Raw genomic sequence first — 140049 nt, 5'->3', positions numbered from 1 at the left:
CAGCACTTTGGGAGACCAAGGCGGGCAGATCACGAAGTCAGGAGATGGAGACCATCCTGGCTAACGCAGTGAAACCCTGTCTCTACTAAAAATACAAAAAAATTAGCTGGGCGTGGTGGTGGGCGCCTGTAGTCCCAGCTACTCAGGAGGCTGAGGCAGGAGAATGGCGTGAACCCGGGAGGCGGAGCTTCCAGTGAGCCGAGATAGCGCCACTGCACTCCAGCCTAGGGGACAAATCAAGACTCCGTCTCAAAAAAAAAAAAAGAACCTTTTCATTTGTGGTCTGGTCATCTGAAAGGAAAGTATTAGAACTCAGAGATAGTGGAGAAATCCTCTTTTTTCCTTCTTTTTCTTCTTTTTACCCTTCTTTCCTGACCCATTCTCCAGGTACCAGGAAGGTGTCTAAATCTCTGAGGATGTGAAACTCTTCTTTCTGAGCAGAGAATCTGTGTTCCCAAGAGCATGAAGCAGATCCCTGCTACTTTTTAATTTTTTTTCTGTTTTCTTTCTACTTGATCCTGAATTCAGACACAGTCATAAGAAGTTTGAGGCAGAGACGGAAAGCTGAAGCCTCTGTTTTCAGACTGAATGACCAGAAGTAGAAGCCCCAAGGAGCCATGGAGACATAAATGGATCATAGGAGTAACCTCATAAAGTTGTGTATAAACTCTTGAGGTCATTGTCAAAGGTATGTGAATCTCACCGTAAACACCATACCACAGGCTTTAAGAGTTGAGCTACCAAGAAGAGTGACCGCAGCAAGAAGGAAGATTAGGAGTTCTCCAGCTTGACTCTTTCCACTCCCACAGAAATCCGACTAGCAACTAACTACAGACAAAAATACCATCCTAAACATCTCAGAACTCAGGAGTGAGGCTGATACAATCCCTTGGACTCAGGAACCAAGAAAAGCCACAATCAGACAGTAAGATTAATAGTTCTGTTTGACTGGAACATCCCTCCTCCAAGCCTGCACAGCACCACATACAGGGAATTCCACTGGACCCATGGTTTCTACAGTGAGAAAGTTAATTCAAGGCTTATATTCAACTTCTCCACCATTTGGAATCTCTCACAGGAGACTCACACCTGTCTTGTCCCACAGGAAATAGTGGGAGTATTGGCAGGACTGGATCACCTGGAGTTAGTTAGAAACACAGAATAGGGGTGGGCCTCACAGTGATTAGCATTCAGATCTTGGTGGCTGCTCCGCATTCCACCCAACAGAGGCACTACACCAAAGAAACTAGCCAACAGCAATTCCAGCCAGGGCTACACCAGACAGGGTTATCCTGGCCTTAGAGCACCCACTATTACTGTATGGGTGGTGTGTAAATCATTCATACTCTTAGTCTGAAGGTTAAAACACAATAATGAAAACTACAATAACTTGTAATATTATTGTAAAATACAATAACTTGTACCTTGTAATTGTAATATGCAAAATAAAATGACATAAATTAGGACATTGAAAATTCAAAATGTGAGTGGAAAGTGAGTTAAACAGTAGAAGTCTTTTTGCTATCAAAATAAGTTGTTGGCCAGGCGCAGTGGCTCACGCCTGTTATCCCAGCACTTTGGGAGGCCGAGGCAGGTGATTCACTTGAGGTCAGGAGTTTGAGACCAGCCTGGCCAACATGGTGAAACCCTGTCTCTACTAAAAATACAAAAATTAGTCAGGCGTGGTGGTGGGCGCCTGTAATCCCAGCTACTCGGGAGGCTGAGGCACAAGAATTGCTTGAGCCCGGGAGGTGGAGGTTGCAGTGAGCCGAGATCATGCCACTGCACTCCAGCCTGGGGGACAGAGTCAGACTCTGTCTCAAAAAAAAAAAAAAGAAATAAAAGTAATTGTTATAGCTTAAAATAACAAGCTATAACTATAAGGTTTTTTTTTTTCTTTTTTTGTAAGCTTCATGGTAAGCACAAAGAAAAAACCTATAATAGATATACTAAAAATAAAAATCAAGGAATCAAAACATACTACTAGAGAGAATCACTTAACCATGAGGAAAGACAGTAAGAGAGAAAGAAAAGAAAAAAATCCACAGCACAACTAGAAAATAGTCAACAAAATGGTGGTAGTAAGTCCTTACCTATCAATAAGTACTTTGAATGTAAATGGATTAAATTAAACCATCCAGTTAAAAGAGATAGAGTGGCTAAATTGATAAAATAAAATACGCAACCATATGCTATTTACAAGAAACTTACTTCACCTGTAAGGACAAACACAGGCTGAAAGAGATGGAAAAAGAACTTCCATGCAGCCAGGCACAGTGGCTCACACCTGTAATCCCAGCACTTTGTGGGGCCAAGGCAGGTGGATCACATGAGGCCAGGAGTTTGAGCCCAGCCTGGTCAACACAGCAAAACCCCGTCTCTACCAAAAATACAAAAATTAGCTGAGCGTAGTGGGGCATGCCTGTAATCTCAGCTACATGAGAGGCTGAGGCAGGAGAATTGATTGAACCCAGGAGATGGAGGTTGCAGTGAGCCGAGATCATGCCACTGCACTTCAGCCTGGGTGACAGAGCAAGACTCTGTCTCAAAAAAAAAAGGAATTTCCATGCAAATGGAAACTGTAAGAGAGCAAGAATAGCTGTACTTATATCAGATAAAATAGACTTTAAGTTAAATACTCTAAAAAGAGACAATGAAAGTCATTATATAATAATAAAGGGTCAATTCAGCAAGAGGATATAACAATTGTAAATACAAAAGCATCCAATATTGGAACACCTAAATATATAAAGCAAATATTAATAGATCTAAAGGGAGAACAAGACTGCAATACAATGATATTAGGGGAATTTGCTATCCATTTTCAGCAATGGACAGGTCATCCAGACAGAAAATCAACAGAGAAACTTCAGATTTAAACTGCACTGTAGGCCGGGCACGGTGGCTCAAGCCTGTAATCCCAGCACTTTGGGAGGCCGAGACGGGCGGATCACGAGGTCAGGAGATCGAGACCATCCTGGCTAACACGGTGAAACCCCGTCTCTACTAAAAAATACAGAAAACTAGCCGGGCGAGGTGGCGGGCGCCTGTAGTCCCAGCTACTCGGGAGGCTGAGGCAGGAGAATGGCGTAAACTCGGGAGGCAGAGCTTGCAGTGAGCTGAGATCCGGCCACTGTACTCCAGCCTGGGCAACAGAGCGAGACTCCGTCTCAAAAAAAAAAAAAAAACTGCACTGTAGACCAAATGGACCTAGCAGACACTTACAGAGCATTCCATCCAACAGCTGCAGAATACACATTCTTCTCAACTGCACATAAAATATTTAACAGAATAGATAATGTTAGTCCACAAAACAAGCCTTGACAAATTTAAGATTGAAATCATATCAAGTGTCTCTTCTGACCACAATGATAGAAAACTAAAAATCAGTAACAGAAGGAACTTCAGAAACTTTATACATTCATGGAAATTAAATATGCTCCTGAAAAACCAAAGAGTCAATGAAGAGATTGAAAGACAAATTTAAATATCCCTTTTGGACAAGTATAAATGGAAACACAATGCACCAAAACTTATGGGATACAGCAAAAGCAGTTCTTAGAGAAAAGTTTATAGCTATAAACACCTCCATCCAAAAAGAAGAAAGGTTTCAAATAAAGAATCCAACATTATCCCTCAAGGAACTGGAAATACAAGAACAAACTAAATCTAAAATTAGGAGAAGGAAGTAATAAAGGTCATAATTTAGGTGAGATGCGGTGGCTCACGCCTGTAATCCCAGCACTCTGGGAGGCTGAGGTGTATGGATGACTTGAGCACAGGAGTTCAAGACCAGCCTGGGCAACATGGTGAAACACCATCTCTTCCAAAAACGAAAAAAAAAAAAAAAAAAAATAGCCAGGCATGGTGGCAGGTGCCTGTGGTTTCAGCTACTCAGGAGGCTGAGGTGGGAGGATCTCTTGAGCCCAGGGAGTGGACGTTGCAGTGAGCCAACATCACACCACTGCATTCCAGCCTGGGTGACAGAGTGAGACCTCATCTCAAAAATATCAGAAAATAAATAAATGAAATAGAGGCTTGAAAAAAAAATACAAAAGAGCAACAAAATTAAGAGTTAGTGTTTTGAGAAAAAATAAAATCAACCAACAGTTAGCTAAACTACCTAAGGAAAATAGAGAGAAGACAAACAAAATCAATAATGAAAAAGGAGACATTATAACTGATACCACAGAAATAAAAAGAACCGTAAGAAATTCTTATAAACACTTTTACACTAACAAATGGAATAACCTAGAAGAAACAGATAAATTCCTGGACACATACAACCTACCAAGATTGAATTATGAAGATATAAAAAAATTGAAGAGACCAGTAATGAGTAAGGACATTGAATCAGTAATAAAAAGTCTCCCATCAAAGAAAAGCCCAAGACCTGGTAGTTTCAGTACTGAATTCTACCAACATTTAAAGAAGAATAATACCAATTATTCTCAAAATATTTTAAAATACTAAAGAGGAAAGAATACATTCAAACTCATTCTGCAAGGCCAGCATTACTCTGATATTAAAACTGAAAAAAAGGCCCCCAATTACTCCAGGGGAAGGAGTGAGGTGAACTGGAAGGAAGTAACTTGCCCTCACCACATGCCTCTGGAATCCTGGCAGGAGGAGACCCCTCAACCACCATGGATACTTGAGTTGGTGGGGAGAGCTGCTTAGAGAAGTGGTAGGGGAAGCACTCCAGCTGGTGCGGAGTCCAGAGGGTTTGATGTGGTAATGTCTGTAGTGAAGCATAATCAGGGATGCCCATCCCCCTATGCTTGATTTGCTTCCACAGGAGACTTTAGCCCTAGGGGAACTGTTGGACATGAACTCTGCAGGGCAGTCTTGCCCACCAAATGAGGCCAGTCTGACGTGAGCATCCCTTTGTCTGCTGACCTCTCGCAGGGCCCCAGCCTGGCTGCAACTGCTTGCAGTGCAGCCTCGAGTGCCCTCAGGGGGCTGCATCATAGCTCCTGTGCCGGCAGACTGCACCAGCCCACCTGCTACCTCCCTCATTGCAGCTTCCTCCAGGCCCACAACCACCCCTACACTGCTGGTGCATATGTGCATGGGTGGATTTTACCTTCCCTGTCCTACCAGCATGTGTGTGCACATGAACCCTCTGCTGCCACTACTGCCGGGGTAAGTGCAGTCTCCTCCACCCCCTCCCCCATCATACTTCCATTGTAGTTGGAGTGCAGCCCAGCCCCCACCAGCACCCTGCCCCAGCACCAACATTGTCACCAGAGTGAAATTAGGCACAGAGAAGAGTGGACCCTCCACTGCCCTAAGTGGCCACCTCCACCTACATGAAAACACACAGAAGGTGCACATAGTCCTGCACCTGCCAGCATCTTGCCCCCATGCTAACACCACCACCAGCAAACAACACACACAGTCAGTCGCCAGCAGGGACCCCAACCCCCGGGCCATGCTGTCTCTGCCACTCCTATGAATGCCCGAACACTCATGAGCACCTGGCTACAGCCAATAAGCATGTACCCTGCCATGCTGCTTCTGGCACATGCAAATGAGGATGGACCCCCTGCCACCGCCCTATGAAATGCTTTGGCTGTCACCACCCATAGGAATGCTGAAACCAAAGATGTAGGAGCACCTCAGTCTACCCAATGCAGAGGGTTCCTAACCTCAAGGAGCCAGAAAACAAAGTTGGGGCCCAATATTGGTCCCCTAGAGTTAGAGCACATAGTCCAGGAGTTGTGAGCTGAGCCTTGGCGCCCTGAAATCTTCCAGAAACAAAGCCAGTCAACTGAGCCCACCTTCTACCACAATCAAACCCTTGAGGTCATCAAACGGGACAAAAGAAAAAAAAAAGCCCATCCAAAGGACAACAACTTCAAAGATTGAAGAAACATCAGCTCACAAAGATGAGAAAGAACCAGCACAAGATCTGATAACTCAAAAAGTGAGAATGCTTTTATTCCTCCAAACAACTGCACTAGCTCTCCAGCAAGAGTTCTGAAAGAGGCTGGGATGACTGAAATGATGGAAACAAAATCCAGAACATAGATAGGTATGAAGATAATCAAGATGCAGAACTACATTGAAACACAATCCAAAGAAGCTAAGAATCACAATAAAACAATGCAGAAGCTGCCAGACAAAATAGCCAGTATAGAAAAGAACATAACCAACATGACAGAGCTAAAAAAACACACTATAAGAATTTCAAAAAAAGAAATTCATAGTGCAAGTATTAATAGCAGAATAGGCCAAGCTGAGGAAAATCTCAGAGCTTAAAGACTAGCTTTCTGAAATAAGACAGTTAGACAATAATCAATAAAAAAACCCAAAAAGGAATGAATAAGAACTCTAAGAAATATGGGATTATGTAAATAAACCAAAGCTATGATGTACTGGTGTCCCTGAAAGAGATGGGGAGAATGGAACCAACTTGGAAAACGTATTTCAGGATATCATCCATGAGAACTTCCCCAACTTAGCTAGAGAGGCCAACATTCAAACTCAGGAAGTGAGAGAACCCCAATAAAATACTTCATAAGAAGATAATCCCCAAAACACATAATCATCATATTCCCCAAGGTTGAAGTGAAAGAAAAAAATGTTAAAAGCAGTTAGAGAAAAAGGTCAGGTCAACTACAAAGGGAAGCCCATAAGACTAACAGTGGACCTCTTAGCAGAAACCCTGTAAGCCAGAAGAGATTGGGAGCCAATATTCAACATTCTTAAAGAAAAGAAATTCCAACCAAGAATATCATATCCACCCAAACTAAGCTTCATAAGCGAAAGGTAAATAAGATCCTTTACGTACAAGCAAATGTTGAGGGAATTCATTACCACCAGACCTGCCTTACAAGAGCTCCTGAAGGAAGCACTAAATATGGAAAAGAAAGACCATTACCAACCACTACAAAAACACACTCATGTACACAGGCCAGTAACACTGTCAAGCAACCACACAAACAAGCATCTATAATAACCAGCAAACATGATGACAGGCTCAAATCCACACATATCAATACTAATCTTGAATATAAATGGACTAAATGCCCCAATTAAAAGGAACAGAGTGGCAAGCTGGATAAAAAAGCAATACCTAATGGTATGCTGTCTTCATCTGACCATCTCACACACAATAACATCCGCAGGCTCAAAATAAAGAGATGGAGGAAAATCTACCAAGCAAATGGAAATCAGATAAAAGCAGGGGTTACAATCCTAATTTCATACAAAACAGACTTTAAACCAACACAGATCAAAAAAGACAAAGAAGGACATTATATTTTGGTAAAAGATTCAACGAGATCTACCCAAATATGTATGCACCCAACACAGGAGCACCCAGATTCATAAAGCAAGTTCTTAGGGACCTTCAAAGAGACTCAGACTCCCACACGATAATAGTGAGAGACTTCAACACCCCACTGACAGCATTAGACTAAGCATCAAGTCAGAAAATTAACAAAGCTATTCAGGACCTGAACTCAGCACTGGATCAAATGGACCTGATAGACATCTATGGAACTCTCCACCCAAAAACAACAGAATATACATTCTCCTCATTGTCACATGGCACATACTCTAAAATTAACCATACAATTAGACATAAACCAATCCTCAGCAAATGCAAAAGAACTGACATTATACCAACTACTCTCTTATACCAACCACAGTGCAATAAAATTAGAAATGAAGACTAAGAAACTAGCTCAAAACCATACAATTTCATGAAAATTAAACAAACTGCTCATAAATGACTTTTGGTTAAATAATGAAATTAAGGCAGAAATCAAGAAGTTCTTTGAAACCAAAGAAAACAAAGTTACAACATACCAGAATCTCTGGGATACAGCTAGACAGTGTTAAGAGGAAAATTTATAGCACTAAATGCCCACATCAAAAAGTTAGACAGGTCTTGGCTGGGCACAGTGGCTCACGCCTGTAATTCCAGCATTTTGGGAGGCTGAGGCGGGTGGATTACTTGAAGTCAGGTATTTGAGATCAGCCTGGCCAATATGACAAAACCCCATCCCTACTAAAACTACAAAAATTAGCCAGGCATGGTGGTGTGTGCCTGTAATCCCAGCTACTCAGGAAGCTGAGGCACGAGAATTGCATGAACCTGAGAGGTGGAGGTTGCAGTGAGCCAAGACTGTGCCATTGCACTCCAGCCTGGGTGACACAGTGAGACTCCAACTCAAAAAAAAAAGTTAGAGAGGTCTCAATTTAATAACCTAACAACATAACTAAACGAACTACAGTACCAGGAGCAAACAACCCCAAAACTAGCAGAAAACAAGAAGTAACCAAAATCAGAGTTGAACTGAAGGGTACTGAGACACGAAAAACTATTCAAACGATCATTGAATAAACAACAAAAAAAGAACAATGAATCCAGAAGTTGGTTTTTTTGAAAAAAGTAATAAGATAGGCTACTAGCTTGACTAATAAAGAAGAAAAGAGAGAAGATCCAAATAAACACAATTAGAAATGACAACACAGGTATTACCACTGACCCCCCAGAAATATAAATAACCATCAGAGAATATTGTGAATGCCTCTATGCACATAAACTAGAAAATCTAGAAGAAATGGATATATTCCTGGATATACACACCCTCCCAGGAATGAACCAGGAAGAAACTGAATCCCTGAACAGACTAATAATAAGCTCTGAAATTGAATCAGCAATAAATACCCTATCCAAAAAAAATCCCAAGACCAGATGAATTCACAGCTGAACTCTACCAGAAGTACAAAGAAGAGCCAGTACTCTTCCTAATGAAACTATTCCAAAAATTGAGGAGGAGGGATTTTTCCCTAATTCATTCTATGAGGCCAGCATCATTCTGATACCAAAACCCAGCAGAGACACAACAACAACAAAAAAGAAAACTTCAGCACAATATCAGTGATGAGCATCAATGCAGAACTCCTCAACAAAATACTGGCAAACTGAATCCAGCAGCATATCAGAAAGTTTATCCACCATGACCAAATAGGCTTTACTCCTAGGATGCAAGGTTGGTTCAACATATGCAAATCAACAAATGTGATTCATCACATAAACAGAACTAAAGACAAAAACCACATGATTATTTCAACAGATGCAGAAAAGGTGATAAATTTCAACCCAACTTTATGCTAAAAGCTCTCAATAAACTAGGTAGTGAAGAAACATATTTCAAATAATAAGAGCCATCTCTGACAAACCCACAACCAACATCATACGGAATGGGCAAAATCTGGAAGCATCCCCCTTGAAAACTGGCACAAGACAAGGTTGTCCTCTCTCCCCACTTCTTTTCAACGTAGTTTTGGAAGTCCTGGCCAGGGCAATCAGGCAAGAGAAAGAAATAAAGGGCATCCAAATAGGAAGAGAAGAAGTCAAAACTATCCCTGTTGCAGATGACATGATTCAGTATCTAGAAAACCCCGTAGTGTGGGCCTGAAAGCTCCTTCAGCTGATAACTTCAGCAAAGTTTCAGTATACAAAATCAATGTACAAAAATCACTAGCATTCCTATACACCAACAACAGCCAAGCAAAGAGCCAAATCAGAAATGCAGTCCCATTCACAATTGCCACTAAAAGAATAAAATACCTAGAAATGCAGCTAACCAGTGAGGTGAAAGATCTCTACAAGGAGAACTATAAAACACTGCTCAAAGAAATCAGGGATGACACAAACAAATGGAAAAACATTCCATGGCCATGCTCATGGATAGGAAGAATCAATATCATTAAAATGGCCATACTGCCCAAAGCAATTTATAGACTGAATGCTATTTCTATCAACTACCAATTACATTGTTCACAGAAGTAGAAAAAAACTATTTTAAAATTTATATGGGGCCGGGTGCGGTGGCTCATGCCTGTAATCCCAGCACTTTGGGAGGTCAAGACGGGCAGATCACGAGGTCAGGAGATCAAGACCATCCTGGCTAACATGGTGAAACCCTGTCTCTACTAAAAATACAAAAATTAGCCAGGTGCGGTGGCGGGCGCCTGTAGTCCCAGCTACACGGGAGGCTGAGGCAGGAGAATGGCGTGAACCCGGGAGGCAGAGCTTGCAGTGAGTGGCGATTGTGCCACTGCACTCCAGCCTGGGCAACAGAGTGAGACACCGTCTCAAAAAAAAAAAAAAATTTATATGGAACCAAAAAGGAGGCTGAATAGCCAAGGCAATCCCAAGCAAAAAGAACAAAGCAGGAAGCATCACACTTCTTGACTTCAGACTATACTACAGGGCTATAGTAACCAACACAGCATGGTACACATAGACTAATGGAAAATAACAGAGAGCACAGAAATAAGGCCACACACCTACAATCATCTGATCTTTGACAAAGCTGACAAAAACAAGCAATGAGAAAAGCTGACAAAAACAAGCAATTCAACAAATGATGCTGGGATAACTGGCTAGCCATATGCAGAAGATTGAAACTGGACCCCTTCCTTACACTATATACACAAATCAACTCAAGATGGATTAAAGACTTAAATGTAAAACCCAAAACTATAAACTAGAGGACAACCTAGGCAAAACTATTCTGGATGGAGGAACTGGCAAAGATTTCATGACAAAGATGCCAAAAACAGTCACAACAAAAGTAAAACTTGGCCAATGGGATCTAATTAAAGAACCTCTGCACAGCAAAAGAAACTATCAACAGAGTAAACAGACAACCTACAGGATGGCAAAATTTTTGAAAACTATACATCTGATAAAGGTCTAATACCCAGCATCTATAAGGAACTTAAATTTACAAGAGAAAAAAAACGCCACCATTAAAAAGCAGACAAAGGGGCAGGGCGCGGTGGCTCAAGCCTGTAATCCCAGCACTTTGGGAGGCCGAGACGGGCGGATCACGAGGTCAGGAGATCGAGACCATCCTGGCTAACACGGTGAAACCCCGTCTCTACTAAAAAATACAAAAAACTAGCCGGGCGAGGTGGCGGGTGCCTGTAGTCCCAGCTACTCAGGAGGCTGAGGCAGGAGAATGGCGTAAACCCGGGAGGCGGAGTTTGCAGTGAGCTGAGATCCGGCCACTGCACTCCAGCCTGGGTGACAGAGTGAGACTCTGTCTCAAAAAAAAAAAAAAAAAAAAAAAAAAAGTGGACAAAGGACATGAATGGACACGTTTTAAAGGAAGATATACATGTGGTCAGCAAGCATATGAAAAAAAGCTCAGCGTCACTGATCATTAGAGAAATGCAAATTAAAGCCACAATGAGATACCATCTCACACAAGTCAGAATGGTTATTACTAAAAAGTCAACAAATAAGCCAGGCACAGTGGCTCATGCCTGTAATCCCAGCACTTTGGGAGGCCCCAAGGAGGGAGGATCACTTGAGCCCAGGAGTTTGAGACCAGCCTGGACAACATGGCAAGACCCCATCTCTACAAAAAATACAAAAATTAGCCAGTGTGGTGGCACCTGCCTGCAGTCCCAGCTACTCAGAAGGCTGAGGCAGGAGGATCACTTGAGCCTGGGAGGTCAAGGCTGCAGTGAGCTGTGATCATGCCACTGCACTCCAGCCTAGGAAACAGAGTGTCTCAAAAAAAAAAAAAAAAAAGTCAAAAAATAACAGATGTTGGTGAGATTGCAGAGAAGATAGAACACTTACATACTGTTGGTAGCAGTGTAAATTTATTCAACCATTGTGGAAAACAGTGTGTACCATTTGACCAGCAATCCCACTACTGGGTGTATACCCAAAGGAATAAAAATTGTTCTATCCTAAAGATACATGCATATTTACTGCAGAACTACTCACAATAGCAAAGACATGGAATCAACCTAAAATGCTCGTCAGTGGTAGACTGGACAAAGAAAATGTAGTACATATACACCACAGAATACTATGCAGTCATAAAAATAATGAAATCATATTTTTGCAGGAACATGGATGGAGCTGGAGCCCATTATCCTTAGCAAACTTATGCAGGAATGGAGAATCAAATACTGCATGTTCTCACTTTTAAGTGGGAACTAAATGATGAGAACATATGGACACACAGAGGGAAATAAAAGACACTGGGATTTACAGGAGGAGGGAGAGGATCAGGAAAATTAACTAATGAGTACTAGGCTTACTACCTGAGTAATGAAATAATCTGTACAATAAACCCCTGTGACACAAGTTTACCTATATAACAAACCTGCATTCTACCCCTGGACTTAAAATATAATCTAAAAAAAGTCAGGTAGAGTTATGGTATTGATAAATACAGTACAGTACTGTAAAGGTATAAAACAAAAACAAAAAAGGGCTTTAAACATATTATAACTTGCTTAATTTCATCCATAATAAGAATACAAATTAAAACCACATTGAGATATGATTTTTCATCAATCAGATGAACAAACATTCAAAAATATTGACAATAGGCTCTATTAATAAGGCTGTGGAAAAACAGGCATTCTCATATATTGTTTGTAGGAGTGAAAAACATGGTAGAACCACCATGGAGGGAATTTGGCAATCTTCAAAGAATGATGAATGCATTTGTCTTTTGAACTAGCAATTCCATCTTTAAAAATTTAAATACGGCCGGGCGCGGTGGCTCAAGCCTGTAATCCCAGCACTTTGGGAGGCCGAGACGGGCGGATCACGAGGTCAGGAGATCGAGACCATCCTGACTAACACGGTGAAACCCCGTCTCTACTAAAAAATACAAAAAAAAAAAACTAGCCGGGCGAGGTGGCGGGCGCCTGTAGTCCCAGCTACTCGGGAGGCTGAGGCAGGAGAATGGCGTAAACCCGGGAGGCGGAGCTTGCAGTGAGCTGAGATCCGGCCACTGTACTCCAGCCTGGGCGACAGAGCGAGACTCCGTCTCAAAAAAAAAAAAAAAAAAAAAAAAAAAAATTTAAATACACACGTTCACAAATATTAAACATTATATACACCAATTTATTTATTGTGACATCATTTATAATAAAGTAACTAGAAAACAACCCAATGGTAATCAGCTGAGACTGAATGAAATACGATGAATCTACTGAACAGTGTCAATGGTGTACAATATAATTGTTAAAAGAAATGAGAAAGGTCTCTGTAAACAATATAAAGAAATGTCCAGAGTATATTAATATTCAGGAATAAAAAGAAGGTAATAAACAGTATATGTAGTATGCTACCTTTGTGTAAGATGGAAAGAGAAAATAAACAAACTTACATGTGTCACAGAGACAGAGAGAGTGATTTGCTTAGTTTTGCAAAAATAAACAGGAGGCATAAATGTCTTTCCAATGAAAGTGGTGAGAATAGGGAGGTGTAATGGAATGAAGGAACAGGAATGGTAATGAGACTGCTCTGTGTTTAATTGTTGAAGTATAGGCTTGACTTTGAACCATATGGAATCAACAATTTTTAAAAACAAATTTTAAAAATGCCCTAAAGTGAGGCGAGATGTGGTGGTTCACACCTGTAATACCAGCACTTTGGGAGGCCGAGGTGGGTGGATCACCTAAGCCCAGGAATTTGAGACCAGTTTGAGATCAGACTGGGCAACATAGTGAAACTGCATGTCTACCATAAATACAAAAAATTAGCTGGGCATGGTGGCACATGCCTGTGGTCCCAGCTGCTCAGGAGATGAAAGTTGGAGGACCATTTAAGCCTGGGAGGCAGAGGTCGCAGTGAGCCAAGATCGTGCCACTGCACTCCAGCCTGTGTAACAAAGTGGGACCCCATCTCAAAAAAAAAAAAAAAAAAAAAAATTCCCTAAAGTGAATATGAAAAGAAATACATGAACCTAACAGTATAATGAAATGATAATATAACCAAGGAGTGGTGGAGAATTAGTTCAAGCAGCTTTTGAACAAGCAAAGTGACTCTACATCCGAAGAATGACATATTCTAAGGACAAAAAGAGCTTCAAAGAAATCTTGTAACTTTACATACTAGATTTATTGTTGGTATTGTTATTGACAGTAATTTTGACATTATTTTGTGTATATTATAGGATAGGGCAAATAAGTAAATATACTGATATTTGGAGGACAAAGGATATCTCTATGAAAGAAGGCAGATACAAATACAATCAGTGTCTGGAGGAGCCCACTTCTTGGTTCATAAACAGCCATCTTTTCATTCTGTCTTCACATGCCTGAAGGGGCAAGGGAGCTCACTGGAGTCTCTTTTATAAGGTCGCTAGTCTCATTTATATGAACTCCCCTTCATAATCACCTCCCAAAGACCCCCACCTTCAAATGCTATCATATTGGGGATTCAGTTTCAACATATAAATTTTGTGGGGAAACAAACATTCATTCTATAGCACTCCCCAATCAAAAGATGTAGACTGGCTGAATGGATAAAAAATAAATAAACAGGATCCAACTACCTGCTGTCTGCAGAAGACTCACATCAGATCTAAGGGAACACATAGGCTATAAGTAAAATGATGGAAAAATCTATTTCATGCAAGTTGTAACAAAAAGAGAGCAGAGTTCACTACACTAATATTAGACAAAACAGACTTTAAATCAAAAACTACTATGAGATGAAGAAAGACATTATATAATCTTAAGAGTCAATTTAAAAAAAGAGTCATCCAGGAAGATATAACAATTATAAACATATAGGTACCAAACATCAGAGCTCCTAAAGGTATAAGCCAAACATTGACAGAATTGAAGGAAGAAATGAAAATAAACACAATAGTAGGAGATGCCACTACCTTTATTTTCTTTATTTTTATTTTTTAATTGCCTTGTCTTTGTCAATCATCAATACTCTTATTTTCAATAATGTATAGAAAAACCAGACAGAAGATCAATAAGGAGATAGAGGACCTGAGCAATACTATAGAGAAACTGGACATAACAAACTTATGTAAAACTCAATAACAATAAAATACCATTCTTCTCAAGTGCACATAGATTTTTCTCCAGGACAGACCATATGTTAGGCCACAAAACAAGTTTAAGCAAATTTTGAAACATTGAATTCATACAAAATATGGTTTCTGATCACAATGAAACTAGAAATCAATAGCAGAAGGAAAACAAGAAAAGCTACAAATATGTGGAAATTAAACAACACATTCTTAAATAACCAGTGGATCAAAGAAGAAATCAAAAGTGAAATTAGAAAATATCTGGAGAAAAATTAAAATGAGCCAGGCACGGTGGCTCATACCTGTAACCCCAGCACTTTGGGAAGCCAAGGTGGGCGGATCACAAGGTCAGGAGATGGAGACCATCCTGGCTAACATGGCGAAACCCCGTCTCTACTAAAAATACGAAAAATTAGCCAGTCATGGTGGCGGGCGCCTGTAGTCCCAGCTATTCGGGAGGCTGAGGCAGAAGAATCGCTTGAACCCGGGAGGCAGAGGTTGCAGTGAGCCTAGATCACACCATTGTACTCCAGCCTGGACTACACAGCGAGACTCTGTTTCAAAAAAAAGGAGAAAAATGAAACCAGCTAGACATGGTGGTTCATGCTTGTAATCCCAGCACTTTCAGAGGCCAAGGTGGAGGATCACTTGAGGCCAGGAGTTCAAGACCAGCCTGGGCAACATCATCTCTACAGAAAAATTTAAAATTTAGCCCAGCATGATGGCATGTGCTTGTAGTCCTAGCTATGTGGGAGGCTGAGGTGGGAGGATCAAGGAATAAAAAATAATAATAATAAACCCTAGACTACCAGAAGAAAGACAATAATAAAGATTAGAGCAAAGATAAATAAAATAAAGAATGTAAGTTGGTTTTCTATAAAGATCAAAAAAAATGGACAGGCCGACCATGGTGGCTCACGCCTGTAATCCCAACACTTTGGGAGGCCAAGGCAGGTGGATCATGAGGTCAAGAGATCGAGACCATCCTGGCCAACATGGTAAAACTCCGTCTCTACTAAAAATACAAAAATTAGCCAGGTGTGGTGGCGCACACCTGTAGTCCCAGCTACTTGGGAGGCTGAGGCAGGAGAATGGCTTGAACATGGGAGGTGGAGGTTGCAGTCTCAAAAGAAAAAAAAAAAAAGGATAAACCAGTTAGACACGGTGGCTCACCCCAGCACTTTGGGAGGCTGAGGCAGGTGGATCGCCTGAGGTCAGGAGTTCATGACCAGCCTTGTCAACATAGTGAAACCCCGTCTCTACTAAAAATACAAAAATTAGCCAGGCATGGTGGTGGGCGCCTGTAATCCCAGCTACTCGGGAGGCTGAGGCAGGAGAATCACTTGAACCCGGGAGGTGGGGGTTGCAGTGAGCTGAGATCATGCCACTGCACTCCAGCCTGAGCGACAGAGCAGGACTCCATCTCAAAAAAAAAAGAAAAGAAAAGAAAAAGACAAACCTTAGCTAGACTAAGAAATAAAAAGAGACAACTTAAGTAAGATCAGATACAAATACAAATTCAGTCTCTGGGGGGAGCCCACTTCTTGGTTCATAAATAGCCATCTTTTCACTCTATCTTCACATGCCTGAGGGGCAAGGGAGCTCCAATATCACAGAAATTAAAACGATTATAAGAGAATTCTATGAACAATTACACACCAACAAATTGGATAACTAGAGGAAAAAAATAAATTTCTAGAAACACACACATACGAAGACTGAATCATGAAGGAATGGAAAATCTGAACAGATCTATAGCTAGTAAGGAGATTGCGTCAATAAGAGAAAACTTCCCAATAAAGACAAGCCCAGGACCAGATGCCTTCACTAGATAATTCTGCTAAGCATTTAAAAAAGAATTAACAGGCCGGGCGCGGTGGCTCAAGCCTGTAATCCCAGCACTTTGGGAGGCCGAGACGGGCGGATCACGAGGTCAGGAGATCGAGACCATCCTGGCTAACACGGTGAAACCCCGTCTCTACTAAAAATACAAAAACTAGCCGGGCGAAGTGGCAGGCGCCTGTAGTCCCAGCTACTCGGGAGGCTGAGGCAAGAGAATGGCGTAAACCCGGGAGGCGGACCTTGCAGTGAGCTGAGATCTGGCCACTGCACTCCAGTCCGGGCGACAGAGCAAGACTCTGCCTCAAAAAAAAAAAAAAAAAAAAAAAAAGAATTAACAGCTGGGATTAACAGCTGGGATAGGCAGCTCATGCCTGTAATCCCAGCACTTTGGGAGGCTGAGGCAGGCAGATCACTTGAGGTCGGGCATTTGAGACCAGCACCTGGTCAACACGGTGAAACTCTGTCTCTATTAAAAATACAAGAATTAGCCGGGTATGGTGGCACACGCCTATAATCCCAGGTACTCGGGAGGCTGAAGCAGGAGAACTGCTTGAACCCAGGAGGTGGATGTTGTAGTGAGCCAAGATTGAGCTACTGTCCTCCAGCCTAGGCAACAGAGCAAGGCTCTATCTCAAAAACAAAAACAAACAAACGAACAAAACAGAGAGAGAGAGAGAGCAACAATACTGCTGAAATGCTTACAAATAATTATAAAGGATGAAACACTTCCAGACTCATTCTATGAAGCCTGCATTACTCTGACACTAAAGCCAGACAAAGACATTATAAGAAAATAAAACATACAAACCAATAACCCTTATATAAATATTGATGTAAAACTCCTCAGCAAAATAGTACCAAACTGTATGCAATAGCATATTAAAAGGATTATACACCATGACCAAGTTTGGTTAATTCTGGGATGCAAGGATGTTTCAATGTATGAAAATAAATCAATGTAACATACCACATTAACAGAATGAAGGAAAAAACCACATGATCAGCTCAGTTAAGCATAAAATGCATGTGACAAATTTTAACCTGCTTTCATAATAAAAATACTCAACAAACTTGGAATAGAAGGAAACTACCTCAATATAATAAAAGCCGTATATGAAGAATTTGTAGCAAATACCACACTCAGTGATGAAAGATGAAAATTTTTTCCTCTAATATCAGGAATAAGACAAGAATGCTCACTTTTGCCACATCTGTGTTAAATATTTAATTATTTATATAATATTTAACATATAGTATTTAACATAGGTCTGGAAATTCTTCCCAGACTATTTAGGCAAAAGGAAGCAAGAAAGAAAAGAGAGAGAGAGAGAGAGAGAGAAAGAAAGAAAGAAAGAAAGAAAGAAAGAAAGAAAGAAAGAAAGAAAGAAAGAAAGAAAGAAGGAAGGAAGGAAGGAAGGAAGGAAGGAAGGAAGGAAGGAAGGAAGGAAGGAAGGAAGGAAGGAAGGAAGGAAGGAAAGAAAGAAGGAAAGAAAGAAAGAAAGAAAGAAAGAAAGAAAGAAAGAAAGAAAGAAAGAAAGAAAGAAAGAAAGAAAGGAGGGAGGGAGGGAGGGAGGGAGGGAGGGAGGGAGGGAGGGAGGGAGGGAAAGAACAGGCATCCAAATTGGAAAGAAAAAGTAAAATCATCTCTGTTCTTAGATGACATGAACTTATAAGTAGGAAACTAAAGACTCTACAAAAAAAAGAAATTCAGTAAAGTTGCAGGATATGAAATTAACACATAAAAATCAGCTGCATTTCTATACACTAACAATGAGAAATCCAAAAAGGAAATTTTTAAAATTCCATTTACAATATAATCAAAAAAGAATAAAATACTTAGGAATAAACTTAACCAAGCAGACAAGACTTGAACACTGAAAGCTACAAAACACTGCTATAATAAGTTTTAAAAGATACAATAAATGGAAAGACATCTTGCATTCATGAACTGGAAGAACTAATATGTATAGTTAAGATGTCAATACTACCCAAAGTGATCTACAGATTCAGTGCAATCCCTATCAAAATCTAACTGCAACTTTTGCAGTAACAAAAAATACATTCTAAATTTCACATGAAATCTCAAGGGACTCATTATAGCCAAAACAATCTTGAAAAAGAACAAAGTTGGAGGTCTCACACTTCCTGATTTCAAAACATATTACAAAGCTATAGTAAGCAAAATTGTGTGGTACTGGGAAGACAGACATAAAGATCAATAGAATAAAATAGGGAGTCTGGGTGAGGTGACTCACACCTGTAATCCCAGCATTTTAGGAGGCTGAGGTGGGCAGATTGCTTGAGTCCAAGAGTTTGAGACCAGCCTGGGCAACATGGTGAAACCTCATCTCTACTAAAACTACAAAAATTATCTGGGCATGGTGGCATGTGCCTGTAGTCCCAGCTACTCAGGAGGCTGAGACAGGAGAATCAATCACTTGAATGTGGGAGGCAGCAGTTGCAGTGAGCTAAGATTGTGCCATTGCACTCCAGCCTGGATGACAGAGTGAGACACTGTCTAAAAAAAAAAAAAAAAAAAGAATAAAATAGAGAACCATAAGAATATGTTCAAATGATCTTAGACAAAGATGCCAATACCACATGATAGGAAAAGGACAGTCTCTTTAACAAATGGTGCTAGGAAAACTGGATAGACACATGCAAAAGAATGAAGTTGGATCCTTACACCACATACAAAAGTTAATTCAAAATGGATTAAAGACTTAAATATAAGACCTAAATCTCTAAGACTGCTAAAAGAAAACACAGTGGGAAGCCTTTATGACACTGAATTTGCCAATGATTTCTTGGATATGACACCAAAAGCACAGGCAACAAAATCAGAAACAGGCAATGCGACTACATCGAACTTAAAAACTCCTTGAATCAAAGGACACAATCAACAGAGTAAAAGGGCTACCTGTGGAATGGTAGAAAATAATTGTAAATCATATATCTGATAAGGGGTTAATATCCAGAAAATATAAAAAACTCCTATAATTGGACACTAAAATAAATAAATAAATAAATACCCCAACTATAATATGAACATTTCTCTAAATATGATACACAAATGGCTAACAAACATATAAAAAGATACTCAACATCAGGCTGCTCTGCCTATGGAGTAGCTATTGTTTATTCCTTTACTTTCTTAATAAACTTGCTTTCACTTTGTGGATTCGCTTTGAATTCTTTCTTGTGTGAAGTCCAAGAACCCTCTCTTGGGGGTCTGGATCAGGACCCCTTTCTGGTAACATCTTCCTGGCAAACAATGAAGGGATGATACTGAGAAGACGCCCAACCCAAAGGAAATGGACTGCAGCACCAATCGGCTGACTTTGAAGTCAAGAAAATTTTTCTTTTAAGCTGTTTACAGTTTTTAACAATTAAGTATACTTCTGTGAACAAAATTTGGAGCATATTTGTTTCTCTCTACCTGATTTCTCCAGAATTTGGAAACTATTTGTGGTGAGTATTCTTAACTTACAGCAAGATAGTTATTTGCATAAGAGCAATAAGAATCTGTTTTCTTTTGCAACACGACCCAATTAGAGAAACTGGTTATTTTACCAAAGCTTTTTTTTTTTTTTTTTTTGAGATGAGTGTCACTCTGTTGCCCAGGTTGGAGTGAGGTGGTGTGATCTCATCTCACTGCAACCCAACCTCCAACTTCTGGGTTCAAGCAATTCTCCTGCCTCAGCCTCCTGAGTAGCTGGGATTATAAGCACCCACCACCATACCCAGCTAATTTTTGAATTTTTAGTAGAGATGGGGTTTCACCATATTGGTCAGGCTGGTCTCGAACTCCTGACCTCAAGTGATCTGCCCACCTTGGCCTCCCAAAGTGCTGGGATTAAAAGCATGAGCCACTGCACCCAGCCTACCAAAGCTTTGACTGAAATGGTGTGCTTTCCTTTAAGGAATAAAATATGACTTGTAAAACCAAAAAAAAAAAAAAAAAAGTTCCATGGGAAAGCCAGCCTCATACCTTGTCTTCACAGTTCCTGTACAGGGTTTCTGACCTGTGGGAAGTAAAGAATGTCACTTTCTGACAGGCCCAGGAGCCCCAAGTTATCTTGGGACCTCAAGAAGAGAGAAATTACAAACCAATGGCTGGGCTCAGCTTTTAAAACGTCTTGGCCGGGCACGGTGGCTCACGCCTATAATCCCAGCACTTTGGGAGGCTGAGATGGGTAATCACGAGGTCAGGAGTTCAAGACCAGACCAGCCTGACCAAGATGGTGAAACCCCATCTCTACTAAAAATGCAAAAATTAGCTGGGCATGGTGGTGCACGCCTGTAGTCCCAGCTACTCAGGAGGCTGAGGCAGAAGAATCGCTTGAACCCAGGAGGCAGAGGTTGCAGTGAGTCGAGATCACGCCATTGCATTCCAGCCAGGGTGACAGAGGGAAACTCAGTCTCAAAACAAACAAACAAAAAATGTCTTAGCCAGGCGCGGTGGCTCACGCCTGTAATCCCAGCACTTTGGGAGGCCGAGGCGGGTGGATCACGACGTCAGGAGCTTGAGACTACCCTGACCAATATGGTGAAACCCCATTTCTACTAAAAATACAAAAATTAGCCAGGCGTGGCGGGTGCCTGTAATCCCAGCTACTCAGCAGGCTGAGGCAGGAGAACTGCTTGAACCCGGGAGGCGGAGGTTGCAGTCAGCCGAGATTGCAGCACTGCAGTCCAGCCTGGGTGACAAAGCGAGACTCCATCTAAAAATAAAAATAAAAATACTTAGGCCAGGCATGGTGGCTCATACCTATAATGCCAGCACTTTGGGAGGCTGAGGTGGGCAGATCACGAGGTCAGGAGTTCAAGACCAGCCTGGCCAACATGGTGAAACTCTGCTTCTACTAAAGATACAAAAATTTAGCCAGGCATGGTGGTGTGCACCTGTAATCCCAGCTACTCAGGAGGCTGAGGCAGAAGAGTTGCTTGATCCCGGGAAGCAGAGGTTGCAATGAGCCAAGATTGCACCATTCCATTCCAGCCTGGGCAACAGGGTGAGATTCCTTCTCAAAAAAAAAATATATATATATTATCTGAGATTCCTTATGGAACAGAGTTCCATCAAAATCAATTAAAAGAAGCCTATGTGGCAAATAATTATTCTTGCTGCACTTTATACAAATAACCACGCCAAGTATATTAAAGCAAATCGGTCTTACCATGATTTGTCTTTAGTAAAAATGGGAGACTGGAGAGAGAAAAAATGTGTTTCAGGAACTATGATACACCTTTTATCAGATTTTAGTCTCACCAGTTGTTTTTGAGTTTTTGTCTGCAATTTACACTGCTTATTCCTGTAAACCAACCAGTGGTGTCTGGCTGATACTCAGAAGAAACAAGAAGGATGGGTAATATAAAAATCTGGATCAATATTCTAATTCTGAGCATATATTAAAATCAGCTAGTGACTCCATATTAGCTCGGTTCCAACAGTTGTCTAGCTCATGGAAAGCCTTCTTATTTAGTTTACTTGAGATAACTTTACTTATTTTGCTTTACTTTTGTGGAATATATTGGTGGTGTACTCTTTGTTTAGCAATGCAGAATAAGCTTACTCAATGTTTTCTCAAATTAAACACTTATTAATCTTCCAGATGTCACCTTTTGTCAGGATGCAGAGTTATGAATGGTGCTTGACATACTGATGCCTTCTAAAAGAGCTACTCTCTACCCTGAATACAAGAGACCCAAATAATTAGGCAGGAATATCATGCCCCTATTCAACCTGAAGAAGTTACAAAACATGGACCTTCATCCTGCTACAATCCTTAGGATTAAGAGTTTTCTTATAAAAGGGAGGGAGGGGCCAGGCACAGTGGCTCACACCTATAACCCAACACTTTGGGAGTCCGAGGCCAGTGGATCACTTGAGGTCAGGAGTTCGAGACCAGCCTGACCAACATGGTGAAACCCCGTCTCTACTAAAAATACAAAATTAGCTGGATGTGGTGGAACACACCCGTAATCTCAGCTACTTGGGAGGCTGAGGCAGGAGAATCACTTGAACCTGGGAGGCAGAGGTTTCAGTGAGCCGAGATCACACCATTGCACCCCAGCCTGGGCAAAAAGAGCAAAATTTTGTCTCAAAATTAAATAAATAAATAAATAAATGGGACGGAGGAAATCTGTCAGAGGCCTTTGAATCAGAGCAACTCCATCTTGAATGGAGGCTGGGTAAAATAGGGCTGAGACCTACTGGGCTGCTTTCCCAGTCACATTCTAAGTCACAGGATGACATAGGAGGTCAGGTCACAAAGACCTTGTTAATAAAACAGCATGTGGTAAAGAAGCCAGCCAAATCCCACCAAAACCAAGATGGCGAGGAAAGTGACCTTTGGTCATCCTCACTGCTCATTATATGCTAATTATAATACATTAGCATGCTAAAAGACACTCCCACCAGTGCCATGACAGTTTACAAATGCCATGGCAACATCAGGAAGTTACCCTATATGGTCTAAAACTGGGAGTAACCCTCAGTTCTGGGAATTGCCCACCCCTTTTCCAGAAAACTCACGAATATTCCACCCTTTGTTTAGCATATAATCCAGAAATAGCCATAAAAATAGGCAACCAGTAGCCCTCGGGGCTGCTTTGCCTATGAAATAGCCATTCTTTATTCCTTTACTTTCTTAGTAAATTTGCTTTCACTTAAAAAAAAATACCCAACATCATTTATCATTAGAGAAATGCAAATCAAAACCACATGAATATCATCTCACACCAGAATGAGATGTTATGCCCAGACCGTTTATTCCCCGAAGAAGACCACCAGAGTCCAGAGTCAAAGCCAAGCGGCAAGGATCTTTAATGCAAGTTCGAACTTGGTCCCTCCGTTCTACAACATACAAGAGGGCCCCGAATGATGCATGTGGCCGCTTTTTATAGCCCGATGCATACAGGATATGTAAGGTTACAGAGGTACAAAGGAATTCTTTTGGTTGCAGCATTACAACTGGTAATTGGTTAATACAATTAACAGTTTTCTATTTGTTCCCGTGCATTTAGTAAAACTACAAACGGTTGTGACCTTATCAGGGGCTCTCTAGGTGGTGTTTCTGAGATGTGTGAGGCGGGGGATGTGTTTGTGTTGGGCTCAGGAAGTTGGGACAAAATAGAGGATTGTGTTTGTACTGGGCCCAGAACTAAGATATGTGGCAGACACCAGTAATTAGAGCAGGACAGAGACTTTCACAACGTTTGTCCTTACAATGTCTGGAGTCTATAGATAACCTAATCGGTTAGGTCCGGGATCGATCTTTAACTAGGCTCAGGGCGCCGCCCGGGCTGTCAGGGCGCCGCCCAGGCTGTTTGCCTGTGGACTTCATTTCTGCCTTTTAGTTTTTTCATTTCATCTCTTTCAGAGAGAGAAAATAAGTGTTGGAAGGGGTGTGGAGAAATTGGAACCTTTGTGCATTGTTAATGGGATTGTAAAATGGTGTAGCCTCTTTAGAAAACAGTAAGGCGGTTTCTCAGAAAATTAAAAATAGAATTACCAGTAGGGCACAGTAGCTCATGCCTGTAATCCCAGCACTTTGGGAGGCCGAGGTGGGTGGATCACGAGGTCAGGAGTTCAAGACCAGCTTGACTAACATGGTGAAATGCCATCTCTACTAAAAACACAAAAATTAGCTGGGCATGGTGGTGCATACTTGTAATCCCAGCTACTAGGGAGGCTGAGACAGGAGAATCTCTTGAACCTGGGAGGCAGAGGTTGCAGTGAGCAACGATCATGCTATCACACTCCAGCCTGGGCGACAGAGGGAGACTCCGTCTCAAAAAAACAAACAAACAAAAACAAAAATAGAATTACCATGTGATCTAGTATTTCCACTTCTGGGTATATGCCCAAAAGAATTTAAAGTAGGCTCTCAGAGAGGTATTTGCTCAACCATCTTCATAGCAGCATTATTCACAATAGCTGAAGGGGTGGCCTGCTCCTCCACACCTGTGGGCATTTCTCGTTAGGTGGAACAAGAGACTTGAGAAAAGAAATGAGACACAGAGACAAAGTATAGAGAAAGAAAAAGTGGGCCCAGGGGACCAGTGCTCAGCATACAGAGGACCCACGCCGGCACCAGTCTCTGAGTTCCCTTAGTATTTATTGATACTTATCTTTATCATCTTAGAAAAAGGGAAGTGGCAGGATAATAGGATCATCGTAGGGAGAAGGTCAACAGTAAGACATATGAATAAAGATCTCTGCGACATAAGTTTAAGGAAAAGTGCTGTGCCTTGATATGCATATGTAAACATCTCCATAAACCTTTTTAGTGCATAAAGAGCAGCATTGCGCTAGCAAGTCCCACCTTTCGCCCTAAGGAGGTTTTCTCCTTTCTCAGTAAACAAAACGTACAATCAGGTTTTACACCAAGATGTTCCATTGCCCAGGGACAGGCAGGAGACAGATGCTTTTCTCTATCTCAACTGCCAAGAGGCCTTCTTTCCTCTTGTACTAGTCCTCCTCAGCACAGACCCATCACGGGTGTCAGACTGGGGAATGATCAGGTCTTTCCCTTCCCACGAGGCCATATTTCAGACTATCACATGGGGAGAAACCTTGGACAATACCTAGCTTTCCTAGGCAGAGGTCCCTGCGACCTTTGGCAGTGTACGGGTCCCTGGGTACTTGAGATTAAGAGAATAGTGATGCCTTTTAACCAGCATACTGCCTTCAGGCACTTGTTTAACAAAGCACATCCTGCACAGCCCAAAATCCATTAAACCTTGAGTCACCACAGCACATGTCTCTTGCAAGGACAAGGTTAGGGGTAGGGTCACAGATTAACAGCATCGCAAATACAGAACAAAATGGAGTCTCTTATGTCTATTTCTTTCTATATAGACACAGTAACAGGCTGATCTCTCTTTTTTTTCCCCACAATAGCCAAGAGTAAAAGCAATCCAAAGTCCATTGATGGATTCATGGGTAGACAAAATGTAGTATCTACATACAATGGAATATTACTCAGCCTTAAAAAGAAGGAAATTCTGACACATGCTACAATATGGATAAACCTTGAGAACCTTATGCTAAGTCAAATAAACCAACTACAAAATGACAAATACTGTGTGATTCCACTGATCTGAGGCCCCTAGAGTAGTCAGATTCATAGAGACAGAAAATAGAATGGTGGTTGTCAGGAGCTGGGGGAGGGGAAAATGGGAAGTTGTTTAATGGGCATAGAGTTTCAGTTTTGCAAGATGAAGACAGCCTTGAAGATTGACTGCCCAACAACGTGAATGTGCCTAACACTGAGGAGTGGAAAAATACTGAATATCAGAGGTCAGAAAAGTCAGGAAACTCCCCTTAATGCTAAAAACAACAAGGTTATCTGGAAAGTCCCTAGCAGGGCAAGCGGCCGTTTGTGCTTTGGTCAAAGGGCGGGAACCAATGAACAACTGACTAATGTTTAACTTTAAATGTCAGCCAATTGTAAACCTACAACTGTAAAAATCCCCAGTGACTCTGTAACTTGCTGTAACTCGTTTGTGTCTGACTATAAAAGACGGCTGAACACCAAGCTCGGGGTCTCTCCCTAGGATCTGATACCTAGCTGGAGGGAACTGAGTTCGAACTCGAAATAAAGCGATCTCTGCCGCTTGGCTTTGTCTCTGGACTCTGGTGGTTGCTTTTGGATCATCGCGGGTCTGGGCATTACAACATTAATGAACTGTACACTTAAAAATTGTTAAGATGGTAAATTTTATATTATGGATTTTACCACAACTTTTGAAAATTATTTTAAAACTGGCTGCCAATAAAGGAAAAGAATATCAGGTGAGATTGGTCTAAAGAGACTAGGGAGATATTACAACTAAAAGCAATGCATGATCTACAATTGGTTCCTGACTTTAAAAAATATTATATATATATATTTTATATATGTGTATATATATATATATGAGTCCAATTGTCCAACCAAGTACCAAATGTCATTCTTCATTTCTTGCAGGCACTGGATTCTCTCTCATCACATGGCTCCCTAGATGAAAGGAAAGGTCTCACACTGTGACAATCTTCTCCCAACCCACTGTCAAAGATTCTGACAACTCTCCCTTTCCCTAGTACCTTCGTTATACGAACTAGGGGTTGGGGGAAGGTAAGGGGGTGATATTGTGATTGGTTATCAGAAAGCTGGCTTGGCCACTAACTCTTGGCAGTCAGGTGGAAGCTACTTTTAGAATTACTCCTGTTTTCAGCATAGCTCAAATTCCTGGGTAAAAGAAAAACTCTTAACTAGATGGGGCAGTTCATGCCTGCAATTCCAACATTACGGAAGGCCAAGGTGAGAGGATTGCTTGAGCTCAGGAGTTTGAGACTAACCTGGGCAACATAGTGATATCCCCTCTGTACAAAAACTTTTTAAAAATTAGCCAGGTATGGTGGCATGTGCCTGTAGTCCCAGCTATTCAGGAGGCTGATGTGGGAGGATGGCTTGGGCCTGGGAAGTTGAAGCTGCAGTGAGCTGTGATTGTGCCATTGCACTCTGATCTGGGCAACAGAGTAAGACGCTGTCTCAGAAAAAGAGGGGAAATCCCTTGCATATTACCCTTTTACTTATTACGGCAGTTATTATTCTCTTCTCTTTTGTTTTGCTTTTTCAGGCTGGTCAACTATGTGTTCATTTACTCTCTTCTGTATATGGGTGTAGGGGCATGGCTCTGCCATGTTGACCTGTCAACCTTATATGTATTCACATAGCCACACAGGCAAGACCTAACCATAATTAATCAAAGTCTTGGCAGGACATTCTATGATCCTTGAGGAACAGGCTTATGAGGAACTACCACAAGGCCATTTTCAACTCACCTCTTTATCTTCTTGGGAGGCTGTCATGAGGCAGTTCTTATCACTTCCTAGGTTCTGATAAGGTATGAGGCGTTCTGCCTCATCTTTCTTAGGGCAGAACTGCAAACCATAAACTTCTTAGTTGCAGATGGACTCAGCTCCTCAGCAACAGGGTGTCTCATTACTCAGGTTGCCATGCCCTTTAGTATTAGTGCTGTCCTGTGGGAGAGCTGGATATTCTGCTCATTTCCTTTTGTGTCTATGTAAGTAACAAACTGTCTGAATCAAACAAGGACTGCTATTTCTTTACTAATCAAAGCTGCCACAATTTGCCTGAGAATGGGTTCTTATTTTTCCTTGAAGTTCTGTTTCAAAATAGTTTCTTTTTCAAACCTTGTCAACTTGTTTTGGCAACTAGGGATTTGGTTCATACCTGGGAGAGATGACAGTAGTGAGAAGCTGCTTAGAGGAACTATGGGGATCTGGAAACCTGGTAAAGAACAGATTTACTCATGGAGTAGGTCTCAAAAGACTCTCACCAAGGCTAGCCTCCAGAGTTTCTGTCCCAACCTTAAACCTCTTCAGCTCCTGACCCAGCCTAGTTTTCTCAGGAATCCATGCCTTTTAGACCCCTCCTTGAAAAAGGGCTCTCCCGCATCTCCAAGGAAATGATAAGCTTGGTGGGAACATACAAAGAGGACTAAAGAGGGACCATTGACATCAAACCTGCCCCCAAAATACAGACAGGAAGAAGCATGCAAATATATCACTGAGATAATGCAGAAAGTAGATTGAATCTGGAGTTCCTTGACAGATAAGTGTGCTGAGTTGGTATTCTCTGGGCAGTGTGGTCAGCCTAGGCCTGAATGGTTCAGGAATGATGCTGAGTTTGAAGTTTCCTTCTACCCACCACAACTTCCAAACCAGGACACACAAACCTGTGAAGCCTCCATCTGAGGATGCACACCACTGATAGAAACCCATGTCTTTCCTTCCCTAAAGAACTGTTCCCCAGTTGTGTCTAGGCTCACTCTCCCTCCTCCCACTCAGTGGCTACCTGCCACAAGTCTTGGCCTAGCCTCAGTGCTTCCCAGATGACCAAACTGGGGTCATTTTAGCTCAAATCAACTTTCACAGCCAGTACATGAGTCAGACCCATGAAATCCTCACAAACTGCCAAATGCCAGCCTTCGGTCTTTAAAGCTACCAGAGCTTCATTGTTACCTGGTTCCTAGGTAATAACCCACAACCATTACCCTTCTCTGGATCTAGGTCTAACCACTCTGGTATCTTATAGCTCTTTTGTATTAATACTTTCTCTGATTACCTGAAATGATATACCACATAGAAAACTGTACTAAGAGTTATTAAAGAATGTGCAAAGAATTAACAAGAGGTCCAAAGAAAACTAAGCACATGAAGAAAAGTCAATCATTAACTTCAGGAAAAGTAGAAAGAAGAAAAGGAGACAATCATGGTATACTACCATGTTCTGCTGGGAATTATGTTTGCAAACACATAACAATGTTAACGTGAATAGTAATCTAACAAAGAATTGTTAGGGCCAGGCACAGTGGCTCATGCCTGTAATCCCAACACTTTGGGAGGCCAAGGTAGGAGGATGGCTTGAGCCCAGGAGCTCGAGATCATCCCATGCAACACAGTGAGACCTCATCTCGACTAAAAATAAAAAAGTAGCCGGGCTTGTAGTATGTGCCTGTGGTCCCAGATACTCGAGAGGTTGAGGCAGGAGGATCGCTTGAGCCCAGGAGGTTGAAGTTGCAGTGAGCCATGATCACACCACTGCATTCCAGCCTGGGTGACAGGGCAAGATCTTGTCACAAAAAAAGAAAAAGAAAGAAAGAAAAGAAAAAGTAAATCATTTCAATCATATACAAACTATCCTAATTAATAAGAAGGAACACTTCCTAAATGATCTTCTAATGCTAAAATAACCTTGATAGTGAATCCTATTTTTAAAAAATACACACAAAAAGGAAAAGCCCAGTCTAACGTCCACTAATGTAAATAAATGCAAAAAAAAAAAACCCCATACTAATTATTAGCAAATGAAATCCAGTAGTACATAAAAAAGAATAATACAGCATAAGTAGTATTTCCCCAAGATATGAGATTGACTTAACATTATAAAAGTAATTTGTACATATGCAACATTAATGAAGTAAAGGGAAAATCATGATTACCTATGTACATGCAGAAAAATTATTTAATAAAATTCAACATCCTTTCATGATTTTAAAATAATCTTAATTAATCTTAAGATTTTTAGTAGATCTTAGTTGTATCCCTAGGCATATAAGAGAATATTTTTAACTTGGTAAGGGTATCCAGGAAAAAAAAAGAAAGCTAAAGCAAACATCATACTTAATGGTGGTAAAATGATGAAAGCTTTCCCTATGAAATCCAGAACAAGACAGGGATGTCTGCTATCATCACTTTTAATCATCACTGTCATCATTGTTCCAAAGGGCCTAACCAGTGTATACAACAAGAGAAAAATATAAAGGTCTGAGGTGTTCACATGGCATTCTCCATGGTTAGAAAAAGAAGGGGAAAAGGTATAAGGAGGTTATTCCATAGGATTTTGGGGAACAGGTGGTATTTGGTTACATAAGTTCTTTAGTGGTGATTTGTTAGATATTGGTGCACTCATCACCTGAGCAGTATACACTGAACTCAATTTGTAGTCTTTTATCCCTCACCCACTTCCCACCCTACACCCCTGAGTCCCCAAAGTCCATTGTATCATTCTTATGCCTTTGCATCCTCATAGCTTAGCTCCCACTTATGAGTGAGAACATACACCTTCTTATATAAAACTTTCTTTATTTAGAGTTAAAACTCTCTTTCTTTAGAGTTAATATGATTATAAAACTCTATTTAGAGTTAATATGATTGTAAATGTCATAATGTCCAGAAAATTTACAGAATAACTAGTAGGTAATAAGAACAGCAAATTTTCTGAACACAGAAGTAAATATTCATGAAAAGTCATTTATAAGAAAAGCAGGCCGGGCGCGGTGGCTCAAGCCTGTAATCCCAGCACTTTGGGAGGCCGAGACGGGCGGATCACGAGGTCAGGAGATCGAGACCATCCTGGCTAACACGGTGAAACCCCGTCTCTACTAAAAAATACAAAAAACTAGCCGGGCGAGGTGGCGGGCGCCTGTAGTCCCAGCTACTCGGGAAGCTGAGGCAGGAGAATGGCGGGAACCCGGGAGGCGGAGCTTGCAGTGAGCTGAGATCCGGCCACTGCACTCCAGCCTGGGCGACAGAGGAAGACTCCGTCTCAAAAAAAAAAAAAAAAAAAAAAAAAAAAAAAAAAAAAAAAAAAAGAAAAGCAAACCTGAAGCTTCATTATAAGAACAAATATTAATTACATCTCATAGGTCAGAAGTAAAATTTTTAAAAATAAAATACATTTAAAAATTTAAAAATATTAAATTGGCAGCGAGAGAGCAATTCACAAATTGTTTTATAACGACAAACATGATCATAAAGGCCCATAACTTTCCGACAATCAGGCTGAAAGTTGCTTGCTCTGGGCCAGGGGTGGTGGCTCATGCCTATAATCCTAGCACTTTGGGAGGCCTAGGTGGGTGGATCATTTGAGGTCAGGAGTTCCAGACCAGCCTGGCCAACAGTGGTGAAACCCATTTCTACTAAAAATATAAAAATTAGCCAAGCATGGTGGCTACATGTAAAATATAAAAATTAGCCACACCTGTAATCCCAGCTACTAGGGAGGCTGAGGCAGGAGAATCGCTTGAAACCTCCAGGCAGAGGTTTCAGTGAACCAAGATCGCACCACTGTACTCCAGCCTGGGCAACAGAGCAAGACTTTGTCTCAAAAAAGAAAAAAAAAAAAGTCGATTATTCTGCAGAACTTGGAGGTGATCCCAATGGTACCTCTGAGAAGCCACCCTGTCAGTCTGAAAAGGATGAATACAATTAAGAAACATGTTCACCAGCCTAGACAACATGGTGAAACCCTGTCTCTACTGCTACAAAAATTAGCTGGGAGTGGTGGTGCGCACCTGTAATCCCAAGAAACTGAGGCATGAGAATCGCTTCAACCTGGGAGACAGAGGTTGCAACAAGCCAAGATCGCGCCACTGCACTCCAGCCTGGGTAACAGAGTAACACTCCGTCTTAAAAAAAAAAAAAAAAGAAAAAGAAAAAGAAATATATTCAGAGGAATCCTATGAAGAAATAGAAAGTAAAACATCTAGTATTTCATCATTAGTAGGTAATCATAGAGAAGAATAAAAAGAAGAACGAGGAAGGATATGAGAATTGTTACTAAAGGAAATCTATATTGTATTTTACTTACTGTTCATTTTGGGGTTTTTTATTTTTATTCTTTTGTAGAGACAAGGTCTCACTATGTTGCCCAAGATGGTCTCAAACTTCCGGCCTCAAGTGATCCTCCTACCTCAGCCTCCCAAAGTGCTCGGATTATAGGTATGAGCCACTACACCTGGCCTCCTGTTCATTTGGATTTTCACTTCTCTGTTTTATTCTTCGTGCCTTCATCTTACTTTAATATTCTCTAAAATTCTATTTTGAGTTAATACTATGTTTTTGAATGCATCTCTTTGTATAACATGTTAGTGGTTGCTCTGTACACAAGTTATCAAAATCTGTTCATTTTTTTGGTCTAATTTCTCTCTGTTGTTTAGGTTGGATAATTTTTATTATTCTGTCTTCTAGTTCACTTATTTTTTCTGTCCCCTCCATTATGCTGCTGAACCCATCCACTTAGGTTTTTATTTCAGTTATTATATTTTTCAGTTCTAAAATTTCCATTTAGTTCTTCTTTTATCATCTATTTCTTTGCTTATGCTTTCTACTTTTCATGCATTCCAAAAATGCTTATAATTGCTTGTTGAAGCATTTTTATAGTAGCTAACTTAAAATCTCTGTCAGAGAATTCTAATATCTCTGTCATCACCATGTTGGCATCTGTTGATTGTCATTTTTTCATTCTGTTTGAGATCTTCTGGTATGATGAGTAACTTTTCATTAAAACCTGGATATGTTCATATTATATTCTGCTACTCTGGATCCTATTTAAACCTTCTGTTCTAGTTGGATTTCTCTGATACCATTCAGGCAGAAGTGGGAACAGAGAAAGAAGGAATTGCTGCCAGGTGCAGGCAGAAGTCCAGGTTCCCCACAGAGCCACCATCGCCACCTGAAAAAGGGAGCTCATTGTTACTGCTGGGTAAGCAGGGAAGTTTTGGCTCCCCTGACACCACAGTGAGGATGGCCACATTACCACTGGGTAGAGGTCTAAGTCCAGTCTTCTCATATAATCTCCCCTGCTGGGAAGGGAAGTATTAACAAAAGATCATGAGATTTGAAGAAGAAGAAAAAAGAGTTTTATTTCCTATAAAAGGTTACAGTCTGCAGGTTGGGAAATGAAACATCCAGCCAAAATGAAAAGCAACTCCTTCAGAGACAAAGGGGAGAAGCTGGGATTTATGCCCAACAAGATGAGCTATATGTACATATTCAGTAGCTTACAGGAGAATCTATGAATATTTGAGAGAACCCTAATGCATGCAAAGAGAATAAACATATATGTTACATATGTTTCGTGTTCATTTTGGGGTGGAGATTTAATATTAAAGTGAAGTGGAACTTGGCTCTTTATATATAACAAGGTGAAACAGAACACAAAGACATCTTGTGCACAGCCTCTGTGGACTAGGTGCAATCAGTCTGTGGTCAGAGGTCAGTATCACGATGGAATGTTTAGTAAGGCTGATCAGTAGTCATGGTGAAACCACGATAAAAGAGAGGAGGTCAGCCACAACATCAAGAGGTCTCTTGAGGTTGAGGGAGAAATCTTCCAGTGTTTTAGGAATTTGTTTCTGTTTAATTATAGGAAAGAAAGTTTTGAGGCATTTAACAGGGTAGGGAGTATTGAGGTGTGACTGACCACTTGCCTTGCCAAAGCCATAGAATCCAGTTTTCAAAGTTTTCTGGGGTCTCTTTTGCAACAAGAAGTCCATTCCGTTTCACCTGGGGGCTTAGGGACTTTATTTTTATTTCACACTTTCCAGCTTTCGGCTGAAATCTGCCATAGGCAGCATTGATGGCTAAATATTTTGCCTTGTTCCATGTCGTTCCCAGGATGGTGTGGATACCTGCCCCAGGTCTATCTAGTCTCTCAGTGGGACTCATGTGGCTAGGAGACTTACAACCAGTTGAGTATTTTAGGCCAGGCAAAGAAGGAGGCAGACAGCTATTAAGACCCTTTGAACCTTTGAGACTAGAAAAACAATAATAACAGAAAAGTTGGGAAGGTCAGTTTATGTTTATGTTGTCTGTCATTTCTATGCATTGTGCTACCATAACTTTGGTTTTAGCTACAGACTTGAAGTAGTTGGTTATCGATCTTATGAGTACTTTGATTATCAAAAATAGGAACAAGATAGTGATATGATAATGACAAGGATTTGTAAGATGGATTGGAAGTAATTTCTAATCCTGCAACGAGTCAACTGAAAATGTCATTAAGGGGATCTGTGGTTTGCACCTCCTATAACCAGGCAGCCTGTTGGGTGATCTTACCTACACGGGTTGTTACATCTCCTGTAGTATTGATATAAGTGCAACAAGTGGTGTGGACTATCATGCAAATTCCCCCTTGTTTGGCAATGAGAAAACCTGGTGCAATTTGATTGTCTAAAACCACTTGAGAGAGAGAATTTAAGGACTTTTGTTGTGTCACAATAATTATTGCAGTATTTTCAGCAATTTGTCCTATGATGGCGGTCATATTTTTTATCACATCTCTGTTAGCATACACTCCATAGCTGAGAAAAATTATACCCCAAAGACTATGCTACCACATATCCTGATATCCTCTTGGTAGCTCTCTTTTAGCTTATTGGAAAGCAAGATTTTCTTTATGATTGAGATGGATGGAAAAGTGGGCTACATAATGACCTAGAAAGCAAAGCCCTTCAACTTGTCAGCTGTTTATGCATCTGTGTGCCTGTTCTTGAACTGTTCTTGAACTGGGGGATCTGACTCGATTCTATATAGGAAAGCGTATCCTCAAGGGGCACAAGTTATACCTCCAAGGGTATGCCCATTTGTATGTTCATTTATGAACAAGATATTTATTATGTGAGCGAACCACGAACTGGTTTTGTTGCAAGCCTTCTAGAAGCCTGCAGAGGCATTATATCTAACAAACAGGAGCTGTTGTCAGTGTTTGATATTTTTTTCTTTGGGCATTCAGTGTTTATGTACAGTAGCAAGGGTGATAGTCCCAGAATCTAAGGAGAAAGCTACATAGACATAAAAATCTTAATCTTTTTAAACCTCAGTTTTCTGAATTGGTGCAGTGGCTCACGCCTGCAATTCCAGCACTTTGGGAGGCCGAGATGGGAGAATTGCTTGAGCCCAAGAGTTTGAGACCAGCCAGGGCAATATTCTGAGACCTCATCTCTACAAAAACCTTTAAAAAAAATTAGCCTAACATGGTGGCACATGCATGTAGTCCCAGGCGCTTAATTGTAGGAAAGAAAGTCTTGAGGCAGTTAATGAGGTAGGGGAGTTTTGAGGTGTGACCGACCTCTTACCTTGCCAAAGCCACAGAATCTAGCTTTTAAAGTTTTCTGGGGTCTCTTTTGCAACAAGGAGTCCATTTCATCTTGCCTGGGGACCTATGGGCTTTATTTTTATTTCACAGGGGGAAAAGGGGAACTTCATTACTGGTCAGCATGGATAAAAATCTTGTCCCCTATTTGGCCTTCTTTAACACCACCTTGGTGGGGTCTTGGGGTAACTTCTTATAGCTGCTCAATGGTGGAAGTCTAGGCTCCTACTTAGCCTTTGCTGAAGTGGGTGGGGCCATAGTTGTTGGAGTGTGTGTGTTTGGTGTTTGACTGGGGTAGAACAGTTACTGTCTAAGAATTTTGTGTCCTGCTAAGCTGTTCCCTTCCTGATCCTGGTCCTATGAATAGAGAAAGCAGACTTTTGCTGGGGTTTTTAAAATCTGCATCCATTGGCATTTCCAGATTGCCCACTTCTTCAGTTCCAAGTCTGGCATACAAAAGGAAAAAAAAAAAAAAAAAAAACCTTATGACTGTGTTGTACCTTGAGTCTTGAGATCCCTAGCTGGTCTGCCTTTGGTCTGCTTTTCATAGTATTACATTTTTTTTATATATAATGCTTTGGGGTTTTAGTTGTACTTTAGCAGGATGGATAGGGAATATTACATTTACTCCATCTTCCTGGAAGCAGAAGTGTGTGTAATATTTTGAATAAATACCATAAACTACTCCATGCATTAATGAAATATGCAATTTCTCATTCACCAATGTAAATGGCTTGATTCACCATTATAGAACCGTACATAAGTACAACAAGGAAGTTTTATTTAGGGAAACTCAAGCAAAAATAAAAAGGCAATTTGTCAAATGTAAAAAGATATTTGCCTGCAAATGTAAGAAGTATAGGCCAAGCACAGTGGCTCACGCCTGTAATCCCTGCATTTTGGGAGGCCGAGACAGATGGATCAGCTGAGGTCAGGGCTTGAGACCAGCCTGGCTAACATGATGAAACCCCATCTCTACTAAAAATACAAAAAATTAGCTGAGCATGGTGGCACGCACCTATAATCCCAGCTACAGTGGCACGCACCTGTAATCCCAGCTACTCAGGAGGCTGAGGCAAAAGAATCACTTGAACCCAGGAGGCAGAGGTTGCAGTGAGCCGAGATCCTGCCACTGCACTCCAGCCTGAGCAACAACAGCAAAACTCCATCTCAAAAACAAAGAAGAAGTACAATTAACACTTTCTATGTTCCAAACCTCTTGCTAAGCACTGTAGTAGCTCTCATAACCTATACTATTTTGAGGAGCCCAAATTGCTTTCCAAAGTATTTCTACTTTCAAAAGTATTAAGTCTTTTGACTTAATTTCCATACAGCAATGCAAATAAGCAACTGCTACACACAACAAAATAGACGAATCTAGAAACATGATGAGGGTCTATGGCCCTACCACCTTGAACGTGCCCGGTCTTGTCTGATCTTGGAAGCTAAGTAGGGTCGGGCCTGGTTAGTACCTGGATGGGAACACAAGGAGGAATGAGAAAATCAGTCACTTATTATTCCATTAATATAAAGTTGAAAAAACAAAACAATCATAATATTAGTGTTTGGATGAACGGAGGCAAGATGGCGCACTTCCGGGTTCTTCATCCCCCCCCAACTTTTCCCGCGCGCACGAAAATCCAGCCGGTGACCCGGGAAGGTGCAGACCAACTAGGCATGCGCCAGGTGATGTCAATCTGAAGAGACCAAGATTTACCTGGTCGCACCTGTGGAACGCCCCCTGACACGCCCGTGCCCCGCCTATTGCCCTCCCACTCCTAGAAAAGCCGCTCCGGAGGCACGCCAGGCGCGGCCTTCCTCAGTCCTCCACTCCTGTCGGGATGTCAGGACTGTGGGAACTCCGTCCGAGAGCTGTACGGGTGACTCTGGGGGCCCCTTTTGTCGGGGGGCCAACAGACCTCTCCCTACCCACCTTCTTCCCTTGAAGCTAGGTGACCAAAATAAACTTGCAGTTTTGCTCCTACCCTTGCCTAGTCGCTGGTTCTTTTGTACCCACTCTGGTGGTCTTAGAAAAACAAAACAATTAGAAGTCACCTTAAGGCTTTCCTCTGAGGCAAGTGTGAGAGAAGTGACTACAGGAGACTCTAGAAGGGCTTTATGGAACAGTCCTATTTATAGACGTGTGGTAATTTCATGGTTTTGTTTACTTTGTATTCATAGAGCTGTAAATTTATGATTTGGGTACTTTTTTGAAAATACACTGTTTTATCTAAAGATGTAGTTTTTAAAAAAGATGCACACTATTCAGCATTGAAAGTTAAATAAGAAAATACATGAATTTATTCTATACACTTAAAATGAATTTTTTTTTTTTTTTTTTTTTTTTTTTTTTTTTTTTTTGAGACAGAGTCTCGCTCTGTCGCCCAGGTTGGAGTGCAGTGGCCGGATCTCAGCTCACTGCAAGCTCCGCCTCCCGGGTTTACGCCATTCTCCCGCCTCAGCCTCCCGAGTAGCTGGGACTACAGGCGCCCGCCACCTCGCCCGGCTAGTTTTTTGTATTTGTTAGTAGAGACGAGGTTTCACCATGTTCGCCAGGATGGTCTCGATCTCCTGACCTCGTGATCCGCCCGTCTCGGCCTCCCAAAGTGCTGGGATTACAGGCTTGAGCCACCGCGCCTGGCCAAAAATGAATATTTTGTCTTTTTTCATGGAAACACAATGAGGTACCAAATTACAGCCATAAAACTGGCAAAAATTTTTAAAGCTGTACAATGCCAAATATTGGGGACATGATACACTGCTGGTAGATGTGTAAGTTGGTAGAAATACTTTGGAAAACCACTGGGCAAAACTAGTAAAACTGGAGACATGAATCCACTAAATACTTAGCAGTTTGACTCCTAGGTATGTCCCCTGGAGAAATACATGCTGAAGTGCCACAGTATATATATATAAGACGTGAATATCTGTTTTTTCTGGGTTTCAGTTAGTATGAACAATGAACCAAAACTAGAAACACTACAAATGTCCATCAATATTAAAATGAATAAATCATCCTATATTCATTAAATGGAATAGTAAGCCACAACAAAAACAAAATGGATAAATCTTACAAATGTATTATTGAACAAAAGAAGCAAAACAAAACAAACACTTCAATATAACTATATTTATGAAACTAATCAAAATAGGAAAACTAAATTATAGCACCCAGGCATTCATATATAAGTGATAAAGATATAAAGAAGAGTGAGAAAATTATTATTTTAAAAATCAGGTAAATGGAGAGGGCGCGCACAGTGGCTCACGCCTGTAATTCCAGCACTTTGGGAAGCTGAGGTGGGTGGATCACTTGAGGTCAGGAGTTCAAGACGAGCCTGGCCAAAATAGTGAAACCCCGTCTGTACTAAAAACACAAAAATTAGCTGGGCGTGGTGGCACACGCCTGTAATCCCAGCTACTCGGGAGGCTGAGAGAGGAGAATCACTTGAACCCGGGAGGCAGAGCTGGCAATGAGCTGAGATACCCCCACTGCACTCCTGCCTGGGTGAAAGAGCAAGACTCTGTCTCAAAAATAATAATAGTAATAGAAATATTAATAAATAAATAAAAATCAGGTAAACAGAGCTGGGCACAATGGTGCATGCCTACGGTCTCAGCACTTGAGAGGTTGAGGCAGAAGGATCACTTGAACCCAGGAATTCAAGGCTATTGCCGCTATGATTATACCTGTGAATGGCTACTGTACTGCAGCCTGGGCAACATAGCAAGACACTCTTCTCTAAATAAAATAAAAATAAATAAAATAAAAAATCAGGTGAATGGTTAATTCCCAAAGAAAGTGACGGGGTTGTAAAAATCAAAAGAGAGAGAGGGTTTCTGGGATGTTGGCAATGTTTTCTTAACCTTAGTAGTGATTATATGGATTCATTTTATAAGTACTTATTTAAATTTATGTATATACCTCATAAATTTTCTGCATGTATGTTATATCTCAGTTTAAAAATGTTTAATTAGTGAACAGTAGAAAATTGATATAATCATCATAAGCATACATGCATCCACAATACGATCTTGAACTACATCAAACAAATAGGAAAAAATACATAAATCAACAATTGTAGTTGGAAATGTTTTAGCACACATCTCTAAGATCACATAGACCTGAAAATTGCATGGATATGAATGAGCTAAAAAAATTTTTTTAATTTAAAAAATATAGCCGGGTGCGGTGGCTCACGCCTGTAATCCCAGCACTTTAGGAGGCCGAAGCGGGAGAATCACGGGGTCAGAAGATCGACACCATCCTGGCTAACACAGTGAAATCTAGTCTCTACTAAAACTACAAAAATTAGCAGAACGTGGTGACACTAGGCTGAAGTCCCAGCTACTTGGGAGGCTCAGGCAGGAGAATCGCTTGAACCCAGGAGGTGGAGGGTGCAGTAAGCCAAGATTGTGCCACTGCACTTCAGCTTGGGCGACTGAGCCAGACTCCGTCTGAAAAAAAAAAAAGAACTTTGTATTAAGTGAAATAAACAAGTCACAAAAAGGCAGCTACTGTATGATTCCACTTCTATGAGATACCTAGAGTAGTCAAATTTATAGAGATGGAAAGCAGAATGGCGGTTGCCAGGGATTAGGGATAGAGGGAGGTGGAGAGTTATTAGTTAATTGGTACAGAGTTTCAGTTTTGAAAGATGAAGAGTTCTGGAGACGGATAGTGGTGATGACTGCATAACAGTGTGAATGTACCTACCACCACTGAACTGAACACTTTAAAAAGGTTCATATGCCAAATTTTATATTCTGTGTATTTTACCACAATTAAAGTTTTTTATGGAAAACAAAAACAAATGTTCTGGCTTCCAGATTCCTATAGATTCATGCCAGTTACCTAATTTTGAACCTCTCCACACATCCTATAAACAAAACTAAGGAGAACAAATAAAACCATCTATGGCTACAATATAATTTATAGGCAGAGAAAATTATAAGCCCCATTTTATACAAAAGCAAGTATATGCATCCAAAACCAGCAGATCCAGTTGCAGAGCCATGCTCTAGAAGAGAAGCCAAGATGGCACAGAAAGTCTAAACCACCACCAGAAAAAGAGAGTCCCATCTTGAATGGAGAAATACTGACAATGTCTGAGGTCTGGTAGATGAAAGAACTGAGACGTATTTTTAAAGGGGGTGAAATTGTTTGAGACTGGAAATGGCAATGTTGCAAAGGCAAGAGGAAAGGGAGGAGGAAAGAGGCGACTTGAAGGGGAGGTACCCCTTCAGGGCTTCATGGTGAAGAAAAAGGAAGCAAGCAGTGAATAAGAGTCCCAGGCTGGGCACAGTCGCTGATTCCTGTAAACCCAACACTATGGGATGCCGAGATGGGCGGATCTCTTGAGCTCAGGAACTCAAGACCAGCCTGGGCAACATGGTGAGACCCCCATCTCTACAAAAATAAAATAAAATACAAAATTTAGCCAGGCGAGGTAGTGCGCACTTGTGGTCCCAGCTACTCAGGAGGAGGCTGAGGCAGGAGGATCGCTTGAGCCTAGGAGACAGAGGTTGCAGTGTGCCGAGATGGCACCACTGCACTCCAGCCTGGGAGACAGAGACAGACCGTGTCTCAAAAAGAAAAAGAAAAAGAAAAAGGAAATTAAGAGTCCCACAGAAATGAAAGAGAATCAGAAAATCACAAGACATCAGCCGGTGCTCCACTCTAAAAAAGGGCTATTTGGGCGGGGAAATGCATTTTGTTCTACCAACAAAAGAGGGCACTCTTGAACTAAGAAAGCTGGTAAGGCACCCAACCTCCTGCCTCATTTGCAGTTGCTGAAACTGGAAAATAAAATATTACAAAATGCACAGAAAATTGCAGACGTATTATATAGAAAAAGTTTAAGTGAAAATCTATATTTTCTAAAAAACAAAAAACATGAAACCAGAAAACTGAAACACAATATTCCAGCCAAAATTAAATAACCTTAAACAATCATTTGGTAACATGAAAAAAACGCGATGAATCAGCAAAATAACTCAGAACAGAAGTGGACAAAGAACAAAATAACTAAGAAGACAGTTTGTGAAAAAAAAAAAGAAAAGGAGAAATAGAAGAATAAAAAAAAATCAGAGGCCGGGCGCGGTGGCTCAAGCCTGTAATCCCAGCACTTTGGGAGGCCGAGACGGGCGGATCACGAGGTCAGGAGATCGAGACCATCCTGGCTAACCCGGTGAAACCTCGTCTCTACTAAAAAATACAAAAAAAAAAAAAAAAATTAGCTGAGCGTGGCGGCGGGCACCTGTAGTCCCAGCTGCTGGGGAGGCTGAGGCAGGAGAATGGCGTGAACCCGGGAGGCGGAGCTTGCAGTGAGCTGAGATCCGGCCACTGCACTCCAGCCTGGGTGACCGAGTGAGACTCCATCTCAAAAAAAAAAAAAAAAAAAAAAAATCAGAAAAAAAAAATCAGAAAAAAAAAAAAACAAAACAAATTATAAGATGTCCAAAGAGGAAGAGCTTTTACTTAAAATATAATAACTAGTATTGAGGAAAGGTATTAACACAGCCAAAAAAATAAAAATAAAATCAAGAAAGCAATTCAGCCAAGTGCGGTGGCTCACGTCTGTAATCCCAGCACTTTGGGAGGCCAAGGCGGGTGGATCACAAGGTCAGGAGTTCAAGACCAGCCTGGCCATTATTATGAAACCCCCATCTCTACTAAAAATACAAAAATTAGCCAGGCGTGGTGGCATGCGCCTGTAGTCCCAGCTACTTGGGAGGCTGAGGCAGGAGAATCGCTTGAACAAAGGAGGCTGAAATTGCAGTGAGCCGAGATCGCACCACTGCACTCCATCCTGGGCAACAGAACCAGACTCCATCAGAAAAAAAAGAAAAAAAAGAAAGAAAGAAAGCCATTCAAAGAATCAGACAGAAAGTGGTGTGGAGGCAAAGATCCAACATACATTGCAGTCCCTGAAGAAGAATAATGGAATCTTCAAAACTATAATAAAGGAAAACTTGGGTCTACATATCGAAAGGAAACCTAGGAAAATTTATATGGAATGATCAAGTCTGAGGTATATCTTAGCGCATCCGTTAGATTTGAAAGAAAAACTCCTCTGAGCCTCAGGCAAAAAGGACAAGAAGATACAAATATACAGGTAACTGTTAGAACAAACACGTGAACATTACTGAACACTGAAAAAACTTTAAAAGTTAAGAGTTAGGTTGATTTTGGATTTTAAGCACTTCCTTGCTTTCTAGCACAACGAGGTGCTCCACGTCCATTTCTATATTTCCTGCCCACTTCTAAAATCAGCCATTTCTCCAAGAAACCCTGGATCCTTTTATTATGGAAAGAGAGCTGAACTTCAGCAGTAAAAGGGCTGGAGAGTGCCCGCGGGTCTCGAACAACCCAGAGAGGTGGTTTGAAGAACTGCGAAGTAACCGCTGAGCTAAAGCCAGCCCAGAGGCTGCTTCCGGATTATATTTTCTTGACTGGTGAGAAAGACCTACGTCACAAAGAGTGAGTCAAAACAACGGTGCTTTAGCATGACTCAGCGACCCAGACTGTCCAACCTGCCACCACCTCCAGACAATTGCGGAGTATCCATCTGGGGACATACAAGAGTGACAAGTACTCAGCCTTCCTCTGACCTCTGGAGAGCTCTCCCGTGGTTGTGTCCCTGGTTTATTCTCTCCTTCTCAGCAGTCACCTGGTCCACAACTCTCGACAAGCCCCCACCTCCTTTGCCTCCAGTCTCTGAGCTCCCAAAACACCACGCAGGGTCACTTTGTGATCAAATCAACTTTTACAACTAGTGGTTGGTCCAGGGGAGTGGAGTCTTTACAAGGTGTAAATTGTATTTCAGACCTTATCTTAGAACTTCGCTGCTAAACTAGATAAACTTTACAACTCCTGTCCAGGTGAAACTTCCTGTTATACTTTTTAATTTTTGTTTGTTAGAGACAGATTCTCCCTCTGTCACCCAGTCTGCAGTGCAATGGCCCCATGTAGGCTCAACCCATACACCCCTCTTAGCCTCATGAGTAGCTAGGACTACAGGCACAGGCCACTATGCCCAACTATTTTTTTTTCTTTTTCTTTTTTATCTTTTTTGAGATGGAGTACCTACTCTGTCACCCAAGCTGGATTGCAGTGGCACCACCTCAGCTCACTGCAGCCTCCCCTCCCTGGTTCAAGTGATTCTCGTGCCTCTCCCTCCTAAGTAGCTGAGACTACAGGCATGTGCCACCACACCTGGCTAATTTCTGTATTTTTTTAATAGAGACGAGGTTTCACCATGTTGGCCAGGCTGGTCTTGAACTCCTGACCTCAAGTGATCTGCTCCCCTCGGCCTTCCAAATGGCTGGGATTACAGGCTTCAGCTACCGTGCCCGGCCTTTTTTGTTGTTGTTGTCAGAGACAGAGTCTTGCTATGTTGCCAAGGTTGACCTGGAACTGGCCTCAAGACAGCCTTCTATCTTGGCCACCCAAAGTGCTAGGACTACCCGTGTGAGCCTCCATACCTGGCCTAAAAATTATTTCCATTTTTAATACCACGGGACCATCCATTCCTTTTATGTACACTGTAAACAGCTAACTTTTCTTCCCCAAATTCCTACTTTTCTCCAATTAACCACTGTTTATATTTCAATGTGTATCCTTCCAGTCCTTTTCCTCAATCTGTATATTTAACTCTACACAGAACAAAACGTTTTTCTTGGCTTGCTGGGAATCCGGTTGTTGGATATTGTTTACTTAACAGCATGTCTTGGAGATCCTTCCGGTCACTGCATATAAACCTAATTCACTTGCATTGTAAACAGCTGCATTATATTCAAGTATAAATGTACTAGTTTTAAGTTTCATTATCATAAAAGCTGCAGTAATACACATCTTGATACATATATATACATATACACAAGTATGTTGTTAGAATATATGCTGGATTAAAGAATCTGCACACATATTTGGAGAAAGTTATGGGAGAAATACAAGAGGCTTTGAGGGTGCCTGAAGCCACAGGATCATCTTTAGTAATAAGGATCATCTTTTGTTCCCCAGGTACTCTGAAGGGCAATTCCACCAGAATGTAAATTCCATGACATCTGGGACTTTGATGCATTGCCCCAGATGATAATACCAGTACCTAAAGCATGTTCACCTAAGCACCGGTCAAGTGGATGTTCCTCAGCCAGAATGCAAACATTTCCATTGGTTTTCGAAAGCCCTAAAAGAAGCTTCTCTTTGAGATTTCTGAGTTATCTGGGATTACTGTGGGCTCTTGAATTTCCATTCCATTTCCTTTCCCAAGACGCCAACTTGAGTACCTCCAAACACCCCATAACTTAGGTCCCGTTGAGACTCAAACCACTTATCAGTCCCAAGAGAGTTTAAAGATTCTGAAATTCAGAATTACCTTTTTGAAGTGACCAGAGGTAAGATCCCACTGTACCAAAAAGGGAAATATATCCTTTAAAGCTAAATTGAACTAGATGGTTTCCTGAAGAATGAGGCTGGGAGTCTCACTCTGTCGCCCAGGCTGGAGTGCAGTGGCATGATCTCGGCTCACTGCAACCTCTGCCTCCCAGGTTCAAGCGATTCTCCTGCCTCAGCCTCCCAAGTAGCTGGGATTACAGGCATGTGCCACCACCCCGGCTAATTTTGTATTTTTAGTAGAGACAGGGTTTCTCCATGTTGGTCAGGCTGGTCTTGAACTCCCGACCTCAGGTGATCTGCCCACTTCGGCCTCCCAAAGTGCTGGGATTACAGGTGTGTGCCACAGCGCCCAGTCAGCAACGTTTTCTTTAGTGGTGATTATATGGATTATATAGTAGTGAATATATGGATTCATTTTATAAGCATTTATTTAAATCTACATATATATCTTATAAACTTTCTGCATGTATGTTATGCCTCACAGTTTTAAAATGTTTCATTAGAAAACAGTAGAAAATTGATATAATCATCATAAGCATACATGCATCCACATTACAATCACCAACTATATCAAATAAATAGGAAAAAATACATAAATCAACAAAATTTTTTGTATTTTTAGTAGAGACGGGGTTTCACCATGTTAGCCAGGATGATCTCGATCTCCTGACCTCGTGATCTGCCCTCCTCAGCCTCCCAAAGTGCTGGGATTACAGGCATGAGGCACCGTGTCCGGCCTGTTTTGGTTACTTAAATAGCTAAAAATAGAACTACCATAAAATCCAGCAATTCCACTTCTGGTATATATCCAAAAGAATTGAAAGCAGATACAAGACCAGGCGCAGTGGACCATGCCTGTAATCCCAGCACTTTGGGAGGCTGAGGTGGGCGGATCATGAGGTCAGAAGTTCGATACCAGCTTGGCTGACACGGTGAAACCCCATCTCTACTAAAAATACAAAAATTAGCTGGGTTTGGTGGCACATGCCTGTAATCCCAGCTACTCAGGAGGCTGAGGCAGGAGAATCCCCTGAACCCGGAAGGTGGAGGTTGCAGTGAGCCAAGATCACGCCAATGTACTCCAGCCTGGACGACAGAGCAAGATTCCATCTCAAAAATAAAGCAGAAATTCAAACAGATATTTGTACACTTATGTTCTTAGCAGCATTGTTCATAATAGCCAAAAGGTCAAAAGAACCCAAATGTCCATTGATGGACTATGGCTAAACAAAATATTCCATTTTCATAATATTCCATTGTAGTATTCACATACAATAGAATATTATTTATCCTTTCTAAAAAGGAATAAAATTGTAGTGCATGATACAATATGGATGAACCTTAATAACATTGTGCTGGCTGGGCATGGTGGCTCATGCCTGTAATTCCAACAATTTGGGAGGCCGAGGCGAGAGGATCACCTGAGGTCAGGAGTTTGAGACCAGCCTGATCAGCATGGTGAAACCCCATCTCTACTAAAAATACAAAAATTAGCCAGACGTGGTGGTGGATGCCTGTAATCCCAGCTACTTGGGAGGCTAAGGCAGGAGAATTGCTTGAACCTGGGAGGCAGAGGTTGCAGTGAGCCGAGATCATGCCACTGCACTCCAGCCTGGGCAACAGAGTTAGACTCCCTCTCAGAAAAAAATAAAAATAAAAATAAAAAAACTGTGCTAAGTGAAATAAACAAGTCACAAAAAGACAAATACTGCATGATTCCACTTCTATGAGATACGTAGTCAAATTTATAGACTGAGGGCAGAATGGCAGTTGCCAGGGATTAGGGATGGAGAGAGATGGAGAGTTATTAGTTAGTGGGTATAGAGTTCCAATTTTGAAATATGAAGAGTTCTGGAGATGGGCAGTGGTGACAGTTGCATAACAGTGCAAATGTACCTACCACCACTGAACTGAACACTTCCAAATGGTTCATATGGCCTGGGGACAGTGGCTCACACCTGTAATCTCAGCTCTTAGGGAGGCAGAGGTGGAAGGATAGCCTGAGCCCAGGAGTTCGAGATCTGCCTGGGCAATATAGACCCCATTCTCCACAAAAAGGAAAAAAAAAAAAAAAGCCCAAACAAAAAAGGTGTAAAATGGTTAATATGCCAAATTTTGTGTACTATGTATTTTACCACAATTAAAATTTTTTATGGAAAACAAAAACAAATGTTCTGGCTTCCAGATTCCTATAGAATAAAGCCAGTTAACTAAATTTGAATCTCTTCACACATCCTATAAACAAACAAAACTAAGGAGAACAAATAAAACCATCTATGGCTACAACATAATTTACAGGCAGAGAAAATTATAAACCCCATTTTATATAAAAGCAGATATATACATCCAAAACCAGCAGATCCAGTTACAGAGCCATGCTCTAGAAGAGAAGCCAAGATGGCACAGAAAGTCGAAACCACTACCAGAAAAAGAGAGTCCCGTCTTGAGTGGAGAAATACTGACAATATGTCTGAGATCTGGTAGATGAAAGAACTGAGATATATTTTAAAATGTGGTGAAATTGTTGGAGACTGGAAATGGCAATGTTGCAAAGGCCAGAGGAAAGAGGTGACTTGAAGGGGAGGTACCCCTTCAGGGCTTCATGGTGAAGAGAAAGGAAGCAAGTAGTGAATAAGAGTACCAGGCTGGCTGCGGTGGCTCACTCCTGTAAACCCAACATTATGGGAGGCCGAGGTGGGCGGATCTTGAGCTCAGGAATTTGAGACCAGCCTAGGCAACATGGCAAGACCCCATCTCTACTAAAATAAAATAATAAAATAAAATAAAATCCAAAGCTGGGTAAGGTAGTGCACACCTGTGGTCCCAGCTACTCTGGAGGAGGCTGAGGCAGGAGGTATTGTTTGAGCCCAGGAGGCAGAGATTGCAAAGCCAAGATGGCACCACTCACTGCACCCCAGCCTGGGAGACAGAGACAGATCCTGTCTCAAAAAGAAAAAGAAAATTAAGAGTCTCACAGATACAAAAGAAAATCACAAAATCACAAGATATCAGCCTGTGCTCCACTTTCCAAAAAAGGGCTATTTGGGGAAGAAATGCATTTTGTTCTATCAACAAAAGAGGGCACTACAGTCAGGTGCAGTGGCTCATGTCTGTAATCCCAGCACTTTGGGGGGCCGAGGTGGGTAGATCACCTGAGGTCAAGAGTTCGAAACCAGCCTGGCCAACATGGTGAAACCCTGCCTCTACTAAAAATACAAAATTAGCCAGGCATGGTGGCGCATGCCTGTAATCCCAGCTACTTGGGAGGCTTAGGCAGGAGAATCGCTTGAACCGGAGATGCAGAGGTTGCATTGAACCGAGATCACACCATGGCACTCCAGCCTGGGCAACAAGAGCGAAACTCTGTCTCAAAAACAAACAAACAAACCAAAACAGGGCACTCTTCAACTAAGAAAGCTGGTAAGGCACCCAAACTACTACTTTATTTGTAATTGCTGAAACTGGAAAATAAAACATTTCAAAATGCACAGAAAATTGCAGATACAGTATATAGCAAAATGTTAAGTGAAAATCAATATTTTTTAAAACACTAACCATGAAACTGGAAAACTGAAACACAGTACTCCAATCTAAATTAGATAACCTTAAGCAATCATTTGGTAACATGAAAAAAATGCCATGAATCAGAAAAATAACTCAGAACAGAAATGCACAAAGAACGAAATAACTAAAAAAACAGTTTGTAAAAAAAGCAGGAGATATGGAAGAAAAAAAAAATCTCTGAAAAGAACACTGAATCATAAGCTGTCCAAAGAGGAGAAGCTTTTACTTAAAATATAATAACTGGTATTGAGGAAAGATATTAAAACAGCCAATAAAATAAAAATAAAATCAAGAAAGCAATTCAAAGGATCAGAGAGAAAGTGATATAGAGGCAAAGATCCAACATACATTGCAGTCCCTGAAGAAGAATAAAATAATGGAACCGATGTAATCTTCAAAACCATAATAAAAGAAAACTTGGCTCTACATATCGAAAGGAAACCTACGAAAATTTATATGGAATGATCAAGTTTGAGGTATATCTTAGAACATCCATTAGATTTGGAAGAAAAAACCCTGTGGGCCTCAGTAAAAAAAGGCGAGAAGATACAAACATACGGGTAACTGTTAGAACAAACACATGAACATACTGAACACTGAAAAAACTTTAAAAGTTGAGTTGGTTGTTTTTGGTTTTTAAGCACTTCCTCACTTTCTAGCACTACGAGATGCTCCACGTCTGTTTCTGTACTATTTCCTGCCCAGTACTAAATCAACCATTTCTCCAAGGAGCCCTGGTTCCTTTTTCCATGGAAAGGGAGCTGAACTTCAGCAGTGAAAAGGACTGCAGAGCGCCCACGAATCTCGAACCACCCAGAGAGGTAAAAGGACTGCAGAGCACCCGCGGATCTCGAACCACCCAGAGAGGTAAAAGGGCTGGAGAGCGCCCGCGGGTCTCGAACAACCCAGAGAGGTTGACTGTAATCCTCACAGAGAAACGGCGAAGTAACCGCTGAGCTAAAGCCAGCCCGGAGATTGCTTCCGGATTATATTTTCTTGACTGGTGAGAAAGACCTACGTCACAAAAAGTGAGTCCAAGCAAGGGTGCTTTAGCATGACTCAGCGTCCAGGACTGTCCAACACGCCCCCCCACCTCCAGACAATTGAGAAGTTGTCCGTCTGGGGACACACAGCAGTGACAAGGACGCAGCCTTTCCCTAAGCCCTGGAGAGCTCTTCCGTAGTTGTGCCCTCGGCTTATCGTCTCCTTCTCAGCAGTCACCTGGTCCACAACTCTCAAAATGCCCGCACGTCCTTCGCTTCCAGCCTTTGCGATCCCAAAACAACCACGCAGTATCACTTTGTGATCAAATCAACTTTTACAACTAGTGCTTGGGCCAGGGCAGTAGAATCTTTACAAGGTGTAAATTGTATTTCAGACCTTACCTTAGAACTTCGCTGCTAAACTAGTTAAACCTTACAACCCCTGCTCAGGTGAAACTTCCTGTTACGCTTTTTTTTTTAAGACACATAATCATCCTCTGTCATCCAGGCTGCAGTGCGCTGGCTCCATCTAGGCTCAACCCCTACGCCCCTCTTAGCCTCGCGAGTAGCTAGGACTACAGGCACAGTCTACTATGCCCGACTGATTTTTTTTTTTTTTTTTTTTTTTTTTTGAGACAGAGTTTCGATCTGTTGCCCAGGCTGGAGTGCAGTGGCACGATCTCGGCTCACTGCAACCTCCGCCTCCCGGGTTCCAGCGATTTCCGGCTAATTTTTGTGTTTTTAGTAGAGATGGTTTCACCATGTTGGCCAGGCTGGTCTCAAACGCCTGACCTCAAGTGACTCACCCGCCTCGTCCTCCCAAAGTGCTAGGATTACAGGCGTGAGCCACGGCGTCCGGCTTTTTTCTTTTCTCTCTCTCTCTTCTTTCTTTCTTTCTTTCTTTCTTTCTTTCTTTCTTTCTTTCTTTCTTTCTTTCTCTTCTTCTTTCTTCTCCTCTCTCTCTCTCTCTCTCTCTCTCTCTCTCTCTCTCTCTCTCTCTCTCTCTCTTCCTTCCTTCCTTCCTTCCTTCCTTCCTTCCTTCCTTCCTTCCTTCTCTTCTTCTTTCTTCTTTCTTTCTTTCTTTCTTTCTTTCTTTCTTTCTTTCTTTCTTTTTCTTTCTGTCTGTCTTTCTTTCTTTTTCTTTCTCTCTTTCTTTCTCTCTCTCTCTCTTTCTTTCTTCTTTTGAGACGGAGTCTTGCTCTGTCGCCAGGCTGGAGAGCAGCGGCACGATCTCCGATCACTGCAACCTCCGCCTTCCGGGTTCAAGCGATTCTCCTGCCTCAGCCTCCTGAGTAGCTGGGACTATAGGAGCGCACCACCACGCCCAGCTAATTTTTGTATGTTTAGTAGAAACGGGGTTTCACCATGTTGGCCAGGATACTCCCGGTCTCTTGACCTCATGATCCACCCGCCTCGGTCTCCCAAAGTACTGGGATAACAGGTGTGAGCCACCGCACCTGGCTAATTTTTTTTTTCCTTTTTCTTTTTTGAGATGGAGTCTCCACTCTGTTGCTCAGGCTGGATTGCAGTGGCACTACCTCGGCTCGCTGCAGCCTCCGCCTCCTGGCTTCAGGCGATTCTCGTGTCTCAGCCTCCCAAGTAGCAGCGACTACAGGCATGCACACCACACCCGGCTAATTTTTGTATTTTTTAGTAGAGATGAGGTTTCACCAAGTTGGCCAGACTGGTCTTGAACTCCTGACCTCAAGTGATCCGCTCCCCTCAGCCTCCCAAGGTGCTGGAATTACAGGTGTGAGCCACCGTGCCGGCCTTTTTTATTTTCTGTAGAGCCAGGATCTTGCTATGCTGCCCAAGTTGACCTGTAACTGCCCTCAAGAAATCCTTCTACCTCGGCCACCCAAAGAGCTAGGACTACCCGTGTGAGCCTCCATGCCTGGCCTAAACATTATTTCCATTTTTAATACTACAGGAACATCTATTCCTTTTATGTACACTGTAAACAGCTAACCTTTCTTCCCCAAATTTCTACTTTTCTCCAATTAACCACTGTTTATATTTCAATGTGTATCCTTCCAGTCCTTTTCCTCAATCTGTATATTTATATAGTTAAATATACACAAAACATAGTTTTTCTTGGCTTGCTGGGAATCCAGTTGTTGGATATTGTTTACTTAACAGCATGTCTTGGAGATCCTTCCGGTCACTGCATATGAACCTAATTCACTTGCATTGTAAACAGCTGCATTATATTCAAGTATAAATGTACTAGTTTTAAGTTTCATTATCATAAAGCTGCAGTAATACACATCCTGGTACATACATGTGCACATACACAAGTATGTTGTTAGAATATATGCTGGATTAAAGAATCTGCACACATATTTGGAGAAAGTTTTTTTTTTTTTTCTTCTTTTTTTTAATTAAAATTTGTCTCCCAGGCCAGTGCTTTTTTTTTTTTTTTCTTTGAGACGGAGTTTTGCTGTGTCACCCAGGCGGGAGTGCAGTGGCTGGATCTCAGCTCACTGCAAGCTCCGCCTCCCGGGTTCACGCCATTCTCCTGCCTCAGCCTCCTGTGTAGCTGGGACCACCATGCCTGCCACCACGCCTGGCTAATTTTTTTTTTGTATTTTTAGTACAGATGGGGTTTCACCGTGTTAGCCAGGATGGTCTCGATCTCCTGACCTCGTGATCCGCCCATCTCAGCCTCCCAAAGTGCTGGGATTACAGGCGTGAGCCACCGCGCCCGGCCATATTTGGAGAAAGTTATGGGGGAAATACAAGAAGCCTTGAGGGTGCCTGAAGCCACAGGATCATCTTTAATAATAAGGATCATCTTTTGTTCCTCAGGTACTCTGAAGGGCAATTCCACCAGAATGTAAATTCCCTGCCATCTGGGACTTAGATGCATTGCCCCAGATGATAATACCAGTACCTAAAGCATGTTCACCTAAGCACTGGTCAAGTGGATTTTCCTCAACCAGAATGCAAACATTTCCATTGGTTTTAGAAAGACCTGAAAGAGGCCAGGCGCGGTAGCTCATACCTGTAATCCCAGCACTTTGGGAGGCCGAGGCGGGCGGATCACGAGGTCAGGAGATCAAGACTATCCTGACTAACATGGTGAAACCCCATCTCTACTAAAAATACAAAAAAATTAGCCGGGGATACTGGCGGGCACCTGTAATCCCAGCTATTCAGGATGCTGAGTCAGGAGAATCACTTGAACCTGGGAGGTGGAGGTTACAGCGAGCTGAGATCGTGCCACTGCACTGTAGCCTGAGTGTCAGTGACACTCAAAAAAAAAAAAAAAAAAAAAAAAAAAAAAACTGAACCATGGAAGGAACTCACTGAAACCTCCAGATTGCCTTGAAAGGGGTAACAAAAGACCTAATCAACAAGACTGTCACCCAAGGGACCTGAAGTGCACATAATCCTGCCAAGAAAAGCACCCACCAATCTGCCCCCATTGCCCAATACTTACTGTATCTAAAACTTTGAGCCAGGCCTTGAGCCCACAGGTGAAGATACATTCACGGTATTCCCAGTGGCAAGATTCAGCATCACATGTTTACAGTAAGGGAATTTTGTATAAAAGTCCAAACGGAGGTGTATGGTGCTTTGTGGTTCAGATACTACAGAAAGGTGAGGAGCCTGATGGGGCAGAGAATGAATACCAGCTATATGGTGGCAGCCTTGTTAACCCAACGGATCCATTTTTTCAGGGTATAGAACCAGCAAGAGTTACAGGTTTCATCTGCTTGAAGTTAATGTGTTAAAGTTAATAATCCTCCGTGTATGTATGACTATTTTTTTTTCTCTGCATCCCCTGGACTTGGTACAGTACTTATCCAGTGGATATCAAAGTTTTGTGAGTTTCTGTGCTGAGTTTACCAGTTTGTGCCATCTAATTCTCAAATTAGACCAAGGTAGGGAAAACAGCTAGCTTCTTCTCAGTGGATTTCAATGTGGGTACGGAGGGATTTTGCCTTTCTCAGGGGCATAGACATTTTTAGTTGTCACAATTGTGGAAGAGGGTGCTACTGGCATCTAGCAGGTAAAGGCCAGGGATGAAGTTAATCCTAAATCAAAATCAAAATCATAAACACCCTACACTGCACAGCATTGGTTTCTACAACAAATGATAATCTGGCCCAAAATATCAACAGTGCCAAGATTAAGTAATCCTTCGTCTAGCAGACGTAAGAAACACACTAAGGGCAGGGTGCAGTGGCTCACGCCTGTAATCCCAGCACTTTGGGAGGCTGAGGCAGGTGGATCACCTGAGGTCAGGAGTTCTAGACCAGCCTAGCCAACATGGTGAAACCCCATCTCTACTAAAAATACAAAATTAGCCGCTTGAAGCCAAGAGGCGGAGGTTGCAGTTAGCCAAGACTGCGCCACTGCACTCCAGACTGGGTGATAGACCAAGACTCTCTCAAAAAAAAAAAAGAAAGAAAGAAAAAGAAAAAGAAAAAGAAAAACACTAAGTTCAATCCTGAGCTCTGCTGTTCCAAAAACAAAAGATCAAAGGAGTCTGAAATGATAGGAATAGTTTTGGTTCAGGCTCCTCTGGACACAGATCCCTTATCAGAGGAAAACATAACTCATGCTAAAAAAAAAAAAAACCTAGGCAAAAATAAGATTTAAAATGGAAGAATAAAACACTCTATGGAAATCCTCAGCATGAGAAGGAAAAACAAATATTCACAGGCAAAATGATGGAATGTTCCCACCAAATGTAAAACAGGCCTAGTCAATGCCATTTATTATACATGTTGAACAGCTTCTAAGATCCAAGGGCTCCCATAATAAGGTTTTGGGGACTTTTTGTTTTGTTTTGTTTTTCATTTTCTTCTTTGCATCAAACCGGTTCTTCCAAAAGCCTGCTCACAAGGAAGACAAAAACAGAAATCCTCAGGAAAATGAAACAAGAGAAGCTGAAACAATCTACACCTGAATGTTAAAAAACTCATCAGACACAAACCACACCAAACACTCATCCCATTTAATTTCCTGTTACATGCTCTGAGGAAGCCAAGAACATCAGGCCCCAGGGCAGCAATGCTCTGGGATTCCAGCTCAGGCCCCCTCTATGTGACAGATTCATGCACACACATCCACACACCATAGAACCAGGCAGAAATACACATGCATGCACAGGTAGCTAGAGAACCATAGGGCGGGATGGGAAAAAGGGCTGGTCAAAGATATGCAATCAACTGGAAACTGGGACCTAGAGAATGCTTCTGTTGCAGGATGAACATGAGTTAAAATTAAAACAAAGGCATAACACAGGATAAAGGTGGGATGCTCAGACAAGAGGTTGGATAGATGGAGAGATAAAGATGCAGGGGGAGTTTTGGGAAAGCAGCCTCAGAAGGGGAGGTTTTTCTTTATTGGAAACTCAGGTGGGCAGGGGTCCTATGACTCCAGCAATATACTGAGGCTGAAGCAATATGCCACAGCATTACCTCTGCAATCTGTGCCCTCTCCCAAAGTAGAGGGAAACCAGAAGTCCCACCCTCTATCCCTCCCCATTGACACTCTTAAGAACTTTCCCATCACCCAAAAAGAAATGACCCCCGACTACACACACACACACACACACAAAGTTAGGTCCAGCATAGGCCCAAGTTAGGCCAAGCACAGAAAGCCTCAGTAACTCTTCTTGGTGGAACCAAAGCCAGAGAAGCCCATCACAGCTGCCATCTCATCGTCCTCCTCAAATGTCAAGTCCTCCTCAGCCCTCCTTTTCTTCTCCTTCTGTTTCTCTTTCTTGTATGCTTTGGCCTTTTCTTCCTGGAGGGAAAAACCACTCAGAATCAGTTTAGACTCCTCAGCCAAATGTTACTGAAAAAGACATAAGTTTTAAGACTCCTTTCTATCTTTAGGAGAAAGTACTTAAGACAAGTAAAATCTCAAGGACAGAGTAAAAGCCAGAGTAAAAATTATAAAGAATAACAAAAAGAAGTTTTAGCCTCTAGAGAGAAGTTCTCAAGCCTGCACTCTAGTTCATTTTTTTTTTTTTTTTTTTTTTTGAGAGAGTCTTGTTCTGTCACCTAGGCTGGAGTGCAGTGGCACAATCTCGGCTCATTGCAACCTCCACCTCCTGGGCTCAAGCAATCCACCCACCTCAGCCTCCCAAGTAGCTGGGACTACAGGCGTGTGCCACTGCACCCAGCTAATTTTTGTATTTGTAGAGACAGGGTCCCACCATGTTGCTGGGGCTGGCCTTGAACTCCTGGTCTCAAGTGATCCATCCACCTTGGCCTCCCAAAGTGTTGGGATTACAGGCGTGAGCCACTGCATCTGGCCCCATGTCATTTCTAGTTCCTGACAGGGTTATGACAGCAAAACCATATAATAGCAACTAACATTCTGGGGCATGCAGTACATGCCAGAAATTGCTCTGAGTACTTCATGCATATTATACTAAGATCTCTAATATGGGGATACTGAGGCACAAAGAGGTTACATAACTTGCCCAAGATTCACAGCCAGTAAGTGGAAGAAACAGAATTCTGACCCAGTCAGCCTCATTTCATGGGCCTCTTTAGGACTAGGTACATTTAGTTAATTCCTCTTGCAGTTAAAAAAAAAAAAGGATGGAGAAGGCTATGCATGTTGTGGGGGACAGTGGGTATATGGGAAATCTTTATACCTCCTTCTCGATTTTGTTGCAAACCCAAACTGCTCTAAAAAAAGTTAAGTCTTTTAAAAAAATTAAATCAAAGAATACAGATGAGACAGTCCTCAACTTATGATGCTCTGACAAGATTTTTCAGTTTTACAATGGTGCAAAACTGACATGCATTTGAAACTGTACTTCAAGTATCCATACAACCATTGTTTTTCACATTCACTACGGTATTCAACAAATTAATGAGATGAATATTTTATTATAGAATAGGTTTTGTGTTAGATAATTTGGGTCAATTGTAGGCTAATGTGTTCTGAGCATATTAAGGTAGGCTAGACTAAACTATGGTAGGTTAGGTGTATTATGCATTTTTGACTTAAGATATTTTTAACTTGATGATGTGTTTATTGGTAGGTAACCCCGTGAGAAGTTGAGAAATATCTGTATCGCCAAAATAAATAAATAATAAGGCCCACAGAGTCCAGGAGAAAAAAGTAGTTTCAGAGCCATTTCCTTCATATCATGAGAATCCTAAACAAAGGCAACAAATGTTTCTGCTAATATACAGAACTCAGGAGATACAACTCTGGGGCTGGGAGTAGGAGTGGGATGAGGACAGGGTCTCCCATGATTCATAATATACAACTCAAATCTGGGGCAGAGGGGAAGAATAGGAGAGCCTTACCTCTTCTCTGAGCTCCTTCATCCTTTCCTCAAAATCATAATCCTTCTGCTTCTCTTCCATCTTCTTCTTGTTGACCTCAAAACGTTTCTTCACCTGATCCAGGGTGGAACGTTCCACACGCATAGACATGCCCAGGTTTCTCTGATCTGGATGGGGTCAACAGTGAAGAAGGCAAGCTCATTAAAATATCCTCAGCCCCTCAAAAAGTATTTTCCTGATTTCTCTGACATCTTCTCATATGACATCTCATAAAACACACAGCACAAATAATTACGGCTAAAAGAAACTCCCTTGGTCAGCTGGGCCCAGGAGCAGCACATGGTTTGGGTGCTGTTAAAAGCCTCATGGCCTCCAGAATGAGGCCTCTTACCTCATGGCCTCCAGAAATATTACATAATGAAGTAAAAGATGGCCTGTGCTGAAACAACTGGAGAGTTCTAATAGGGGCATCAAAAAAGAGCCCAACAGAAACTACCTTTCTTACTCCAGCCATCTTTTGATCAGTAAAAAGAAGAGGAAGAAAAAAAAACCTACCCTTCCATTCCACCCCACCTCCAAAACCCAGTTCCAGCCCTAGTCACAAGCTACCTCCAAGCCTTACGTTTCTTTCCATTAATGTGATCCAGAAAGTTGATGGAGTCCTTCACCACACAGTCACAGACATTGCAGTAATATCTAACAGGAAGAAACAGCACCTGAGTCAAATATGGTTTTAAGGATCTTATCATTTTCAACCAAGAAACACAAATTTTTAGGTAAACTTCTTTTTAGAAGTGTTAAGCCTTCATTTCTATAAAGCCTTGGCTCTCAAGAGAGTATAGCAGTCATCCTCCAAGACAGCCTCAGGATGAGCCCCACCCTCTTGGTATTCCTACTCTGTGTAGTCTCTTCCCAATTTGTACTAGAGTTGGTCTGTGTGGCCAACAGAATACGTCAAAAGTAATATCTTCCAAAATTAGGTTATTTTAAAAACCATGCCTTCTGTCTTTGTTTGGGTTACTTGCTCTGGGGAAGCCAGTTGCTTTATTGTGAGCAGTCTTATAGAAAGGTCTATGGGGCAAAGAACTTAGGCTTCCAAACAACAGGCATGTGAGAGAGCTTGGAAGCAGATCCTCCAGCCCCACTTAAGATTCAAATGAATGCAGACCGACCTTGCCAACTCCTTGATTGCAGCTTCATGAAGAGACCCTGAACCAGAACCACCTAGGTAAGCCACTCCCACATTCCTTACCCAAAGAAACTGTGAGTGGTGTAGTTTATGCTGCTAAGCTTTGGGTTAATTTGTTAATTTACGTAACAATAGATAACTAATACAGACGGGAATGAACAACAGTGGGTTTACTAAGCAGCTCAGAGAAATGTCACTCATTGCTATCTGTGTTGCTCTCCTGCTAGAAAACCTAACTGGAGAGAGAAGCAGTGGGGGGGCAAAGGGGTGACAAGCTGTTGTGGGACCCTTCTTCCTACAGGTTATAGTCTTGGAAGAAGGTGTACAATCAGGCATCCATAACAACTACAGCCTTTGCAGCTAGTCTGGAACCTCAAACCCCGCTTCTTCACCATTAACAACTCCTAGGCTCTACCTAATTTCTCCCCTAGAAATCTCCTCAGTAGCCCCTTCCTTCATTTCTTCCTCTGACAGATCAAATAATCCCTTTTAAAATATTAACAGTAAACCAGAATTGATAACAAGTATAATGGCAATAAACATTTTTTTTAGAGAGTCTCGCTCTGTTGCCCAGGCTGGAGTACAGTGGTGTGATCTCGGCTCACTGTAAGCTCCGCCTCCCGGGTTCACACCATTCTCCTGCCTCAGCCTCCAGAGTAGCTGGGACTACAGGCACCTGCCACCAAGCCCAACTAATTTTTTGTATTTTTAGTAGAGACGGGGTTTCACTGTGTTAGCCAGGATGGTCTTAATCTCCTGACCTCGTGATCCGCCCGCCTCCACCTCTCAAAGTGCTGGGATTACAGGCGTGGTGAGCCACCACACCCAGCCAGCAAAAAAAAAATTTTAAATATGTATTAAGTAGTAGTTGCAGTGCTAGTATGATTTTTGTTTGTTTTGTTTTTTAAATTGAGACAGGGTCTCACTGTGTTGCCCAGGCTGGTCTTGAATTCCTGGGCTCAAGCAATCCTCCTGCATTGGACTCTCAAAGTGCTGGGATTACAGGCATGAGCCACCGTGCCCAGCCAATGCTAATAATATGAAGAAGCCCAATGAGTGACCACTCCTAGACACTATCATGTCAACTTGAGACCTTGGGAGACACAGAAAAACAAATATAAAGATGGAATTACAGGCAAGAAGAACATAATCCTGGGGCCAAGGACCTTCCTCAACACTTCCTAAAACCAAAATCGGTGGCTTAATAGATGCATTCTTGGCTGCAGAGAAAAATGATAAGCAACTTACCCTCCCATCTCAGATTGAGGGGTTGTCTTGGTAATGACAATTGTCTTCCCAAGCTTGGATTCCAAGTCCACCTTGTAGTCCCTATGCCGTAAAAGCTCTCGCTTGACAGGCTGCACTGGTTTTCCTGAAACATAATGGGGAAGGAAGTCCCTTCAATATTATAGCTCCTCAACCAGAAAGGAAAAAAAATGCATGAAACCCAAAATTCAGATCTACTCTCATTTCAAAATGATTCCTGAAAGAAAGGACGCAACAGACACTTAAAGTAGCAGCTGGGGAGAATCTCAACACAGGAAAAAATCATAAGCAATCCCCAATTTTCTACAGCTTTTCTCCACTTCAAAGCCAGCCAATCCAAAAGCAGTATGTTTTATATTCATTGATTAACTGAATTGTGGGGGAGAATTTCTGAAGTGTTACTAGAAGCAACTTTTTCAAAACAGGAGCAAGGATATTCAAGAATGCTTTCAGGCAGATACCCTAGGCATAACAGAAAGGAACCTTCTGAGAGCTGGGCAAATTTATAAAAGGGGACCAACATTTAGAAAATGCCTGTTACATGTCAAGCACTATTTATTTTACATGTTACATAAAAACTGAAAGAGTTAGTGAATGCAAGGTGGCCTGGAGGTAAAGGGAAAAAAGAATGTACACGTTTGAAACAGATGACAAAACAAGACATTTCTTTATGCAATCTCTTAACCAGGAGAGAAGCACCAAGTCCCTGACGTACAAGGCACAGAGAAACAGCACTACTAAGCACTAGCTGAAACAATCACAGATCCTGGAAAGTACCCCGGCTTTTCTCAGACTATATGGGAGGGTCTTGATTGGTCCAGGAATGTTCTCTCCCTTAAGAAATTTCAAGGGAAAGAGGGGGGTCACTGATAGCGGTAATGCACAGTAGCAAAACAATCCACTTAACTTCTCTGTCACTACAAAGGATTCCGTTATCTTCTCTGTACTTCAGAAAAGCATTAAACGAGCCAAGCAAAGGGTGGGCAAGGAAGCGGAGTAAAATAGAGCTGAAGAGCATCTCAAAACTACTTACTTCAGCCCACCTCCTCGCTCTCATTTTGTAAATGTAGAAACCTAGGCCGAGGGAAGCAACACTCTGCCAGAGCTTAACCGCGTGGGAAGGCAGCGCACTTCAACTCCCACCCGCTCTCCATCATCGCATCGCCTCTGTGATACCCACAGCCCTTGATGTAGTTAGCACCCACCATCTTTCTTTTCTCTCTCTTCTGTGAGCCTCTTCTCGGCGAGTTTCTCGTATTCATCTTTGTCCCACTTTCGGCGAAAGTCCAAGTTTTTTGTCTGTGGAGGGGAAAAAGCGTCAAGATCCGTCGCCGTGTCCGGACCCCTAAAGAAGCAGGGAACCGCGCCCTCGCGGTCCAGGCGGCTACAGGACCTTTTGAAAGCGAAGCCTCTTTGGACTGCATGAGAAGGCTGGGGTAGCCTCAGGACCCCCAACCCGAGAAACCTCCATGATTCCACTGACCCTTTGCAAAGGCCTATACTGGGGAGTTCTTGAACCTGGACCCTGGGATCTCGAGGAGATATCGGAAAGCCGGTCGGCTGCAGGAGTTTGTCTCTATTCAGGTCCGAAAAACCATTCCCCACCCAGCAAACCCTCCTCCTCAGACACAACACCTACCCCGCTGCCCGACGCCATCTTCACAGCGAAGTGAATGGCGAGCTGAAAAATGCCGTAAAAAGCGGCTTGGAGCCGTAAGGCAAGTTGGCCCTCCAATAAGCTTGGAGTCTTGTGTTCCAAACGAGCTAAGGACTGGAGGGCTTCTAAAACAGGCTTGTTGGCCCCGCCTCTGCTCCAAGGAGACAGCGCAGGCGCAAGAGGAGTATGAAGCAATACGGAAGTAAGGGCGCCCGCAAGCGTTTTTTGCCTTGGATTTCAAAACAAGCATTGAAGGGTCAAGATTTAGTTCAACTATTTTACAAACAAGGAAACTGAGGTTCGAAAACCTGTGGTCTCTGATCTAGTCTAGCAACTTTGCGTCCACTGCCAAGAATTCATAAACCTTTTTTAAGGCCGAAGCGCCATTAGGGGGTCTAGATGCCTCTCATTCACCTGCATGCACTAGCGATATGACCCTAAACTACACTGAAGCGTTTGCAACAGAGGTACCCTTCCCGACGCACATATAAAAAACATGTTTTGCACTTGTGCTCTTTTCCTTGAAGCAATGCTATCACACTTTACTTCACTCATTTTTCCATCACCTGGGGAACTTTATAGTAGAACATAATTTAATCAGCATAATTGGATTTGGAAAGGCCAGTCATCAACAACACTCTAGAGTGAAGCACTGTGGCATACTGGCTCACTATATGTTGATTTTTAGCAATAAAACTACCTCTTGGCCAGGCTCGGTGGCTCATGCCTTTAATCCCAGCACTTTGGGAGGCTGAGGTGGGTGGATTATGAGGTCAGGAGTTCAAGACCAGCCTGGCCAATATGGTGAAACCCTGTCTCTACTAAAAATACAAAAATTAGCTGGCTACTCGGGAGGCTGAGGAAGGAGAATCTCTTGAACCCGGGTGGCGGAGTTTGCAGTGAGCCGAGATCATGCCACTGCACTCTAGCCTGGGTGACAAAGCAAGACTCCATCTAAAAACAAAAAACAAAAAACAAAACTATCTCTTGAGGAGATGGGGAAAGAGGGAGAAACTGGCTGCTCATCACTGAATACAGAAGCATCATCCCAGCGAGGTTACTCCTACCTCACAGAATTCTCTAGTGTACACTCAAGCATTTTCTATAGTCTATGCAAACCAAGCCCTTGATAACAATAACAAATTACCCAAACTACTACACTTAATATTTTATTTAACATGTTATCCAACCACTTCTAGAACAGCCTCCACGGCATGGCATGGAATAGTTAGAGCAGTGATTCTGGCACAGGAAATGGTCTCCAAAATCTCAAAATATCAGATCTCCACCTTGTCAAGTCATCTATTAAGTTCAATGTTCAAGATTATTAAGCATAAAGCCCCACTCTTCTATTGTTAGCAATGCATGGGCTAGAGAGATGTCAAATCAACATGGGTACTGCCATGCCCTTAGGATAGCATCTGTCCTCAAACAAAGCTGAAAGCAGCCATTGCCCCTCTTTGCTGTCTTCCAAAAACTCCCCAGACAGGCCAATGGCTGGTTGTGGACAAATTCACCAGAATCTGGTTCCGTAGCTACAGTAGAAGGCTAAGTATCTGGCTTCTGATCTCAATGGTTCAGAATCCTCAGCCTGAGGTGACTCTCCCAGAGCCTTGCTCACAGCAACAATCTCAGTACCTCTTGACAACATTCGGTGGCATTTCAAATTTGCCTCTGCAGCTACAGCATGTCTCTTTCACATACCAGCCATCTGCACCCATGCAGAATAGCTGCTCACACTACCCAAGGAGTCCTCAGGGTCTTCTACAGTTCTGTACCCAGGAAGGATGGAGGAGGCAGAAGGTACTTGTCACCCATCCTGGCCAGTTGTTGTGAAGTCCATCACTCAATTCCAGAGGAACTCAGTTCTAGAGGAAACCTTTTCTACAAAGAGCAGCAGATGGGAATCAGGCAAGGATCAAGACTCAGACAGTCGCTTCTGAATTTCAGCCACAAGATTTTCCCGTTTAATGGCCACCTGAAACATAAGAGAATCCTCATGTGATAAACTAGAAAGTGATACTAGCTCCTTAGCCACTGTTTTTCCAGATTTGTTTTACTCTGCATCTGCTCCCATTACTTACACAACCAGAAGGGAGTAGTGTGGGTTGACCTGAAGAATGTATACCCTCAAGACGAAAGGGATTCAAACACCTGATCTATGTCTATTATGTTGATTAGTCTCAAAATACCCATTCAGATTTCATTTGTCTTTCTTCTGGCCACCCAGCGAATACTCACAGGCTGCAGTGGTCATCTGGAGTGAGTGTTTGTTCAACTCTACCACTATTAACCATGAAGATAATTTCTCAGCCAGAAGATGCATATTTCTTACAAAATCTGGGAAAGGCAGAAACAATTCGTCCCTTCTATTTCTGCTGCTGCCACTCACCTCCTCTCTGCTGGCCACTGAACGGATCTTGATGACCCCTTCTTTCAGTTCTTGCTCACCAATAATGACCACCAGTGGAATGCCTGTGCTCTCACAATAGTGCAGCTGGGTTAATAGTTTGGGGTTGTTCTTGTATAGCATCTCTGCCTGAAAAGGATCAAGATAGAGTAAGGGACTTAGAAGCAAACACAGCAACAAACCTCAGGAACATGGATATCCAAGGAAGTCAGAGATAAATGGCTAGTCCTCCCACCCTAAAAAGCCACTCTAGGTTGGCCGGGCGCGGTGGCTCAAGCCTGTAATCCCAGCACTTTGGGAGGCCGAGACGGGTGGATCATGAGGTCAGGAGATCGAGACCATCCTGGCTAACACAGTGAAACCCCGTCTCTACTAAAAAAATACAAAAAAATTAGCCGGGCGAGGTCGCGGGCGCCTGTAGTCCCAGCTACTCGGGAGGCTGAGGCAGGAGAATGGCGTGAACCCGGGAGGCGGAGTTTGCAGTGAGCTGAGATCTGGCCACAGCACTCCAGCCTGGGTGACAGAGCGAGACTCCGTCTCAAAAAAAAAAAAAATAATAAAAAAAAATTAAAAAAAAAAAAAAGCCACTCTAGTAGCTAGTAGACTAAAAAGGTCTTGAGTTCCACCCTAGACATAAGGTAGATATAGCCCTGGGTCCTAAATTCCACACATACCCAGATGGCTCAGATATCAGCTCCACCATACCTTGATTCCAGCATCCCAAAGCTCTGTAATAAGTTTCAACCGTTCTTGGAGAAAGTTCTTCTGTGGTGTGGCCACAAACACTTGAGTCTCTGTAGTCCGCACCTTCTCACCTTTGGTCTAATAAGAGTGAAGAAAGTGAAACTAATAAAAAACCTCCTTTCCACCAGCAGTTCCAAAAATCAAGACAAAAAGAATCATCAGAAAACCACTCCAACTACACCTCCAGAAACAAGAGGGATTTTAGGCCTCCAGCCCCATCTCACACCTACCTAGGACCTACCTTCATCCTCTGCTCCACAATGTAGAAGATTCGTTCAACCCCAATGCTGAGTCCCACACATGGCACCTTGTGGCCCTTGGGGTCAAACATGCCCACCAGCCCGTCATAGCGCCCACCAGCAGCCACACTGCCCACATTCAGGGGCTCCTCCCCAGCCTGAGTTGGGGTCTGCAGCAGCACTGCTTCATAGATCACTCCTGTATAGTAGTCTAGGCCCCGAGCCAGGCTGAGGTCAAAGGAGATCTGTGGGGACAAGGCTACAGTCAGTCCCAAACTAGACTCAGGACCCTGAGAGCCCTAGAGCTCAGCAGGAGGTCCATCTGCAATTCAGCTTACCTTCTCAGCAATTCCAAATAAAGTCAGGTATTCAAATAGCAGCTTCAGGTCTCCCAGGCCCTCTAGGGCCTGCTTGTTCTGGGATAGTCTGGGATCCTGAAACATTTGCTCTACCAGGGATACCCCACCTGGAGAGAAATAAAGTATCTGCTGTTCACTCAGATGTGTTTCATTTAAAATTATCCCTGATGTGCTCTAGCTAGTCTTCCTCATTTTCTTAAAAAAAAAAAAAAAAAGATGATCCCAGTCTCACATGACAAGACCCTCCTCCTTTACCTCTAGCTTTGCCATCTGAAGACACAAAGTCATTACAATAAGTAAAAGAGAAATTAAATTCAGGACAGGCCCTGAAGCTTAACATATCTACAGAAAGGAGTTGTTTCAGAGGTAGAATTTGAGCACATGTCACCTTTAGCCTGGTTCTATCACAGCTCTGAAAACCCTGGTTCTTACCATGACATTGGACATAGTCCCCAATTCGATCAGCCACCTCAGGAGCCAGGCCTTTCTTCGCCACCATCTCATGTCTCACATCTTTCCAAGCCATCTGCATAAACACCCAAACATTAGCCCAGCCCCAAGATCTTTCTTTCTCAAACTGGAAAAGGACAACTCACTTCCATTCAGTATATACATCACAAGTAGCTAACTGTATTCTCCGCAAAGTCAGAGACAGCTTAAGAAATCCAGTCACAGCCGGGCGCGGTGGCTCAAGCCTGTAATCCCAGCACTTTGGGAGGCCGAGATGGGCGGATCAGGAGGTCAGGAGATCGAGACCATCCTGGTTAAAATGGTGAAACCCCATCTCTACTAAAAAAAATACAAAAAAACTAGCTGGGCAAGGTGGCGGGCGCCTGTAGTCCCAGCTACTCGGGAGGCTGAGGCAGGAGAATGGCGTAAACCCAGGAGGCGGAACTTGCAGTGAGCCGAGATCCGGCCACTGCACTCCAGCCTGGGCGACAGAGCGAGACTCCGTCTCAAAAAAAAAAAGAAATCCAGTCACAATCCCCACTGTATAGCATGACTCAGATCTTCCTTCATATGCCTCCTTACTTTCCTCCCCAAAATAGCCCACTTCCAGCCACAATCTCCTTATTTTTCACTAGTGGTATGGATTTGAGGGCAGGGCAGAAACTAGATAGGGTCTACTGAAGCATGTCTTCTTTGTTACCTTGTCTAGTTTATCTATGGAGGAGCAGATGGCGCGGAACTTGCTTTCAGGAACGCCACAGACAGCAAACATCCCATCCACAATCCGCCGGTCATTTACCTGAGAACTCAATGTCAGTGACCCAAGTGCTTGTCAATGCCCTTCCACGCAAAACAATGACAGTACCTACTTTCCTGACATATAAAAAGGATGGAAATTTCACAGGAAGAGTACAGACATATAGGAAATACAACAGCTTTACTAGGAAAGTCCTAGAGTTGCAGGCTTAAGGGTTGGAGTCACCCAAGTTTGGGACTTGCGTAAACACTATTAGGCCAAATCCAGACTTCTCCCAGTTCTCAGCCCTGGCCTCACCTTAATGAGAAAGTCTCCCAACTGCAATCCACTTAGGATTTCACACATGATCTTCAAACACTCTGCATCAGGGATCATAGGGTCAAACTGACCAGCAATGTCAAAATCCTACAGCAAAGAAAAAGATGGGAAAAAACTTCCATTATCCAGCCAATTTCAAGGTTGTGGCCCCTAGAACTATCAAACTGTGCTGCTCCCATCAGGTCACTTACACACTGGCAGAACTCCCTGTAGCGGCCTTGGACTATGGTTGGGCTCTCTCGCCGCCACACCTTTCCAACGTGATAACGTTTCATCTTCTTCACCTTATTCATGGCCAGATAACGAGCAAAGGGAACCTCACATAAATGGGTTAAGGAAGAGGAATACTGCATCCAAAGCTTAGGCCCAGTATACAGACATTAGGGAGGACTGGGCCTATATCAACTGGATCTCATCCACTAGGGTGAGAACAAGGACCTTCCCTTTTTTCCACTATCCCCAAGGTCTAGCAGTGCTTGGAATTCAATATATATTGAAATCCCAAATGAAGGAATCTCACCTAGCATAACTGTAAGTTCAGCAGAAAGCAAGGGAAGTAGAGACAGAAGTGACCCAAGAACTAACTTCAGGTCTGGGCCATTTCTGCCCATTCAGATCAATTCCGAACCATCTAAAATAGTCAAGCTTCAGAACTTGGATTTGCCTAACAACTTCTAAGCTACTGTTTCTGAAAGTGCAGGGAAAGGACTACATGCATCTTAATTACCCACGATGCTTGTTTAAAATGCAGATTGTAGGCCAGATGCGATGGCTCACACCTGTAACCCCAGCACTTTAGGAGGCCAAGGTGGGAGGATCACTTGAAACGAGGAGTTTACAACCAGCCTGGGCAACAAAGACACCCATCTCCACAAAATGGTTTTTTTTTTTTTTTGAGACAAGAGTTTTGCTTTTGTCACTCAGGCTGGAGTGCATTGGCGCAATCTCAGCTCACTGCAACCTCTGCCTTCTGGGTTCAAGTGATTCTCCTGCCTCAGCCTCCCTAGTAGCTGGGATTACAGGCACCCGCCACCACGCCTGGCTAACTTTTTAGGTCAAAAGAGATCTGTGGGGACAAGGCTACAGTCAGTCCCAAACTAGACTCAGAACCTGACAGCCCCAGAGCTCAGCAGGACCTCAGTAGAGATGGGGTTTCACTATGTTGGCCAGGCTGGTCTTGAACTCCTGACCTCTGGTGATCCACCTGTCTCGGCCTCCCGAACTGCTGGGATTACAGGTGTTCGCCACCGTGCCTGGCCAAAAAACAATTTTTAAATACAAATTATTGAACCCCATTCCAGCTACAGAATTAGCTAAGAATCTCTGGGACTGCAGCCAAATGTCTGTACTTCTGCAAGCTCCCCCAAAGGATTATGATACACATTAGAGTTAAATGATAGGGCTCCAGGCTAGGATCCTGTAGCAGAACTGCCTTCTGGGAGAAACTAGAAGTATAGGCTGCTGCCAATGGACCTCTAAGATCCCAAAGTCACTCTCTCTACTTTTGTCAGAGAAAGCCCTCTGGATTTGGAAAGAGACAGGTGAGGCTCCAGTATTCAAAAGGATACAGTAAGGTCATAGCGGAGGGACAACAGCTCTCCACCTTGATCCTTCAGATCATACATGAGCCCAGAGTCCTCTCCATACTTCTCAGTCAGTATTTCCTATAGGGGTCAAACAGAATGAGCCACAGTTCAAAGGATGACTCCAAAACACAGATGAGAAGCCCTTTGGGACACTTAAGTCCAGTGAAGAAGTGAATGAGGTTGCATGTACTCTTTCTTCTCCCCTTACCTTCAGCTCAAATGCTGGGGTATCCATAACCTTTGCTCCATGACGTTTAAAGCAGCTGATAACCAAATCAAGAATTTTCTCCCTCACAACCATATGCTGAGGACTAAGATCCCTGGTACCCTGGAAACCAAAAGCAGCCACAGTGAAAACAAAAACAAAAAATAAGTCCATTTCAGACAAGGAGTTAAAGGACACTTATTATGTAATCTCAGGTCTGGAGCTGAAATCTACTGAGTTCAAATGAGTGTGAGCCCCACCTAGTATCTCAAGAATAGTATATATTTTTAAAATGTAAAGGACATTAAAAGGGGTCAGAGAGACATGCAAGGCAGAAGTCAGTCCTCCAAGGCACTCTAACGGCATAGGGTAGGCAAAAAGTATTACCTTTGGGATCTTGATAATAAAATTTGGTTTCTCTTGACGTGCTTTCAGTTGGGATGTTAACACTGCCTCTGCAACCTGGCAGAAGAATGAATGTGAGAAGTGGCTCCTCTGGACACTGGCCAGACCTGTGGCATCTCTGACCCTGTTGACCATCAACCTGCAAAGACTCTTCACCCTGAGCAACAGGAAGCCAAAGCACCATTTCATCTATCCCAATCTCAGTCCCACCCCAAAGAACTCATGTTGTATCTACAATTATATGTGTAATATATATGAGGTCAGGTCTTCACCACACAAGATTCCTCATTGTATATGGATTTTCTTTTTTTTTTTTTTGAGACAGAGTCTCAGTCTGTTGCCCAGGCTGGAATGCAGTGGCACGATCTCGGCTCACTGCAACCTCCACATCCCGGTTCAAGCAATTCTCCTGCCTTAGCCTCCCGAGTAGCTGGGACTACAGGCGTGCCACCACCACGCCCAGCTAATTTCTGTATTTTTAGTAGAGATGGGGTTTCACCATGTTGGCCAGGCTGATCTTGAACTCCTGACCTCCTGATCCACCCACCTCGGCCTCCCAAAGTGCTGGGATTACAGACATGAGCCACTGCGCTCAGCCGGATTTTTAATATTCTCAAATACTTTAAGAATCTGAGAATAATGAAGGCACTGAACAAACCCACCACTACCAATACCAACCATTCAGGGGTAGGGATTATGATGATCTTCTCCAGGTCACGGTTCCTACTGAAACAGCAAAAATAATTTTTTTTTTTTTCCAGATGGAGTCTTGCTTGCTCTGTCGCTCAGGCTGGAGTGCAGTGGCATGATCTCAACTCCTGTAACCTCTGCCTCCCGCATTCAAGCGATTCTGTCTCAGCCTCCTGAGTACCTGGGATTACAGGCGTATGCCACCATGCCCGGCTAATTTTTGTATTTTTAGTAGAGACGGGATTTCGCCCCAGTGAGGCTGGTCTCAAAATCCTGACCTCAGGTGATCCACCCCCCTTGGCCTCCCAAAGTGATGGGATTACATGCATGAGCCACTGCACCCAGCCAAAAAAATAAGAATTTTTAATAAGGTAGCACTAGTTATCAGGTTTAGAGATAGGAAAACTGTAACTTGAAGACAGGGGAACCAGCTCAAGGACACAGAACAAGCCTGTGGAATGAAAAGATATGGATTTCCTGAATGAACTAAAAAACTCAGACTGGTAAGATGCTGTGATTGAATATTAATAAAAGACCTGAGCCCTATTGTTCACGACAGCGCAAAGCATCTGCTAAGAGGGCATCAGAATCTTTCTGAAGTAAGGCAAAACTTAATCAGTGGCATTACCAGCAAGCTGTATGCCCTTCCAAAAATAGAGGATGTGGTGGTTCCATACTATGGCGATTATCTGTCCCAAGAGAAGTCCAAGTTCAAGTCCACAATTCCTTATCTGCAATTCCAAAATCCCAAACTCTCTGACATCTGAAAATGTTTTTCTGAGATTCATTTTGAGGTAAATTCTAAGGCGAACTCAGTTTACTTCTGGTCTTTAGTCATCTCATTTATTAGGAATATTCATACATTTTGCTTAAAAATATTACTGTTTGAGTCCAAGAGTTTCAGGAAAAAGTGTGGATATAAATTAAAATACTCCCTTACTACATATCCATGTATAACTCATTCATTTAATCTTGCAGCCTCCGTTTCCTCAACTGCAGAATGGAAATAAAAACTCCAACCTCTCAATATTGCTCCAAGGATTAAATGACCAGGCATCCAAATCGCTTAGTTCAGTGTCAGTACATAGTGGGCACTCGATAAAAACCGATTGTAACACTACTGGAATACACGCCGCGAGTCTATGCTTTCAGATCTGGAGGCCCTGCTGGGACAGACCAGAGATAATTACGTCTCGCTCACCTGGCTTTGGCAACGGACCGCCCCGGCGCAAGAAGCGCAGGGCGGTCGCAGGAGCTGGCTGAGCAGTGCAGCCCAGGCCCTCCTGGGAAGAAGTCGGAGCAGGGGCATCGCGCGGCAGGACGCCAGCTTTCCGGGACAGGAACAAAAGGCCTGGGAAGGAGGCGGGTCGGACTTCAGGAAGGGTGGAGGGCACGCCAAGGCTGAACCCGGGCACCAGGCAAAACTCGGGCGTTTGCGCACCTCACCAGTCACGAAGGCTGAGGTGGGATCCTCCCAAGTTCCCTTAGTAGCCAGTTTCGGCACTTCCGGCAGGAGCCGGAAATAATTTTTGTGCTCGGCGGAGGCTCTCTAGGCGTGCGACCCGGCGACTCGATAGCCGGAAGTCATCCTTGCTGAGGCTGGGGCCACTATCGCAAGTCTAGGCAGCAGTGGGTTCAAGTGGACACCCGGGATGGCAGAGCGTGCGGCGCTGGAGGAGCTGGTGAAACTTCAGGGAGAGCGCGTGCGAGGCCTCAAGCAGCAGAAGGCCAGCGCCGACCTGGTAAGACTTAGGCAGCAGGGGAGGGCCAAGGCAAAGCCTGGGAGGACGTAAAGCCAGGGTGTTCGGGACATAGGATAGGGATGTGAGGGAAACGACCAAGCTTGTAGGGAGGAGAGTGGGCTGCGTGGGGAGGCATCCGGGGTGGGTCCCGAGAGAAACAAAGCTAGGCCTGAGCAGAGAGATCCTGATGAGGGAGGAATATTGAATGAATGGCGGGGGAGGCAGGAGACTGACAGATGGTTAGCTCAGCGCCTTCTTTCCCTCCACAGATCGAGGAGGAGGTGGGAAAACTCCTGAAACTGAAGGCACAGCTGGGTCCTGATGAAAGCAAACAGAAGTTTGTGCTCAAAACCCCCAAGGTAATATCATTCCTGTAGGGAGCCACTGAGAAAGTCTCTAACTCTACTCACGGGGCGCTTACGTCTGCCTCCTTAAACCAGGTCATTGAGGAGGATCTGAAATACTGCAGAGGAGAGGACAGTCGCCCTGGGCGCTGGGCTGGACTGGACTCTACCTGAGTCATTCTGGGATGGCAAAGTGATGGCAGAAGCTAGGCCAGCTGGGTGATCAGGGGAGTCAGCCTGCTGCTGCTACTCCTTTGTTCATTCAGTAAATGTGTATTTAGCGCTGTGTCTCTAGCACTATACAAAGCACTTAATACATACCATGGTGGACAATATAGCCTACTCTCGTGGAGCTTACATTCTACTGAAGGAGAGAGACTTAGAACAAATAGTCCCACACAGATTTTTTTTTTTTTTTTTTGAAACGGAGTATCCTGTATTGCACAGGCTGGAGTGCAGTGGCACATCTTGGCTCACTGCAGCCGCTGCCTCCTGGGTTCAAGTGATTCTCCTGCTTCAGCCTCCTGAGTAGCTGGGACTACAGGTGCCCACCACCACACCCAGCTAATTTTTATATTTTTAGTAGCGACAGGATTTCCCCATATTGGCCAGGATGGTCTTGAACTCCTGACCTCAAGTGATCCGCCCATCTCAGACTCCCAAGGTGCTGGGATTACAGACGTGTGCCACCGCACCTGGCCACCACACATGGTTATGTAATTACATATTGTGAAAAATAATATAAAGAAATTAAGGTTGCTCTGAGAAAAATAAGGGAGAACTGGGGAGTCTGAGAAAGGCTAACTGAGGAAGTGATATACTAACTGATCTAGTGAATGAGTAGGAGATAGCCAGAGGACAAGTGTGACAAAGATAGGTCCAGGTAGAGTATGGAAACCCTAAAGTGGGAAAGAACTTTGGTAGTTTTGAGGAACTAGAGGATGATCTACATGGCTAGAACTAAGTAAAGTAGAGTAGAGTAGGAATGAGGTTGGAGATTCTGAGCTCATCCTCCAGTTCAGTTCCACTTTCTGTAAGTTCTATAAACAGAACTGTTTACCCCTTCATCTGTGTTCTCTTAGCACTTCATACATATTTCTGTTATTGCACCAACTTTAAGTAGTTATTTTTGTGGTTTATATACCCTGAGACAGACTAGGTGCCTAAATAGGTATAGTCAGCCCTCCATATCCCAAGGTCCCACATTCACAGATTCAACCACCTATGGAGATCAAAACCATTCAGGGGAAAAGAACAATTAAGAAAAAAAAATCTGGCTGAATGTGGTGGCTTACACCTGTAATCCCAGCACTTTGAGAGGCCGCAAGGGGAGGATCATTTGAGCCCAGGAGTTTGAGACCAGCCTGAGCAACATAGTGAGTCCCTATCTCTACAAAAAAAAAAAAAAAACTTTTAAAATCTCACAATAAAAATTTCAAATAAAAAATATAGTATAACAACTATTTACACAGACTTTACATTGTCTAAGGTATTATAAATACTCTAGAGACTATTTAAAGGATATAGGAGGATGTGCATATAGTTTTATATCAAGGGCTTGAGCATCTATGGATTTTTGGTATCCACATGGGGCCTAGAACAAATCTCCTGCGGATACTGAGGGATGACTCTATTTAATAAACGTATTTGAAATTGAATTCCAAAGGAGAGGGGAGATGTCTGTTTTCCTTGTGTTAAGGTTAATTCTTTGGGCTCCTAAATTCATTGAGCTGTTTCTTTCTACATATAACTCATATTCAGAGGTTAAAGAGACAATGTAAAATCCTAAAGTGGTGATGATCAGTGATTATTCAAACTATTAGATGAAAAGCTTACTGTGGAATTTATGATGGATCATCAGTCTGTCCTCACCAGTGATGAGTTTTAACATCACTAAAGTAGGACAACTAGACATGTTCCTGCTGATGTGATGCAACAAGAAGTACACAGCACCACCTGTGAAGTACTCTTGCCAAGTTAATTGAATTTGAATCTAATCAGATCTTTGGACTAACTATCAGTTTACAGGAAATACTAGAGATGGAAGAACATGTTAAATGACACATCAAGCATATTGTTCACCAAATCTAGAATGTGAAAAAATTTTTTAGGACAAATGACCCAATTTTCCTAGTTAATAAATGACCTTTTTAAAATAAAAAAAAAAGTGGGGGAGGGAAGGAAACTATTGTAGATTAAATAGACACATCAGCTGATTACAACGCATAGACTTCGTTTTGAAGCTGATTCATATAAATCAACCATAAAAAGATATTATCGAGGCAACAGGGAAAAACTGACCATGGCTTAGCATTAGGTAATATTAAGGAGTTGCTGTTAGTTTTGTTAGTTATAATAAAGATAGAGTCTTTGGGGTTTTTTAAATGTCCTTATGTGTTAGAGATTCATATTGAAGTATTTATGGATGAAATGATATGACGTCTGGGATTTATTTCAAAATATTTAAGAAAAACATGTAAGGGCTTAAATAAGAATAGCAGATGTTAATGGTTGTTGGAGCTGGGTAATGGATAAATGGTGACCTGTAATACTATTCTCTATATTGTGTCTTTGAAAATTTCCATATTATAGCATTAAAATAAGATTATGCTAGAGAGTTAATATCCATTTTAGTGTTAACAATAGAAAACTCGGCCGGGCGCGGTGGCTCAAGCCTGTAATCCCAGCACTTTGGGAGGCCGAGGCAGGTGGATCACAAGGTCAGGAGATCGAGACCATCCTGGCTAACACGGTGAAGCCCCGTCTCTACTAAAAAATACAAAAAACTAGCCGGGCGAGGTGGCGGGCGCCTGTAGTCCCAGCTACTCGGGAGGCTGAGGCAGGAGAATGGCGTGAACCCGGGAGGCGGAGCTTGCAGTGAGCTGAGATCCGGCCACTGCACTCCAGCTTGGGTAACAGAGCGAGACTCCGTCTCAAAAAAAAAAAAAAAAAAAACAATAGAAAACTCAGTATTGTGAGACAAGACTCTTTCAAGGGATCTTCATGGTCAAAACTATTTCTATAGTAATCCTTTTGTTTTGTTTTGTTTGAGACGGAGTCTTGCTGTGTCACCCAGGCTGGAGTGCAGTGGCGTGATCTTAGCTCACTGCAATCTCCGCCTACCAGGTTCAAGTAATTCTCCCTGCCTTCAGCCTTCCGAGTAGCTGGGACTACAGGCATGTGCCACTGCACCCGACTAATTTTTTGTATTTTTAGTAGAGACAGGGTTTCACCGTGTTGGCCATGCTGGTCTTGAACTCCTGGCCTCAAGTGATCCGCCCACCTTGGTCTCCTAAAGTGCTGGGATTACAGGCGTGAGCCACTGTGCCCAGCCCTTCTATAATAATTCTAAGATGTTATCTGCCTTTTTTGTTGTGTTAACATTTGCACCAAAGGCACAAAAGCACTGATGAGTAGAACTGCTGGTGCCTTAGCATAAATTAAGACAGCGACACTAAACTGTACTAATAGCCAGTATGTTCTTCACTGCCATGCACTCACAATAAGTAAATAAATAAATAAAATTTAGTTTTACTTAACAATGTTATTGATAAAATGGTAAAACTTTGTTCGTTTGTTTGTTTTGGGGTTTTTTGTAGACAGAATCTCACTCTGTTGCCCAGGCTGCAGTTCAGTGTCACGATCTTGGCTCACTGCAGCCTCCACTTCCCGGGTTCAAGCAATTCTTGTGCCTCAGCCTCCTGAGTATCTGGGATTACAGGCGGGTACCACCACACCCAGCTAATTTTTTGTATTTTACAAAAAACACAAGAAACCTACAACATATTTCACCATATTGCCCAGGCTGGTTTCGAACTCTTGAACTCAGGCAGTCTGCCCATCTTGGCCTCCCAAAGTGCTAGGTGTGAGCCACCATGCCTGGCCAAAAAACTTACTAATTTTATTGAATCTTGACCCTTGAGGACCCTATTTTTAAATATTTGCTATGACAAAATGGGAAGCACATATAAAGCACTTTTGCACCCCAAGGTAGGGAAAATGCTTATGCTATTGTTCAAGTTGCAAGCTGATCTAGCTACTTTTTTCATAGAACATCTTGTTTTATTTGAGTTAACAACTGAAAGATAAATTATGGTTTTTCAAACTTAAATATTTGGCATTTTTACAACAATGAACGAAGTGAGCCTTGCCACCTCAAGGAAGACATCTGACAGTGCCTGTAGGCAGTGATAAAATTCAAATATTCAGGTGAAAGTTAGAATTTTAGAAAACTTGGGCTGGGCATGGTGACTCACACCTATAATCCCAGCGCTCTGGGAGGCCAAGGCGGGCGGATCACCTGAGGTTGGGAGTTTGAGATCAGCCTCACCAACATAGAGAAACACCATCTCTACTAAAAATTAGCCGGGTGTGGTGGCGCATGCCTGTAATGCCAGCTACTAGGGAGGCTGAGGCACAAGAATCGCTTGAACCCGAGAAGCGGAGGTTGCGGTGAGCCGAGATCGCGCCATTGCACTCCAGCCTAGGCAACAAGAGAGAAACTCCATCTCAAAAAAAAAGAATTTTAGAAAACTTGTATCTTCCATCATAAGCTTGACAGCTTCCCAATAATTAAAGAGTTTTCTGCTGGGTGTGGTGGCTTACGCCTGTAATCCCAGCACTTTGGGAGACCAAGGTGGGCAGATCACTGAGGTTGGGAGTTTCAGACCAGCCTAGCCAACATGGTGAAACCCCATCTCTAATAAAAATACAGAAATTAGCCAGGTATGGTAGCGCATGTCTGTAATCCCAGCTCCCTGGGAGGCTGAGGCAGGAGAATCATTTGAACCTGGGAGGTGGAGGTTGCAGTGAGCCAAGAACATGCCACTGTACTCCAGTCTGGGTGACAGAGCGAGACTCCGTGTCAAAAACAAACAAACAAAAAACCAGGCTGGGCAAGGTGGCTTACGCCTATAATCCCAGCACTTTGGGAAGCTGAGGCAAGCGGATCATGAGGTCACGAGATCGAGACCATCCTGGCTAACGTGGTGAAACCCCATCTGTACTAAAAATACAAAAAATTAACCGGGCGTGGTAGCACACACCTGTGGGTAGTCCCAGCTACTCAGGAGGCCGAGGCTGAGGCTAAGGCAGGAGAATCATTTGAACCCAGGAGGCGGAGGTTGCAGTGAGCCAAGATCACGCCACTGCACTCTAGCCTGGGTGACAGAGCGAGACTCCATCTCAAAAAAAAAAAAAAAAAGACTTTCTTGATGAGATCTGAGGTGATGTAAATAAATAAGGCTTCCTGATATTGTATAATGAAATGTATCAACATTTGAAAGACCTGTTATAAAGTTTCACAGGGTTCGCCAGGATGGTCTTGATCTCCTGACCTTGTGATCTGCCCACCTCGGCCTCCCGAAGTGCTGGGATTACAGGCGTGAGCCACCACGCCCGACTAGGTTGGTTTTTTTTGTTTTTTGTTTTTTTGTTTTGAGATGGAGTCTCACTCTGTCGCTCAGTCTGGAGTGCCGTGGCGCAATCTCAGCTTACTGCAACCTCCGCCTCCCAGGTTCAAGCAATTCTCCCTGCCTTCAGCCTGCCGAGTAGCTGGGATTACAGGCACCCGCCACCACCATTTGTTTGTTTTTTTGAGACACAGTCTCACTCTGTTGCCCAGGCTGGAGTGCAATGGCACGATCTCGGCTCACTGCAACCACCTCCACCTCCCAGGTTCAAGGATTCTCGTGCATCAGCCTCCCAAATAGCTGGGACTACAAGGGGCGAGGCGTCACACCTGGCTAATTTCTGTATTGTTTAGTAGAGATGGGGGTTTCACCATGTTGGCCAGGCTGGTCTCGAACCCCTGACCTCAGGCAATCCATCTGCCTCGGCCTCCCAAAGTGCTGGAATTACAGGCATGAGCCACTGTGCCTGGCCTCAGGTACGTGTTTGTTATTAGGCCAGGAAATGTTCTGTTATCCCAGAAAGAGTTTTTAGGAAAATGACTTAAAGAAAAGAGTTCTAAGAATTTTAGAAAATAGACCCCAAGCTTAAAAGGGAATGGAGTTTGTAAGGCAGATAGCAGATGGGTGTGGGAATTAATAGGAAATTATTTGTACTTGTTTTAAAACTCAGTGGCCTGTAGGAAAATCTGTTTAGAGCAGGATTTGCTTTTTCATTATTGAGGTCATCCTTTTATATTTCCAAAACGTATTGTTCTTGGTTTTCAAACCTCATTTCTGGTTCTCTGGCTGATTTCAACTCCAAGGGCACAAGAGACTATAGTCCCCGGCAGATGGCAGTTCGTGAGAAGGTGTTTGACGTAATCATCCGTTGCTTCAAGCGCCATGGTGCAGAAGTCATTGATACACCTGTATTTGAACTAAAGGTGAGGAAAGGGCAGGAAGAAACTACAATTGTAGATGAGTGGGCATTTGAATAACAAAGAAGATGACAACAAGAGAGTGAAGGTCCAAAGGGCCCACTCCTGTTGTGGACACAGACCAGTATTCTCCAATAACAAGAGGGACAAGAATGGCTTGGAGGGAGAGGCCCTGTCTTTTATTATGTTGGTTGTGGCCAGCAGCTTCCAAAAGAGAGCCATTCTTTGGAGTGGTAGTTGTTCTGGGTCATGTCTACATTGTATTGCAGGGCATTTGTACTTGGGATGTTTTCTAGATTGATCCAAACCATACATACATAAATATGCAACCACTCTCCTATTGATGGACTCTGACGTCGTTACTAGTTCTTTGCTATTAAAAACCAGATTGCAACTGGGCACACCTGTAGTTCCAGCTTTTCAGGAGGCTGAAGCAGAAAGATCACTGGATCCCAGGAGTTCAAGGCTGTAGTGTGCTATGGTGGTGCCTGTGAATAGCCACCATACTCCAGTCTGGGCAATGTAGCAAGACCCTGTCTCTAAAACAAACCAACCAACCCAGATTGCATTACTACCTGCTTCAAACCCAGTGATTCCCACTGCACTTAGATTACAATCCAAACTCTTTACTCAGGTTTACAGAGCCCTAGGTGATCTGGCCACTGCCTCTCCTACCTCATCTCGTGCTAATGCTATTTTTCCTCTTGCCCATTATGCTACTCTGGTCTTCTTCCAACTCTTGGAACATACTCAGTGTGTTTGTACCTCCGGACCTTTGTTCTTGCTCTTCCCTTTTCCTGAACTCCCTTTCCTTAGCTATTTGCATGATTTATTTCAGATTATACTAGAGACTGCAGATTTTAATTCCTTTTTTCAAGAAACATAAATACAAATAGAGACAGAAGTCTTGCTATGTTGCCCGGGCTGCTTGCAAACCCCTGGCCTCAAGTGGTCCTCCTTCCTCAGCCTCCCAAAGTGCTGACATTACAGGCATGAGCTACCACGTCCAGCCAGCCAGATTTTAATTTCAGAGCTCAGCTAAAATGCCACTCCTCAAGTAATCTTCTCCAACCACCTTCTTTAAAGTAGCTGTTCTCCCTCTATCACAATGAGCTGGTTTATTGCCTTTAATTATCTGTTGTTTCCTTCATCAGTGTACTACCTGTCTCTTTTTATTGATATATAATTGTACATATTCATGAAACGGTTTTTACCTATTGTGTTAGTTTGCTAGGGCTACCATAACAAAGTACCATAGACTGGGTAGCTTAAACAACAGAAATATATTTTCTCACAGTTCCAGAGGTTGGAAGTTGACATTATATGCTGGCAGGCCTAGTTCTTTCAGAGGCCCATAAAGGAAGGATCTGTTCCAGGCCTCTCTCCATGGCTTGTAGATGGCCATCGTCCCCCTTGGTCTTTTTTTTTTTTTTTTTTTTTTTAATTGAGACAGAGTCTCGCTTTGTTGCCTGGGCTAGAATGCAGTGGCATGACCTTATCTCACTGCAACCTCCACCTCCCAGGTTCAAGCGATTCTCCTGCCTCAGTCTCCTGAGTAGCTGGGATTACACACGTGCGCCACCACACCTGGCTAATTTTTCTATTTTTAGTAGAGACGGGGTTTCACCATGTTGGCCAGGCTGGTCTTGAACTCCTGGCCTCAAGTGATTCACCCACACCAGCCTCCCAAAGTGCTGGAATTACAGGCATAAGCCACCAACGCCCAGCCTCCCTTTGTCTTTACATCGTCTTTCCTCTGTCCCTGTCTAAATTTTCTCTTTTTACAACAACATATTGGATTAGAGCCCAGCTTGGAGACCTCGTGTTAGCTTAATCATCTCTTTAAAGATCCTATCACCAAATGTAGTCATGTTCAGAGGTTACTGGGATTTAGGACTTAAACAAATGAATTGGGGAGGGTCGGGCAGGGGGATACAGTTCAGCCCATAACACTAGTGTGTGACTGTTTCTGATACTACGTACTGGGAAGTTTCAGGCTTTTTAATCTTTGCCAACCTGGTGAGCGAAATATGCTATTACCAATGATAGACATCACAGGGCAAGAACTGCTGTAATGCCCTTAAGACATTCCTCAGTTTTTACTTTTGACATTATTCGAATCTTAGGCATCATAAAAACATTTATGTTTGTTGGTCTAATAACCCATTCCTAGTAGTTTATCATCAAGAAAAACACTTTTTTTAAAAAAAGAGCTATATACCTAAATATTAGATATTGAAATGTTATGGGTCATTTTTTTTTTTTTTTTTTTTTTTTTGAGACGGAGTTTCATTCTTGTCACCCAGGCTGGAGTGCAATGGTGCAATCTCTGCTCACTGCAACCTCTGCCTCCCGGGTTCAAGCGATTCTCCTGCCTAAGCCTCCAAATAGCTGGGATTACAGATGCCCACCACCTCCCCCAGCTAACTGTTGTGTTTTTAGTAGAGACAGGGTTTCACCATGTTGGCCAGGCTGGTCACGAACTCCTGACCTCAGGTGATCCATCCGCCTCGGCCTCCCAAAGTGCTGGGATTACAGGTGTGAGCCACCATGCCTGGCCTAAAAAAATTTTTTCTAAAATTAGAATAACCTAAACATCTAACAGTATAACATTAGGGAGGAAGTAAGTACAGAGCTTCTTCTCACTGGAATTTATGCATCTTTTAAAAATACTTCAGGCTGGGCGCTGTGGTTCACGCCTGTAATCCCAGCACTTTGGGATGCTGAGGCGGGCAGATCACGAGGTCAAGAAATCTAGACCATCCTGGCCAGTATGGTGAAACCCTGTCTCTACTAAAAATACAAAACTTAGCTGGGCACAGTGGCACCTACCTGTAGTCTCAGCCACTTGGGAGGCTGAGGCAGGAGAATCGCTTGAACCCGGGAGGCAGAGGTTGCAATGAGCCGAGATCACACCACTGCACTCCAGCCTGGCGACAGAGCAAGACACCATCTCAAAAACAAAAACAAACAAACAAAAAAAAATTCATGCTGAGAAGTTGAGTCTGAAGAAAAAAAGATTTTTAAGAGAAAAATATGTAAAAAAAAATACTTCAGCTCTGTTACAAAATCAAAATAGGAAAAACACAAAATTGATGTTTCCCTTCAATGATAACTACATCAGACACCTAAGAATTGGGATAAAGAGCAGAGGGAAATGTAGACAAGTTGGAATCAGTCATGTTTGTTTTTAAAATTTCCTTTTAAATTGTTATATTTATTACTATGACCACATTTATTTATGTTTTCTCTAGGAAACACTGATGGGGAAGTATGGGGAAGATTCCAAGCTTATCTATGACCTGAAGGACCAGGGCGGGGAGCTCCTGTCCCTTCGCTATGACCTCACTGTATCTTTCTAAACTGGGGCACTTGAGACTTTGGATGGATTGGCACTCACTTGGCTCAGGTTTAAGAATGGTAGAGTAGATAGGATCAAATATGAGGCCTTTGGCGATTAGGGGAATTATTTCTCTAAACCAGGAGTGGGACTTTGGCTAAACAGAGCATACACACCCTTAGAAATCTTCTGAATCCTGAGTGAGACCTCAGCTTGATGTCAGGGCCCAGTTCCAACTCTACAGTCATCCCCTGGCTCCAGAATACCTCTCCCCTGCCCTGTCCAGTGGACAAAATTCTCCTTAATGGACCAGCAACACATTTCCCTTGTCTCCAAGCTACACAGAGAATCATCTGCTTAGAAATCCCATATGGGGGCCTTTTTCTGGTCTGTGGCCAACCTGCCCAGCCCCTTGCCATGCTCAGAAAAGTCCAGTCAACACTACAAAAGAGAAAGGTGCCTTAATATTTTTTGAGCCTTCAGCTGCCTCATGTGGTAGCACAGCTGGTGCTTTCTGATGTTCGTAAGTGCTATTAATCTTATGGGTGGCAGTTTTACCCACATAGGGAGGGGTTAGACCCCAGCTTCTGTTGGTGATGATAATCAACTTGCAGACAGTGATAGGAGGGGCTTTCTCCTTAACTCTTTGTCATCAGGTTCCTTTTGCTCGGTATTTGGCAATGAATAAACTGACCAACATTAAACGCTACCACATAGCAAAGGTATATCGGCGGGATAACCCAGCCATGACCCGCGGCCGATACCGGGAATTCTACCAGTGTGTGAGTGTCGGGAAACCGTGGGGCAGGATGGGTTACTTGGGGCTTTCTCAAGCCAGCAGAATCTATTGAGTACTCAACAGTGTCCTGAGCAAATTGGATGACCCAGATAATGCTTTTAGGTTTCTATGGTGGTTTTTTTGTTTGTTTTTTGTTTTTTTGAGGAGTCTCACTGTGTTGCCCAAGCTGGAGTGCAGTGGTGCAGTCTCGGCTCACTGCAACCTCTGCCTCCTGGGTTCAAATGATTCTCCTGCCTCAGCCTCCTGAGTAGCTGGGATTACAGGCACCTGCCACCACGCCCAGTTAATTTTTTGTATTTTGAGTAGAGACAGGGTTTCACCATGTTGGCCAGGCTGGTCTCAAACTCCTGATCTCGTGATCTGCCTGCCTTGGCCTCCCAAAGTGCAGGGATTACAGGCGTGAGCCACCGCGCCCAGCCTCTTCTATGGCGTTTTCATGCAGATTTCACAATGTCCCTGTGGTGGAGGAGGAGAATAAAGTCTCTCCATTTTACATATGAGTAAACTTGATACCCGCAGATGAAGAGATCATAGGGGTAAGAAAGGCAAAGTCAGGACTAGAACTCTTGGTCTAGTGCTCTTTATTTTAAACCACAGTGATAGGATCACAGCAGAGAATAAGGAAATTAGCTTTGATATATCAAATCATCCAGACTGATGCCAGGGCTTCTGAATGAATAGGGAAAATGGCTAAGCACTAAAGCCATATAATCACCCTACCCAGTAGGAGGAGTTAAGATGATGAAGTAGAAAATGAAGAAATAGCCCAGTAGATAGAAAGGAAACCAAAACTGGTGAGAAGCCCAAGGATGCTGGGGTTTACCTCTGGGCTGATGATAAGAAAATGAAAGAGAAAGTCTATGGTTGAGTGCAACCAGGCCTTCCTAGAGGACAGAGCTCCCAGAGCCCCCCCTTCAGAAAGGTGAATCCCTGAAGACCTCTGGCTAACCCTCTCCCTGCAGGATTTTGACATTGCTGGGAACTTTGATCCCATGATCCCTGATGCAGAGTGCCTGAAGATCATGTGCGAGATCCTGAGTTCACTTCAGATAGGCGACTTCCTGGTCAAGGTCAGAGCTGACACGGCTGGGAGGGCAAAGTTGGGCCTGGCCTCTCACAAGATCCTTGTGCAGAGGGACCAGTAGCCCAAGTGACCATGACTATTGCAGGTCATGTAAGAAAAGAGATTCCCTCCACACTACGCATTGGTTCCTTGCAGGTAAATGATCGACGTATTCTAGATGGGATGTTTGCCATCTGTGGTGTTTCTGACAGCAAGTTCCGTACCATCTGCTCCTCAGTAGACAAGCTGGACAAGGTAACAACCCAAGTACTTGACTTCTTTTCCCAGATCCCACCCTGCCTTGGGAAATGGAAAACAAGATTGAGAGAGAGAGGTGCACGCCTCTATACCCACCAGAGAAGGTTAGGCTAGGATATAGGCTCATGGGCAGCTACTGCTCCAAGACTGTTCCCTGAGGACAGTACATACCTGCTCTGTGGTGCGGAAGCTGCCCAGAGGTCCCTGACTGGTGTCTGTCTGCCTAGGTGTCCTGGGAAGAGGTGAAGAATGAGATGGTGGGAGAGAAGGGCCTTGCACCCGAAGTGGCTGACCGCATTGGGGACTATGTCCAGCAGCATGGTGAGGAACAGAACCAAGCCTCCCCAGCAGCCATCCAACTGCCCTCAGTCCTAAAGTTGAAACTCTTCTGTGTATGTATGTAGGAGAGTGAGTGTGTGTATGTATATGTACACACACATGTATGGGCAACTAGAGTCCAGACAAGAAGGTCAACCCCCCTTACCTTTTTTGTTTGCTTGTCAGCCTCACTCACAAGTCTGTCTCCCCAGGTGGGGTATCCCTGGTGGAACAGCTGCTCCAGGATCCTAAACTATCCCAAAACAAGCAGGCCTTGGAGGGCCTGGGAGACCTGAAACTGCTCTTTGAGTATCTGACCCTATTTGGCATTGATGACAAAGTGAGTCAAGTTGGGGATGGGATCCCTTCTGAGCTCTGGGGCTTCAGATCCCTAATCTTAATCTGGCACTGACCATGTTCTTATCTCCACAGATCTCCTTTGACCTGAGCCTTGCTCGAGGGCTGGATTACTACACTGGGGTGATCTATGAGGCAGTGCTGCTACAGACCCCAGCCCAGGCAGGGGAAGAGCCCCTGGGTGTGGGCAGTGTGGCTGCTGGAGGGCGCTATGATGGGCTAGTGGGCATGTTCGACCCCAAAGGGCGCAAGGTGCCATGTGTGGGGCTCAGCATTGGGGTGGAGCGGATTTTCTCCATCGTGGAACAGAGACTAGAGGTAGGTCCTACGGGGTGGGTAGAAGACAGTCTGAGCAGGTGGTGGCACCTAAGCTATCTGATCTCCAAGGGAGCGAGTGGTGCTGCTTTGGGTAGGGAACATCTCACAGAAATGGAGAAAAGATTATTGCTCTTTTTCACAGATTTCTACCCCATTATAGGTCAGTTTTATGGATCTTTAATCCATGTTTCTCCACTAAATCCTCTGCTCTGGGTCTCTGCTTCCTTCAGGGCTGTCACAAACGTGGGCTGCTGTATCCAAGACTTAGATCTTCCTCATGATACAGAATACTTAACATTTTAGTGCCTTGTGCCAGGCACTGTGCTTGGTGCTTTTCATGCATTATCAAAATATAATTCTTATCACAGCCCTGTGAGAGTAGCTAATTTTATTAATTGCATTTTCCAGATGAGAAAACTGAAGCATTATAGATCAAATAATTTGCTTAAGGCCATGAAACTTGTAAGTGGTAGAGTCAGAATTTGAATCCAGGCAGTCTGACTCCAAAGTCTTGCCACTAACCACATTGTAATATTCTCTCTAAATGGGAAGCATGTGTCTGAGGCCCTGGGATCCCTCACATGGCTACCGTGACTCTCTAGCGCCTAGAGTAACACCAAGGAAGCCTCTCGTGGCCTCAAGCCTTCCTTTGTTGCTGCTGGTCTTAAGTGGCTGGTTGCATTTCATCCTCTGGGAAATGCTCTGGCAACCTCCCCACGGTCTATGCCTTTTCTCTAGGGTGGAAACCACCCGTTTCCCAGTTGAGATCATTCTTCCAGTGGGCATCTTACATTGTAAGAACTATGAAAATAGTTTTCCCGAAAAAGACAAGGGAAGCAGCAGCAGCATTCTCCTTTCCCCATACCCATATACACGCCTGTGCCCTGTAACTGAAGTGTGAGAGGCACAGTGTCATAAATGGGTAGATAGTAAGTGGGGACTAAAACTGCCAAGGGTGATCTAGTTGGGGTAGGCTCATAGTAGTATTTCTGTGTGAATGCTTTGATGGACCCTTAAGGTACTACATGGACCAGTCTGGGCAACGTGGTGAGACCCTGTCTCTACAGATTAAAAAAAAAAATTTTTTTTTTTTTTTTTTAATTAGCCAAGTATGGTGGTGTGTGCCTGTAGTCAGGAGGCTGAGGTGGGAGGATCACTTGAGCTCAGGAGGTTGAAGCTGCAGTGATCACGCCACTGCACTTCAGCCTGGGTAACAGAGACCCTGTCTCAAAAAAAAAAAAAAAATAGTACTACATGGAGATAAGCTTGAAGTTACTGTAAAAAAGCTACCTTTACTCTTACCCTAAGTTATTTATTCTGACACATCCTATGTACAAGTTAGTTCAGTCCTCATATCTACTAAAAGCTACCTTATGCCCAAGGTACAAGATGAGAAGACAGGGCCCCTGCCCTGGTAGAGCTGAGTTGGGCCTGGTCTCAAAATCCTGACTAGAGCCTGCTTTGAAGGTGTTAGCCCAGCTCTCTGACTCTTATCTGCCCCTTCCCCAGGCTTTGGAGGAGAAAGTACGGACCACGGAGACACAGGTACTTGTGGCATCTGCACAGAAGAAGCTGCTAGAAGAAAGACTAAAGCTTGTCTCAGAACTGTGGGATGCTGGGATCAAGGTACGGGAGGCAAGCCCCAGGGTGGCAGCAAACTTGGGTGTGCTGGGCACAAACTGAATAAAAGCTCACCCATAATGGATCCTGCCATTACTTCTCAAAAGTGGAGCTAAGAACAAGGTGCCAGATTGGACACCCTCTGTCCCTGAGGACAGCAGAAGCTAGCCTTCCTCTTCTGCTCTTGTCCCCTGCAGGCTGAGCTGCTGTACAAGAAGAACCCAAAGCTATTGAACCAGTTGCAGTACTGTGAGGAGGCAGGCATCCCACTGGTGGCTATCATCGGGGAGCAGGAACTCAAGGATGGGGTCATCAAGCTCCGTTCAGTGACTAGCAGAGAAGAGGTAAGGGAAGCGGGCAGGAAAGCTAAGGGACAGAGAATGTATGCCATTTTGGCAGGCCCATGCCCATTCAAGACCTGAGAAAAGCCTGGCATTGATATTAGTACAAACATAAAAGACTTGAGAGCTTAACCTGTTACTGTGGTCTTAGTAGGGTGAGATCTCCATCCCTGCATATACCCTATGTTTTGTTGGCTCCCCCAAGAGGCACACTCTAGCCTGAGGTGTTTAATTAGGTTCCTGCTCCCAGCTGAGACTGATGCCTAGAGGGCTAGAGGAAACTAGGCACTCGGGCAGCAGTGGAATGGAAGATGCTTATATCACCTTCTTCTCCCATCCTGGCCAGGTGAATGTCCGAAGAGAAGACCTTGTGGAGGAAATCAAAAGGAGAACAGGCCAGCCCCTCTGCATCTGCTGAACTGAGCAAACAATCAGAGGAAAGGAAGTGGGACTGGTACTATTTGAGGTTAAGACAAACTGCATATGTACTTCAACTGCTTTGCACTTTTCCGTTTCAGCAGGAAGACCTGAAGACTGGTCAGAACAGAGACTTTTAATTTTTATTATGGTTATTTTATTGATTATTACTGGCAAAAATGGCCAGATACTACACCTTTTACATACAAGGCCCTGGGGGCTTAGTCCAGTCTGTGCTCCTGGGCTACAAGGACCCAGCCTGAGATGGTCTCATCTACAGGGCCTCGCACCAGTTGGAGCAGATGCCTCCCCACCAATTGCCAAAGGTCCAATAAAATGCCTCAACCACAGAGCCTGCGTGTCACTGATGCCTAACCCCACCTTCTCCGGCAGACCAATGTAGGGATGGAAAAGGGAGAAAGACAGTAAACTTGTGACTCTGAGGTTCTTGTCTCCAGCGTCCACCCTGCGGCTTGGGAGCTCCTCCTCCTCGGGAGGCAGTCCCCGTAGGTACTCATCCACTAATTTGCAGCTTTCACCTGAAGGTCTGAGCGAAGCCCGGGAGGCGCACGTGCAGTGGATACCTCCACCCCCTTGGGAGGCGGGGTCGCGCTCAGAGCCAATGAGAGCTTGCGGGGTGGAGGGGTAGGGAAGCTTCCAGAGGCTGGTGGGGAGGAAGTTATAAAGAGGGTAAGAGGAGGCCTGCGGGAGGGCCATGCAGTCCAAGCGGGATTGTGAGGTAAGCGGCTGGCAACTTGGGGGCCGGCGCCGGAGCGGGGGTCGGCTTTAGGGACCCCAGTACCCACAGAAGAGGTGGGGGCGGACTTGGCGATCCGCCATTCCAACCTTCCTTTCCCTCTCAGCTGTGGTGTGAGAGGGTGAATCCAGAGAACAAGGCGGCGTTGGAGGCGTGGGTCAGGGAGACAGGCATCCGCCTGGTGCAGGTGAACGGGCAGAGGAAGTATGGCGGGCCACCCCCAGGTATGGTAGTCCCAGCACCTCTGCCTGTCCGGCTACACCAACCCCCTTTGGGGGAGGGGCTGCCCCAAGCAGTCGGGAACTGCAAACTACCCGGATTTATATCCCCCAGCAAAGGAGGAACTGTGGCTCCACGTCCACCCGCCCCGTCGAGGGAGGGGGCCAATCTCAACTACTCTGTGCCAGCCCCTTGGTTAGCGCAGTCACCTAATTATGCCAGCCACCCAGGGTACGGGTGTAAGCCCATTTCACAAGCCTTGGTTCACATCGCTTCCCACCCCCGCGCGCTGGGTCGGTGGGCTCAGAATTCGAAAGCGTCGCCTGACGGTGGCCTTGCATACCCCCTTCCCACAGGCTGGGTGGGCAGCCCGCCGCCAGCTGGGTCAGAGGTGTTCATCGGGCGGCTGCCTCAGGACGTGTACGAGCACCAGCTTATCCCGCTGTTCCAGCGCGTGGGCCGCCTCTACGAGTTCCGCCTGATGATGACCTTCAGCGGCCTGAACCGCGGCTTCGCCTATGCCCGCTATAGCTCGCGGCGCGGCGCGCAGGCCGCCATCGCCACGCTGCACAACCATCCGCTGCGGCCGTCCTGCCCGCTGCTCGTGTGCCGCAGCACCGAGAAGTGTGAGCTGAGCGTTGACGGCCTGCCGCTGAATCTGACCCGCAGCGCGCTGCTGCTCGCGCTGCAGCCGCTGGGTCCCGGCCTGCAGGAGGCGCGGCTGCTGCCCAGCCCCGGACCGGCGCCTGGGCAGATCGCTCTGCTCAAATTCAGCTCTCACCGGGCCGCTGCCATGGCCAAAAAGGCCCTGGTGGAAGGTAGGCTGTGGCGGGGGGCTGGTTGGGGCCAAACGCGTTCTGCCAGGCACTTTACACTGAGCATAGCTGTTAAAGTTACAAGATCTTAGAGTCAAACATGCCAGAATTTGCAACCCTTTACTATTTGATCTCAGATTTTTAAAACTTCCAATGGTGCTACCACCACCACTTACCTAAATTGGTAACACTTCCCCGAGCATTATCTCCTGACTTAATCCTCAACATTCCCCCACACCCACACCGCATAATAGGCACAGGACCCTCAAGCTGTTGAGGAAACTGTTAGAGAAATTGATTTGCTCGAGGGAACCCAACTGAGCCTTTTACTATAGTATTTGTTTCCTCAGACGGTTGTGAGAATTAAGTAACATAATGGGTGTATGGTATTTAGCATACTAACTGACTTACAGCAACTTTTGGCAGTAAAGATTAGCCATTATGATGGTTATGAGGTAGACAAAGCCTGCATTAACCAGTACTTCTCCAAGGAAACTTGTAAGGTAGCAGTTGTGTTATACTCCCTTTGCAAATAATGGAGCCTGAAGGCTTCTTTTCTTACCCATGGTCACATTACCAGGAAATGCGAAGGCTACACATTACAGGACTGTGGAGGCTTGGGCCCAGGGTTTAGACCTGCCCTTATCTTTACCTTTTTCCTGCAGGGCAGTCACACCTCTGTGGAGAGCAGGTGGCTGTGGAGTGGCTCAAGCCAGACCTGAAGCAGCGACTCCGCCAGCAGCTTGTGGGTCCCTCCTTGCGGCCCCCACAACCAGAGGGCAGCCAGTTGGCCTTGGCAAGGGACAAGTTAGGGTCCCAAGGGGCTCGGGCTACCCTGCAGTTGCTGTGCCAACGAATGAAGCTGGGCAGCCCTGTGTTCCTCACTAAGTGTTTGGGCATAGGACCTGCTGGCTGGCACCGCTTCTGGTACCAGGTGGTGATTCCTGGGCATCCGGTGCCCTTTAGTGGCCTCATCTGGGTTGTGCTGACCCTAGATGGCCAGGATGGGCATGAGGTGGCCAAGGATGCTGTGTCTGTTCGGCTGCTGCAGGCACTCAGTGAGTCTGGGGCCAGCCTCCTGTGGTCTGCTGGGGCTGAGGCAGGTACCATAGTTAAACAGTGACTCCGTTCTCTCTCCACAGGCAGCCTGAATGGGCAGGCAGAGCCTGTGTCAGGCCCCAGCCCAGCAGGCCTGGGTGGCCACTATCTGACTCCCAAAGGTGGGGAGGGGCATGGGCTCAGGCCATCAGCCTCCCTGCTGGGACAGGGAACTACGGCATCTGGGGCAGCTTAGGTTTGGCTTAAGTTGTGGTGAGGGGCCTTGCCCTCCCTCTCCCAGCCCAGGGTCCAAGCTGACCCTGTGGTCTTCCACGGCCATTCCTTGTCCCACACCCACCCGATCATACCTTCCCCCCTCTGCCACAGCTTAGCATGAATCTTCTTTATTGTCCTGATTTGTCTTCTTTGTTGGTTTTTATTTGCGGGGAGGGGCAGCTGAGCCAAAGGGGTCAGAAATTCTGCCCTTTGGCTCCACCACATGGCATTCTGGTTTTGGTTTCTGTGTAGTTTTGGGTCTTTCTATGCTGGTTGTATTTATATTAAACCCCTGGTTAGTATATACTTGTGTCTGTGCTATCTTGCCCTAGCTTAGAGTTTGTCTTATACTGGTAGAGTGAATAGCTGCTACGGGGCAAGTACTTCCTCATATCAGCGCTTTGAATGCATCTTGTGCTGCACTGTAGGGTATTATAAATATATATCCAGGCCGGGTGTGTTGGCTTTTGCCTGTAGTCCCAGCACTTTGGGAGGCTGAGATGGGTGGAACACCTGAGGTCAAGGGTTCGAGACCAGCCTGGCTAGCATGGAGAAACCCTGTCTCTACTAAAAATACAAAAATTAGCCTGGCGTGGTGATGGACACCTGTAATCCCAGCTACTTGGGAGGCTGAGGCAGGAGAATCACTTGAAACCCAGGAGGCGAAGGTTGCAGTGAGCCGAGATCATGCCATTGCACTCGAGCCTGGGCAACAGGAACGAAATCCTGTCTCAAAAAAAAAAAAAAATTCATATCCAGCCAGGCAGCTGGGATTGAATTGAAAAATTCATATCAATCCCAGCATTTTGGGAGGCCAAGGCAGGAGGATCACTTGAGTCCAGGAGTTCAAGACCAGCTTGGTCAACATAGTGAAACTCTTGGTCTCTATCAAAAAAATAAAATCACAAAAATTAGTCGAGCATGGTGGCACATGCCAAGTCTTGGGCTACCAGGCAGGCTGAGGTAGATCACTTGAGCTCGGGAGGTCAAGGATGCAGTGAGCCATGATCAACCCACTGTACTCCAGCCTGGGTGACAGAGTGAGATCCTATCTCAAAAAAATGTTTTTTGGCCAGGTGTGGTGGCTCGTGCCTGTAATCCCAGCACTTTGGGAAGCAGAGGCAGGTGGATCATTTGAGTCCAGGAGTTGTAGACCAGCCTGGGCAACACAGACCCCTGTTTCTACCAAAAAAATTTTAAAATTAGCCTGGTGTGGTAGTGCACACTTGTAGTCCCCGCTATTCCAGAGGCTGAGGTGGAAGGACACCCTGAGCCGGGGCACATTGAGGCTGCAGTGAGCCATGATCAAGCCAGTGCACTCCAGCCTGGATGACAGCAAAACCCTGTCTTTTAAAAAAATAATATCTTCTCTGGGGATGCAGCTCAATAAGCAAGACTCTTGCCTGGTGAGGACCTGTCTTGAGATTCAATTGATTCCCTCAGTCACTGTCATCCCCAGTCTCCTCCTCTTCTTCCTGAGCCATGGAGTCTTCTCCCTCTTCCCTCAGTCCTGCGAAGAAGTCATCAGTGCTCCAAGTCTTGCTGCTCAGAGCCCGCAGTGGTCCTCCCTTTTTTTTGCGCCGACGGTAGTCATCCACCACCACAGCTCGCAGCTGGGCCATGTCCCAAAACTTGAGGCGCTGGTCATGGCCACTACTGGCCAGGAAGCGGCCACAGTGGGAAAGGGCCAGCTCCTCCACAGGCTCCCCAGGGTGCTGGCCCACACTGCCCACCACTCGGTTCGGTAGGATGTTCACAGCCCTGGGCAGGGAAACAACAGTGTTGAGTACTGGCTAGCTGGGTCTGCCCTTCCTGTGACCTAAGGGCTGTCCAGGCTTCCCTCACCTGATGACTCCATCGGTGGAGCCAGTACACAGCAGACTCTCAGTGACTGGAACCATGCAGTCGATAGATTCAGCTCTCACGGCAAAGCGGTCACTTGTGGCCCCAAAGCCATTCCAGTTGAAGAGGTAGATGGTACCTTCACTGGAGCCACAGGCCACCTTCTTCCCACACTGCAGGGAAATAGGGAAAACGATGTGGAAGCTGCCTTAGACTAAGCCCCCAGCATACACCCCTCCATCCCACCATACCCAGCTATACTTTCATGAGGGTGACAGAGGTCAGATCCCCAGACTGAGACTCTGAGAGCAGCTCAAACCGACGCCTCTTAACGTTGAAGACTCCAAGGCAGCCATCCCCACTGTAGAGAGTAGCGTAATAGGCTTAGACTCAAGGTCCATGTGAGGAAGACATTTCACACAGAGAGAGGAGGGAAGGCAAGGCAGCTTTGAGGTTGTACCTGGCTGTCAGCAGCAGCTTCTTGGCTGGATCCAGAGCCATGTCTGCGATGTACTCTTCATGTTGCCTCATATCCATTAAGGGGCCCTCCTTCCGCTGGTCCCAGAGACGGATACCACCCGTGTCATCCCCAGTGGCCAGAACATTCTCATCCACCAGCAGAAGACTGTTGATGGGGGCACTAGAGACACAGATGTAGAACTTCTTGGAGCATCTCTGTCCCAGTGGGGACCTCCTGGTCCTTACCCTTCACCTCCATGCGCATACACAGAATTGGCTGCTCTCCTTACCCATGAGCCTTGGAAACACGTCTTTCTAGTCGCCCCTGCTCCACATCTAGAACATGGATGGCTTTGTCCTTGGAGACAGTAACAAGCTCTGGGGAAAAGGTGCCCAGGTCATGGTGCTGCTCACTGCTCCCTTCCACCACATTGCTGGTTGTCTTCCCCAGTACTCACTCTGCCCATCTTCAGAGAAGGCCACAGCTCGGCAGGCCTTGAGATGGTGACCCGATGACCAGAGCTCCTTGGTTTCTCCCTCTTGGCAAGAGTAGGAAAAGCTGGGGAGAGGGGAAGGAGAGTAAATGACTCCAGACCCATCCTGGGTTGCACTGAGTGCAGAGACCCACTAGACAGAGCAGCCTTCCCACCTACCTAGGAGTGCCTGCTTCTACACCTCCAAGCCCAAAAAGTTTACCATCTCATTTCTCCATTTTCAGTGAGTTTGAGATGTTAGGTCTTGCTTTTTTCAATATATATTAATTCAAGGTATATTTGCTCAAGATTTCTTTGTGATCCCACCCAACCCCTCTTTATCATCTTTGAAAGCCCCAGCCTGGACAACGATTGGGTCTGGACCACTGTGAAGGAAATATTTCTTACATCAATAACAAAAAACCAGCTCCAGAAGTTAGAAATGTAGAAATCAGTAAGGTAGAGCAGGCTCTTGCACTTCAGGTCTGCAGGAGCTACAGAAAGCCACAATTACAGTACATTGAGAGTACGTGCTAAAAAAGAGGCAGGATCAAAATGGAGGTGGGGAAGAGGCACCAGCCTGTAAACAACTTTGAGGTGAGTACTGTTTACGGAATACCCCCAGTGCCTGCCTCAGAGCAGATCCTCAAAAAGAGCAGAATGAATACATGCTTAATTGCCAGTGAGTTCCAGGTGGGCAGAACTGAGCCTGCTCATTTTCTCTGTCCCAGTGCTGAACATGAAAAAGTAGCTTAATAAACATTCACAGATTGAATGAATACTTGGGAAGGGAGAAGAGAGCCCTGGAAAGCTAAGGTGGTGACATGTAGGTTGGATCATACAAGAGTAGAGTTTACCTGGCCGACAGCAAGGGCCAGATACTGGAGGCAGCAGAGATAAGGAATGAGGAGGGTTCTTTGTAGCAGAAAAGTAGCATGACTGAATCTGGAAAGATGGGCTGGGGTGGGCATGAGACAACGTGAGCCAAGTAGAAGTTTGAATTTAATCCTCTGAAAAGGAACCTCTTCACAATAGTCATGGCTGAGGGTGGGGAAGGGAAGAACCAAGAATTTTCCTCCAGAATCTTTTTTTAAGACCTTTAAGGGAAGCAACAAAGTTGTGTGGAATGTGAAGAAAGGTGGATATCTACGGCAACTCCCAAGTGCCTGGCACCATAAATATGGATAGTAGTAGAAGGGAACCTACGTTTGTTGAAGAGCTGCTTAGGCAGCGTACTGCAAATTTGTACCCTCTGCAAGGGTAGGTATAATTCTCCCTTTCAAAGATGAAAATACAGAAGTTAACACGCTCAAGGCCATTACAGCTAATGGGGGGTTGAGGTTTAAGTTCATTAAGTAAATCTGATAAGCACAGTATCTTCAAGTTTTCCACTGCCTCTAACTTGTATCTTTCGTTCAAAGTCAAACATGTATTGAGCACCTACCCTAAACTAGAGGCTGGAGATAAAATAGAGAACAAAACCGACGACACAGTACACTCCAGAACAGTGTTTTTTCATATTCTAGTCATATAACAGACTAGTAAGCTACAATCAGCATTTTGTGTACATGCACACAATAATAGAATAAAATCAGAAATTGTATCAGCATATATAATGTAAAAGGTATTTCTCTAAGAGGCAAGGTCAAAGACATTTGAAAAACATTAGTGAAGGAGACAGCATTCAAATAATTACACAAATGGATGTATGGTTACCAACCATTCAGTACTAAGGGAAAGGTACCATGTCACCTGGTGTCATGGCAGCATCTAATAGGTAACCAATTTTAGTCTGGGGATAGAGGAAGAGGGAAGAGACCCAGGGAACTCAGAGATACTAGGTAAAAGTGAGGAGAAAGGAGTTTTCTGGACAGAATAGCATGTGCAAAGGGGCTGAGGTTTCGAGATTTTTTTATTTTTATTTTTTTGAGACGGAGTTCTGCTCTTGTTGCCCGCTGGAATGCAATGGCACCATCTCGGCTCACTGCCTCCCAGGTTCAAGCGATTCTCCTGCCTCAGCCTCCCGAGAAACTGGGATTACATGCGCCCGCCACCACGCCCAGCTAATTTTTCTATTTTTAGTAGAGACGGGATTTCACCATGTTGGCCAGGCTGTTCTCCAACTCCTCACCTCAGGTGATACCCCACCTGGTCTCCCAAAGTGCTGGGATTACAGGCGTGAGCCACCACGCCTGCCCCAAGATATATTTTTAAAAGGTATGGATGAATGAGCACAGATGGTCAGGGCGTTGAAAGCGGGATTGAGAAGTTTGTACTAAATCCTAAAAGCAGACCATTGAAGGGTTTTAATCAAGGGAGTGTCTGCACAGATTTATGTTGTTTTCTTTTTGTTTTTTTTTTGTTTTTAAATGGAGTCTCTGCCGCCAGCCTGGACTGCAGTGGCGCGATCTCAGCTCACTGCAACCTCTGCCTCCTGCGTTCAAGTGATTCTCCTGCCTCAGCCTCCCAAGTAGCTGGGACTACAGGCGTGTGCCACCACGCCCAGCTAATTTTTCTATTTTTAGCAGAGACGGGGTTTCACCATGTTGGCCAGGCTGGCCTGGATCTCTTGACCTTGTGTTCAGCCCGCCTCAGCCTCCCAAAGTGCTGGGATTACAGGCGGGAGCCACTGCCCCTGGCCTATGTTGTTTTCTTTTTGAGTCTCACTCTGTCGTCCAAGCTGGAGTGCAGTGGCGGGATCTTGGCTCACTGCAACCTCCACTGCCCAAGTTCAAGCGATTCTCCTGCCACAGCCTCCCGCCTAGCTGGGATTACAGGCCCGCGCCATCACACCCGGCTAATTTTTGTATTTTTAGTAGAGACGGGGTTTCACCATGTTGGACAGGCTGGTCTGGAGCTCCAGCCTCTCAGGTGACCCGCCCACCTCGGCCTCCTAAAGTGCTGGGATTACAGGCGTGAGCCAAGATTTCTGGTTTGAAAAATCAATTAAAGGGGTCTGCTGAGCCTATTTCGGGCACAATATAATAATCCGGTAGGAGGCCGGGCGCAGTGGTTTACGCCTATAATCCCAGCACTCTGGGTGGCCGAGCCAGGTGGATCACGAGGTCAGAAGTTCAAGACCAGCCTGGCCAAGATGGTGAAACCCCGTCTCTACTACAAATAAAAAAAAATTAGCCGGACATGGTGGCGGGCGCCTGTAATCCCACCTATTCTGGAGGCTGAGGCAGAGAATTGCTTGAATCCGGAAGGGAGAGGTTGCAGTGAGCCCAGATCGCGCCACTGCACTTCAGCCTGGGCGACAGAACAAGACTCCGTCTCAAAAATAAATAGGTAAGTAAATAAATAATAATCCGCTGGGAAATAACAAGGCCTTAAAGGGCTTTCTGTCCTACTACGGTCTCTGGGCTCTGTCACGACATTCCAGTTCTTTCAACAGATTGGTGTGATATAAGAGCTGAATGTTACTGAATGAATCGGACCCAATCAATCTCGCAAAATTTGTCTCCCTGCAACTTTCTCTCCCCTCTCCTGTTCCCAGCTCCATCCCCGGGGAGCTTCCAGACCCAGCGCCCCCGGCCCTGCCCCGCACTCACACGAACACGTCCCCGTCCACGTCCCCTGCAGCCAGTAGGTCACGGGCCGGATGGAACGCCAGCCCACTGGCCGGAGCTTCCAGCACGATGTCTTCCGGAGTGTCCCGGATCCGGGTCGGGGCTTCTATGGAGTCCGGGTCGTCCTCGTCGCTCCCATCCTCAGCGGGCCTCTCTTCACAAGTGCGGTCCATGCTGAGGACTGCGAGCCGCGCCGCCGCAGGGCAGTCAGCCTCGGAACCACCCACACCGCGGGCGGAGTAGCCTGGGACTCCGCTTCCGCCTCGGGGGGCGGGGCCGGAAGTGTCGCCGGGACGTTCTCCCTTTTACAGGAGAGGTCGGTTGGCCTCTGCTGGTGTGGGTGGAGCGCAGCGAAGGAACTGCGCTTGAGAGATCTGCTAGTTCCTTGTCGGGCTGTGGCCCAGTTTGGCCTAGGTAAACTGTGCAACCGTCAATTCCCTCCCTAGTCACGACACGTAAAGTTGGGAACTGCGTGTAAGTTTTTACTCTCCTACTTCAGACAGGCTTAATGCCCTTGGGATAGGAGAGAGGGACGCTAGTCCTTCGTGGCTTGGTGAAACCCAAGATCAAGTCAAGCGACAGCCAGGGCTGCCAGGAAGTCGCAAAATCCCACGCTGCGCGATGACATACAGGAGTCTCGGACAGCAGGCAGCTCAAGCAGCTGCTATCCACGCCCCTAACATCTTTGTGGCCAGTTTGCTGTGCCAGTTCCTACAATTTGTCTACAGAAACTCAGTGAGCTGGACAAGCAGTGCCCAGTTCCCAAGAATTTTTTTGTTTCGTTTTGCTTTGAGACAGGGTCTTGCTCTGTCGCGCAGGCTGGAGTGCAGTGGCACGATCACCTCTCGGCTCAAGCGATCCCCCGGAGTAGCTGGAACTACAGGCATGCGGTACCACGCCTGTCTTTTTTTTTTTTTTTTTTTTTGAGACAGAGTCTCGCCCTGGCTGGAGTGCAAATGACTCCATCTCGGCTCACTTCAACCTCCTTCTCCCGGGTTCAAGCGATTTTCCTGCCTCAGCCTAACGAGTAGATGGGATTACAGGTGCATGCCACCACACCCTGCTAATTTTTTGTATCTTTAGTAGAGATAGGGTTTCACCATGTTGGCCAGGGTGGTCTCAAACTCCTAACCTCGTGATGCGCCCGCCTCGGCCTCCCAAAGTGCTGGGACTACAGGTGTGAGCCACCGCGCCTGGCCAATTTTTGTATATTTTGTAGAAACTAACTCACTGTGTTGCCCAACCTGGCCTTGAAGTCTTGACCTGTCTTCCCACCTCAGCCTCCCATTGCCCAACCTGGCCTTGAAGTCTTGACCTGTCTTCCCACCTCAGCCTCCCAAAGTGCTAGGATTATAGGCGTGAGCCACTGCACCCAGCCTCTTAATTTTTTTAAATCAAGGTTTTGGCCGGGCGCGGTGGCTCAAGCCTGTAATCCCAGCACTTTGGGAGGCCGAGACGGGCGGATCACGAGGTCACGAGATCGAGACCATCCTGGCTAACATGGTGAAACCCCGTCTCTACTAAAAATACAAAAAACTAGCCGGGCGACCTGGCGGGCGCCTGTAGTCCCAGCTACTCGGGAGGCTGAGCCAGGAGAATGGCGTGAACCCAGGAGGCAGAGCTTGCAGTGAGCTGAGATCCGGCCACTGCACTCCAGCCTGGGCGACAGAGCGAGACTCCGTCTCAAAAAAAAAAAAAAAAAAAAAAAAAAAAATCAAGGTTTTGCTCTGTCACCCAGGCTGGGAATGCAGTGGTGTGATCATAGCTCACCACAGCCTTGAACTCTTCGGTTCGATCCTCCTACATAGCTATAGGCTCACGAACTCCTGGCCTCAAGCGACTCTCCTGCTTTGGCCTCCCAAAGCACTGAGACTGGGGACATGAGTCATCGAGCCTGGCCTCAGAAACGGAATTTTAAACCAACAGTCAACCCCCAGGTCTTGCTTTTAGTGACTCTCCAGATGTCTTCATCTGTGCCATGTCTCTGTGACCATTTTTAATACTTGGGACTGCTGCCTACATCCATGGAACCATGGTGTCATTTGTCTGAAATTAGCCATTCTAGGTGCTAGTGCAGCAAGGCCCAATTTCAGCCTCTTATGTGCCATGCACAATGCTGGCTTCCTCACAAATACCTGTCCTACCAAGGTGAATACAGTCAAAGACAAGGCTAAGGTGACTTTCTAGCTTTCTTGGATGTGGTGAGGCCACAAATCTTGGGCTCAGGGTAGACAGTGGCAGCCTGGCATCTAGCCAGGAAGCAGTAGTGACACCTAATGATGGGAACCAGACCAAAGTGCTGGTAATGAGCAGAAAGGAAGAAAAGGGAAGGGAATGGTGTGATTCAAAGGCCAACAGACCTATTCTGGGCCTTGGCAAATGTTTCAGGGTGATGAGGGGCACCAAACCCTTCTGGCTTAGGATAGGAATTCCTGTACCTGCAGGGCCACACCATATTAGCTCTAAACCCAAAGCACTTCCGTAAGGTTACACTTTTAGCCAAGGAGGCAGTGATTTGTACTCAACATTAATAAAGCTCATAGGAAGACATAAACTCATAAAAGGTTTTGGTTGTCACCCATAAGTGATTTTCATTAGATGCCTTCATCCAGAGCCCAGTCCTTCACAGCCTGGGGATCAGATTAGCAGCCCATTAGGCTGACTGCAGGATCCAAGAAATCTTTGTCCAGGGACTACGCCTGAAGATGGGCCTGAATGAGTCTGACATTTGAAACCAATCATCCTTACATTCCTTTATCCACCTCTTGCCCATCAGTGAGGATCATTATTCCCTTCTCTACTAGGCACACTGGCTAGAAAGCATCCTTCATGTCTAGCAATCTAGAACCACAGCTCAGGAAAGGACTGATGGCTTTCTGCATATGATTCTACACAACCAGTGGAATTAGTGTTCTTGGTGCTTCAAGGGCACTGGAGGGGACATGCTCAACAGAGAAGCTAGCAAGTTAACCAATTTTAATGGAACCAAGTAATTACACAATAAAATTTTATATTCATCCACCAAAAAACCTCTTGCAACCTTTGGAAATTGTAGAAAGAAAACAGTGGGAAGCATATCCTTGTGGAGGGTCTCCAGTTGTAACTGGTGATTAATATTTTGGTCTTTTGACTTCAACCCTGCAATGGAAGGAGAAATGGGTCAGCATAAGATCAATACACTAAGCAATTCCCACCAGTCCCCTAGAGGAAGAATAATGCTGCTCACCCATCAGCTTCCATCTTCTTCCTCTTCTCAATGATCTGCAAAAGGAACAGGATAGTCTATCACCGAGCTGCCCATCTAAGCTCACGTGAGGCCCAAGGCTGACCTCTCATTTCCATGGCTCTCCAGCCCCTTGCCTGTTCCTGAATCTGCAGGCTAATGTCTTCTCCCAGCTGAAACCCTCCCACCCAAGGGGCCATCCTACTTACTGCACTAATCTTCTTCCACTGGCGATCAAGCTCTGCTTTGTCATTGGTTTCCTTGAAGCGCCTGGTTTTCCGCCCTTCAGACATTTTGATACCATACTGGAATGCAGCCCTGAAAAAAGCACAGTTGGGAAAGAATGCATCAGAGACTGCATAGCAGTGGCGAGGTTTTCCCAGGGTCATGTGGGCAAAGAACTTAATTGGGAATATCTCAGCCAGACCATACCCTCTAACCTTATGTGCACTATTCCACCAAATCCCCACACCCCTCCTCACACCCTGCCCATATTCAGTACCGACTCACTTGGGCAAAGCCTCTTTGTTGTTCATATACTCGCTGTATTCTTCCTGGGTATCAAAGTCCCAACGGCCTAAGGGCCCCTTCTTGTTACCCTGTTGCAGGACAGAATGGGGGGATGAGGAAGGAAGAGATGTCAGTGATAATGAAATTTCAGCCCTTGATTGAAGCCAGACTCTCCCATAATCCCAGGTTCCACAATTCATAAATCATACCCTGATACGTAATAATGCCTATTACATACTATGTGACAGGCATTATTCTGTACACTAAATGCATTATCTCATTTAATTCTCATTAAAAAATCTATGAAGAGGGAACTATACTTCTCTCCATTTTCCTGATGAGGAAATTGAGGCATAAACACTAAAAGAACTTGGCAAGTTCACAAAACTAATAAATGGTAGAGACAGGATTAAACAAGGCTCCAAGATTAAACTATGCTATTTCAATACAAAGAACTGAGGGGAAGAATAGAGATTTCTTCACTATTAGTGGCATTAGTGGTTTTTTCTTTTTAATTTTGCTTAAGACTTAGAGGAAAACTTCAATCCCGGCTAGAATAAAATTTAGTTATTTTCCAAAGACTGCAATTTTTTCTGCCCTTTCTACTTATGCATTGATGCTTGCTTACTGCCTACCATGGGAATCAAAGCCTGGCACTTTGCTATAGGAAATAAAAAATAGATTTTTGACCCTATGTCATTTGATCTTGTGCAAAGACTCTGAAATAGTTAAGCTGCTCATGATCCTCAATGCTGCTGTTTCTACTGCTGCAACTAAAGGAGGGTGGAGCCCAGTAAATGAGATAGATTTTTTAGGAGTGGGGAAGGAGATATATGTAAAAAATAATAATAATAATAACTACCCAAAGGCGCCCACCATCCTTCTAACTACATACCTGGTCCATTTTGCTATAATCCACCTCCTCATCACTATCCACAGCCATGTCATCCATCCTAAGGAGAAGCAAGAGTTAAACAGTTAAACACCCTGACCCTATGCTTCATCTGGAAACCTACCCGACTAAGAGGCTATCTGCATAGGAATGACCACCCCTTGACCTCCCACTCAAAGCCTAATAAAATAGTTCATCCAAGTAAGAAGTAGCCTTGGGCCAGGTGCAGTGGTTCACTCCTGTAATCCCCACACTTTCGGAGGCTGAGGCGGGCAGATGACTTGAGGTCAGGAGTTCAAGACCAGCCTGGCCAACATGGTGAAACTGCATCTCTACTAAAAATACAAAAACTAGCCAGGTGATGCATGCCTATAATCCCAGCTACTTGGGAGGATGAGGCAGGAGAATCGCTTGAACCCAGGAGGTGGTGGTTGCAGTGAGCCGAGATTACGCCATTGCACTCCAGCCTGGGCAACAGAGTCAGACTCTGTCTCAAAAACAAAACAAACAAACAAAAACAAACAAACAAAAAAAAGTAGCCCTGGAACTTAGCAAATCAATTTCCATTTCACCCCCAACTTGTTCCCCAATCATCCCAGCCTCCTTCCTTAACCAGGTTTCACATACGTGGCTGGGTAGCACTCTGCATAACTGTTGGACATGCCAAAGAAATCTCCCAGCTGCTTTTTGTCTTCTGGCTTCTTCAGCATATGCTATGTTAAAGAAAACACTAGACAAGATTCCACCTATTGCTGTAAAGCTTCAGCCAGGAGGGACCAAGGGCTAGAAGCCCCAACATGAAAATTATGAGAGGGCTGTCAGCTGTTATGGGTGCTCTGGGAAGGAACAAGGGATGGTTTCCTTCTGTCAAAAATTCAGCATAAAAGGGAAGGAGTGGGGTGGGGCAGGAGGGAGCAGGGAGGCAGAGGGGGTTGGAGTAAACAGATCAGTTCTCTGGAACCCAGGAACACATTAAAATAAAGGATATGATTCTGTGCCTTCCCAGCCAGTAGACCCAGCAAACTTTTCATTGATGGACTTGATCAACTCCTTGGCAGACCCAGGTCCTAGGAGAAAAGAGAACTCTGCCCAGACCTTGAACTGAGGCTCTTACAACCTCCTCCCCACAACACACTTAAGAAACATTTTTTTTTTTTTTTGGAGACGGAGTCTCGCTCTGTCGCCCAGGCTGGAGTGCAGTGGTACGATCTCCACTCACTGCAAGCTCCGCCTCCCGGGTTTATGCCATTCTCCTGCCTCAACCTTCCGTGTAGCTGGGACTACAGGCGCCCGCCACCACGCCCAGCTAATTTTTGTATTTTTAGTAGAGACGGGGTTTCACCGTGTTAGCCAGGATGGTCTCGATCTCCTGACCTCGTGATCCGCCCGTCTCGGCCCCCCAAAGTGCTGGGATTACAGGCGTGAGCCACCGTGCCTGGCCTAAGAAACATTTTTTAAGGCATAGAACCTGTTTGTCTGACAAAGTCTTAAACAAACTCCAATAAATAATGAGTTACTCTGGTTGAGATTAGGGTAGGGTATCCAGAACATTCCATACCTGACCTCTACCTCACCTCCTCAGAACCCCAGGGCCACAGGAATTGTATCTAAGACCAAATATGCCCTGCCATGGCCCAGGAAGGTGGAGGGAACTCCACCTATTCCATAAAGCAAGACACGGTTCTTACGAGAACCCAGAACCAGTAAGTCCCCAAATCCTTCCGTTGCCAGCTCTGAGCCCTAGGTCAAACTCTCAGCCCAGGGGAAAGCAGGACTGCTAGAGCAACTGTGAGATGCTGTGGATACAACTCACCTTTGTCAACATCCATGGGCTGGAAAGAACACAAAATGTAAGGTTAGTGTTACCATGAGAGATTCGTACTCATCCCTCCCCCAAGTTTGAATCAATTCCTTACCCAACCTTGCTCACATTTCCAGAGAGGGGCAACTCCATCATCTGGTACTAAGGGCCCACATCTCACCTCATCATCTACTTTTGGCTTCTCAAAGTAGCTGTGTCTCTTCTTTTCCTCTTCTCTCTCTCGGTCCCGCTCTCGCTCTCGTTCTCGATCTCGTTCTCGCTCTCGCTCTCGGTCACGGTCTCTGTCTCTCTCCCGATCACGCTCCCGTTCCCGATATCTCTCCCGCTCCTTGTCCCGAGGTGTCTTGGTTGTGGAGGGTACGTAATCCCCAATGTCTTCAAAAATACTGGGAAAATGGAGATCACTAGCTGGCCAAATTCACACACACACCTTCGCTTCCTCTGACCATTTCTCCAGATTCTCATGTCAACGCCTCCCTAAAATGCCAGACACAAGAAATGCAGAAACCCCCTCCCTCTGATCAGATGCCAGGGGCTAGGATACATACTTCATGTCAGCCTCAGGAGGTTTCTTCTCTTCTAGCTTCCCTGAAATTTAAAGAGGGGAGTCAGGAACATACTCCTCAGTTAATTTCCACTGAACTTCACCATCCTCTCCAGCTCTTAATGCCCTTTTAAACATCTTCTGTTTAAAATGTGGGTCAAGGCTGAGTGCGGTGGCTCACGCCTGTAATCCCAGCACTTCGGGAGGCTGAGGCGAGTCTTGAACTTGGGGTCAGGAGTTCAAGACCAGCCTGGCTAATACGGTGAAACCCCATCTCTAATAAAAATACAAAATAATTAGCCAGGTGTGATGGTGGGCGCCTGTAATCCCAGCTACTCAGGAGGCTGAGGCAAGAGAATTGCTTAACCCCAGGAAGCAGAGGTTGCAGCGAGTCAAGATGGAATCACTGTACTCCAGCCTGGGCAACAGAATGAGACTCATCTCAAAATAAATAAATAAATATAATAAAAATAAGGCCAGGAGCGGTGGCTCATGCCTGTAATCCCAGGACTTTGGGAGGCCGATGTGGGCAGATCACGAGGTCAGGAGTTTGAGGCCAGCCGGGCCAATATGGTGAAACCCCATCTCTACTAAAAATAAAAAAATTAGCCAGGCATGGTGACGCATGCTTATAGTCCCAGCTACTTGGGAGGCTGAGGCAGAAGAATCACTTGAACCCAGGAGGCAGAGGTTGCAGTGAGCCGAGATTGCACCACTGTACTCCAGCCTGGGTGACACGGCGAGACTCTGTCTCAAAAATAAATAAATAAAATGTGGGTCAAGTGTTAGAGCCTTTTTAGAATTTGTCTAGGTTTTCTGGTTTTCACCAAAATACATCTTTAAAAAAATAAATAAATAAATGGGACATAAGCTACCCACTCTCCATCCCTCATGCTTCAGACCTGACCATTGCTTCTTAGGTAGATTAAGGAGACAGAATCTGGTTGTAACTGTCTCCTTGCCAATGCTCCAGTACTCTCATTTTTCTCTGCTTCCCAGGAGCCTCTCAATATTCTGGAGACAGAAAGCTCCAGGAGACCTTGGTTTTACCACCAAATGCCCTCTGTGGGTAAGGTTTCTCTCTCTAACCCTCCAGGTACCTTTATCCTTCTTCTTAAGCTTCTTGTTACGGGTTCCCTGCCTCAGGTATGAAAGGATCTGGGTAAGCTTGCTAATGACAATGTCATTTGTGGTCAGTGTGGTCTGGGCCTGAAAATAGCAAGAAATAAGAATGTTAAACCACTGAGCAGGAATCTCTTCATTTATTCATTCATTCACTTAACAAACTAAAGACTGAATTACAATATAGTAGGTGAAGGGACGGAAAGGAAGTGCTGTGAAAGGATATTTCAGAGAGATAAAACAGCCCTGCACAAAAGTCCTGCATCAAAAGTGAATCAAGAACATTCAAGAAAGGAGTCTAGAACATTCTAGAAAGGCCAGATGTTGCACAGGCTCACAGGTATGGTAAAGATTTTGCTCTTTATCCTAAGAATGAGATACCACTAAAAGCTGTTAAACTGTAGTGAGACAAAAATTTACATTTTAATTTATTTATTTGGAGACAGAGTCTTACTCTGTCACCCAGGCTAGAATGCAGTGGCACAATCTTGGCTCACTGCAACCTCTACCTTCTGGGTTCAAGCAATTCTCATGCCTCAGCCTTCTGAGTAACTGGGATTACAGGCACATACCGCCGGGCCTGGCTAATTTGTAGTAGAGATGGGGTTTTACAATGTTGGCCCGGCTGGTCTTGAACTCCTAACCTCAAGTGATCCTCATGCCTCAGCCTCCCAAAGTGCTGGGATTACAGGCGTGAGCCACTGCACCCAGCCAAACTGTGTATTTTAGAAGGGTAAGGGAGGTAGGGGTGGTTAATAGGTAACAAAAAAGAAAGAATGAATAAGGCCTACTATATGATAGCACAACAGGGTGACTATAGGTAGGAATAATTACACATTGTAAAACAACTGAAAGAGTATAAATGGACTCTTTGTAACATAAAAGATAAAATGTTCAAGGGGATGGATACCCCATTTTCCATGATGTGATTATTATGCATTATATGCCTGTATCAAAACATCTCATGTACCTCATAAATAAATAATAAATCTACCTACAATATACCCACAAAAATGTTTTAAAAAAATTCTTTTTAAAGGATGAATTATATGGCATGTGAAGAACACCTCAATAAAGAGATAAAATAACAAATCAGAGTGGAAGTGTGGAAACCAATTAGAGTGGAAGTGAAGTGCGGAAACCAATTAGAAGCCTTCTTAATAGTTCCAGAGGCCTGGTGCAGTGGCTCATGCCTGTAATCCCAGCACTTTGGGAGGCCAAGACCGATGGATCACTTAAGGTCAGGAACAGCCTAGTCAATATGGTAAAACCCAGTCTCTACTAAAAATAAAATTAGCCAGGTGTGATGATGAATGCCTGTAGTTTCAGCTACTTGGAAGGCTGCGGCAGGAGAATTGCTTGAACCTGGGAAGCAGAGGTTGCAATGAGCCGAGATAGCACCACTGCACTCCATCCTGGGTGACAGAGTGAGAATTGGTCTCAAAAAAAAAAAAATAGTAATAGTTCTAGCAAATGATTATAGCTTAGACTGGAATGTTATTGGTGAAGAAGTAGAAAAGTGAATGGATTCAGCTGAGATTTAAGAGGTAAAAGTGAACAGGACTTGGTGACATGGTGGATGAGGGACACAGGGCAGAGGCCAGGCTGATTCCCAGGCTTGAGGCTCACACGATAGGCTCTTAAGATTCCATTCACTCACCTCCATGGTGGGGCAATCAGCCTTGCTGCGGATAAGAGTGGTGGGGATATCTGTGTCAGCATATTCATCATCCAGGTCTACCACATAGGCCATGCGGCCTGGCAGGAACAACTCATTCCGCTCATATGCTTTGCTCTTAAAAAGCATTCGGTAAACATTGCGGCCTACAAGAAGAAGAGCAGCAAGTAGCCAAGATCTACAAGAACAGCTGTCACTTATGTGCTTACTCTGTGCTAGCCACCATGGCCAAGTGCTATGCAAGCTTTGTTTCACTTAATCTTTACAACAGCCCTGTGAAGTGGACATCATCCTTTTTACCGATAAGAATACTATGGCTGAGATTTAAGTAATTTACCTAAAGTCATGTATCTACTAAGTAATGGAGCAAAGAATGGAACCAGGCAGTGTAACTCGAAAGCCTGGGCTCTTGTCCACTCTTCTACATTGCCTCTTCAAGGGCACTATGCACCTGTATTGTATTAAGTCTTGAGGAAGAAGGATGAAGTTTAAGGTAATATTGATGATGATGGAAAAAACAGCTATACTACCTGCTCAATATGATAGGCATGTTATAGATTTCATTTTTCTTCATCCCTACAATAAAGTCATGTGGTAAATAATAACCCAAGTTTTACAGATGAACAAACAGAAGCAAAGTCAGTTGCCTAACATCATACACTTAATGCAGTTTCATCATCAAGGTTTAAACTCAGGTCTCTCCGATTCCAAATTTTGAACTTTTTAATCACTAACCATGTTACTTCTTTTAATTCATAAGCCCCAAACTGAAAAATCTTTCAATGTACCCGAGGAGACATAAATGACATATGAAATAATTAAGTCTATGTCTGAGTCCTATTAGAGTATTTTATGGGAGTTAGTTGTTTTGGGGGCAAGAAAGACTCTCGGCTCTTTGGAAGGTCAAGGCAGGAGGATCACTTGAGCCCAGGAGTTTGAGACCGGCCTGGGCAATATACAGAGAGCCCCATCTCTGCAAAAAATAAAAATTAGCTAGGTATGGTGGCACATGCCTGTGGTGCCAGCTACACAAGAGGCTGAGTCCAGGAGGTCAAGGCTGCAGAGAGCCATGATCACACCACTGCACTCCAGCCTGGGCAATTAAGTGAGACCCTGTCTCAAAAAGAAAGAAAGAGGAAAGGAGGTTGGGGGAAAGGAGAAGCATATCCTTCCCAGAGCATTAAATTCCCTATAATTCACCTAGAATGCAGAGTCACTAGTATAGAAACTGTACTCACCCAGACGTGTTTTAAATTCAATTTTATTTTCAGGATCCTCATCTTTCCTGAAAGACAAAAAAGTTTTATTTTTGCTAAATGTGCTCCAACTCTAAGTCCCACCTTTCTAAACTCTCAACCCTTCTGTAATATTTACTTACTTGGTTTCTTTCTGGGGCTTTTCCATCAGTTCCTCTTCCTCTTTCTCTTTGCTGGCAATCTCAGCTCGTACCTAACAGGAAAGCAAGCAGCGTTAGGACATTCAATCACTTCATATATTTATTGAACATCCACTACACCACACTGTACCAGGAACTAAGAATATAATATTAAACATGACAGATATTGTTCTTACTCTAATGGAGCTTACAATGCATGAGACAAACAATTTCAACAAAGTGCAATAATTGCTGTGGTAAGTGAAACAGAAGGGCTATGCAAAGGTACAGGAAGTGGGAGGTGAAGGGAGACACTTAACCACACCTGGGTGATCAGGGAAGGCTTCTCCAAGGAAATAAAATTTAGCCTGATACTTGAAGGATGAGTAGCAATCAGCTTTTCAGAGAGCCCACCGTTAGCTCTTCTTCTACTCAGTCTGAACTCTCAGGAATCTCCCTCCTCATCTTGCCAGACCCATACAAGAGCATTCAGCACGATAGTATGACTCCCCACCTGACCACCAGAACTCACCTTTTGAAGCAGAGCAAAATCCAAGCCTTTTACCAAATGGGTGTGTTCCATGTCACCACCCAAGAATTTGGACTCCTGGATCAACTGTCTTCTCTTCTCTGCAGCTGATTTGTCCCTATATAATGAAAAAGGCCACATAAGAACAGCACTGGCCGGGCGTGGTGGCTCACGCCTATAATCCCAGCACTTTGGGAGGTCAAGGCAGGCAGATCACAAGGTTCAGGAGTTTGAGACCAGCCTGGCCGAAATGGTGAAACCCTGTCTCTACTAAAACTAAAAAACTTAGCCGGGCATGGTGGTGGGCGCCTGTAGTCCAGCCGGCTACTTGGGAGGCTGAGGCAAGAGAATCGCCTGAACATGGGAGGTGGAAACTGCAGTGAGTTGAGATCGCGCCACCGCACTCCAGCCTGGGCAACAAGAGCAAGACTCCGTCTCCCAAAAACAAAAATAAAAAAGTGAGGGGGGGCAGGTGCGGAGGCTCACACCTGGAATCCCAGCACTTTGGGAGGCCGAAGCCGGGGGATCACGAGGTCAGGAGATCGAGACCAGCCTGGCTAATACGGTGAAACCCTGTCTCTACTAAAAATACAAAAAATTAGCCAGGCATGGTGGCAGGCGCCTGTAGTCCCACCTACTCAGGAGACTGAGACAGGAGAATGGCATGAACCTGGGAGGCGGAGCTTGCAGTGAGCCGAAATTGCATCACTGCACTCCAGCCTGGGTGACAAAGCAAGACTCCACCTCAAAAAAAAAAAAGAACAGTCATTTGTGGGTGGCAAGTGCCTCTGAAATCGCTTATTGTAGGCTCCAGAGCAGAAAAGTAAGAGGAAGAGTTCACATTGTATTTGCATACTCTGGCATGCTGAGGGAACCATGCCCTGGTCCCTCAGTACTCACGCCTCAGCAGTGGGGCCAACAGCCCTGTAGTTAGCTGTGGTGCTGATAAGCTCGGTTTCTTCATAATCTTTGTTCACTCCATCTCTACGTTCCTTGGCACGATCCCGGTACTTCTCTGCTAGCTCTCTCTCTCTCTCAATTTCTTGTTGGCGTAGCTTGGCATAGTAACTGTGACCAGAGAAAGGCGAATGTGTAAGGTTCATCAGCTGCTACCTCAAGGTCAACAGAACTGTTCCTGCTTGCTTCCCTACATCTCCATCCTACTGTCTATGGAGAAAAGCTCATGTTTGTCCTGATAGAACTGCTGGCCACCTCTTCATAGTTACTCAAAAATCAGAACTATACCTTCTCCAGTTTATATACTTTTCCAGTCCCAACTTGGGACATCTGTCACTTCAGAACTTTTTAATACCACCCAACTCTACTAATTCTCTACAGATATAAGACTTTTCCACACAAAAATCAGAAAATCTTCTGAATTTTTACCACCTTCTAATTTTAAGAACGTACTATTTGCTGGTCCACCCTTAGAATAAAGGAAAAGCCAAGAACCAGGTCCGGAAACTTTTGTATCATATAAATAACGATGATGATATAATAATGATGATGGCAGTCAAGATTTATTGCGTGGTTACCATATGCCAGGCATTGGTGCTAAATGCCTACGTGTACTTTCACAGCTGATCCTCATGACATCCTGACAAAAGTTATTATTGCTACTATATCTCCATTCTATCGATTAGAGAGGCTAAGCAAATGCCTAGGTTATCCACCAAGAAACTAGTGAAGATGAGATTAAAATATAGATAGGCCTATTCCAAAGCCCTCTATTGCCACACTTAAGTATCACTATGCTTCATTAAGAAAATAGAGAGCCTCAAGACAAAAATCTTAGTTTCTGGCCTCACAATTAGCCCCTACTTCTTTCCCCTAAACACCATCTATCTTAAAATCTAAAACCCTTCACCCTTCCTTCACCTTTTCTTTTTCCTCCTTCGTGCAGCTGGGTCTTCATCCTCATTGTACTCCCTTGGCATCCTAGAAGAGGCAAGAAATTCACTGATAGCAAAATATTGCCACAGCCCCAGAAAGCCCAAGAAGTCTCCTTGAGGATTTTTAGAAAGACTTAGAATACTGACCAAAGTAACAGTTTCAATCAAGCAGAAATCCATATCAGTATTTGTAGGTGGGCAGTTCTCAAACTTTAGAGAGCAGCATAAATACCTGAGGGACTATTAAAAGTCATTCTACTTCAGTAGAAAGAAATAGGAAGGAGCAAGAAAAAAGTTGGGAGACAGGCTGGATCACGGAAAGACTTACTCATGGTGACGTGACTTAGAAGGTGGTGCAGAGGTAGGGGCAGCCCTGGGGGTCATGAGAAGTTTCCTGAAGTCTTCATTGGTGAGTTTTGATCTAGAAGGAAAGGCAAAGACTTTAAATATTAGGACTCAGTAAGAAATGAAAAAGGAACACGTAAAAATCATTATTAAATTAACAGAAATCAGGGAAATACAAATCAAAACAAAGATATGACACTTTTTTTTTGAGATGGAGTCTCGCTCTGTCACCCATATTGGCCAGGCTGGTCTTGAATTCCTGACCTTATGATCCGCCCACCTTGGCCTCCCAAAGTGCTGGGATTATAGGGATGAGCCACAGCACCCAGCGCTTTTTGTTTTGTTTTGTTTTGTTTTTAAGACAGAGTCTCCCTCTGCTGCCCCGGATGGAGTGCAGTGGCATGATCTCAGCCCACTACAACCTCTGCCTCCTGGTTCAAGTGATTCTCCTGCCTCAGCCTCACAAGTAGCTGGGATTACAGGTGCCTGCCAACACACCCAGCTAATTTTTGTATTTTTATTAGAGGTGGGGTTTCACCATGTTGGCCAGGCTGGTCTCAAACTCCTGACCTCAGGTGATCTGCTCACCTCGGCCTCCCAAAGTGCTGGGATTATAGGGATAAGCCACAGCACCCAGCTTTTTTTTTTTTTTTTAAGACAGAGTCTCCCTCTGCTGCCCCGTCTGGAGTGCAGTGGCATGATCTCAGCCCACTACAACCTCTGCCTCCTGGTTCAAGTGATTCTCCTGCCTCAGCCTCACAAGTAGCTGGGATTACAGGTACCTGCCAACACATACCCAGCTAATTTTTTTTTTTTTTTTTTTTTTTTTTTTTGAGACGGAGTCTCGCTCTGCTGCCCAGGCTGGAGTGCTGTGGCCAGATCTCAGCTCACTGCAAGCTCCGCCTCCCGATACCCAGCTAATTTTTGTATTTTTATTAGCGATGGGGTTTTACCGTGTTGGCCAGGCTGGTCTCAAAACTCCTGACCTCAGGTGATCTGACCACCTTGGCCTCCCAAAGTGCTGGGATTATAGGTGTGAGCCATTGCACCCAACTAGATATGCCACTTTTAATGCATCAGAGTGTTAACTACTAAAAAGTTTGATAAATCAAGTGTGAGTGAGAATTTGGGAGGGGGATACTCTCATATAATGCTGATGAGAATGTAAACCAGTATAACCAATTTGGAGGGCAATTTCACAGTATTTGTTAAAATTTAAGAATATATCGCCTACGAGCCAGCAACTCCATTTATTTATATTTAGCCAGGCCAATTACTGACATATGTATATAAGAAGGCCTGTAAAGGAAATTCAACTATAGCCTTGAAAATAATCAGTCTGGCTGGGTGCAGTGGCTCATGCCTATAATCCCCGCACTCTGGGAGGCTGAGGCAGGAGGATCACCCGAGGTCAGGCATTCGAGACCAGCATGGCCAATATGGTCAAATCCCGTCTCTACTAAAAATACAAAAAAATTAGCTGGGCATGGTGGTGGGCGCCTGTAATCCTAGCTACTCGGGAGACTGAGGCAGGAGAATCCTTGAACCTGGGAGGCGGAGGTTGCAGTGAGCCAAGATCAAGGTATTACACTCCAGCCTGGGGAAAAACAGCAAGACTCTGTCTCAAAAAAATAAAGAAAAGAATCAGTCTGAAACAGACTAAGTGTTTATTAGCTGGAGACTAAACCATGATGGTGTTTCCCAAAGAGGGAAAGACAGCACTAATGGTACAAGAGATTATTTTAATTGGTACACTGACAACGACTGACTCCTCTCTTGATCAAATTAAAGTCAGACTCCTTTGAAGCTCTCTTCTGACTAGGGCTCTTCCTTGGCCTGCTGACCTCAGTTTTAAAAAGGAATTCTAAGTCAGTTCACAGAAAGTTTTTCCACTCTTGATATCCAACTCAGCTCCTCTTCTCCCACCCTTGATATCTAAGCAAGTTCCTCTTCCCCCCAAGACTTTATTGAAGACTACTGTAACAGAAGTCAAGATCACTGTAATAGAGTAGAGAGACTGAACTTAATTCCAAATACAACAGGGACAAGTGAGAATTTATAGAAAATTACTAAAAGCAACTTGGTTAGGTATGGGGGTGGAGCAGGGGTTGATTTCCTTGCTAAAACTGTGCTCAGCAGGCCAAGGATGAGTCCTGCTGAAAAATAGGACTCTTTGGGGAACCTGACTAAAGTTTAGCCAAGACGGAATGCTTGTCACTGCTATGAAAGATAATCTCAGAAACACTGAGCAGGGTTTAAAAAGAAGCAAGTTGCGGCCGCGCGGTGGCTCAAGCCTGTAATCCCAGCACTTTGGGAGGCTGAGATGGGCGGATCACGAGGTCAGGAGATCGAGACCATCCTGGCTAACCCGGTGAAACCTCATCTCTACTAAAAAATACAAAAAAAAGAAAACTAGCCGGGCGAGGTGGCGGGTGCCTGTAGTCCCAGTTACTCGGGAGGCTGAGGCAGAAGAATGGCGTGAACCCGAAAGGCGGAGCTTGCAGTGAGCTGAGATCCGGCCACTGCACTCCAGTTTGGGTGACAGAGCGAGACTCCGTCTCAAAAAAAAAAAAAAAAAAAGAAGCAAGTTGCAAAAATGATATATACAACCTAGTATCATTTAACTCAAATATTTTAAATCACAAAGCAATGTTGTGTTTTCCTCAGACATGCATGTATGAGTATAAATGCATTTAAAAAAAGAGTAGGAGGGTCATGCGCGGTGGCTCACGTCTGTAATCCCAGCACTTTGGGCAGCTGAGGCAGGCAGATCATTTGAGGTCAGGAGGCCAAGACCAGCCTGGCCAACATGGTGAAACCCTGTCTCTACTAATAAGACAAAAATTAGCCAAGCATGGTGGTGCACGCCTGTAATCCCAGCTTCTGGGGAAACTGAGGCAGAAGACTTGCTTGAGCCTGGGAGGTAAAGGTTGCAGTGAGCAGAAATAGTGCCATTGAACTCCAGCCTGGGCAACAGGAGGAAAAGATACACAAAAAAAGGTAACTGTGGTTACTTCTAAGAAAAGGACTGAGGCTGGGCATGGTGGCTCATGCCTGCAATCCCAGCAGTTTGGGAGGCCGAGGCGGGTGGATCACTTCAGGCCAGGAGTTCAAGACCAGCCTGACGAACATAGTGAAACCCTGTCTCTACTAAAAATACAAAAAAAAAAAAAAAAAAAAAGAAGAATCAGTAGTGCGTGGTGGCATATGCCTGTAGTCCCAGCTACTTGGGAGGCTGAGGCAGGATAATCACTTGAACTCAGAAGGCAGAGGTTGCAGTGAGCCGAGATTGCATCACTCCACTTCAGCCTGGGCAACAGAGTGAGACTACGTCTCAAAAAAAAAAGAAAAAGAAAAAAAAAAAGAAATGGATTGGAATTGGGGATGTTATCAAAGATGATTTTACCAAACATGAATTGGGGATGTTATCAAAGATGGGCCGGGCACGGTGGCTCACGCCTGTAATCCCACCACTTTGGGAGGCAGAGGCAGGTGGATCACCTGAGGTCGGGATTTCAAGACCAGCCTGATCAACATGGAGAAACCCCATCTCTACTAAAAATACAAAATTAGCCGGGCGTGGTGGAACATGCCTGTAATCCCAGCTACTCGGGAGGCTAAGGCAGAATTGCTTGAACCCGGGAGGCAGAGGTTGTCATGAGCCGAGATCGCGCCATTGCATTCCAGCCTGAGCGACAAGAGCAAAACTCAGTCTCAAAAAAAAAAAAAAAACAAAAAAAGATGATTTTACCCTTATTTCCTATGTTTTAATTTTCTATCGGAAGAAGTAATTCCTACATAATATGTAATTACACAACACGTATTTTTTAAAAAAAACAAAAAACCTTAACACCTTTCCTGCAGGAATTTCCCTTCTAATACCCTTATGCACTTGGCCTGATCCAATTAAGGCTCACAGAGATAAAGGGCCAGCGGGTATAAATTTTGACCATCCTTGATGACAAGACATTCAGAATTCTTTGACCATCACCACCACCTCTCTATTCATCGCCCAACTCATTTCCATGGTCCTAGCACAAAATACTCACTGGTGGAAGGAATGAGGATCATCCACATCGTGGCCATCGGGCGCCAAAGGGTTGGAGAACGGCTCACCTGACAAAAAGAATTGACGTTAATTTAATCAGGCTCTTCTGTGTCAGTTCCTATGCAAAAATTTGAGATATAGTAGTGAACAATACAGAACAAAAGGAAGAACAGCGGCAGTGTCAACACAATGAAATAAGTGCTGAAATGGGAAACTACAAGAAGCTGTGGGAGCACAAAGCAAAGGACCCTAATCCTGCGCTGGAAGAGAGAAGACTTCCGGAAAATCACGTCTAAAATACTACGTAAAAGATGAATACGCGCAACAATATGGGACAGTACTGGGGGAAAGCGATCCACAGACAAAAGCTGCCCATCATCACTTGGAGTAGGAGTGAGGACTGGGGCCGGAGTTTGGAGCTGTCGGCTTCATTTATGACCCTACGGCTTCGCCGGGCTCAAGCGTCACACATACATACACACACCCGGCGTAAGCTCAGAAGCTACAATAATGCGCCAAATGCCCCAAGTGCCATGGGGAAGAAATAAAGGATGGCCTGAGCCTTACTATCTCGCTCCGGCATTTTGTTATCGTTGTTTCGCTGTCACCAACAATCAAGTCTCCAACAGCAACACCGCAGCAACAAGCCCTTTCCCACAGTACACCTCAGAATCAACCCACACTGCTTTGCGTTCGCAGCCTTTCCGCTTCCTGTTTTTCCCTCTGACCAACCCCGATCGCAAAGAAATTGACCTCGCAGCGGGCCTACAATACTTTTATATCATTGGCCAAGCTTTACCCCGCCCCTGCGTCATCAGGCCTAAGGCCTAGGCTGGAGGGTCCGCGATTGGTCAGACCGCAGAACTTGGCCCGAAGACCTGGAACTGGGGACTTCGGGATTAGCCAAGATGGCGGCGGCCGCAGCGAGTCGAGGAATCGGGGCAAAGCTGGGCCTGCGTGAGATTCGCATCCACTTATGTCAGCGCTCGCCCGGCAGCCAGGGCGTCAGGTGAGGCGCGGCGTGGTGAGGCGGGCGGGCTTCGGGACGCCGAGGTCACGACCTCGACCTCCCTGAAGTTGAGGGAAGCCGGCGCCCACAGCACGCGCGGCGCTCTCTCCGGCCCCGCAGGGACTTCATTGAGAAACGCTATGTGGAGCTAAAGAAGGCGAATCCCGACCTACCCATCCTAATCCGCGAATGCTCCGATGTGCAGCCCAAGCTCTGGGCCCGCTACGGTGAGTGCGGGACGCCAGGAGCCTGGGGCTCCGGTAGGGGAACAAGGGTTTGAGAAGGGACCGCCCAAGGTCATGTAGAAACCCGTAGAGAAACTAGAACTCGGACTTTAGCCTTGCTGTTGATCTTGTTTCCATGAATAAATTTATATTCGCAGGGTTATATAATGCGTTGTAATTCGGGCAACGTAAGTGTGGAGGCTGACCGAATCCTGCGTAGGGATCAGGAACTGACGTTTTTGTAGTTAAGAATGGGCTTCAGATAGGAGAGAAGCTAGTCAATATAGTTTCTCCAAGTGACGTGTAGCCAGTGTCAGTCCAGGCAGTGTGTGAGAATCTCAGTTAATTTGGAGCATGCAGAGCTGGGTCCTGTGCTGAGTGCTTCCCTGCCTAACTCATTTAACCTTCATTAGTTAGGAGGAAGCGTGTTCTTCTTTTCTCATTGTAGAGATTAGAAAATGGAATCAAAACTTTGTGGAACATATCTAAAGTGTTGCAGCTGGGGTATAACAGGATTGAGCCTTTACATTTGTTCCCCTTTCTTAGAATGCATTTACCCCTCTAAGACTGGCATGGCAGTGTATTGCAAAATGAAATTTTCCTATCATGTTGGCCTAACACATTGTAGGTATGCAATAAATATTTATACATACTGAATAACAGGATTTTAATCACAGCTTTTAACTACATGGTGCCCTGGGAATGTCGGGAGGAGGTGGAGGAGAGTGACCACCTTAAGCAGATTGGTTCTCACAGTAGACATCTGTGTGACACAGTAGACATTAGACATGCACTAATCATTGGAGGAGGAAAAAAGCTTCTCCTTCCAAAAGCCAGTAGACTACAGGAGGAGAGAGACACGAGTAACTTTGGTGTATTGTGCTGGGTATTATGTTAGATAGCCTATGGGAGCCTAGAGAATGGGTATCCAGCCGAGCACGGTGGCTCTTGCCTGTAATCCCAGCACTTTGGGAGGCTGAAGCAGGTGAATCACCTGAGGTCAGGAGTTCGAGACCAGCCTGGCCAATATGGTAAAACCCCGTTTCTATTAAAAATATAAAAATTAAGGCCGGGCGCGGTGGCTCAAGCCTGTAATCCCAGCACTTTGGGAGGCTGAGACGGGCGGATCACGAGGTCAGGAGATCGAGACCATCCTGGCTAACACGGTGAAACCCCGTCTCTACTAAAAACTACAAAAAACTAGCCGGGCGACGTGGTGGCGCCTGTAGTCCCAGCTACCCGGGAGGCTGAGACAGGAGAATGGTGTGAACCCGGGAGGCGGAGCTTGCAGTGAGCTGAGATCCGGCCACAGCACTGCAGCCTGGGTGACAGAGCGAGACTCCGTCTCAAAAAAAAAAATATATATATATATATAAAAATTAGCCGGGCGTGGTGGTGGGTGCCTGTAATCCCAGCTACTCAGGAGGCTGAGGCAGGAGAATTGCTTGAACCCAGGAGGTAGAGGTTGCAGTGAGTGGAGATCGCGCCCCTACATTTCCGCCTGAGTGACAGAGCGAGACTCCATCTCAAAAAAAAAAAAAAAAAAAAAGGGCACCCAGCCAAGGTATTGCATCAATACATTGCTCATAGTAGTTAGTAATAAATGCCTACAGTACCCCCTGAAAGCTTCCCTGAAACAACCCATTGTGGCCATCCAGAATCAGCCAAAATTCTATTTGGACTTGGGCTTCTTAGATGTGTTTGAGACCTATTGTATTAATTCTAGGCATACCAAATGTATTTTGATCATATCTCTTTAATACTCTTCCCATCTTAACAAAACTGTAAGATAAAGACAAGATCTTTTATTTTACTTCGGTAGCCTCCACAGTGCAGAATAAATAAAGACACCTCCCTCTTTCTCCTCAGCATTTGGCCAAGAGAAGAATGTCCCTTTGAACAACTTCAGTGCTGATCAGGTAACCAGAGCCCTGGAGAACGTGCTAAGTGGTAAAGCCTGAAGCCTCCACTGAGGATTAAGAGCAACAGCCCCAGAGCCTGGGCTCTGCTGGACTTAGTATAATGTGAAAAAAATGTGTTCTCCTATTCCTCATAAAGCTTGTGCTGTAAAATACTTTCTCAGGGTGTTCTTGTCCTCATCTACCCCTCTACCCCTTACTATGTAACCACTGAGGCAAAGTAGCTTAATATAAAAATAAAACTTTATTCTGTCTCATCAAAAGCTACCAGCTGCTGAAGCAAAAATGAAGGGTGGGAGGCAGGGATTCTAGGGCCCCAGAATAAGTAGACCAAACAGTCCCTTTTGGTCCTCCTGCCTAGATAGTGCTAAGTGAAAGAGGAGGAGCTGGGACCCAAAGGTCTTGGCTTAGGTATGGGAGCAGAGAACATGAGACATCATTATGGTCCTAAATCTCCAAAGGCTCTGCTGTCTCCGAAGACTCTACTGGACAAAGAAGCTTGATGTTAAGAGAGGGGGAATGAGTGACATTGAGAAACGACATCACCCTTGAAGAGCTGTCTGCTGGAGAGCATACACGCGATCTTGGAGCTGGGCCTCTTCCTGATGCCTTTCCAAGGCCTGCAGCCCTGACTGCTGCAGGAAGACCTGAACAGCCTAGGGGGAGGGAAGAAAATTCAACATACCTCATCTGTGTCCTAAGACTCAATTCCCACAGCCTCATGGGTCAGCCCACTTTAGAGGGTGCATTCCCCCTCAAAAGGATGAAGGTTCTGACATGGAACCTATATAGGTTAGCCAGGCCCAGAGAAACAACTATAGTTAGGACTGGACGGGAAGGGAGCTACTGTGTGGCTTCAGAACAGGGGTGACTGAGGACGTGGGCCAGAAACCTATACCTCTGGCTGATACAGGAACAGCAGATGCAGCAGCTCCAAACTCTGGCCTACTACTTCAGTGTCAGAAAAGGCTAGTGTGTGCAGCAAGGCGGGAAGCAGGGGCCCTGGCCACAGCCGCTGGCAGTAAGCAGGACCCTTCTCTGCAACATTGCACAAAACTGTGAGCACCTGCAGATAGATACATACATAGGTCTACAAAGAATGAAACAACGATCATTAACAATACCTAAAATACATGACATGGTGGCCACATGCCCAGGCACCATGCCAAGCTCTTCTACATGCATGTTCTCATACTCCTACAACTACCCTATGATGCAAGATTATCCCCAATTGTAAGTGAGGAGGCTGAAGTTTAAGGTGGTTAGGTGATTTGTCCAAGGATAAATAATCCAGTTAAAGGGACACATACCTAAACTGGTTGGGCCCTGAGGCCACACACCACCACCTGCTGGCTCTCAACTAAGGGTACATCTGAGGGCTCAGGACTGCTGTCCCATACAATCCAACTACCAGATCTTGTATTCAAGTGACCCCAATACATACCATTACGCTCACCACATTAGATACTGGCAACAGCTGCAAGAGGGGCTTAATCAGATCCAGGGAGAGCAAGGAGGTACAGAAACTAGGACTGTTTGCTGGAAGAGAAGTACCAGGGTAAAAAACTGCTTCCCCCCACCACCCCTGCCGATACTACCCACCTCAGCCTAGGCCATGAGGAAATATCCCCATTATCCAAATGTCCAGGCCTGGGCAGATTATGGTGCATACCAGTGAGGTTGTTGAGGAGCCAGAGGCCCTCAGGGAGTAGACTGGGCTGTTTCTGGAAAAAGAACTGCAGCAGGATAAATAAGGCTGCCACAACACGCTCATCTCTGAGCTGCATTTGCCCTCCCACAGTCTCCACTGCTGCCTCAGTTAGCAGGTTGCTTAGACATCGAAGCACAGGGCATGCCAGCTGCAAAGACAAATTGGGGGGTCAGGTGTAAGAAGGAAGAGGTTACCTGCATTCCAGAGTATCAGGAAACATCTCCCAGAATTTCACCTGACCTCTTCACCTACCAGCTCCAGTCCTGCATCCTCAGTTCTCTGGACAGCCCCAGCCAAGTCCAACAGCAGCAACCCCAGAGTAGACAGAGCCCCATGGCCAATGAGCAGAGGATTGCTGACCTGGCTGGGAAACAGGAAGCAAGCAGTCACTATGTATATAGTCAATTCCACCTTTAAGAAGTGAAGCAGTTGGGCGTGGTGGCTCATGCCTGTAATCCCAGCACTTTGGGAGGCCGAGGCGGGTGGATCATCTGAGGTCAGGAGTTCGAGACCAGCCTGGCCAACATGGCGAAACCCCGTCTCTATTAGAAATACAAAAATTAGCCAGGCATGGTGGCACGCACCTGTAGTCCCAGCTACTCAGGAGGCTGAGGCAGGAGAATCGCTTGAACCCGGGAGGCAGAGGTTGCAGTGAGCTGAGATTGCACCACTGCACTCCATCCAGCCTGGGTGACAGAGCAAGACTCTGTCCTAAAAACAAAACAAAACAAAAAACAGCTAAGGTCTGTGGGTCTCCTGGACTCCAAAAAGAGAGGACAGTGGAGGGAGGAAAACTCACTATAGCAATTCCAGACCCAAGTTCAAACAGTTGAATGTCATGAAAGGGAGCCCCAGGGAAGATCTGTGGTACTTCCCCAATTGCCCTATGTTACCTGCAGATGATGTAATGAAGGCACCAGGCAAACTCCACAGCGACCCCAGGGTTCAGCTTTGGGCCAGGTTGCAACATTTGTAGCATGTGCTGAGGGAGAGTGGAGGCCAAGATGGAGCTGCTGGCAGAAGCAGGGCTGTGAGTAGGAACCACGAAGATGCCAGTGGCTCTTACCAAACGCTGATAGCAGGTAGGAAAGTGTCCAGACCCAAAGCCCTGCCCAGATGGGAAAGTGTCCAAACCCAAAGCCCTTCCTAGCCAGACACATGAAGTTAAAATGTGCAACAGCACTTTGGGAGGCCGAGACGGGTGGATCACGAGGTCAGGAGATCGAGACTATCCTGGCTAACACGGTGAAACCCCATCTCTACTAAAAAATACAAAAAAAAAAAACTAGCCGGGCGTGGTGGCGGGCGCCTGTAGTCCCAGCTACTCGGGAGGCTGAGGCAGGAGAATGGCGTGAACCCGGGAGGCGGAGCTTGCAGTGAGCTGAAGTGAGCTGAGATCTGGCCACTGCACTCCAGCCCAGGCCGCAGAGCGAGACTCCATCTCAAAAAAAAAAAAAAAAAAAAAAAAAAAAAAAAAAAAATGTGCAACAGCTTTGGAAATCATTCAGGCATCCAGGAGCTATACTACTGAGTGGGTCACCTCTGGCTGCACATCTAAAGACAATTTTACTCACGGAATGATCTTCTCTGGAGCTTCCTTAGCCTGTAGAAGCTGGGACAAGGCATATCCGAGAGCTTCCAGCACAGCCACATGGGGGGACTGAAAGTAGACAGGGTAAGGATCTGACTGGAAGCTGGGTCATAAGGTCTTCAGAGACTTTCAGCCCCTTGGCACAGAGCAGAGGCTGCAGCTACCTAACCAAAGTAGATGGAGCATGTGGGGAGGAGCAAAGGAAGGGTTGCCCAGGGAGGAAGAAAGGAGTCACCTGGATGCAGGCAGCCAAGGCTGGAACAATGCCCTGTGGCAGGAGCTGCCTTCTCACAGCCTCACTCTCCACGATCAGGTTACCCAGTGTATACAGACACAGCTCCTGAGAACAGGCAACAAAAGCAATGGGCTTGGCCTGTTTCATGCCAGGCTGGGTGTGGGGAGATGGGGAGGGGAGGTGATGGGGACACTGGAGCAACTATCCTTGAGGCTCACAAGAGGGTGGGGAGATGATGGGTGTAGGCATGGCTGTAGGCATAAGGGCAAGTATGTTTTCTTCCTCCTACTTACCAGCTCAAACTGGTCCCAAAAGCACAATTTTAAAATCTAAACCAAGAACAAGATAGGAAGGGGACAGGGCTTACTATGAAGTCTGAGCTGTGACCGGAGAGGTAGGTGAGGAGGTAGGAAGTAGCTGGCAGGCAGGCCTCAGCAATGGTGGACTGCTCAGAGTGAGAAAGCTCATGCAGGCACCGAGCCGCCTCAAGCTGCAGCAGAGCCTGGTTGCTGGTCAGGAGCCCGACCAGGGTCCGCATGCTGCCCTCCAGCCTACATGAATGAGTACCAGAGCCCTGCTTAGCTTGTGGCCCATCCCTCAGAGCCCCAGCTCCCCCCTCCCCCACACCACCCACACTGACTGGATGAAGGTTTGCTGCGTTTCAGGGTGCTGCAAGCCTCGACGAAGGCTAACCAGAGCCCCCTCTCTCTCCTTTTCTTCTGTACCCCGCTGGGCTTGCCGCAGGAACTGCTGCACCTGGAGTTCAGGGCAGGGAAAGGAGAGCACATAGTTCCCAGAAAGCAAGTTCTAAGTTTCTCTCTGCCCACTTCACCTGTGAGCCTTCCAATATCACACCACCTCCAGAACTTGTCATTCACACTAATGCAACTAATAAGCATCTACCTTGCAATGGAGTGGACAGAGAATCAGAACTGAGTTCTAACACCATACCTGCCACTCACTCCACATGGGACCTGAACCTAAGTTTCCTCACCTGAAAATGAGAATAACAGTATAAACCCTGCCTTCATACAAGGTTCTTTCAAGGATATTTAAACCTCTCAGCCTGGCAAGACCTACTCCTCCAGCCATTCTCCCCACGCAACCTACACTCTAACAACAACTAGCACAACGTTAGCTTTTTTTTTTTTTTTTTTTTTTAACACTTCCGAGCTTCTGCACATGCTATTCCTTCTGCCTGCACACCCTCTCCAGCTTCCCACTCTTTTCAGATTTCTGCTCCTCATTCCCTCTGGGAAGTCAGCTCTTTTTGAGAGACTTCGGAGTTTCTCTTGTTCCTCATGTTTCCTTCCCTTATGACAGGTCTTCTTCACTGGGCTGTGAGCACCTCAAAGAAAGGGACTTCATCTTTGTGTACCTCAGTGACCAGCACAGTGTCCTGGCATAAAGTAAGCACACAATGGAATAGTACAACTTAGAAATAAGTTGACAATATATATGTCAACATAGTTTGTACGATAAACTATGTATGTAAACATAATACAAACATAGGGGATACTCAATGCTTGCTGAATAAATCCTTTCATTCACTCATTCAATAAATACTAAGCACTTAACTACATGCCAGATAATGTGCAGGCAACCGGGTTTTCAATGATAACAAATAACACAGGATCTAGGTTTTCCTGCAATTAAAGTCTAGTTGGAGAAATAACAATAAACAAGCCACTAGATAATGATTAATATTTTACAAGAAACAAGTAGGCGGCCGGGCACAGTGGCTCACGCCTGTAATCCCAGCACTTTGGAAGGCGGAGGCGGGTGGATAACGAGGTCAGGTGTTCGAGACCAGCCTGACAAACATGGTGAAACCCCGCCTCTACTAAAAATACAAAAATTAGCCAGGTGTGGTGGCGCGCGCCTGTAATCCCAGCTACTCAGGAGGCTGAGGCAGGAGAATCGCTTGAACCCGGGAGGCGGATGTTGCAGTGAGCCGAGATCATGCCACTGCACTCCAGCTTGGCGACACTCTGTCTCAAAAAAACAAAATAAACAAAAAAAAGGCTCTCAAGACAGAATACCAAAAGAAACCCACATTAGACGTAGCGAATGCCAAGGGCTTGAGACACAAGGGTCCGATATATCATTGCAAGAACTGAAAAGGGGACAGTGGCTAGGATGAGAAAACTGATAAAATTAGAGTTAGGAAGAGGCTAGACCATGCTATGATTTGCAGGGCACAGGAAATATTTTGGTCTCCATGTGTTTTTAAAGGACGTATTGACGGCAACAAGCATAGATGCAGGGTGACCTTTTAGGAGACTGCAGTAGCATCCAGAGAGGTGGTAGTGGTGGCAGCTTCGATGGTGAGGCATGTAAAGACTCCAAAGCTCTTCAGGAGGTAAACAACTAGGACTTGATGATGGACTGATATGAGGTTGAGGGTCAAAGAGTTGTGCAGGATGATTCCCCTGTTTCTGGCTTGACCCACTGGATGCATGGAAGTGTAGAGTGGATTGCGTTCAGGTTTGGGGCAGACCTCGAGTACTCCCGGGAGTCTGGCGCCAGCGGCGTGGACTCCAGCGCACCTTGCCTTGCCCCCTCACCTCGGCTTCGCCGAGGATCGCAGCCACACATCCCTCTCCAGCTTCCTCTGGGGCGTCTTCTCTCAGCAGCCTCTTGCTGACCAGCTGCTGCTCCCTCCGCGCCTTCCGCAGTGCTGGGGACAGAGAAGTCGGCTGAGCGTGGGAAGGACGACCGGAACCCAGATCCCGCGGCTCCAAGCCTCAGGTCTCAACCTATCTCCGACCGCCATATGCCCCCGCGCTCCCTCGGGCGCCCACACCTGCCTCCTGCTCCCGCCGGCGGCGCCGTAGCTCCTCCACCCCGCAGACCGTGGGCCTAAGGCGGCCCTGCCGTCGGCTCCACATGGTGGAGCAGGAAGAGGAACGCCGCAGGAAACAGCCGCCACAACGCTCCCAGGGGCGTAGACGATGGCACCGACTGCGCAGACTCAGCACAGGGCAGGACCAGGAGGGGAAGGCGCCAAGAACGGGGTGGGTGCTGGGTGAGGGCGGGGCTCGGCGAGTGGACGCTGCGCGGGGACGGTGGGCGGAGTGAGGGCTAGAGACGCTGCACCACCAGACCAGAGCCAGAGGCGGCGCTCCGCCTCTGATTGATTTGTCTTATCAATTTTAGGGAAAAAAAGTCACTCATCCCTTACCTCGAGTGCCCCAAGCCAGCGGTGTCACAATCTACTCAGCAAACACAACTTCCCCACCCACAATGCGCTCTAGATGAACGTTCAAAACAACCCTGAACTCCGGGAAGCGCCACGATCCCATTTCACCATTGATGCGGATCCCACTGATAAGAGCTGCCAGAAACACTTGAAGCGTCATTGAATTGTCAACGAAGAGTCAAACTCTGTAAAATATTTGAAGAGACTTATTCTGAGCCAAATATGAGTGACCATGGCCCATGACACAGCCCTCGGGAGGTCCTGAGAACATGTGCCCAAGATGGTCCAGTACAGCTTGGTTTTACATATTTTAGGGAGATACGAGACTTCAATCCAATTCATTCAAGGAATACACTGGTTGGGCCGGGCGTTGTGGCTCACGCCTGTAATCCTAGCACTTTGGGAGGCCGAGGCGGATGGATCAACTTAGGTCAGGAGTTTGAGACCGGCCTGGCCAACATGGTGAAACCCCATCTCTACTAAAAATACAAAAATTAGCCGTAGTGGTGGGTACCTGTAATCCCAGCTACACCGGAGCCTGAGACAGGAGAATCGTTCGAACCCGTGAGGCGGAGGTTGCAGCGCCATTGCACGCCAGCCGGGGCTACAAGAGCGAAACTCCGTCTCAATAAAAAGAAAAAGAAAGAAAGAAATGTGGGATATGATGAGGTTTCTCTTCAAATAATTAGATCAATCTTTTATTCTTTAATTCATAGTACCACACACACACACCTTTTTTCCCCTTTTTCTCCTTTTTTTTTTTTTTTTTTCCTTTTTGCCTTCGTTAGATGCCCAGGCACGCCACAGTACCAGGCGTTATCAGTACCAGCTCACATTCCTTTCTTTATTTGGAAAGAGGACTAACTTTGTAGTTCATTACAGGCACCCCTTCCCCTTCCTCTCCACTTTCTTTTAAGTGTCCACCTTATCTAAAAAATTCAAGTGTTTAGCCAACCGGGATTAGTTTAGATTGCATGACCCGCAGGACTTGCGTCAGGAATAAAGGCTCTCGTGCCCCTTTGTTCAGGTGTGCTCTCATGGCGACTGGCCAAACAGACACCCCTCTCACGGAAGTAAAATTGCTTTGCTAAGAATCCTTTGTTCGAGTGTTCAGTTTTCCTTAGGATTTTGGGCGTTGTTCCTAACAGAAAGAAGGAAAGAAAGAAAGAAGGAAAGGAGGAAAAAAGGAAGGGAAGGGAGGGGAGGGGAGGGAGAGAAAGAAAGAAAGACATTGGTTTGTGGGACAACACAAAGGCGGGACAACTCAAAGTGAGGCGGTGGGGGGGCTTCCAGCTTATAGGTAGGTTTTCAATTTTTCTGGTTGACAATTGGTTGAGTTTCTCTAAAGACCTGAGATCAATAGAAAGGAATGTCTGGGTTAAGATGAAGGATTGTGGAGACACAAGTTCTTATTTGCAGAGGAAACCTTCAAATCCTAGGCTTCAGAGAGAATGGGTTGTAAAATGTTTCTTATCAAATTTAAAGTCTGTGTTGATGTTATCGCTGGAGAGGTATAATGAGGCATGTTCAACCCCCACTTCCCATCATGCCCTGAAACAGTCACTCCGTTAAATTTTAAAAGAGCCCTGGCTGAAGAGGAAGTCCATTCAGATGGTGGGGGTTGGGGGCAGGGCTTAGAATTTTATTTTTGCTTTACAGAATGTTCACCACAATGACCGTTATTCTCATTTTATATGTGATGAAGATGAGAAAGATATCATTATTTCACTTCTCTGCATAAAACTGAGTTCCTATAATTTTTAGGATAAAATCTTTCACCAAATGTTGAGCGCCACTAGTCTACTAGGCACTAAGGAAACACTAGTGAATAAAAAACCATGTTCCTCACCCTCAAAATTGGAATTGTGGCCGACTTAGCCCTACATGGTCTAACCCCTGCATACCTCTCCAATCTGGACTCACCTCTTCTGGGACATTCTCTTTGTTAACAAGCCCTGCTCTTTTTCTCCTCCACCCCACTCCCACTCTTGGGGGAGGCTCTTGCACAAGTTGTTTTCTTTGCCTGCACCCTTACATCTTCTCTCTACCAGCATCCTTCCCTTAACAACATTCTCAACATCTCAAGTCCAGTGTCACATACTCAGAACCATTGTACCAATGACCCAGCTTCTTCATAACCCTTTTCACAGCTATCATTAAGTTATAGTATAATTATTTGATGTTGTCTCCTCCCAGACCCCCTTGGCAGCTCCAGGAGATTAGGGTCCTGGTGGCACCTAAGAATTTTTACAGGAAACCTCTAATTTTGAAAAGCTATATAACTTAGGCAAAGGTTCAATTAAGCACAAATCTAGGAAAAAGGTTATTCTTAAAACCAACTTCTTTCCCTTGAACTTAATTCTACCCCTTGGAGTTAATCAATGAAGTCTTCAATCTCTTCCACAAAACAGCACATTAAAATATCTACAGACCATCGTTCTATCCTTAATATCTTCTCTCCCAGTATCCATCCATCAATCCCCTGGACAGCCATTTATTGAGCACCTGCTGTGCACCATGCTCTGGCCAGGGACAGGGCCTGGATCTTGACCCCTTCCTCATGCAACTGTCTGGCTTCTTTTTTTAATTTTTCAATTTTTTAAAAAAAATTAATTTAAAAAAATTTTATTTTCTTATTTCTCCAAGAAAAACTTTTTATTTATTTATTATTATTTTTTTTTTTGAGCCAGGGTCTTGCTCTGTTGCCCAGGCTGCAGTGCAGTGGTGCAATCATGGCTTATCACAGCCTAGAGCTCAGCCTTAAATGATCCTTTCAGCTTGGACTCCCAAAGTGCTAGAATTACAGGCATGAGCCACTGCACTTAATCCAGGCTGGCTTCTAAAACCCACACTTGGCTGGGCAAGGTGGCTCATGCCTATAATCCCAGCACTTTGGGAGACGGAGGTGGGTGGATCACCTGAGGTCAGGAGTTCGAGACCAGCCTGACCAACATGGTGAAATCCCATCTCTACTAAAAATGCAAAATTAAACAGGTGTGGTGGCACATGCTTGTAATCCCAGCTACTCGGGAGACTGAGGCAGGAGAATCACTTGAACCCAGGAGGTGGAGGTTGCGGTGAGCTAAGATTGCATCATTGCACTCCAGCCTGGGCAACAAGAGTGAAACTCCATCTAAAAAAAAAAAAAAAAGAAAACAACAACAACAACTACAACTAAACCCACACTTACTCCAGGTGGGGAAGATGAAACAAGTTCCCAGCCAAAAGCTATATTCTGCCCAGTGTCTGCTCAGACAGCTACAGCTGCCCAAACTGCCTTTCTGCATCTACCTGTCTGGCAACACTGTTAACCCTGTAAGAACCAGCCCCAGGTCCTGTCTTGTACAGGGTTGGCTGTTCCTTTCTCCAGACCATGTTCCTCTCCACCTCCGCCCTCCTCCCCCAACAACACAAGCCTTTGGTTTCTCTTCTGTAAGAGCCCTCTCCACTATGGACTGAAATTCTGGGTTCATGTTTGCTCTACCCACCTCCTGGAGCACTTCAAGGATTTTCTTGGTTATGTCTGCGTCCCAAGGCTTTCTACCAACCCCAGTACTCGGTAGACAAATGGTAGATATTTGTGGAATCAAGCTGTGAGTTGGAGATCTTTGCAGAACCATCACTGCCCCTCTTAACTTGCACCTCCCCACCCCTAAGATGATGAGGTGTCAGACTTCAGGGGCCTGAGTTATTTGAATGCAGACTCTGAGAAAGAAGACTAGTCATCAAGACTACACTTAAAAGACGTGGTTCTGTGCCAAAGACTTTACTCACAAACAGGTAATACTATCATCTCCATTTCACAAAAGGGAGGCCCAAGTCTCACAACCTCAGTAGTAAAGCTGGGATTCCAAGACTGGCTGACTTCGAGTCAGATATACTCACATCTTGGTCCTCAGGGATATTACAGAGGCCTGGCATGGCACCAGGGCATAGCTCAGTGCATTAGGGTATGCCCAACAGGACCCACAGGGGGCAGTGATGAGCCTTCTTGTTTGGACTAGGGACAAATCTGCAGCTACTTCTCAAAGAGGAAGTGGGAATTTAAAGAAGACTTTCGGTCAGGCAAGGTGGCTCACACCTGTAATCCCAGCACTTTGAGAGGCTGAAGCGGGTGGATCACTTGAGGTCGGGAGTTCGAGACCAGCCTGACCAACATGGAGAAACCCCGTCTCTACTAAAAATACTAGCCAGGGGTAGTGGCGCATCCCTGTAATTCCAGCTGCTCAGGAAGCTGAGGCAGGAGAATTACTGGAACCCGGGAGGTGGAGATTGCAGTGAGCCCAGATTGTGCCATTGCACTCCAGCCTGGGCAACAAGAGTGAAACTCCGTCTCAAAAAATAAAAATAAATAACAAATAAATAAATACAAATACAAATAAAATAAAAATAAAAAAGACTTTCAGGCCAAATGTGGTGGCTCTCGCCTGTAATCCCAGCACTTTGAGAGGCCAAGGCGGGCAAATCACCTGAGGTCAGGAGTTCCTGGCCAACAGAGTGAAACCCTGTCTCTCCTAAAACTACAATAATTAGTTGGGCGTGGTGGCGGGCTCCTGTAATCCCAGCTACTTGGGAATCTGAGGCAAGAGAATCGCTTGAACCTGGGAGGCAGAGGTTGCAGTGAACCAAGATCACACCACTGCACTCCAGCCTGGGCAACACAGCAAAACTCGGTATGAAAAAAAAAAAAAAAAAAAAAAAAAGACTTTCATATAGTTCTTTCCCCAGAGGTCTAGGGATGTGGACCTGTGAGGGTTGTTGTAAATGCATAGCTCCTTATCCTCTGGGACATTTGCTGTTTTTTCGTTTTGTTTTGTTTTCTGTTTTTGTTTGTTTTTTTGCAAAACTGGTGAGTTACTAATTAATCCTCATTCAACATAGTCCTATCCCTTCCTTCCTAGGGCACACAGATTGTACTGAGAGGAGGGCAGGAGAGAGCAAGGTGCAAGTGGGAAAACTGGTCCAAAATACCTTGCTTCACAATTCAGGACAGAAAATGGATACTGTAAGTGACCGAGCGACTTGGCCAATGTGTCTCTGTTAAACGTCTCCACTTTTAAGAAAGTTATTACTTAATCAAAGGAGCAAGGAAAAACAAAGGAAGGGGGAATTTTTCTTCAGAGCAACTTCCTTTTCTTGAACCTAATTCCATCCCTTGGTGCCAACAGATGAGGTTCACAATCTCTTCTCTTCCACAAAACATCCAGTTAAATATCTGAGGATAATCAGGGACTTGGATTTGGGTGGCGGGAGATCAACATAAAGCAAGACAAGGAAGAAGTCAAAGAAACGAATCAAGTAGAGTCTCTGGGATATAACGTGGTGGTTTGGGGGTTTGCATAGTGCAGAGTATGGTACTGGCCTAAGGCACTGAGGATCATCTTTTTCCCATACCCACCAGAGACGTCTTAGGCGCCTAAGTCATCAGGGCATTCACCGCCTGGGGCGCTTGAGTCATCAGGACACTGCCAGGAGACACAGAACCCTAGATGCCCTGCAGAATCCTTCCTGTTACGGCTCCCCTCCCTGAAACGTCCTTCCCTGCAGTATTTCCAAGAAAGGGGCTGGCTGGGAGGAAGAGAGGTGGGGAGGTGATCAGGGTTCACAGAGGAGGGAACTGAATGACTTCCCAGGATTACGTAAACTCTTAGAGACAGTTCACAAGTGTTCACAAATTCACAAGTGTGAAGCCTGGAAGCTGGCGGGTGCCGCTGTTAAGGAAAGAAGCTAGAGCCCTTCCAGAGCCTGTCCGGAGCTCAGAGGCTCGGAAGACTTATCGACCATGGTGAGTGTAGGGTCTTGGGGTCGAACGCGTGCCACTCGGGAGCCACAGGGGTCGGATGGGGCCTCCTAGACCTGTGCTCTCTCCCCAGGAGCGCGCATCCTCCTTATTGCTGCTGCTGCTGCCGCTGGTGCACGTCTCTGCGACCACGCCAGAACCTTGTGAGCTGGACGATGAAGATTTCCGCTGCGTCTGCAACTTCTCCGAACCTCAGCCCGACTGGTCCGAAGCCTTCCAGTGTGTGTCTGCAGTGGAGGTGGAGATCCGTGTCGGCGGTCTCAGCCTAGAGCCGTTTCTAACGCGCGTCGATGCCGACGGCGACCCGCGGCAGTATGCTGACACGGTCAAGGCTCTCCGCGTGCGGCGGCTCACAGTAGGAGCCGCACAGGTTCCTGCTCAGCTACTGGTAGGCGCCCTGCGTGTACTAGCGTACTCCCGCCTCCAGGAACTGACGCTCGAGGACCTAGAGATAACCGGCACCATGCCTCCGCTGCCTGTGGAAGCCACAGGGCTTGCACTCTCCAGCTTGCGCCTACGCAACGTGTCGTGGGCTACAGGGCGTTCCTGGCTCGCTGAGCTGCAGCAGTGGCTCAAGCCAGGCCTCAAGGTACTGGGCATTGCCCAAGCACACTCGCCTGCCTTTTCCTGCGAACAGGTTCGCGCTTTCCCGGCCCTCACCAGCCTAGACCTGTCTGACAATCCTGGACTGGGCGAACGCGGACTGATCGCGGCTCTCTGTCCCCACAAGTTCCCGGCCCTCCAGAATCTAGCGCTGCGCAACACAGGAATGGAGACGCCCACAGGCGTGTGCGCTGCACTGGCGGCGGCAGGTGTGCAGCCCCACAGCCTAGACCTCAGCCACAACTCGCTGCGCGCCACCGCAAACCCTAGCGCTCCGAGATGCATGTGGTCCAGCGCCCTAAACTCCCTCAATCTGTCGTTCGCTGGGCTGGAACAGGTGCCTAAAGGACTGCCGGTCAAGCTCAGAATGCTCGATCTCAGCTGCAACAGACTGTACAGGGCGCCGCGGCCTGACGAGCTGCCCGAGGTGGATAACCTGACACTGGACGGGAATCCCTTCCTGGTCCCTGGAACTGCCCTCCCCCAAGAGGGCTCAATGAACTCCGGCGTGGTCCCAGCCTGTGCGCGTTCGACCCTGTCGGTGGGGGTGTCGGGAACCCTGGTGCTGCTCCAGGGGGCCCGGGGCTTTGCCTAAGATCCAGGAGAGAATAATGAATGGGCTCAAACTGCCTTGGCTTGAGGGGCGTCCCGTCAGGACGTTGAGGACTTTTCGACCAGTTCAACCCTTTGCCCCATCTTTATTAAAATCTTAAACAATGGGTCCGTGTCATTCATTTAACAGACATTTATTGGATGTCTGCTATGTGCTGGGCACAGTGCTGGATGGGGAATTCATCATACTTAGGCTTTCTTCATCCTAACTCCCTAAGAAACCCTGCCTGTCCTCCCCAAGAAAAGAACTGCGGAGATAGAAGGAGCCAGGAAAGGACTCCTGGCTAGGGCTACATGGGAGAAACAATGAGTGTGCAGTCAGCGCTTTCTGAGCAGATTATCGGCATCTGGATTAAAAGATATTTGAATGATATTTGGAAGATACAAAATATTTCCTCTCCTATGCACTTCCCAAGAGCCAACTGCTCCCTTTCAAAGGTAATAAAACCCACAGCCATTTGCTTATTTCCTTGTTCTCTCTCTCTCTCTCTCTCTCTCTCTCTCTCACACACACACACACACACACACACACACACCCTCCCTCTCCCTCTCTGTTTGTCTCCCTTACCACTCAAGGAAGAGGGACAGCCTCCTATCCTGCACAAGCTCTGAGTTTCATAATATTAGGTTTCCTCTCTTGTAAACCTCTCTACACCCGGAGGCTTTCACTGTGTCACTCCCCGACATAATGGGGAATTTGGGCCTGGGGAACTGACGCAAGATGCAGTCGGTCTCTGAATTAGAGATCCTGTGTTCTGTTAGTACATATATAGATAACCTTTTCAGGCTGACTCTGATTGGCAAGTAGGATAGCATCTCAGACTCTTCAAAACTTCAAAATAAACAGGATGTGTCTTCTAGTCCACATTAGCTCAGAGACCTAGGGTATCAGCCATCAAGAGGTGCTGTTTCTTCTGATTCCCTTCCTCGTTTCAATAAGGAGGCAGCCACATCCATTAGAAAGCTAAATGCCTGCCTCTCAGGGAGCATGGGAGAGGTGGGAGGAGGTTTATAGGCCCAGCACTTGCCTCTGGCCATTGTCCAGAGCTACACAGATTTGAATGGGGAATGGAAATTAACATTGATAAGAGAGTTACAGACATTACCAGAACCAGACTCAAACTATGTCAGAAAACAGTTCAATTAGCTGGACACTCACTGGAATGTCCCCAAGGGGCCTTCAACCAGCCAGTTGGGAGATTTCAAGTATCAGATAATTAATCATCTCAAGGCAGTTCCCCCCCCACCTTGAATAGCTCTGATCACACTTCATCAAACGGTTACAGAACCCCATTTCACCTCAGGCCTTGTGATAAAGCCTGGAATACAAAGATGAATCAGAAACATCCACGCCCTTAGGGAATTCCAATCCAGTGGCTGGGGGAGGGGGGTGAAAACACTAAAAGATAGTTTTTTATGTGTGAGAAATAACTGTGAGAATATATATAAATTTCTGTTGGTTAAGCCACCAGTCTATGGTATTTTGTTATGGTAGCCTGAGCAGACTAAGGCAGTAGTGGAGATGTAAAATATCCCATTGCAAAAAAAAAAAAAATTAAGAGTAATAACCATCCTAGCTAACACGGTAAAACCGCATCTCTACTAAAAAAAAAATACAAAACATGAGCCGGGTGTGGTGGCAGGCGCCTGTAGTCCCAGCTACCCAGGAGGCTGAGGCAGGAGAATGGTGTGAACCCGGGAGGCGGAGCTTGCAGTGAGCAAGACCGCGCGACTGCACTCCAGCCTGCACGACAGAGCGAGACTCCACCTCAAAAAAAAATTTAAAAAAAGAAAAAAAAAGAGTAATATTATCTGTGCCAGGTGTGGTGGCTCACGCCTATAATCCCAGCACTTTGGAAGGCTGAGGTGGGCGGATCACGAGGTCAAGAGATCGAGACCATCCTGGCCAACATGGTGAAACCCTGTCTCTACTAAAAATACAAAAATTAGCTGGGTGTGGTGGCATGTGCCTGTAATTCCAGCTACTCAGGACGCTGAGGCAGGAGAACCGCTCACTCAAACCTGGGAGGCAGAGGTTGCAGTAAGCCAAAATGGCGCCACTGCACTCCAGCCTGGGCTACAGAGCAAGACTCTGTCTCAGAAAAAAAAAAAAAAGGGAGCAGATATTGTTGAGGATTGATATGTTATACAGGTTGACTATCCTTTTTTTTTTTTTCTTAAGACAGAGTTTCACTCTTGTTGCCCAGGCTGGAGTGCAATGGCACAATCTCAGCTCACCGCAACCTCCACCTCCCAGGTTTAAGTGATTCTCCTGCCTCAGCCTCCTGAGTAGCTGGGATTACAGGTGCCTGCCACAACGCCCAGCTAATTTTGTGTATTTTTACTAGAGACAGGGTTTCGCCATGTTGGCCAGGCTGGTCTCAAATTCCTGACCTTATGATCCATCTGCCTCAGCCTCCCAAAGTGCTGGTATTGCACACGTGAGCCACCGTGCCCGGCCTTATGTTTTCTTCTAAGAGTTTTATAATTTTTGCTCTTGTAGCAACTTGATCAATTTTTAATTTTTATATATGGTATAAAGTAAAGATCCAACTTCATTCTTTTGCATGTGAATATCCATTTTCCCCAGTGCCACTGTATGAAAGACTTCCTTTTATCTATTGAATAGCCTTGGCACCTTTGTCAAAATCATTTGACCATATATGTGAGGGCTTATTTCTGAGCTTTCTATTCTATTCCTTGGTCTATGTGTCTGTCTTTATGCTAGTACCACACTGTTTTGTACTGCAAACTTAGTAATAAGTTTTGAAATCAGGATGCATGAGCTCTCCAACTTCATTCTTTTTTTTCCCGAGATTGTTTTGGTCATTCAGGATCCCTTGAGGGTCCATATTTTGAAGTGAATTTTTCCATTTCTGAAAAAAAAAGCCATTGCATTTTGCTAAGAAATGCATTATATCTGTAGATCACTTGAGAGAGTGTTGCTATCATAAAAATATTAAGACTACCAATGAACATGGATTAATTTTCTATTTATTTGTATCTTTAATTTCTCTGAGAAACATTTTGTAGTTTTCATTGTACAAGTCTTTTGCCTCCTTGGTGAAGTTTATTCCCAAGTATTTTATTATTCTTTTTCATGCTATTGTAAGTGAAACTGTTTTCTTAATATCCTTTTCAGATTGTTCAGGGTTAGTATATAGAAACAGTGATTTTTCTGTGTTGATTTTGTATCCTGCAACTTTACTAACTTTGTTTGTTAGTTATAACAGGCTTTTTGGAATTTTTAGGGGTTTCTACATATAAGATCATGTCATTTACGAATGGAGATAATTTTACTTCTTCCTTTTCAATTTGGATGCCTTTTATTTCTTTTTCCTGCCCAATTGCTCTGGCTAGGACTTACAGTGCTATGCTAAATAGAAGTATTGAAAGTACTTCCCAGCGGGCGAGGTGGCTCACGCCTGTAATCCCAGCACTTTGGGAGGCCGAGGTGGACAGGAGTTCAAGACCATCCTGGCTAACACGATGAAACCCTGTCTCTACAAAAATACAAAACATTAGCCGGGAGTGGTGGCAGGTGCCTGTAATCCCAGCTACTCGGGAGGCTGAGGCAGGAGAATGGCATGAACCTAGGAAACGGAGCTGCAGTGAGCCAAGATCATGCAACTGCACTCCAGCCTGGGCTACAGAGCGAGACTCTGTCGAAAGAAAGAGAGAGAGAGAGAGAGAGAGAGAGAGAGAGAGAGAGAGAGAGAGAGAGAAAGGAAAGAAGGAAGGAAGGAAGGAAGGAAGGAAGGAAGGAAGGAAGGAAGGAAGGAAGGAAGGAAGGAAGGAAGGAAGGAAGGAAGGAAGGAACTTCCCTTGCTCATGATCTTAGAGGAAAAGCTTTCAGTTTCTCACCAGTGAGTATGCTGTTATGTTTGTTGTTGTTGTTTTTTAAGACAGAGTTTCGCTTTTGTTGCCCACCCAGGCTGGAGTACAATGGTTTGATCTCGGCTCACTGCAACTTCTGCCTCTTGGGTTCAAGCAATTCTCCTGCCTCAGCCTCCCAAGTAGCTGGGATTACAGGCACCCACCACCACGCCCAGCTAATTTTGTATTTTTAGTAGAGATGGGGTTTCTCCATGTTGGTCAGGCTGGTCTCGAACTCCTGACCTCAGGTGATCTGCCGGCCTCAACCTCCCAAAGTGCTAGGATTACAGGCATGAGCTACCGTGCCTGACCGCATTTGTTGTTTTTTAAGGTGAGAGATGGCCGGGCGCGGTGGCTCCGGCCTGTAATCCCAGCACTTTGGGAGGGCAAGGCTAGCAGATCACAAGGTCAGGAGATTGAGACCATCCTGGCTAACATGGTGAAACCCTGTCTCTACTAAAAATACAAAAAATTAGCTGAGCGTGGTGGTGGGCGCCTGTAGTCCCAGACACTCAGGAGGCTGAGGCCAGAGAATGGCGTGAACCCAGGAGGTGGAGGTTGCAGTGAGCCGAGACCATGCCACTGCACTCCAGCCTGGTCAACAGAGCAAGATTCCATCTCAAAAAAAAAAAAAAAAAAAGAGACAGAGATGAGCCTGGTACAGTGGCTCATGCCTGTAATCCCTGTGCTTTAGGAGGCTGAGATGGGAGGATTGCTTAAGGCCAGGAATTTGACGTTACAATGAGCAATGAACTATGATTGCACCACTGTGCTCCAGCTGGGCACATTTGTATTTAAAAATAACAATAATAAGAGAAATAGCATGATTGTGTGAAGACAGAAACAGCAGAGGGAAAATTTGATGAGACAGGAGAAAAGGGAGTCCTGCTGGAGCAATGTTCTTGAGTAGATAAAAGGCACTGGTATCTAGTTCACCAGTGGAGGGATTGGCTTTAGTGTAAAAACCGAAACAGTCAATTTGTAGTCTCACTCTACTGGAAGACAAAGTTTCTGGGCAAATATGCTGATGGGTAGGTGTGGCTCACTGTTTAGAATTCAACTCAGATGTCACCCCATCTGAAAGGAACTCCTCCTGCCATCATTTTTTTCTTTTCTTTTCTTTTCTTTTTTTTTTTAGACAGAGGCTCACTCTGTCGCCAGGCTGGAGTACAGTGGCATGATCTCGGCTCACTGCAATCTCTGTCTCTCAGGTTCAAGCGATTTTCCTGCTTCAGCCTCCCAAGTAGCTGGGACTACAGGTGCATGCCACCACACCCAGCTAATTTTTGTGTTTTTAGTAGAGACAGGGTTTCACCCTGTTGGCCAGGATGGTCTCGGTCTCTTGACCTCGTGACTGGTCTGCCTCCGCCTTCCAAAGTGCTGGGATTACAGGTGTGAACCACTGTGCCTGGCCCCCTCCTGCCATCATTTCTATCCTAACATCATGCATGGTTTTCTTCACAGCATTTATCTCTATCAGAAATTGTCATCTTTATTTGTGTCTTTATTGGGTTGTAAGTTCCATGAGACCAGAGATTGTGTTGCTCTTGTTCAGTTTTGTATCTCCAGCCTCTAAAGCAGTGCCTGGCACATGGCAAGTGTTCCATAAATCTTCACCGATTTGACTGATTGAAGAGTGGGCTGAGGACTGAACTGAAAGGAAAGTGAGGAAACAGTGAATAGTATTTTACTTCACTAAAGTCAAGTAAAAATATTTGCTCAATTGAGTTTGAAGACCATAAACTATGTGTCATGGTTCCAGTCTCAAGGATTGTGATTTTTTGTTTCCAACTTTGTCCAGCAGTCTGGGAACAGAATTCATTCAACCAAGATCAGAGGTCGGGGTGCAGGGCACCCTCAGAGAGGCCCAAAGGTTGGGCAAGTTGTGTTAATAAAGCAAGGCTGAATAATGTGCCCTAAACAGGGAAGGAAGTGAGGCAAGCAGGGGGAAATGGACTGAAAGACGCAAGGGCTCCACTTCTACATGGCACTTTGTGGTCGGATATTTGGTGTGAGGTGACAGACTTTATGCTGAAACAGTGGAATGTTGTGGTTGCAGGACTTCCTTTTCTGATCCCAAATCAGTTTCCCTGTAAACTTCCTCTTTTGCTCCTGCTTTGTCATCTGGAACCAAACAGATGTTAGTGTGTTTTTTCGTTGTTGTTGTTCTACACTAAGTCAAGAGTTTTGCTCTCAGAAAAAAACTTGCTCTCTCCCATCCAGTCTTCTTTTCTCCAACACAAACCTCACTTCTTCTAATGCTCAGAGCCCCTCATTTACCAGATCGTGGGAGGCTCATTATAAAACATTTAAAATCACATGTAGTGGAAGAAATTGAACACTGACTTGAATCTTTTAGGCTATCTAAAAATTGCTTATTCTTTTTTACATATGATATTGTGTATGATAGGTCTGATCTTTGGTTAAGTTTAATAAAGAGTGGTTGAAAAGACATCACAAGGAGAGAAAACTACAGACCGATATGTCTTATGAGTATGGATACAAAAATCATCAACAAAACACTAGCAAACCAAATCCAGCAACATATAAAAATAATTATGCACCATGACCAATCGGGATTTATGCCAGGAGTGCAAGGGTGGTTTTGACAGAGCAGGAGCACTGTCATCTTGGACAAACACTGCCACTTTAAGTTCCAACTCCTTTTCTAACCTCATGCATTTCAAGGAAATCATTTCTATTCTAACAACAAGCAGCCACAAAGTACAGACAGTAAAACACAGACAAGACAGCTCAGGCACAGAGGGAGGGGGAAAATCTCTTGGGTAACCACCAAACTTCACACTCATACAATAGGTCCCAGTAAAACAGTGGACCCTAATAAGCACACTCCTTTCCCTTTAGGTGCACTAAGATAGGGAAACTAAAAGCAGACTAAGGGTGGTGGAAGTGAAGGGAAGTATGCCTGTAACTGCGGGAAGATGCATGGGAACAGACACAAACGTCTCCCTCCCAGATAAGCAAGACAAAGAGACACAGAAGCATTCCGAGCCTGTGATAAGCTCTCCTGCCCCAAACCCTTAAAAGCTCTAAGTCTGTAAGAGAGAGTGACTCTGACCTAACTTGGTCAGAAGCCCCTCTCAGGTTTATTCTCTAGAATAAACCTGTCTTTGTTGAGCTGACTTTCATGTTTCTTTCCTCTTTCTTTAATTCTTACAGGTTTAACATCTGAAAATTAATGTAATACATCAGAAAAATAGAATTAGAAATAAAAAAACCACGTGATTATTTAAATAAATGCAGAAGAAGCATTTGACAAAATTCAACACCTCTCACAAAAAAACACTCAACAAAAGGAAGGAAGGGAACTTTCTTGCATGGTAAAGGACATCTGCAAAAAAAAAAAAAAAATCAGTTTATTTCATACTTAATAGTAAAAGACTGCTTTTGCCTTAAGATCAGCAACAAAACAAGGATGTATATTCTCACCACCTCTATTCAACATTGTACTAGAGGTTCTTGCCATGAAAATTAGCCAAGTAAAAGAAATAAATGGCATCCAGATTGAAAAGTAGGAAGTAGGCCGGGCGCGGTGGCTCAAACCTGTAATCCCAGCACTTTGGGAGGCCGAGACGGGCGGATCACGAGGTCAGGAGATCGAGACCATCCTGGCTAACATGGTGAAACCCCGTCTCTACTAAAACAAATACAAAAAACGCTCTTTCCAGCCAGCGCCGAGCGATGGGCATTTCTCGGGACAACTGGCACAAGCGCCGCAAAACCGGGGGCAAGAGAAAGTCCTACCACAAGAAGCGGAAGTATGAGTTGGGGCGCCCGGCTGCCAACACCAAGATTGGCCCCCACTGCATCCACACAGTCCGTGTGCGGGGAGGTAACAAGAAATACCGTGCCCTGAAGCTGGACGTAGGGAATTTCTCCTGGGGCTCAGAGTGTTGTACTTGTAAAACAAGGATCATCGATGTTGTCTACAATGCATCTAATAATGAGCTGGTCCGTACCAAGACTCTGGTGAAGAATTGCATCGTGCTCATCGACAGCACACCGTACCGACAGTGGTACGAGTCCCACTACGTGCTGCCCCTGGGCCGCAAGAAGGGAGCCAAGCTGACTCCTGAGGAAGAAGAGATTTTAAACAAAAAACGATCTAAAAAAATTCAGAAGAAATATGATGAAAGGAAAAACAATGCCAAAATCAGCAGTCTCCTGGAGGAGCAGTTCCAGCAGGGCAAGCTTCTTGCATGCATTGCTTCCAGGCCGGGACAGTGTGGCTGAGCAGATGGCTATGTGCTAGAGGGCAAAGAGTTGGAGTTCTATCTTAGGAAAATCAAGGCCCGGAAAGGCAAATAAATCCTCGTTTTGTCTTCACCCGTGTAATAAAGGTGTTTATTGTTCTGTTCAAAAAAAAAAAAAAAATACAAAAAACTAGCCGGGCGTGGTGGCGGGTTCCTGTAGTCCCAGCTACTAGGGAGGCTGAGGCAGGAGAATGGTGTAAACCCGGGAGGCGGAGCTTGCAGTGAGCTGAGATCTGGCCACTGCACTCCAGCCTGGGCGACAGAGCGAGACTCCGTCTCAAAAAAAAAAAAAAAAAAAAAAAAGTAGGAAGTAAAATTATGTCAATTCACAGATTATATAATCACATATATTAAAAACTCCTAGTGATTCACTAAAATACATGAAAACTAATCAGCAAGTTCAGCAAGATTGCAAAATACAAAATCCACATACAAAAATCTGTTGTATGTCAATACACTTAGAATGCACATTCTGAAAATTAAATTAAGTAAACAATTCTGGGCAGATGTGGTAGCTCATGCCTGTAATCCCACACTTCACACTTTGGGTGACTGAGGCGGGAGAAGTGCTTGAGCCTTGAAGTTCATGACCAGCCTAGGCAACATAAGGAGACCATTGTTCCTACTAAAACTTTTTGTTTGCTTGTTTGAGACAGAGTCTCACTCTATCACCAGGCTGGAGGGGAGTGGCATGATCTCAGCTCACTGCAACCTCCACCTCCTGGGTTCGAGCAATTCTCCTGCCCCAGCCTCCTGAGTAGCTAGGACTACAGGCACAAGCTGCCACACCTGGCTTTTTTTTTTTTTTTTTTTTGGATTTTAGTAGAAATGGGATTTCACCATGTTCCCCAGGTTGGTCTCAAACTCCTGAGCTCAGGCAATCCGCCCACCTTGGCCTCCCAAAGTGCTAGGATTACAGGCGTGAGCCACCACTCCCAGTCTGTTCCTACCAAAACTTAAAAAAAAAAATTAGCCAGCCATGGTAGCTTGCACCTGTAGTCCCAGTTACTTGGGAGGCTGAGGTGGGAGGCTCACTTGAGCCCTGGGGCTTGAGGTTGCAGTGAGCTATGATATTACCACTGCATTCCAGCCCGGGTGACAGTAAGACCCTGTCTCAAAAACAGAAAAAAGAAAAAAATTTCACTTGCAATAGCAGCAAAAATAATAAAATGTTTAGGAATAAACATAACAAAAGAAGAGCAGGGCTGACTTACACTCTTAAAACTACAAAATGTTGAAAGGAATTGAAGATCAGATCTTACGATTGTCAAGATGACAATTCTCCCCTAATTCACTAATTGCAGATTCAATGAAATTCTTTTTTTTTTTTTCTGGTGTGTATGAGATACTTGATTGTGATTAGAAATCATTTCCAGTACTTGCTTCTATGCCTGTTGCCCCATGTCCCAGGTAGGGGGCTTGGATGCAGGACAGGGTGTGGTACTGCCCGGGGGTGGGTCCCAAACAGATGGACAGACTAGACGTCCCCTCCCTCCCAATGCCAGGGAGGCCGCTAAGGAGGACCACAAGTTCCATAATAAAATAAAGCTTTCATTATGCTCACAGGGGAGGGTGGCTCATTCCTTGTGGGCGGCTGCTTTCCTCACGGCAGCCAGGATGTTGCTCAGCTTCTTTTGCTTCCTGTTGGCACAGATGTGTGTCCCTACCCTTTTCTTGACGAACTTGAGGGCCCAATTGTCCT

The 140049-nt window shown here is 44.9% G+C and overlaps 9 protein-coding genes and 1 pseudogene across 27 annotated transcripts; 5 read left to right on the top strand and 5 right to left on the bottom strand.

The window, feature by feature from the left end:
- Window positions 1-53773: 53773 nt before the first annotated feature.
- On the bottom strand, window positions 53774-60592 carry ZMAT2 (zinc finger matrin-type 2). Its single transcript, XM_010388176.2, has 6 exons — window positions 60435-60592; window positions 60001-60094; window positions 58778-58901; window positions 56963-57036; window positions 56362-56507; window positions 53774-54835 (listed from the first exon to the last, which is right to left on the bottom strand). Exons 1-6 carry the CDS (start codon window positions 60450-60452, stop codon window positions 54692-54694), a joined length of 600 nt encoding a protein of 199 aa, XP_010386478.1. The 5' UTR covers window positions 60453-60592; the 3' UTR covers window positions 53774-54691.
- On the bottom strand, window positions 58883-70141 carry HARS2 (histidyl-tRNA synthetase 2, mitochondrial). 9 transcript variants are annotated; one of them, XR_004056426.1, is made up of 14 exons: window positions 67908-68267; window positions 67524-67643; window positions 67298-67393; window positions 65921-66046; window positions 65709-65816; window positions 65355-65453; window positions 64637-64730; window positions 64184-64311; window positions 63848-64090; window positions 63568-63684; window positions 62845-62991; window positions 62231-62430; window positions 60001-60094; window positions 58883-58901 (listed from the first exon to the last, which is right to left on the bottom strand). XR_004056426.1 is itself a non-coding variant. In XM_030927726.1 (14 exons), the coding sequence occupies exons 3-14, from the start codon at window positions 68058-68060 to the stop codon at window positions 62371-62373; spliced, it is 1491 nt and encodes a 496-aa protein (XP_030783586.1). In that variant the 5' UTR covers window positions 68061-68082; window positions 69817-69966; window positions 70057-70138; the 3' UTR covers window positions 61606-62370. The 9 variants fall into 9 exon arrangements, 7 of the variants coding, with proteins under 7 accessions (XP_030783586.1, XP_030783583.1, XP_010386476.1 ...); XM_030927726.1 differs by lacking the exons at window positions 58883-58901; window positions 60001-60094 and adding exons at window positions 69817-69966; window positions 70057-70138 and having other exon boundaries at window positions 61606-62430; window positions 67908-68082; XM_030927723.1 differs by lacking the exons at window positions 58883-58901; window positions 60001-60094 and adding exons at window positions 69817-69966; window positions 70057-70132 and having other exon boundaries at window positions 61606-62430; window positions 67908-67982.
- Window positions 69848-86212, top strand: HARS1 (histidyl-tRNA synthetase 1). Of its 2 annotated transcripts, XM_010388175.2 has the most exons (13): window positions 70078-70357; window positions 70627-70716; window positions 76916-77035; window positions 80284-80379; window positions 81026-81151; window positions 82131-82238; window positions 82388-82486; window positions 82717-82810; window positions 83020-83147; window positions 83240-83482; window positions 84992-85108; window positions 85300-85446; window positions 85790-86209. In XM_010388175.2, the coding sequence occupies exons 1-13, from the start codon at window positions 70268-70270 to the stop codon at window positions 85859-85861; spliced, it is 1530 nt and encodes a 509-aa protein (XP_010386477.1). In that variant the 5' UTR covers window positions 70078-70267; the 3' UTR covers window positions 85862-86209. The 2 variants fall into 2 exon arrangements, with proteins under 2 accessions (XP_030783589.1, XP_010386477.1); XM_030927729.1 differs by lacking the exon at window positions 76916-77035 and having other exon boundaries at window positions 69848-70357; window positions 85790-86212.
- A 519-nt stretch (window positions 86213-86731) lies between these two features.
- DND1 (DND microRNA-mediated repression inhibitor 1) lies at window positions 86732-89271 on the top strand. Its single transcript, XM_030927730.1, has 2 exons — window positions 86732-87654; window positions 88317-89271. The coding sequence occupies exons 1-2, from the start codon at window positions 86844-86846 to the stop codon at window positions 88772-88774; spliced, it is 1269 nt and encodes a 422-aa protein (XP_030783590.1). The 5' UTR covers window positions 86732-86843; the 3' UTR covers window positions 88775-89271.
- A 936-nt stretch (window positions 89272-90207) lies between these two features.
- On the bottom strand, window positions 90208-95590 carry WDR55 (WD repeat domain 55). Its single transcript, XM_010388168.2, has 7 exons — window positions 95294-95590; window positions 91725-91825; window positions 91557-91644; window positions 91268-91447; window positions 91069-91168; window positions 90811-90980; window positions 90208-90726 (listed from the first exon to the last, which is right to left on the bottom strand). Exons 1-7 carry the CDS (start codon window positions 95482-95484, stop codon window positions 90405-90407), a joined length of 1152 nt encoding a protein of 383 aa, XP_010386470.1. The 5' UTR covers window positions 95485-95590; the 3' UTR covers window positions 90208-90404.
- A 2680-nt stretch (window positions 95591-98270) lies between these two features.
- On the bottom strand, window positions 98271-113999 carry IK (IK cytokine). Its single transcript, XM_030927713.1, has 20 exons — window positions 113859-113999; window positions 113293-113359; window positions 109227-109319; window positions 108885-108944; window positions 107907-108074; window positions 107010-107124; window positions 106481-106551; window positions 106341-106387; window positions 105085-105248; window positions 103403-103511; window positions 102307-102346; window positions 101919-102144; window positions 101750-101768; window positions 100925-101003; window positions 100564-100644; window positions 99940-99997; window positions 99045-99133; window positions 98744-98852; window positions 98538-98572; window positions 98271-98449 (listed from the first exon to the last, which is right to left on the bottom strand). Exons 1-20 carry the CDS (start codon window positions 113872-113874, stop codon window positions 98422-98424), a joined length of 1674 nt encoding a protein of 557 aa, XP_030783573.1. The 5' UTR covers window positions 113875-113999; the 3' UTR covers window positions 98271-98421.
- Window positions 114000-114002: 3 nt separating this feature from the next.
- Window positions 114003-116706, top strand: NDUFA2 (NADH:ubiquinone oxidoreductase subunit A2). The gene is made up of 3 exons (XM_010388159.2): window positions 114003-114300; window positions 114421-114527; window positions 116394-116706. The coding sequence occupies exons 1-3, from the start codon at window positions 114200-114202 to the stop codon at window positions 116483-116485; spliced, it is 300 nt and encodes a 99-aa protein (XP_010386461.1). The 5' UTR covers window positions 114003-114199; the 3' UTR covers window positions 116486-116706.
- On the bottom strand, window positions 116665-122973 carry TMCO6 (transmembrane and coiled-coil domains 6). Of its 9 annotated transcripts, none has more exons than XM_010388166.2 (12): window positions 122787-122968; window positions 122548-122660; window positions 120621-120736; window positions 120348-120531; window positions 119981-120085; window positions 119729-119814; window positions 119048-119164; window positions 118407-118518; window positions 118116-118302; window positions 117888-117982; window positions 117342-117509; window positions 116665-117099 (listed from the first exon to the last, which is right to left on the bottom strand). In XM_010388166.2, the coding sequence occupies exons 1-12, from the start codon at window positions 122869-122871 to the stop codon at window positions 116986-116988; spliced, it is 1482 nt and encodes a 493-aa protein (XP_010386468.1). In that variant the 5' UTR covers window positions 122872-122968; the 3' UTR covers window positions 116665-116985. The 9 variants fall into 9 exon arrangements, 8 of the variants coding, with proteins under 8 accessions (XP_010386468.1, XP_030783575.1, XP_010386467.1 ...); XR_004056425.1 differs by having other exon boundaries at window positions 116669-117099; window positions 117342-117481; window positions 119048-119167; window positions 122530-122660; window positions 122787-122973; XM_030927715.1 differs by having other exon boundaries at window positions 116669-117099; window positions 119048-119167; window positions 122530-122660; window positions 122787-122969.
- Window positions 122974-128332: 5359 nt separating this feature from the next.
- Window positions 128333-130305, top strand: CD14 (CD14 molecule). Its single transcript, XM_010388157.2, has 2 exons — window positions 128333-128967; window positions 129056-130305. The coding sequence occupies exons 1-2, from the start codon at window positions 128965-128967 to the stop codon at window positions 130178-130180; spliced, it is 1128 nt and encodes a 375-aa protein (XP_010386459.1). The 5' UTR covers window positions 128333-128964; the 3' UTR covers window positions 130181-130305.
- Window positions 130306-137373: 7068 nt separating this feature from the next.
- Window positions 137374-138468, top strand: LOC115896474 (annotated as a pseudogene). The gene has a single exon (XR_004056355.1). The product of XR_004056355.1 is annotated as a 40S ribosomal protein S8 pseudogene (transcript).
- Window positions 138469-140049: the final 1581 nt, after the last annotated feature.

The sequence above is a fragment of the Rhinopithecus roxellana genome, chromosome 3 (genome assembly GCF_007565055.1).
Source record: "Rhinopithecus roxellana isolate Shanxi Qingling chromosome 3, ASM756505v1, whole genome shotgun sequence".
Lineage (NCBI taxonomy): Eukaryota > Metazoa > Chordata > Mammalia > Primates > Cercopithecidae > Rhinopithecus > Rhinopithecus roxellana.
This window is presented reverse-complemented; position numbering and strand designations above follow the sequence as displayed.

Excerpts from the sequence above, each read along its gene's own strand:
- ZMAT2 (XM_010388176.2), bottom strand. Across the intron at positions 57,037-58,777 it reads CCTCAATCTGAGATGGGAGG|ATATTACTGCAATGTCTGTG; the intron begins GTAAGTTGCTTA and ends TCTTCCTGTTAG. Across the intron at positions 54,836-56,361 it reads TGAAGGAGCTCAGAGAAGAG|GAAGAAAAGGCCAAAGCATA; the intron begins GTAAGGCTCTCC and ends TTTTCCCTCCAG.
- HARS2 (XM_030927722.1), bottom strand. The coding sequence starts at position 68,114 with ATGAAATGGTGCTTTGGCTTCCTGTTGCTCAGGGTGAAGAGTCTTTGC. Across the intron at positions 67,394-67,523 it reads CCCCAGCATTTGAGCTGAAG|GAAATACTGACTGAGAAGTA; the intron begins GTAAGGGGAGAA and ends TGACCCCTATAG. Across the intron at positions 66,047-67,297 it reads CCCTCCGCTATGACCTTACT|GTTCCCTTTGCTCGTTATCT; the intron begins GTATCCTTTTGA and ends CATTTATGTGAG.
- HARS1 (XM_010388175.2), top strand. The coding sequence starts at position 70,268 with ATGGCAGAGCGTGCGGCGCTGGAGGAGCTGGTGAAACTTCAGGGAGAG. Across the intron at positions 80,380-81,025 it reads CCCTTCGCTATGACCTCACT|GTTCCTTTTGCTCGGTATTT; the intron begins GTATCTTTCTAA and ends CTTTGTCATCAG. Across the intron at positions 85,109-85,299 it reads TGTGGGATGCTGGGATCAAG|GCTGAGCTGCTGTACAAGAA; the intron begins GTACGGGAGGCA and ends TGTCCCCTGCAG.
- DND1 (XM_030927730.1), top strand. The coding sequence starts at position 86,844 with ATGGTAGTCCCAGCACCTCTGCCTGTCCGGCTACACCAACCCCCTTTG. Across the intron at positions 87,655-88,316 it reads CAAAAAGGCCCTGGTGGAAG|GGCAGTCACACCTCTGTGGA; the intron begins GTAGGCTGTGGC and ends TTTTTCCTGCAG.
- WDR55 (XM_010388168.2), bottom strand. The coding sequence starts at position 95,484 with ATGGACCGCACTTGTGAAGAGAGGCCCGCTGAGGATGGGAGCGACGAG. Across the intron at positions 91,448-91,556 it reads CGTGTTTCCAAGGCTCATGG|TGCCCCCATCAACAGTCTTC; the intron begins GTAAGGAGAGCA and ends CTGTGTCTCTAG. Across the intron at positions 90,981-91,068 it reads CCTCTGTCACCCTCATGAAA|TGTGGGAAGAAGGTGGCCTG; the intron begins GTATAGCTGGGT and ends ATTTCCCTGCAG.
- IK (XM_030927713.1), bottom strand. Across the intron at positions 109,320-113,292 it reads GATCCTCATTCCTTCCACCA|ATCAAAACTCACCAATGAAG; the intron begins GTGAGTATTTTG and ends CTTTCCTTCTAG. Across the intron at positions 106,388-106,480 it reads AAGCCCCAGAAAGAAACCAA|GAAAGATGAGGATCCTGAAA; the intron begins GTAAGTAAATAT and ends TTTGTCTTTCAG.
- NDUFA2 (XM_010388159.2), top strand. The coding sequence starts at position 114,200 with ATGGCGGCGGCCGCAGCGAGTCGAGGAATCGGGGCAAAGCTGGGCCTG. Across the intron at positions 114,301-114,420 it reads CCCGGCAGCCAGGGCGTCAG|GGACTTCATTGAGAAACGCT; the intron begins GTGAGGCGCGGC and ends CCGGCCCCGCAG. Across the intron at positions 114,528-116,393 it reads CAAGCTCTGGGCCCGCTACG|CATTTGGCCAAGAGAAGAAT; the intron begins GTGAGTGCGGGA and ends CTTTCTCCTCAG.
- TMCO6 (XM_030927715.1), bottom strand. The coding sequence starts at position 122,871 with ATGTGGAGCCGACGGCAGGGCCGCCTTAGGCCCACGGTCTGCGGGGTG. Across the intron at positions 120,086-120,347 it reads GTCACAGCTCAGACTTCATA|GAGCTGTGTCTGTATACACT; the intron begins GTAAGCCCTGTC and ends GCCTGTTCTCAG. Across the intron at positions 117,510-117,887 it reads CTAATGTGGTGAGCGTAATG|GTGCTCACAGTTTTGTGCAA; the intron begins GTATGTATTGGG and ends ATCTATCTGCAG.